The sequence below is a fragment of the Lontra canadensis genome, unplaced genomic scaffold (assembly GCF_010015895.1).
Source record: "Lontra canadensis isolate GAN:19392208 unplaced genomic scaffold, GSC_riverotter_1.0 scaffold66, whole genome shotgun sequence".
Taxonomy (NCBI): Eukaryota; Metazoa; Chordata; class Mammalia; order Carnivora; family Mustelidae; genus Lontra; species Lontra canadensis.
The window spans coordinates 10,238-154,416 of NW_022631060.1; the positions used below are offsets into that span (position 1 = coordinate 10,238).

At 43.5% G+C, this 144,179-nt stretch overlaps 6 protein-coding genes across 8 annotated transcripts; 2 read left to right on the top strand and 4 right to left on the bottom strand.

Annotated features, from left to right (window-relative positions):
• Positions 1-6,358: 6,358 nt before the first annotated feature.
• On the top strand, positions 6,359-14,513 carry FAM111A (family with sequence similarity 111 member A). The gene is made up of 5 exons (XM_032879889.1): positions 6,359-6,579; positions 9,212-9,241; positions 10,658-10,738; positions 11,280-11,394; positions 12,678-14,513. Exons 4-5 carry the CDS (start codon positions 11,317-11,319, stop codon positions 14,511-14,513), a joined length of 1,914 nt encoding a protein of 637 aa, XP_032735780.1. The 5' UTR covers positions 6,359-6,579; positions 9,212-9,241; positions 10,658-10,738; positions 11,280-11,316.
• A 15,125-nt stretch (positions 14,514-29,638) lies between these two features.
• On the top strand, positions 29,639-63,521 carry DTX4 (deltex E3 ubiquitin ligase 4). 3 transcript variants are annotated; one of them, XM_032879108.1, is made up of 9 exons: positions 29,639-29,662; positions 38,859-39,582; positions 46,074-46,135; positions 46,464-46,625; positions 48,614-48,675; positions 49,443-49,595; positions 52,690-52,851; positions 58,481-58,570; positions 62,723-63,521. In XM_032879108.1, exons 2-9 carry the CDS (start codon positions 38,966-38,968, stop codon positions 62,954-62,956), a joined length of 1,542 nt encoding a protein of 513 aa, XP_032734999.1. In that variant the 5' UTR covers positions 29,639-29,662; positions 38,859-38,965; the 3' UTR covers positions 62,957-63,521. The 3 variants fall into 3 exon arrangements, with proteins under 3 accessions (XP_032734999.1, XP_032734997.1, XP_032734998.1); XM_032879106.1 differs by lacking the exon at positions 29,639-29,662 and adding an exon at positions 30,436-30,750; XM_032879107.1 differs by lacking the exons at positions 29,639-29,662; positions 58,481-58,570; positions 62,723-63,521 and adding exons at positions 30,436-30,750; positions 54,213-54,444.
• Positions 63,522-68,349: 4,828 nt separating this feature from the next.
• On the bottom strand, positions 68,350-71,181 carry MPEG1 (macrophage expressed 1). The gene has a single exon (XM_032879109.1). The coding sequence runs from the start codon at positions 71,048-71,050 to the stop codon at positions 68,897-68,899; it is 2,154 nt and encodes a 717-aa protein (XP_032735000.1). The 5' UTR covers positions 71,051-71,181; the 3' UTR covers positions 68,350-68,896.
• A 16,930-nt stretch (positions 71,182-88,111) lies between these two features.
• LOC116880581 (olfactory receptor 5A1-like) lies at positions 88,112-89,074 on the bottom strand. The gene has a single exon (XM_032879891.1). It carries the CDS (start codon positions 89,072-89,074, stop codon positions 88,112-88,114), a length of 963 nt encoding a protein of 320 aa, XP_032735782.1.
• Positions 89,075-103,657: 14,583 nt separating this feature from the next.
• Positions 103,658-104,605, bottom strand: LOC116880582 (olfactory receptor 1440-like). Its single transcript, XM_032879892.1, has one exon. It carries the CDS (start codon positions 104,603-104,605, stop codon positions 103,658-103,660), a length of 948 nt encoding a protein of 315 aa, XP_032735783.1.
• A 23,544-nt stretch (positions 104,606-128,149) lies between these two features.
• LOC116880173 (olfactory receptor 1440-like) lies at positions 128,150-129,094 on the bottom strand. Its single transcript, XM_032879028.1, has one exon. It carries the CDS (start codon positions 129,092-129,094, stop codon positions 128,150-128,152), a length of 945 nt encoding a protein of 314 aa, XP_032734919.1.
• Between the last annotated feature and the right edge of the window lie 15,085 nt (positions 129,095-144,179).

Below are 144,179 nucleotides of genomic sequence, written 5' to 3' on the forward strand. Positions count from 1 at the left end.
GAAATCCACTTCTTGTTTCTCTGACTTGGCCACCAAAAGAAGTGAGTCATAGTTCCTTAGAAGTCATCATGAACTCCATGAAGCCTGAAGAGAACAAGTCATTCACTGCTACAGAAAATGGCCAGAGTAGCAGACCTGAAGATTCAAAGGTATGTCTCCTTTTTCTTTTTTTTAAAGATTTTATCTATTTGACAGAGATCACAAGTAGGCAGAGAGAGAGGAAGGGAAGCAGGCTCCCTGCTGAGCAGAGAGCCTGACGCGGGGCTCGATCCCAGGACCCCAAGATCGTGACCCGAGCTGAAGGCAGAGGCTTTAACCCACTGAGCCACCCAGGCGCCCTGGTATGTCTCCTTTTTAACAACTCAGCGTATTCTAACCATAGCACAGTATTAGGATCCTGGTAGAGGATAAGCTGATAAAGAATGGTGGTTAGAAACCCTTCCTCTGTGTTATGGAAAGTATATTTGGGAGATCACATCTATAAGTGCTTGTGCAAAACCAGATGATAGTGTATGAATTAGCAGTGCAAAGTGTGCCTTTTTAGACAAGACGACTAAAAAACACTGTAGACGCTTGATACCAGGAGGACAGATAGGCCAAAATAATACAGTTACTACGTATTGAGAAATTAGTGTGTACCTGAAATTATTCTCACAACTTCTTGTGGATTATCTCATTCAACATTTAATAAAACAATAGATATTGTCATCGTCCCTTTTTCAAAATTGAAGAAACTGAAACCCACCTTTCTTAAAATTGCAAAAATGATGAACTTGATGGTGAGGATTTGAATTCAGGCAGTCAGACTTCAGAGTTGGTTTTTGGCCAACACAAAATATGCCAAATGATAATACTGACTCAAGATACAAACAAATGTTTTGGAGTGCAGAGAGGAGAATGCCTCATTCACACTCAAGAAATTAAGGCAGTTTCATCTGAGAAAGATCTTACAGGATGAATAGAATTTCACTAGGGAAGTGTATCCAGCATGAGGGAATAGTTTGAGTCAAGTCATACACACATGAAGACATATCTGGGAGCAGTCTCGATAGACTTGATGATACGGAAGAATTCAAGAATGTGGTAGCTAATAATGCTGGGAAGATAGTTTGGGGAAAGATTCCAGTAGGCTTTATTTTAATCAGAACTTCTTTCTCAGGAAAAAATCCTCTAATTGTGAAATAATGAAGCGGGTTCATTGAGTTAGAATTAAATGAAATGTAAGATTAATTTCTTCTAATCACTAGCCACATTTCAGGTCCACAGTAGCCATGTGTTGGTAATGGCCGCCATATTGGACAAACAGATGTAGAACATTTCCATCACTGAGGAAAGTTCCACGGGACAGTGCTGCACCAGGTTCAGGACGTCTGTGGCCTTGCTATGCCAAGTGTGATCTACACACACCAGCAACACTGATCTTGCCTGAGAGCTTATGACACCTCTCTGATCTGCCTTTTAACAAGACCCCAACCCCCAGATGATTCACAATTTCTCAAATTAAAAGTTGAGAAACACTGATCTGAGATACCCTTATAGTTGGATACTCCTTATGGTGAAATATTTATTTAGCTTATATAGTATTGTTTCAAAAGGGGAAATTTTTAACCCTGTGAGAAAAGAAAAGGGATTCATGGTCGCTGTGTCAGGAAAGTACAGAGAACTGGGCTGAGCTTTAATGCAGCACCACTCGGTTGTTTCAAGGATTCATTTATGTTTCCCATCACTACGCTCTGCTTTTCATGCTGCCCTCTGGCTGGTTTTCTGCATGGTGACAACAGAACTTTGGTAATTTCAGAGTGCATACCTGTATTCGCTGCCATTTAGATAATGAGTCCATCCTGGGACGCTGAGAAAAAATCCTTTGGCATGTAACTTTCCACCATTGCTCTACCAAACTATGTGGCTCAAGGAGACACTTGATCAAGCAAGGCCTGTCCCTGAGCTGGCATGAATTCATTCCTGTAGACATTTATAGTTGTGACAAATGGCAGAGCTGTGCAGTGGATTTTTTTTTAAAGATTTTATTTATTTATTTGACAGACAGAGATCACAAGTAGGCAGAGAGGCAGGCAGAGAGAGAGAGATGAGGAGGCAGGCTCCCCGCTGAGCCGAGAGCCTGATGTGGGGCTCGATTCCAGGACCCTGGGATCATGACCTGAGCCAAAGGCAGAGGCTTAACCCACTGAGCCACCCCGGTGCCCCTGTGCAGTGGATTTTTGGAAAAGAGCAGCAGTATGCTTTAAGTCCTTACACTCCATGCTTAAGGATTTGGGTTTCGTTCTGTATGTCAAGAAGTGTGTACAGGTTTTATCCTTGAATTTTTAAAGAGGAGGTTTTAACTTAAAATTTTGGCTAAATTATTCATCTTGAAATTCCTATGGCTACACTGTTTAGTATGATAGCCACTAGCCACATGTGGCTATTTAAATTTAACTTCAACTTAATTAAAGTTAAGTAATAAAAATATATAATATATAAGATACATAATTCAGACCCTCACTCACAGTGAGTGCACCTCACCTGAGTCTGACATCCTGGGTAGGGTAGATATGTTAGGCATCTCCATCAGTTACCCAAGAATAAATATAAGAAATTACTTATAGATCTTTCTGGATAAAAATTACAAGATTTATTGGAAGACAATGAAAAGGGATCTAAATTGATGTTGAACTATAAGATACTTAGGCATAGAAAAGCTCAACATACTTAAGATGTCAGTTCATCCTAAATTCACATATTGATTTAATATAATCTCAATTAGGAGTGTGACAGTGTATTTTTGAGGCACTTAATAAGATGACTAAAAGTTAATGGACGAACAAAGGACCAATAGCCAAGACATTGATGAGTATAAAGAGTAAAGTGAGGAGAATGTCCCTATCAGATATGAATGCTTATTATAAGGTTGTACTAATTAAGAGAGTATTTGGCCAGACGTAGAAAACTAGCACTAGCACAGAGCAGAGAGCATGGAGACAAACCATAAAATATATGAAAATGTCTTTGTATTAGTTTGTCAGGTTTGCTGTAACACAGTACCACAAACTGGGTTCCTTAAACATCAGACATTTATTGTCTCATGGTTCTTGAGGTTCAGAGCCCAAGGTCAAGGTGTCAGTATGCTTGTCAGCTTCTGTGAGCTCTGAGGGAATGATCAGAGACCTCTCTCCTTGGCTCGTGGGTGGCCATCTTTCTCGTGTGTCTCTTCATATGGTCTTTCTTTTATGTACGTCTGTCTCTCTGTCCCAGTTTCTCCTCTTTCTAAGGACATGAGTCAGATTAGAGTAGGGACCCACCTTACTCCAGTATGAACTCATCTAAACTAACTACAAAAACCCTGTCACATCCTGAGGTAATGGGGGTTAAGAATTCCACATATGAACTTTGGGGCGGGGGGTGCAGAGTTCAGCCTATACTCTCATATGGTAAAACTGACAGTTATGATCAGTGGAGAAAGGGTGAATGATTCAATATTAGTTCTGGGAAAATTATTTATCTCTGAAGCAAAAATTTTTAAAAGACTGAAACCTCCGTCAGGCCATATACAAAAAAAAGAATATACAAAATATTGTAAATATGTATATACATATTTATATATGTATAAATATGTATATATACATATATACATGTATATACAAAATATTGTAAATATGTAAATATGTAAAAAGAATATACAAAATATACAAAAAAAGGAAGTTGAGATGAAAAACTAGACTAGAAAAAGCAAGCTTTTTAGAAAAAAAAATAGACTAATTCCATGAAAGTTAATCTTATGACATAGAATGATTAATAAACTTGACAACAGAAAACTAAGGCTTTATCTTGAATGATGCCTAATGAGAATGAAAAAGCAAGCCAGATACTCAGAGTATATGTTTAACATATATAATAAGTAAACAAGTTGTATCTGGAGTATAGAAAGGATTTTCAAAAGTCAAAAGGAAAACAAATAGTCCAGTAGAAAAATGGGCAAGAGATGTGAACAGGCAGAAGCACGAAAAGAGGTTTCACTCCCATTAGTTATTAAACTAATTAATTAAGATGCCATTTCACATCTGCAAGTTGGCAAACATCAACAGTTGGGCTGTACAGTCTTTTGATGAGGATGCAGATGTAAGGAGATTCTTACTACCCACTGGGGGAAATGCAAGGTGGTACAACTATTCTGTAAATAATACAGTGGTATTTAATAAAGGGAAGTATTCAGAGATCCTAAATTGGAGGAGTCTCACTCCTACCCCTGAGTGACATTCTTGCACATGTGTACCAGGCAACATTCAAGGATATTCACAGCAGAATGGAACCACTGTTTTTAGTAGAAAAAAACCTGGAAATGACCTAAATGTGCATACACGGTTAATTGTTTCAGTGGATTTTATTTAACTGTAGAAGTGAATGTGGCTCAGTCAGTTAAGCAGCTGCCTTCGGCTCAGGTCATGATCCCAGGGTCCTGGGATCGAGTCCTGCATCTGGCTCCCAGCTCTGCAGAGAGCCTGCTTCTCCCGTCCCTCTGCCTGCTGCTCTGCCTACTTGTGCTCTTTATTTCTCTGTCAGATAAATGAATAAAATCTTTAAAAAAAAAAAAAAGAAGTGAATGTAAGACTCCATCAGTTAGAATTAGTCTCAGAAAAGTAGTGAAAGAAATCACAAAACAAACTTAATAGGATGTCTTTCCATAAAATCGAAACAAGGCACAACCATACAGTGTGGTACTTCTATTTTAACAATATATGTTTATGTACCTAAAGAAATGTAAACAAAATATCAGTTTAAAACAAATTCAGGGGGTGCCTGGGTGGCTCAATGGCTTAGGCTTCTGCCTTTGGCTCAAGTCATGATCCCAGGGTCCTGGGATCGAGCCCCGCATCAAGCTCCCTGCTCAGTGGGGAGCCTGTTTCTCCCTCTGGCTCTGCTATTCCCCCTGCTTGTACTCTTTCTCTCTCTTTCTCTCTCTCTCTCTGTTAGATAAATAAATAAAACAAATTCAGGATGAGTGTCTTTAAGAATGAGAGAGAGATATAAGGTAAAAGAGGAGCTTCTTATAAATTGTAATATGTTATTTCTTAATCTGGGACGTAGATACAGAGATGTTTGTCAGGAGATGTCCTATACTGCTTTTGCACCTAACATATATTGCAAGTTTTTCTAAATGGTATATAAGAGTTAAAATAAAGGAAGAAGCTGAGTGTGCTTCACAGAGTGCTAGCCTGGGTGGTTGAGTGGATGGTGACCCTGTTAACAGACTCAGGAAACCCAGCAAGAAGAGAAGGATTGGGAGTAAGGTTTATGACTTCAGTTTGGAAAGTCTTGAGGGTGAAATGCCTCTGATGTATCAGGGGTAGATGTCAAGGACCGAACGCCGTATTAATATCTGAAATTCAAATGAGAGGACATTGCTGCAGATACAGATTTGGAAAGAAAGTAGTAGCTGAAAATGGGAAGGAAAAGAAAGCACCATGAAAGGAAGAAACTCACTGTGCCTGAAACCAGAGCTCATTCATTCAGTAGCACTGGCCTCCCAGATAAACCAAGCCCCTCCATCCCTCCTGACTTTACTGTCTTCAGCTTTAGTCCTCAGTTCATATAGAGTAGGTCCAAGCCTTGAGAGTCCATAAGAATTCCCATCCAAGTTCTACCAAATCCTGTGCTGTCATGTTTTTCACTTATATCCTTGGTTTTCATTCCTGTTGCCATCAGATTATCAATGCTTTTTCCCAGACTATTGCCAATGGGTTCTGTGTGTGTATGTTTTCGAATACATATATTTATTTGAATATGACCATGTGTATTTTCTTGTATATCTATCCCATCCTGGGATTTATCAGTCATTTTAGTATATCACGTATTTCCTTAGTGCTGTTTAAAGAAATACAGAGTAGAACWAAACAGATACTTGTTGGGAATTTTTGAAAGGTGATGTTTCAGCTGTCCAAGAGGTGCATTAAATAACTCCAGCTTTACTATTAAGTAATGCAGATTTTAAAAACAGTCAAATTAAATGGCGACTCGCTGCAAACGCCTGCCTCATGCCTCTGCCTTCACTTCCAACACATCTCCGGGAGGGGACAGCCGGGCCTCCGGAAGCCGCGTTTCCACCCACGCACTTCCGCGGCGGGTTTCTGGCGCGCAGGCCAGAGCCTCAAGTGTCCCGCCTTCCGCTGCCCCCCTTCACCCCCACCGGGATTGCCGCGGGGATTCAGGACTCGGGGAAGGAGGGAGATGAAGCAGGCAGTGAGGGCAGCAAGAGCCCAGTGAGGCCGGTCCCTCCAGCCGCGAGGGAGGGTGCGCGGACTCCCGCAGCCGGGATTCCTGCCTGGGATTCCTGCACCTTGCAGAGCCGGGGGCCGCGCTCACCCTTTCCCGCGCTCCACTCGGCGGCTAGAGCGCGACCAATCGGCTTCCGCAGTAGAGAGCAGCCGTCCAATGAGACAAAGGGACTCGGCACCCCGCGGTCCCTCGGTCAGACGCACAGCCCGCTTACCCAGAAGGCGGAACTCCCGGCTGGAGGCGAGGGTCCCCCCAAAGTCGCGCGTGCAGGCGAGTGAAGGCTAGGTCTGGGATGAACTCTTCTCATCGGTGAGTTACCCCTTTGGTCTTGGCGCTGACTTAGAGTTTAGAGAAAATTTATTGACGGGGTCACAAAGGAGAAAAACCTCAGGCTGTGGGGGGGGGGGGGACAGAAAAAACCCGTAAACCGGAATACCGTTGTTTCCTGAAAAGACTGGGGTTTGTCTCTGGAAATCTAGAGCAGAGTAAAATAAAAGGATGTATATTTCTTTTGCAGTGCCCAAGGGGAGAGCAGGTTCTAATTTTAAAAGCTGATGTGGTTCTGAAGACCCATCGTTAACTTTATGAAAATGTTTCCTAAGAAGATCAACCTCTTTGTTTCTAAATTCTGGGTGTAGCATTATGACAAAAATTATGTTAAATGTGTTCTCTTGAGTGAGCTTCTTGCCAAGATAAAATACTCGATACTCTAGGTGACAAATGGTGACCATGTTCTCCAGCAAGTTCATCATTAAGAGAAAGTCATCTACAGTCACATCGCTTGCTGACTACATTAATATGACTTATCTTTTCATCAGCATGAATTTACTATACCAGGAAGCTTTTGCCCAGGGACATGGAAGTTGCAAATATCTTTACTATTTATTCCAGTAACTTCCTCAAAGACCTCAGCACTCTTCACTTGAAAACATCAAAGCACAGTTTCCAAACCTTCTTGAAAAATCCTTGCCTGTCACCCACTAGTCCTAAACTGTCACCCGAGGCTTACCCTATCCTAACCAATCCCCCACATAAAAGACCCGACTTAAGCCAGACTTCAAAATCTCCATAAAGAGTCCAACCTTGCTCTCCCCTTTCTGAGACATGGAAGTTCTGCTCCCCATAACCTCAAGAAGCCGCAGGCTTAGCTTTACCAACAGGCGGTTCTGTCGAGATTTCTGCGAAGCAGCACTTGACATCCTTGGAGGCCTCACAACACCGAGTAGGTTTCTGCTGCTGTGTCCCTCTGAGGTTCCTTGAACTCTCTCCAGCGCTGTGTGAACTCAGTGGTGGGGAGAGTGTATCTTGCATGCGGAGGTTCATGTCCAGCTTTGTTGTTGTTGTTGCGTTCCCCCAAGTGCTGGGTTTATTTTGCCCTTGGGAGTAAAGAAACCTTTTAAGGAATCCTTTTGATTTTCTGACCAAAACTTTAACGGGTCTACATTTGACGAAAATCCGCCTTCTTAGCAATACAGCAACAGGTCTCTACCCCTGTCAGCCTTGGCTGTCCTTGTGAGAGAGAAAAGCTCAAGGGAAGAGACGAGGCGTAGACTCCCATGTCTGGTTCTCAAACCAGCCGTGGGGACGCAAGACCTTGGGAAGATTTTGTTTCAGGCTGGAGGGACGGAGACAAACACGCTATACTTTATTCTGGAGACCCCACCCCCACCTCCCCCGCCCCCCACCTCCCACCGACGGGCAGGCCCGCTTCCCGGGTCTCCAAAGAAGCAAAGACTCAGAGGCGGCGGAGGGGTGAGGCTGTTAGAAGCCGGGCAGATAGGAAAGTGGAAGGAACCCAGCAGCCAGCCGAGCAGCGGATCGAGTGGGGCAGGACACCTTCTGGAACCTCAGCTCCCGCCTACAGCTCGCGCGCCCCAGCATCCGCCCGCCCCGCCGGCCCAGCCCGCCCAGCTCGCAGGGACGCCCCTCCCAGGCCTGCTCCCCGAGGAAGCTCAGAGGCCTTGGCTTCCTCCTATAAGCACCGAACACGCCTGGGCGCGGGATTCAAGTCCCGGGTGCTGGCGGCCGGCGAGGAGTAGGTGAGCGCGCGTGAGCCTGGAGCGGAGGGTGAAGCTGAGGGGCTGGGGTCCTCTGGCCTGGGCGGGACAGCGCCGCCCACCCACGGGGCCCAGATTTGGGCCCGGTTTGATTTCCGTGGCTGCAGCTTGTTGCGCCACGGGGGCGGGTGGGGGGCGGTGGCGTCCTTGCAGGGGGGCCTAGGTCAGCCGAGACCCGGTCCCTCTCCTGCAGTCTGGCTCAGCTCTGTGCACTTGTTCCAGAGAGGAGGGGGCGGAGAAGGAAAGAGGAGGGAGAAGAGAGGGAGAAAACTAGGGGAGGAGTAGGAGAGGAAGGGGCGGGGAGGACCTAGTAGGTGGAGAAGCAGCGGGAGGGCGAGGAGGTAAGAGGAAGAGGGGAAGAGAGAGATGGGTTCGGGAGGAATTCCAAGGGAGAGCCTCTGGGTGGGCAGGAAATGGACCAAGAACAGGCCGCATATCTTTATCTCCTTACTGGAGGACATAGGGCAGCCCTTCAGGTAGGTCAGCAGAGCTTTCTCCAACTCTGAGAGTGGGCTGCAGTAGGATGCCCAGCTAAGGACACTTCACCTTTGCTATTACGGGACTCAGGCTGGACACCGGAAATGATGTTGGAGGGGAATGTTAGGGTGTTTTCTTAATCTCTTGCCCCTTTCCACTGTGAATGCTGGAGTTAATCCCAGTGTAGTGCAAAATTCGCATTTCTTTCTGTCTACTTTATATTCCTTTTTTGGTCCATATGTAATAACCACTCTTAAATCTCCTGGGTTCTCACTCAGTCCCTAAGATTGGGTCATCATCAACTGACACACTGAAACCGCAGATTTCTTAATTGTTGGACAGTAAGTCCTTGCCTTCAAGGATCTTACAACACAGCCCAGTGATAGGTATCTATTTTGTTTTCCCAGGTTCTCTGCTGTTGAAAAAGTATCCCTGTGGTAAGTATATTGATACAAAATAATAATAATAGTAGTAATATTTACTGGGCAACCTGTTATGTGCCAGGCACTGTTCCGAAAGTCTTTTCATGCATTGTATTTTTTAATCTTCACAAGGGAGTCAGATTCCACTACTCCTCCCGTGTTAGAGCTGTGGACAGTGAGATGGACAGGGGTTAATTAACATGCCCACGGTCAGGCAGCTCGTAAATGGTAAGCTGATATTTGAACCCAGGTGGTCTTATAAAAACTCACCTTGATGTAGCACCTTCAGATTCTGTAGCTCACCTGTCCTTGCCTCATTTTACAAACAGGAGAGTTAGGCTCAGAGACGCTGCAGTTTCCTGGGCAGCTCATTAGCAGTAAAGAATGAAGCCACAGCTCCTGCTCCACAGTGAAACGGTTAGGAGAACAGTCATTGTCTTTAGAGAACTTGCCCTTGACCAAAAAACAGGTGGGCTAGAGCGTAAAAACATGAAGCAGCAGCCAGGGAGTTGAACACTCTGCAGACAGCTTCTCTGTTCTTTTTAATAAATCAGGGCTTTTTCTAGGATGAAGGAGGCTTAAGAGACATAATAACTAAAGACAACTAGTGCACCTCGATTGGATGGTCAAATAAATTAGGATTGTGATTAGGCAAGAAAAAGTTCTTAATTTGTAGAGCTGGAAAGAGATAATTAGGGATAAAATGTCATGATGTATCTAAGTGTAAAATAATCTAGGAAAATAAAAGGATGATGCAAATTTATCCAAAAAATGAATCATCATTAACTCTATGTGATAGGCATATGCAGAGCCATTATCCTATTCTCTATTTTGTTGCTGTTGTTGTTCCCATTTGAAAATGTTTGTAACCAAAAGTATACTTTCTGGAGCTTTGTGACCTTGAGTAAATAGCTTAATCTCTCTAGATGTTCAAGTTTTTTATTAGTAGAATGGAACTAATAATACCAATTACACAGAGTTGGAAGAATTAAATGAAGTAATTTATTAAAATGCACTTAGGATGGGTCATAGCACCTCCTGTGCTTGCTCCATTCATTCATTGGATCTTTACAAATGTGTCCTTTTTTTTTTTTTTTAAGATTTTATTTATTTGTCAGAGAGAGAGAGCACAAGCAAGGGGAACAGGAGGGGGAGAAGCAGACTCCGTGCTGAGCAGGAAGCCCAATTCGGGACTTGATCCCAGGACCCTGAGATCATGACCTGAGCCGAAGGCAGACGTTTAACCGACTGAGCCACCCAGGCACCCCACAAATGTGTCTTTATTGAGAGATCACCATATGCCAGGCATCGTGGTACATGTTGGGATCTGAAAACAGAGCTGCTGCCCTCCCTGGCTTTTGTTCTATTTACTGCTAATGAAGATTTCACTGTTTTATTTACATTGTTCATGCTCTTCTGAGGAGACATCAGAGGAAAGATAGAAGAGAAAAGTATCCCTTTAAACAAACCAAAAAACCAAGCAGCAACTAAACTTCTTGACTATCTTCCCAGGCAAACTCTCATCCCAAGATGATTTTGTCTTTATGGCTCTTTTCCCATCCATTCCCCTGTAATTACACCATCCCTGTGCCATCTCCACCTTAAATGGGGGCCAGATTTTAACCTCCGTGTAACTAGAACACACTTTTTAATTCTCATACTACAAACCCTTCTGCATTTGAATTCCATCTCTATCACGTGGCTCTGGCCTTAAGGGTCACCTACCTCCTCTGAGTTACAGTTTCTTCATCTGCAAAAAGCAAATACACCAGCTTTGCATGGTTTCTGTGGGAACTGGCAATCAGAGACAATTTCTGTAAAGTATTTAGAATGGTACCTACCAAGCAGTGGTCTATAAAAGGGAGCTTTTATCATCCAGTGAGTGATCGTAGTCGTTGGGTAAATATTTACTTGCTAAGTTAACATCTCTTAGCAAGAGAGGGATGCTAGAGGCCAAGGGGAGGGGTGGGATGTGGGGTCCCATCAATGTTACCCTCTACAATTAACATAGCTATGAAAATACCACTCTAACTTGAACCTTTTTTGAAATTAGTGTTTAGAGTGAACTGTCTATTCATCTTCAAACCATCATGAGCCCTAAGAAGATCAGGTCACAGATCACATTCGATGAGAAGAAAAATATGAAAATTGAGCACTATTTCTCTCAGGTATGTTTGTAAATATGTTTATTTACTGTTTATGGAACGTGCCAATACGAGACATAGCTCTTCTTGACACTGGATGTCATAGTTCTTTCTGCCAAGAAATTGCCTCTTTGTAGGTTGATGATATTAAAGTAAAATCTTTCTCATCCATTTTATTCTTTTAGTGTTAATACAGATCTTGGTCACATCAAAACAGCCTTCAGTAAAAAGCTATTGTAACACTTCCTGAACAACAACAACAATGAATCTACTATAATGTATTACAGTCAACTGTGGAATAAAAAAATTAATACTATTTCAAAGCATGAAAATATATAAGCTAATCTCTTTGATCACAGTAATAACCTACATTTGTACTGTGCTTTCTAGTGTATGAAACAAATTTTAAAATAATCATCCTTATCATAACCTTGTTAGGCAGGGAGGAAAGATTTTTATTATCCTCAGTTTATTTATGCAGAGAGAGAAATGCCTTCTTGCTTGAGACAGAAGTGAAGGGAAGACTTGCATTTACTTTTACTGACATTAGGGCTCTTTCTAATAATGGAGCTCTGTTATCATATCAAACCCTCAGTTTCTTTCCTGAGTCTGAAATCCTCCTTGCATTTATCAAGAAGCAGACTAGGAGAATTTTGAGAATTTGAGTATGCAATGTAAAAGCTTTCCTTTGTTTTCTTTCATCTGGTTGTAACTGAAATATCCAAGTATCTAGGAAAGCTGAGACAAGCCTAGTTATGCTTCTCTTTGTCCTACTTCATGACAGAGCCAGCCAATAGCCATGTACTACCCAGTTCCCTTACTTGAAAATGTCCCTATCTGCCCTAGAATCTTCTGAAGAGTTGGAAATCCATTACAGTGTCCCAACAAGGATGTTTCTGACAATGCTGGGCTGAGGAGATGCTCTCTGAGAGTTTGTTTTGTTGTGCCCAGAGTAAACTTATATTACCTTATGCTCCTTTTTTTTTTTTTTTTTTTTGGATCCAGAATATTAGCACCATTACAAAGAAGGGAAATAAAAGTTAATCTCTTAATGTGCCAGTCATCGTGCTGGGTATTGTCACCTAGGACGTTGCACTGAATCTTTACAACCATCCTGCCCTGTTATTTCCATGACCAGCAAGTTCTGTCCACACCAATGCCATGATGAATATGACTTGGGGGACAATATCTCATTCAGACATAGAAATCAAATGCTCTTAATTTTTCAGGGAGTTTCTGGTATATGATGAATCCTCCTTGTGTAAGGTTGTATTCAGAGTTTTAAAGCATGTAACATTTATTTTTAGGTCAATAAAAACCAGGAGAATAATTCTGATATTCCTCAAATGAAGATGGGTGCTAGAAAAGGTCCAAAACATATAACTAACACCCAGGCTCAAGGACCCAAAGACCAGACCGGGCCCCCAAAGAAGACAATTTACATCACCTTGGCTGTGAACTCCAGAAAACACGTGCTCACACACAGTGAAGGGGATAGCTTATATGCAGCACTCAACACGTTAAAGGCTGTCAAGAAGGAAATAAAAACTCAGCAGGGCAAAGAGATGCTGGTGCGTGGCATGGAAGGCATCGAAGGATACATCAATCTTGGGATGCCCCTCACTTGCTTTCCTGAAAGCTGCCACGTGCTAATCACATTTGCCCAGAGTAGAAGTAGACAGAAAGAAGGGAGCCCGGTATTTGGCCGGCATGACAAGGTATCCCCTGACTGTGTCAAATTTTATATTCATGTGATTGGGAAGAGAAAGAAGAGGATAGTCAAGCGCTGGCATCTTCACAAAGAAGGGTGCAAACTCTGTGTCTACGCTTTCAAAGGAGAAACCATCAAGGACGCAGTGTGCAAGGACGGCAGGTTTCTCTCCTTTCTGGAGAAAGAGGACTGGAAACTCATCAAAAACCATGACTCCATTCTAGAAAGCACGCAGACTGTTGACAACCTAGAAGGCGAGTTCTTTGAGATTGAAGTTGAAAAAAGAACGCGCTGTGGAGCAGGAGCTTCTCAAAATTTGGAGTCAGAGGAACGAAACACCTCTGTGTTGAGAGAAGAAATTGTGGCTCAGTACCCCAGTTTGCAGAGAGAAAGTGAAAAAATCAGAGATAACTTCAAGAAAAAATTGGAAAAGAAAAAGAACAAAACTTCATTATTTAAACTGCATAAAGTAACCTTTGGGAAACTGACAAAAAACTCTACCCCAGTTAAAATGCACAAACTTCTTTCTCATCTCAGTGACTCAGTTGGGTACCTGTCATGGGACAACAATGGAAATACGGGTTCTGCCACCTGCTTTGTTTTTAATGAGTTGTTTATTTTAACTTGTCGACACGTGGTAAGTGACATTGTGGGAGAGGGAATAGACCCAAGTAGGTGGGCAGACATAATTGGTCAGTGCGTAAGAGTGACGTTTAGTTACGAAGGGCCCCCCGAGAAAGAAGAGAACTGCTTTCTCGTTGAGCCTTGGTTTAGGGTATCTGATGCCACTCTCGATTACGCTGTTCTGCAACTGAAGGCCAATGGACAGCAGGTGCCTTTGGGACTCTATTCTAGAGTTGCTCCTGCGCCATCTAGTGGGCTCATCTATATCATCGGCCACCCGTATGGAGAGGCAAAGTCTAGTGATGCTTGCACTGTGATCCCTCTGGAGCAGGGAGCGGAGAAATTTCAGGAACATCCTCAGCCTAGAGGGGGAGAGGGTAGCAGTGATGACATGCAATATATTCATATGTACACTCAAAGAAGCTTCCAGAAAATAGCTTACGATCCTGATGTGATTACCAATGACACTTCTTTTTACTTTGGGGCTTCTGGCTCCCCAGTGTTTGATGCAAAAGGTTCATTAGTAGCCATGCATACTGCTGGCTTCACTTATAATCACCAGATTGGGTTATCTCATATCATTGAGTTCGGCTGTACTATGGAATCCATCCTCCTTGATATGACGCGAAACCACGGGCAGTGGTTTACAGAAGAATGTGTAAATCAGCCAAATACAGAACAATGTGTCCATCAGCCAAATACAGAACAATGTGTCCATCAGCCAAATACAGAACAATGTGTCCATCAGCCAGATACAGAACAATGTGTCCATCCGCAAGATGTGGAAATGGTGAGTGACGAGGATTGAAGATGGTGAGAATTCAGTCTATTTACTCGCTTCCGGGGGATTACCCATGGAGTTGTTATTCCACAGGCAATGGTGATCATTCCCTAAATTCCAAAATGGTTACTTTTGTTTAAAAAAATTGCCGTAATAGAGCACTTCTTACGCACTTCTCTAAAGACATGAAGACTATAATCCCGGGCTGTTAACCCCCTTTTAAAGTCAACCAATGGGAAGAACGATGGGATTGTGACACTAACGCGCATGTGCATGCGGCGTGCGGGTTTTCCGTGTTTTCTGTGCCTTCCCCTAAATTCAGTTGCTTGAAGGCAGTATCTATCACATGTTCATCTCTTTATCCCCAGTGCCTGGAAGATGGAAAGTAAATGCTTAGAAAATATGTGGGTCAATCTATAGCACAGTTTGGCTGCTGTTCATCTTAAGTGAGGAACTAAATGCTTGGTTAGAAATAATCTCACACAGAATCTTTAGGATTTCCCAAATCTTCATATTACTAAAACTCAGGATGCATGTGTTCTGAAATTCAGAGGGTAAAACATTATTCTTGTATTGATTAGTCTATTCGGGCAAAGAGAATATCGTAAAGATCCTATCACTGTGATCTTAAGTCCTTGGTTTTTACCTTTTCTGTTCAAGATCACATAGCACATTACATTTAGCTGTTAATGTCTCTTTAGGCTCCTCTTGCCTGTTGCAATTTCTCAGACTTTGACTAGTGACCTTGACAGTTAGAAAGAGTAGTGCTCAGGTGTTTTGTGGGATGCCCTTCTGTTGGAATTTGTCTGATGATTAGCCTGGGGTTGTGGGGTTTGGAGAGTAAGACCAGAGGGGCAAAGTGCCTTTTCACCACATGACATCAAGGGTTTGCATATCCCTTTGACATATTCTCATCAGTGTGTTGTTTGTTTCCTGTTTGTTTGTTTGTTTGCTTGTTTTGAGCACTTTCTTAGGCTGTGGTCCAGGCTCTGCTTGTAAATTTCCTGCCCCAGCCCTAGAATCAGCCATTTCTCCAAGGAGCCCTGGAGAACAGTATTAGAAACCAAGATTGGGTACTAAGTATGCTTGTTGCTATTGGGTGCTCTTTCTTTTATGCTCGTTCAGCTGATGGAGAAAAGAAATATGTGTGTGTCTATTAGCTTCTGTACAGTCATCCTTCCCAGCTTATTCTTGATCTTGCTTTCTGGGGCTCTGGTTTCCTGTGGTCAGATGATCTTCCTTCTGACTTATCGCCAGAAGGTCAATGATAGCCTAACGCTGGGTGACGGCACCTGTCAGCCAGCTCATTTCCTCCCATCAGGTGGGCATTTTACCACTTCACGTCATCATAACAAGGAGGAGGAGTGCAGTGCAATAAGGTATTTTGAGAGAGGGAGAGAGATGGCATTCACATCACTTTTATTTCAGTGTATTGTTAAAATTGGTCTATCTTCTTATTAGGGATTGCTAATCTCTCACCGTGCCTCATTTATACATTAAACTTCATCATAGGTGTGTGTGTATAGAGGAAAAAACAGAGCATATGCAGGTTTCAGGCATCCCCTAGGGGTCTTGGAAAGTGTACTCCGCAGATAGGGGGAGGGCTGCCGCAGGTACCACGTATCTGCAAACATTCCTACGTCTGACTGTCTGGATGTATCATAAGCTGAACATTCTTACTGATGTCTCCCACTGCAGTCCAGTCCCACATGGGTCATTTTCGCCTCCTCCCTTGCTCATCTGTGAACTCCCAGTCCAACAGGGAGAAACCTGGCTCCGACCATCCCCGACCCACTTAATTGTTCAATTCGGTTTTCATGCAAAGCGGCATCAGAATTGTTCACCTGTACTAGTGGGAGGAGGGGTGCGTGGTCAATTACAGGGCAGTGTGTATGTGCCATCTCTTTGCCTCTAGTTCTTAAAGACTCACTCGCAAAGTGACTGGGGTCAGCACCTGTCCTTCCACACCCCGCAGCGAGGTGTTTTGCACATTTGCAGTGCAGTTGGAGTCTCTTGTCACTATCTCCACTCTTACCTCTCTCCTCCCAGCCTAAGTGACGTTTAAAATTTGCATATCTTGGGCGACCGACTCTCGGTTTTAGCACAGGTCCTGGTCTCTGAGGGGTTTCGGGATCGGGTCCCAAGTGGGGCTTCGCGCTCAGAGCCAAGTCTGCTGGAGGACTCTCTCCTTCTCCCTCTGCTCCTCCCCCTGCTCATGCTGTCTCTCTCTAAAAATGAATAAATGAATAAATCTTTTTTAATTTGCGTAGATCAAGGTTCACTGTCCATGCTGTGAGTTCTGTGGTCTTAACAAGTGTATAATGTCATGTGTCCACCATTACAATGTTGTGCAGAACTCTTTCACAGCCTAAAAGTCCCCCGGGCTTCACCCGCTTCTAGCCTTCCTCTCCCCTGTACCCCTTGGGGACCACGGATGCATTTACTGTCTTTATAGTTTTGCCTTTTTCCAGAAGGTCCCCAGAGTAGAACCCTGCAGTAGGCAGCCTCTTCAGCTCGACTTCTCTCACTGAGCAATATTCAACGAAGTTCGCGCTGCACCTTTTTGTGGCTTGAGAGCTCATCTATTTCTGCCACTGACTACTGTTCTCTTGTGTGGATATACCGCCGTTTGTGTACTCTTTCACCTGTTGGAAGATATCTTAGTTGCTTCCGTGTTTGGCGATTATGAATAAAGCGGCTCTCAGCGTTTGCATACAAATGTTTGTGTGAACCCAAGTTCTCAACTCAATTGGGTAAATAAATACTTCAGCGTGATTCCCGGACTGTCTGGCAAGATTGTGTTTAACTCTGGGAAGATCTTCCAAACCGTGTTCCGACGGGCGAGGCCGTGATGTTTTGCCTTCCCAGCAGCAGTGGTGAGCGAGAGTTCCCGCTGCTTCCTGTCCTCACTAGCATTTTGTGGTGTCAGGTTCTTTTATCGATTGGAGGCCTACTCATAATATGGAAATGCCTGGTATTCTTAAGGGGATTATGGGATTTATTCATGAAATTTGGGCTTTCTTGGATGTGTACAGACGTACAGTATGAGTCTGGAGTCTGTCAGGAGAATAAAGCCACGGAATTATCTTTAATTCAGAGCACTTTTGGGCTCTGAACTTCTGAAAGTGGGAGAGGAGACCAGAAACCTAGGGAAATATTAACCAGGACCCTTTGTGGGAGGAAAAATATATTGATGTTTAGGTAACATAACAGAAAAAGTTAGAGGTTGCAGGGGCTTGAACTGTGCTTCCCAGAAACATATGTCCAAGTCCTAACCACTAGTACCTGTGAGTTTTGGGGAAATAGATTGTGTGGATATAGTTAAGTTGATCTCTAGGGAAGACCATCCTGGATTTAGAGTGGGCCCTAAATCCAATGACTGGGGTCCTTACCAGGGAAAGGAGAGTTTTAACACATCCTAGAAAGAAGGCCTTGGTGGGGGAAGGGGGAGAAGAAGAAAAGGAGGATGTGCAGATCTGAGAAGCCAGGGATGGGACAGTGGGGGTGATGAGCAAAGGGAAGGAGGAGAAAGAAAACCACTGAGCAGATCAGTTTTCTTCCGGGCCCCAGCCCAGTGCAGAATCTTTTGGATTCACCTCTCCCTCACGTCTCACTCAGCAGGACCCACTTTGTCACGCATTTGCCGAGCCCCCAGTTCTCTCCAGGTCCTTCCTGGCCTCCATTCCACCTGTGGACTCTGCCCACGGTGCTCCCTGCAACTAGCTTTGGGACAACTAAAACATTAAATGTTCACTTGGTCGATCCCAAACCACCAGCAGCTGCTCAAAACCAAAAATAAAAGCAGGTAGTGACTTTCCTCTCCCTCCTCACCCCTGTTACCCTCCTTCCTCTCTACCCAAACCTCAGCTGCTTTTGGAGAAAGACAGCTAGAGATGAAGCTAAGATCACCCTGTCCCCAAGGGGGACCAAAAGCCATATACACTTGTGTCAATACAGGAGGGAGGACCCAAACTTATGGCCAAATCACCAAACAACCTTGTCCCAGAAGAGGAAAAGCTTCAGGAGAACAGGAGTGTTGGAAAGGACTGAGGGATGGAGCGGAGGCAGCTTATGCAGGGGCGGAAAGGGGTCCCTGGGCCTTAGTGCTCACCATACACCCAGTGGTACACGGAGGGGAACTAGCTCTGGGGCTTCGGTGCGGACCCTGGAGCGAGAGGACAAAGAAGGGAAAGAGACTGACAACTGCGTTCTCTCCTCCCCTGCCCATGCTTCCCTCCCTCCATAACCTGACCCCACCACCCGGAAAGTCCCTTGACTTGCATTGCCCTTGAATGGGAAGAAAGCAGTCTGAATCAAGTAGTGGGGTTTAGGCAAGACTGAGGTAGGGGAGGAAATCTGAAGTGATCCTGTGGCTGGTTGCTTTGGGGGATTCAATGATCCCTGCTGTGTTTTTGCCCAGTACTCCCCTAGTGCCACGGGATTCTCTTGTTAAGGAACCGCTTCATGTTGGACATGTAGCTTGTCCGCAAACCATTTCCCTGCTCCCCCGCCCCCGCGACGATTCCAGTAAAACTAATACAGAATTTCCAAAGAAGAAAGAGGAAATCCCAGTTTGGGCTGTGGAAGGCCAGTGGAGCGCTGAGAGAGGCCATTTCCTGGTACAACGTCGCCACCTGCTGGATACAGCCAGTAGCGCACCTTCTAAACAAAGGCAGACGTTGACCTGTTGGTAAGCCTTCTTGAAACTGACCTCCGGACTTCAGGAGGTCTCTTCCACCAGACTCGGACTCTCATTCACTGACAAAGGAAGGATCCAAAGGGGTTGGCAGTCAAATACAAACGTACACCCAGGCACCCAAGAGATAAATTCTTGAATCTTGTGTACCTTCCTATGAAGAAGGAGGTACACTGCCTCTTTGGTTTCTGAAGGCAGCAAATTCCATACCTGCCTATACCTCTTTAGCCTGTTTACAAGGGTGACAGATAGGCTGCTGGCCTTAACGTGAAGCTCAGGTTATATAGAAAGGTTCTGTGGACCTTTGCTATGGTGAAAAAAAACAAAACAGTGCTGTGTCTTGGATGGTGCAGACTCATCTAACATACGATATCACAAGTGTCAGATGAGGACAAAGATACCATGTGGAGTTGATGATAAACCCAAGTGGGAGAATCACAATACAGACTCCTGGGGTTTTGCAGCAAGATCACATCATTTGCAGTGGAGAATTTTATGCCTTTTGCTTAGCAACTCCTGGTGTGCTACTGGGCCCTGTTAAAAGTGGAACATGTCTCAAGACATCAAGTGACCACGCATCCAGAACTGTCCATTATGTTGTGACTTCCTTCAGATTTCCCAAGTCAAAATGTCAGGTGTGGCCAAAAACATTCTCTTGTAAGATCAAAGTGGTACACCCAGGATGTATGAGCAGGATAAAAGATCACAAGTCAGTTGCATGGGCAATGTGGAGAGCATCCCTACAAAGAGATCTACATCCCAATACCTGGACCCTGTAAATATGTTAAATTACACGGTAAAGGACAAATGTGGGGCATCTCTAATTGGCCATGTTAGCTTCTGAGCTCCCTGTTGGCCAAACCTGTGACAGGGCACAAGTTCGAGAAGTCACCAAGACCACCTTTAGGTTCAGTAATTTTGTAAAAGATCCATAGAAGTCAGAACACTGTTATGTTCATGGTTATGGTTTATTACAGTAAAAAATACCAATTAAAACCAGCAGAGGATATAAGAACATATTATGAGCAACTATATTTCAGCAAATTTGACAATCTGGAAGAAATACATGCATTCTTAGAGACATATAAACTACCACAACTGAACCAGGAAGAAATAGAAAACCTGAACAGACCTATAACCAGTAAGGAGATTGAAGCAGTAATCAAAAATCTCCAAACAAACAAGAGCCCAGGGCCGGATGGCTTCCCAGGGGAATTCTACCAAACATTTAAAGAATAATTAATTCCTATTCTCCCAAAACTGTTCCAAAATATAAATGGAAGGAAAACTTCCAAACTCATTTTATGAGGCCAGCATTACCTTGATCCCAAAACCAGACAAGGATTCCATCAAAAATAAGAATTATAGACCAATATCCTTGATGAACACAGATGCAAAAATTCTCACCAAAATACTCACCAATAGGACCCAACAGTACATTAAAAGGATTACTCACCACGACCAAGTGGGATTTATTCCTGGCCTACAAGGTTGGTTCAACATCTGCAAATCAATCAATGTGATACAATACATTAAAAAAAGAAAGAAAAAGAACCATATGATACTCTCAATAGATGCTGAAAAAGCATATGACAAAATATAGCATCCTTTCCTGATCAAAACTCTTCAAAGTGTAGGGATAGAGGATACATACCTCAATATCATCAAAGCCATTCATGAAAAACCCACTGCAAATATCATTCTCAATGGATTAAAAACTGAGAGCTTTTCTGCTAAGGTCAGGAACATGACAGGGATGTCCATTATCACCACTGCTATGCAACATAGTACTAAAAGTCCTAGCCTCAGTAATCAGACAACAAAAAGAAATTAAAGGCATCCAAATCAGCAAAGAAGAAGTCAAACTATCACTCTTTGCAGATGATATGATACTGTATGTGGAAAACCCAAAAGACTCCACTCCCAATCTGCTAGAACTTGTACAGGAATTCAGTAAAGTGTCAATGAACAGAAATCAGTTGCATCAGTTGCATTTCTATACACCAACAACAAGACAGAGGAAAGAGAAATTAAGGAGTCAATTCCATTTACAATTGCACCCAAAACCATAAGATACCTGCGAATAAGCCTAACCAAAAAGGGAAAGAATCTATACTCAGAAAACTATAAAGTACTCATGAAAGAAATTGACAAAGACACAAAGAAATTGAAAAATGTTCCATGCTCATGGATTGGAAGAACAAATATTGTAAAAGTGTCTATGCTACCTAAAGCAATCTACACATTTAATGCAATCCCTATCAAAATCCCATCCATTTTCTTCAAAGAAATGGAACAAATAATCCTAAAATGTATATGGAACCAGAAAAGACCTCGAATAGCCAGAGGAATGTTGAAAAAGAAAGCCAAAGTTGGTGGCATCACAATTCCAGACTTCAAGCTCTATTACAAAGCTGTCATCATCAAGACAGTATGGTACTGGCACAAAAACAGACACGTAGATCAATGAAACAGAATAGAGAGCCCAGAAATACACCCTCAACTCTATGGTTACCTAATCTTCAACAAAGCAGGAAAGAATGTCCAATGGAAAAAAGACAGCCTCTTCAACAAATGGTGTTGGGAAAATTGGACAGCCACATGCAGAAAAATGAAAGCGGACCATTTCCTTACACCACACATAAAAAACAGACTCAAAACGGATGAAGGACCTCCGTGTGAGAAAGGAATCCATCAAAATCCTTGAGGAGAACACAGGCAGCAACCTCTTTGACCTCAGCTGCACCAGCTTCTTCCTAGGAACATCACCAAAGGCAAGGGAAGCAAGGGCAAAAATGAACTATTGGGACTTCATCAAGATCAAAAGCTTTTGCACAGCAAAGGAAACAGTTAACAAAACCAAAAGACAACTGACAGAATGGGAATACTCGCACACAACATATCAGATATTGGGCTAGTATCCAAAATCTATGAAGAACTTATCAAACTCAACACCCAAAGAATAAATAATCCAATCAAGAAATGGGCAGAGGACATGAACAGACATTTCTGCAAAGAAGACATCCAGATGGCCAACAGACACATGAAAAAGTGCTCCACATCACTCAGCATCAGGGAAATACAAATCAAAACTACAATGAGATACCCCCTCACACCAGACAGAATGGCTAAAATTAACAAGTCAGGAAATGACAGATGCTGATGAAGATGTGGAGAACGGGAAACCCTCTTACACTGTTGATGGGAATGCAAGCTGGTGCAACCACTCTGGAAAACAGCATGGAGGTTCCTCAAAAAGGTGAAAGTAGAGCTACCCTACAACCCAGCAATCACACTACTGGGTATTTAACCTAAAGATACAAATTTAGTGATCCGAAGGGGCATGTGCACCTAAATGTTTAGCAGCAATGTCCACAATAGCCAAACTATGGAAAGAACCTAGATGTCGATCAGCAGATGGATGGATAAAGAAGATGTGGTATGTGTATATATAATGGAATACTATGCAGCCATCAAAAGAAATGAATCTTGCCATTTGCAATGACGTGGATGGAACTAGAGAGTATTATGCTGAGTAAAATAAGTCAATCAGAGAAAGAGAATTATCATATGATCTCCCTGATATGAGGAAGCTGAAGGCAACGTGGGGGGTTGGGAAAATAATAAATGAAACAAGATGGGATCAGGAGGGACACAAACCATAAGACTCTTAATGTCACAAAACAAACAGGGTTGCCGGGGGGAGGGGTATAGGGAGAGGGTGGTGGGGTTATGGACATGGGGGAGTACTGTGAAGTGTGTAAACCTGGCAATTCACAGACCTGTACCTCTGGGGCTAATAATACATTATATGTTAATAAAAAAATAAAAAATTAATTAAAAAAAAACAGCAGAGGAGTGAGATTTATTCCAGGCATGCAAGGCTGGCTCAACCTTAAAAAATGAACTGATGTAGCTTATTGATGTAATGACATCATCAGGGTAAAGAAGAAAAATATAATCCTATCAATACATTCAGAAAAAGCATTTGACAAATTACAATAGTAATAGTGGGGAACCTCCTCAGGTTGATAAAGAACATCTTCAAAAACCTACAGCTAACATACTTCGTGGTGAGAAACTTGATGTTTCACTGCTAAGATCAGAAACAAGGCAAGGATATCTGCTCTCACCTCTTCAGCATCATACCAGAAGTCCTACCTAATGCATATTGACAAGAAAAAGATGCAAAAGTGATACTAATTGGAAAGAAAGAAATAAAATTATCTTTATTCACAGATGACATGATTATCTATGTACTAAGTATAAAATCCCAAAGAATCAACAAAAACAAAATTTCTGGAGCTAATAAGCAATGATAACAAGGTTGCAAGACACACAGTTACTATACGGAAGTCAGTTGCTTTCTTACCCATCAGCAATGATTTGAATTTGAAATTAAATTTGAAATTAAAACATAATGCATATAAGTGTACTAATAAAACAGAGAATTCTACCAAACTTTTAAAGAAGAATTAACACCAATATACATAAAATTTTCCAGGAAGTAGAAGAGGGTGGAATGCTTCATTTTATAAAGCTGATATTACATTGATATCAAAGCCATACAAAGACAGTAGAGAGAAAGAGAGAACTACAAACCAGTATCTTTCATAGTACCTCCAAAGCCTCAAAATATTAACAGTTAGAATCCAGCAATATATTAAAAGCATTACTCACCAAGACTAAGTGGAGTTCATTTCAAGGATATAAATCTGGGTCAACATTTGAAAACCAATCAATGCAATCTCCCATATTAACAGACCAAGGAAGAAAAATCACATGAACATATCAATCAATGCAGAAAAAAGATCTGATAAAACTCAATAAATGTTCGTGACCAAAAAAAAATGCTTAGAAAAATAGGAATAGAGGAGAATTTCTTCAATTTGATAGAGAATATTTGAAATGAACATCTAGTGGGGTGTCTGGGTGGCTCAGTTTGTGATCTTATGGTTGTAAGATCGAGACCCGCATCAGACTTGACACTGGGCGTGGAGTCTGTTTAAGACTGTCTCTCTCCCTCTGCCCCCTCCACTTAAAAAAAAAAAAAAAAAGAAAAAGAAAAAAGAAAAAAAAAGAACTACAGCTGATATCATATTTAACAATGAAAGACTAAATGCTATGATCAGAAACAAGGCGCAAGAGTGCCCATTCTCACCACTGTATTCAACACAGCACTGGAAATTAGAATTATAATATGGTAAGAAAGGGAGGGGGTATGGAGAGGGTGGTTGGGTTGACATTGGGGAGGATATGTGCTATGGTGAGTGCTGTGAAGTGTGTAAGCCTGATGATTCACAGACCTGTACCCGTTGGGCAAATAATACATTATATAGTACTAAAATAATTAAAATTTTAAAAAAAGAAAGGAGGAAATAAAATAGTCCCATTTCCAGAAATGTGGAAAATTCCAAGGAATCCGCCAAAGAACTCCTAGACCTACAGCTGGACTCATAAGGTCACAAGAAACCAGGTAAATGTACAAAAATCCATTGTATTTCTACATAGCAACATACACGTGGACAACAAAATGAAAACTATAATGCCGCTTACATGCACACCCCCAAAAACAAAATACTTGGGCATAAGTTTAACAAAACAGGTACTACACATGTGTGATAAAAACTACAACACACTAATAAAACAAATCAAAGATCTAACTAGAGAAGCATATTGCGTTCCTGGGTTTGACAACTCAGCATAGCAAAATGATGTCAGTTCTCCCAAGATTGATGTACAGCTTCAGTGCAATTCCTTGAAAAATCCCAGCACATATATTTGCATATAGACAAGATTATTTTTTTATACAGAAATTAAAAGAACTAGAATAAGTAAAACAATTCTGGAAGAGAAGAATGTAGTGGGAGGAACCAGTCTTTATATATTGAGTATATAAAATATACCCAATTTATAACAAGACATCACACAGCTCATTCACCAGCACTCTGTGGCACTGGTGTGAGGTCTGTGGCACTGGTGTGAGGTCTGTGGCACTGGTGTAAGGTCTGGAGACACACAGATCTGGGGAATAGAACAGAGAAACCAGAAACAGAGCCACATAAATATGTCCAAACAGATATTTGAGAAAGATAGAAAAGCAATTGAAAGAAGGGAGGATAGCTTTTTCAACAAATGGTGCTGAAATAGTTCAACATCCATAGGCAGAAAAAAGAAAGAAAAAAAGAAAGGAAGGGAGGGAGGGAGGGAAGGAGGAGGGGAGGAAAGGAAGGAGGGAGGGAGCAAGGAAGGAGGGAGAAAAGGGAGGAAGGAGGAAAGGAAGGAAGGGAGGAAGGAAGGGATGAGAAAGAAGGAAGGGAGGAAGGAAGGAGGAAAGAGGAAAGAAAAAAAAGGAAGGAAGGAAATATAAATTCAAGCAAATCATCATTCTCATACAAATATTAACTCAAAATAAATCATAGATTTTAAGCATAAATTATAAAACCACAAAAACTTCCAGAATATACTCAAATCCTAGGACCAGCCAAAGAATTCCTAGGATTGACATAGAAAACAGAAACCATAGAAGGAAAATTTGATAAGGTGGACTTCCTCAAAATTAAAAATGTTTGCTTTGTGAAAGACCCTGCAGAAAGGGTGAAAAGACAAGCTTCAGACCGAGAGAAAATATTTACAAACCACATATCCGCCAGAGGGTTATTAACTAGATATACAAAGAACTTTCAGGCTTCAACAACAACAAAAAAATTAACGGCAAAAGGCATGAACAAACATTTCATTGAAAAGGATATATAGATGCCAAAAAAAACCCCTAAACTTATGACTTTGCAATTGTACTCCTGAGCATTTATCACAAAGAAATGGAAACTTTATGTTCATGCAAAAACTGGTAAATGAAGGCGCCTGGGTGGCTCAGTGGTTAAAGCCTCTGCCTTCGGCTCAGGTCATGATCTCAGGGTCCTGGGATCGAGTCCCGCATCGGGCTCTCTGCTCAGCAGGGAGCCTGCCTCCTCCTGTCTCTCTCTGCCTGCCTCCTCCTGTCTCTCTCTGCCTGCCTCTCTGCCTACTTGTGGTCTGTCAAATAAATAAAAAATACCTTTAAAAAAAAAACTGGTAAATGAACATTCAGAGTAGCTTTATTCATACTAGCCCAAACTATTATGTCTTGCAGTGGGTGAGCAATATAGTGCATTTATTCTATGGAAAACTATTTGGCAATAAAAGGAACAAACCCTTGATATACATAACGATCTGGATGAATCTTTAGAGAATTATGCTGAATAGGAAAAACTAGTCCCCAAAGGTTACATAGTCTGTGATTCCATTTACATAACGTTCCTGAAATGACAAAATTATAGATTTGGGAATACGTTAGTGATTGCTAGAGGTTAAGGACAGCATGATAGGGGGAGGACTGGTTGTAGCAATAAAAGGCCACATAGTGGATCATTGTGCTAATAGAAATGTGTATTGTGTATACTTATATACAAAGTATATATTTTCTATATGTTGTATAATATGATACAGTGATATTGTATCAATAAAGGAGCAGAATTATGACTATTTTGTATCATGACAGTGTCGATATCAGTAGTGATATGGTATAATACTTTTTTAAGAGATGTTATTATTTTTTAGTAATCTCTATACCCAACATGGGGCTTGAACTTAAAACCCCGAGACCAAGTCAAATGTTCTACTGACTGAGTCAGCCAGGCACCCCATGTAGGATACTTTTCTAAGTATAGGTTTGTAAGATGTTACCGTTGGATAATATAGGGGGAAAACATGGGATTGTCTGAATTCTTACAATGACATGTGAAGCTACAATTATTTAAAAACAAAAAACTTAAAGAAAAGGCAATGCAACTTCTGCCTGGTTCTTTCTGTTGGGTCCTACTCATTTGGAACCTAACCTCCATGCTGTGTAGAAGCCAATTGGCAACATAGGCCATGTGTAGGTGGTTGCATGGATAGGTGTAGCCGAAGTCCCAGATGATAGCCAGAATCAAGCACTGGATGTGAATGAACAAGCCTACATGTGATTCCAGCCCTCAGCCTCCATCCAGCTGTCCTGAGCTCCATGCAGAGCAGAGACTAGCTATCCTCATTCAGCCCTCACCAAATTACACATTCATGTGCAAAATAAATGCTTGTTGCTGCTTTCAGTCCCTCATTTTAGGATGTCTGATAAGAGCAATAGGTAACTGGAAAAAATGAACATTCCACAGAAAAAAAGAATGCCTTGTTCATTGAAACTTAGTATTAAGGGATGATGGTACTTTTTGCGGTATCATCAGATTATACCTTTGAACTATTCAGACTGGCTTCTTTCCAGTTCCATCTCAGTGAGTGAGGTTTTGTTATAGCGGCCATATTCCAAACTACAAACTCGGTGCCTCACTTGGTTAAAGATTAGTATGCCACTTGGGAATAGGAGGGATTTGGGGAGACATATTTTGGATACTAAAATAGAATGTCTGAGGTTTTCGAGGGTTTATGGTACAGATTATTTGAAATTAGACTGTGTTGGGGGATCTGAGAAATGTATAAATGAATATATTATTTTTATTGTTGACACATAATTATAAATTATGATTGCCAAGGGGGTTGTTATAAATTATAAATCATCACACCTTATCAAAAATACACATTTTACAACTGTAATTGAAGGCTAATGTCAACTTTATATTCACTTCCTCTTACAAACGAATCAGGCTATATACAAACCCTCTCTTGTCTCATCAGGAAGTTTTGTTCTGTTGCAATACACTGGCAGATACAAGACCAGACACAGAATCATGCTGGACATAAGTAAAAGTCAGCTTCCTCTTACCTCCTAGTCATCTTTCAAATGGCTGGTCTAACGTGTTCACAGCCCTCTCACCTGGTTTAGGTGTTTTCTGCTTGAGAATTTCTGGTTGAGCTGGTCAGGCGTCCTTTCTTCCTGGGACTTCCAGCATTCCCTTAAAACAGTACTTACAGTTCTGGATCTATACTTACCCAGACCACCAGAAAGTTTCCCAAATCTTCATACTCCTGGTCTTATGATTGGAAATAAAAATAGCTCATTAAACCTTCAGATTACCTTTTCTTTACTCTGACATTTGTTCTTCCAGAATCACCCATCCTCATGATCTGCCTTCCCTTCCTTCACACGGAGGCTCCTTCACGTTGCCACATACCTTGTTTCTTACCACACCACCTCCTTGTCATAGATGGAATAGGCATTTTTGGGAGGTGGGTGGGGGGGGGGGGGGGGGGAATCCAGATAAGTTTTGAATACCAATTTCCCCTTTGGCTAAATATGTAACCTAGAGCAAATTGCTTTAATTCCCTAAGTCTCATAATTAGTAAGATAGAAATAATAATAGTAGAAATAATAATGGTAGGATAAATGAGATCTCCTTTACTCCTTTCCCCTTTGACCTTCAAACCCTGAAATGTGATGTTTTAATGAAGGTGTTGATTGAATCGGATTTGGAGGGAGGCCTTTGGGAGAGACTAACTGGAATCTCTAGAAGTCATGCTAGGGAGCCTTTTGGATAAAGTCACCATTAAGAATATGGCTCCCATGGGGCACCTGGGTGGCTAAGTGAGTTAAGCCGCTGCCTTTGGCTCGGGTCATGATCTCAGGGTCCTGGGATCGAGTCCCACATTGGGCTCTCTGCTCAGCAGGGAGCCTGCTTCCCTCTCTCTCTCTCTCTCTGCCTGCCTCTCTGTCTACTTGTGATCTCTCTCTGTCAAGTCAATAAATAAAATCTTAAAAAAAAAAAAAAAGAATATGGCTCCCAGGTAGCCTTGATCCTAGCACTTTTTGGAGGCTGGAAGGAGCTTTCTTTCTTTTCTTCTGTTTCTTTCTTTCTTTCTTTCTTTCTTTCTTTTTTTTCTAAAGACTTTATTTATTTGACAGACAGCGAGAGAGGGAACTCAAGCAGGGAGAGTGGGAGAGGGAGAAGCAGGCTTCCCGCTGAGCAGGGACCCTGATGTGGGGCTCCATCCCAGGTCCCCGAGATCATGGCCCAAGCCAAGGGCAGAGGTCCAACGCCTGAGCCACCCAGGAGCTGCAAGAAGAACATTTCTGATATTTTTCTTTTGCTTTGTATTTAGAACCCTGTGAGGGGCGAGGCGAGGGCAGAGGGATGAAGAAGATACGGGTAATACTAATGATAGAAGAAAGGATGGCTGCAGGAAAGCAAATCTTCCACAACAAAAAAGTTTATGATACTATGAGAGGAAACGAGTATTTCAAAGAGATTCATAATCCCCGTCCCGAACACATACACTGTTTTTATTTTTCTCTATCTTATCCTGGATCATCTTCATCATGTAAATTCATGTGAAGTGTGCGTTCTCTGGCAAAATTAACACGAAATCCTGATGCTCATCTGCCCTTCTAGATTATTTTCCATGTTAACTAGTGACAGCGAGAATAACCAAGCTCCGGGGCAGCGGCCTGGCAGTCAGGGGCGTGGCTCCGCATCCTTGACGGACAGCTAAGGATGCGGGCGAGGATGAGGTAATAGGAGCCCAGCAAGGAGGGCGTGGGGGTGCGGGCGCGTGTGTGCGAGTGTGTGAGTGTGAGTGCGTGCGCGAGCCGGAGACACCGTGTCTCGGAGCCAGTGCTGCGGACACCGATCACGATGAATTAAAAAAAGAAAGAAAGAAAATTCCATTTCTGGGAGGGAGGCTGCAAAGCGGTGGCGGGCGACAGCTGCGGTCCCGGGGCCGCGTCATGGCCTGTCGCTTTGGGGCGCCTGGGGACGGGGGAAACCCCTGCAGGCGCGGGTTTGCCTTAGCGCCCCGCTCGGGAGGGGCGCTTCATTCTGGAGGCGACTGAGCAGAGCCGCAGGGAGGGGGAGCTCTCGGCGAGTCGGCGACAGCGTCCGCGCGGCCAGAGGGTGGGCAGGGAGGGGTGGGCGGGGAGGGGAGCCCGGCGTGCCTTTCCGAGCGCGAGCGCGCGGCGAGGTCCCACCCCGGCGTCTGCAGAGCCCGAGGCGCAACTGGTGCGAGGGCTCGGGGCTCGCCTCCCCGGCAGCCCAGCTCCGGCCGCGCGCCCGCCCGGGCTTTGCAAGGCGGGGGTCCGTCTGCGGAAAGCCGGGCATTTGCATGAAGCCGCTGGATCCCACGGAGCAGCGGCGGCAGCGGCGGACCCCGGCGGCGGCGGCGGCGCGCGGTCGGAGCCGGGCGGCCCGGGTGTCCGGGCCCCGGTGGATGCGCGGCTGGGGAGCGGCCCATGGGCCGGAGCTGAGGCTGCCCGGGGCGGCGGGGCGCGGCGCTGGGGGCGCGGCCGAGGCCCGCGGGCGGCGGCGCAGGAGGAAGCGGAGGAGGACCCGCGCGCGGGGCCCGGGAGACAGGCAGAGCAGCGCCGCCGCCGCCGCAGCCCGGGGCTCGCCATGCTCCTGGCCTCGGCCGTGGTGGTCTGGGAATGGCTGAACGAGCACGGCCGCTGGCGTCCCTACAGCCCGGCCGTGAGCCACCACATCGAGGCGGTGGTCCGCGCCGGGCCCCGCGCGGGGGGCAGCGTGGTGCTGGGCCAGGTGGACAGCCGTCTCGCGCCCTACATCATCGACCTGCAGTCCATGAACCAGTTCCGCCAGGACACGGGTGAGCCAGCGCCCCTGCCCCACCCGCGCCCAACTCCCCTCCCTGCCCTGGGATCTCCCGCCTCAAGAGCCCCCAGGGACCCACCCAGTCCTCAACTCCGCGCAGTGTGTCACCGGGAGGTGGTTGTGGAGGGGGCGCTTTACTCCCCACCATCCTCTTACAATCCCCCTGCAATAAATGTCCCTGCAAGTACTATCAGGGTTCTCGTTATGCAGAGGGAGCCTCAAGCGAGCCCCTAAGTGACACCTTTCGGCGCCCCCTTTTAAGCGCTCGCTGGCCCCAAGTTCTCCCCTGTAGAAATTCGAGGGCCGGCCCAGCCCGCAAGCCATCCCAGCCGCTGGGAAAGGCTTCCTGCTCTCATCCTCACACCTTGGCTGACCCTGCTTTGCCTCAGGCACCCTTGGGACTGACACACGTCCCCCTCGTCACCCACCTTACTGCCTCTGCCCCTTCTGTGTGGGATACCTTCCCACAGCTGGGTCCCGGGGGTGGGACCCGCGGGAGGGAAGAAGGGGTTCCCGGAGGCGTTGGCGGTGCCCTAGCATGGGAAGGGTGGTCGCCCTGGGAGGGGCGCCGGGAGCTGGGGGATTCCGGGGCATGGAAGGCCCTGGATGCGGTGGCATTGGCCGGTGCCGCCTCTGCACTGCAAGTGCTGAAGCAACAGGCCTGAGCAGATGGGGAGAGGAGGGGGAGGGACGCGGCTCCGGAATGCCTGGCTCGGAAGCCGCTCCCTTTGTCCGTGTAGGAGGAGGAGGAGGTGGATTCCTAAGGAGAAAGGGTCCCCAAGCTCCGTCCTGAAACTGTCCCCTCTGAGGGACACTCTGGTCTCCCAGAGCACTAACCCCCTATATTTTCATGTGAATCCAGTTGCCACTGTGGCCGCCACAATCCCACTTGCTTGCTGACTAGCCTTTCCAGGTCAGAGCAAAGCGGAAAGCCTGCAGGGAGGAGGTCAGGGGGATGGGTCTGTGGCAGGACCGAGCAGCTGGTCTTCGCTCAGCTCAGGGTGTCCAGGCTTCAGAGGACCTAGGACAAGTCTGCCTTTCTAGGATTCTCTTTACAAGGGTGGGAGACTTTCTGGAATTCTGGCTGGGCTTTCCCAAGAGTGTGACCCCAGAGCCTGCAGAAGCAGGTGTGCTGGGGAGGGGCTAAGCAGGATGACCCGGGGAGTCCCAGAGGATCAGAGAACAGCTGCCTGAGCCGGGCATCCCAGCCGCCTTGGAAAGCCCCCACATCCTGTGTGCTAATTAGGATTGTCATGGGAAAGGGGCGTCTTTCCACCCTCATGTCCCCATCTTTAGTCATAACTACCAATAGCTTTTTTGCCAGGGACTTTGCAGATACTGGCCAGCTGAGTAAAGCTTTCTGGGGGGAAAGGATTCCAGAAGTCTTAGCATCTGGAGGGGCTTAAACCCTGGTGAGAAAGGGAGGGAGGTGGGGCTGAGAGCGCCTGGGGGGGGAGGAGGGAATGTGGAGGAATGTAGGGAGATTCAGAAAGAGGATTAAGTGTGGCGGAGGGGGAGGGGGAGGATGTAATTGGGCAATTGGGGTAAAGGTTGTGGAGGTGAGGTTGGAGGCAAAGGATTGGGGGTGAGGGGTGGTGATGGTTTGCTGAGCCCCGGAGGAGGGACCAGGGAGGACTAGCAGTTAAGACACCTGACGGGGCATTCCGGTCCTGCTCGGAATAGACAGGCAGGAAGGTGTTAGCTTTTCTGTTTCAGGCTGAATCTCTGCAGCATATGGAGAAACACCCTGGTGACAAAAAGGTCCCAGTCCCTGTCCCACATTTGGGAGGGAGTGAAGTTTAATCATGTTTTGGGGTGTCTAAGATGGGGAAGAAGGACGACCTTTTGACAGAGGTGAAGGCACAGAGAGCATGGGGTTGAGGGACTGAAGCAATATCCCCCCCCCTTACCCCCAGGTCTGACCACCCTTCCCTGGGGACAGGCTGACCACGGCCTCGTGTCCCCTCAGACTGGAGGCTGGAGGCAGAGAGCTAGCCCTGCATCATTTTAAAGGCTGCCGCGGGGCCTGTTTTATATTCGAGTCCGTCTTAGAGGCGCACGACTCACACTGCTTTGGATTCCATCCGCTCATTCTAGTGGTCGGTGGGTGAGCGGGTACTGAGCGCCTCGCTCCTAGTGCCGGGTCCCGCGCTGGGTGCCGGAGGCGCTGGGCTGAATTCCCAGGAATGCCGGGCTGTCAAGGAACTTGTCAAAGCAGAATAGAATCTCTGGGTTTCTGGGCTCGGAGCCCCCTCCTCTCCCTTCTCTGCCAGCAGACGCAGAGCTCCTCTCAATATAGCTCATTGATGAGGCCATGACAGGGTAGGAACTTTATCCTGCCGGCGCCCAGGCAACCTCAGCCAAGCCCTAGCAATGTTTAATTAAATTACCCGCCATCCCCAAGCCACAGTTTGAAGCTGGGAACCAGAAACATCCCCACAAACAAAGGAGAGCTGGAAGTCCCCTGCCTAGAGGCGAGTCCTCTCTCTTTTTGTTGCCTCCTCTATGTGGGGACATTTCCTGACACGGGAGCCCTGTTTCTTCAGAAGTTGCCTGCCCTGCTGGGAGGGAGGCCTCAGACTCTGGGCTCCCCGGGCTCCAGCCGTGCCCACCCTGTCTCCAGGGAGATGACTGGGAGGTCATAGATACCCTCTGCCGCCTTTGTTTGCCCTGGGCCCTTACTTCCCTCACCGTGTCTGGGTTTGAGGTTATTTGCACTCGGTGCTGGTCTCCGCGAGTGTTTTGGGCTAAGGAATCTGGAGGAAAGGAGGAGATAGACAGTGGAGGGGATGGTCTTGGCTGCTCCTAGAGCCTTGGTTGGGTCCTGTCCATCTGTGGTCATTTATGTTGACTAGACTCGCCTTTTCTGTCACAGGACAGTGACTGGAGTGCTGTCCTTCAGCATTCGTGCCCCCTGTATCGTCAGTACCTCTGACGGTCACCACCTCCAGGGCTCCAGCCCCAGGACGTGGGGAACCCCAGGCTGGGGGTAGGGAGACGGGACTCAGGCTCTCATGGCAGACTCATTGGCTTCCTGTGTGACCTTGGACAAGTCCCTTAGCTGCTCAGGCCTCGATTTTCTCTGTGGAATGAAGCGCAGCCTTAAGAATCCTCTGGGTCCCGTCCTGTCATCATGCCAGGGGACTGCGTTTGGCCTCTGCACCAGTCAGGACGCTGCTTAGAAGTGACCTGGTGCGAGGCAGGGTCCTTTCCAGCTCCAAGTTTTCTCTGCAACTTTTGCCTCTTCTGTGTCTTTAATATGGTGAGAAAGGTCAGATGAAGAGAGATGAACAGTTTTGACAGAAGCTGATGTTTACGTCCCCACAAGACCCTCTGCCCTGTGTGAGCACCGGAGAGGAGGACGCTAGTGTCATGAGGGCCATGTGGCTGTGACCGTGTGGGGGAGGCTGCAGGCCCATTGCACGCATTGTCGTTTAGTCCTCACAGTGATCTTAGGACGGACCTACTGTACCCATTTTACAGGCAGGGAAACAACTTGGAAGAGATTATGTCATTCCCCCTTGTACAGCTAGTCAAAGGCAGAGCTGAGATGCCAAATCAAGTGTCCCACGCTCTCCTCTGTCATCGGTAAACAGTTCTGGAGCACCTACTTCGTGCAGGCACATGGGATAGCCCAGTAGCGGGACTTCTGGGGCTTTGCCCTTGTGGGACATTCCAGTGGGGCTGAGGGGAGATTTGGAGGGGCCCAGAATTTCTCTGGCACAGGGATGCACACATGTAAAGTGCCCTTGAGACAGGGTCATGACTGGAAGGTGTTTCCCCCAATTCCCAGGAGCCAAAACAACTCAGGTGCTTTGGAATGCAGGTGTCTGAGTTGCCAGGAAAAATGGAGTTTCTTTCTCTTTCTCCTTGCCTAGTTTATGACCATTCATTATTTCTATCCCATTAGAGGCTTTTTCTTTGGGTCACTGCACCCAAGGACTTAGTGGATTCCTCAGATCTTCTAGTTCATGGTCCTGCGTTTAGAGGAGGCCAGGACTAACCCATTCCAGATTACGGAGGTCTCTGACAATAGAGAACGGAAACCCCACAGTGACATTCTTTTGTCCCACAGCTTTGGTTCTGAGGTCTGCCTTCTGTCTCAACCCGCAGGGCTGAATGAACTCAGCACCTTTCCCTCCAAAATCCAGCTCTTCCCCTTGACTCTTGACACCCCTCTGCCTGCAGATGGTGCCACCGTTTTATCACCTGCCCATTGTCAAGAACTCAGGATTCTTTGACTCTTGTTCAGAGCCTTGTTGAGGTGCCCAGTGTGTCGAGGCACATGGACCTTGTGGCCCAGCTGCTGAAATTCTTGTGCGTGATGAAAATCCAGGGTGGCTGTTCCCATGCAGATTCCCAGGCCCCAGAGAGGCCAATGATTCCTCATAGTGGCCGGTGGGAACTCTAGAAGGTGTTGCTAATCTGCTCCCCAGGAGATTTGGAAGCAGGTGATCCTGGAATCTGTCTCCGAAAGCATTCAGCTACTCAAGGTCAAGTCCTACCCACTTCTTCTCCCTAGGGTCCCTCCAGTCTGTCACTTCCTTTTCATGTTCACTGCCAGGACCCTCATTACTTCTCACGTGGAACTCATGAACAGAGCAGCTCTGGTCCCATCACTTCTGTGTCACAGACATCACTGGCCCCTCAGTGCCTACAGATAAAACCCAACATCCCAGCCTGGCCTTTCCAGACCGTCTCTGCTTTGGCTGTAACACATCTTTCCAGGTTTCTCTTCTTCTCTGCCTTCTATTCCCCCCTGACTCCTGACAAACAGGTATCTTTTTATCTTCATGTATTCCCTTAGGGTTCTCTGACACCCCCTCCCCCAAGTAGTCACAAAGCCCCTTCTACTGAGATGCCATTTTCGCCTGTTGAAATTCTTCTCATGCAAGCCTTGTGGTCCTTGTCATCCATTTCTTTGAAATGTTCTCCCACCCGTCATTCTTTCATTTATTCAGTCAGTATATGTGGAGCTCCTGGGAAATGTCAGGCACCAGGGAGACAGCCATGAGCAGACACCTGATACCCACCCTGCAGGACTGGGGGTCCAGTGGAGAGAGACTGACATTCACCAAATTAATCCCACCAAGAAACATGTGACTGCACATCAGGATAAATGCTGTAAAGAAAAAAATATATATAAGAGTGGGAATCTGATCTGGTGAGGGCAGCCCGGAGAAGTTTCCTTGAGGAAATGAGCAAACTCTGAAGGATGAGCACAAAAAGGATGACAGAGGGTTTGGGGAAGGAACCAGCCTTGTGGAAAGGCCCCAGAGGAGAAGCATGGGGGTAGGGGGAGTGGAGAAGAGGCCACTGTTGCACCAACGTAGGCACAGGTCTTGGGGCATGAGGTGGCCCACAGACACTGGGGGCTGGGAGGGTCAGATCCTGTGACCTAAGGGGAGGTTGTGGAAAGGGGTTTTAGCATGAAAGGGATGTGGGTGAATTCTCTCGGCCCCCATGTCTTTTGTGGGCACCCTTCTTCTGGCACATTCTGCTTCATAAATAGTGATGCGCACACTTGTCTAGTTTTAGATTGTAAGCTATTTGAGTAGTGCCCGAAATCCGCAGAGCAGCCGGTGGGTTGAGTAGCAGCGTGGGATAAATGATTAAATGCCCAAGTAGCCAGAAGTCTACCGTCAATCATAGCACGCTTACTGAGTCCTTCTGAGAGCCAGGCAGCGCCCTAGGCACTAGAGCTTAGGGCTGGATGGTGGTGTCTCTGCCTTCCCTTAAGGCCCCCCTTAAGAAGAATGCCAGGCCAGCACAGGCACACACAGGACGGGGGCAGGCATCCACAGATAAGTACCCCAGACCTCCTGGGGGGCAGGGGGCCTGGACTGGGAGAACATTTCAGGAAACTGTTGGCAAATGGCATAGGACCCGAATGAGGGCAACTTCATTAGGTAAAAATGGCAAAGGAGGGCATCTCAAGGGTGGGGGGCCAGGAAATAGTAGGCAAGGGAATGCAGGAGGATAAGAGGAGTAGAGGAAAAGTCAAGCATGGGGGAGCTAAACGGAGCCACAGCTAGCTTCCAGAAGTTCTGTGGCAGCTCTCCAGCATCTCTGAGGTTGGTCCCACTGTTTAAAAATGCCTCTTAAGTACACTGGGGAGCATTGGACAAGTGCGTTGCCCCTGCCGCCCTGGAAAGAATATAAAACAGGGTCATTTAAGCTCTCTAAACTTAATCTCCTCATTTCTAAAAGGTGTTTCTTAGGATTGCCATGAAGATCATATGGGATTAGTTAAGAGCCTTCTAAATAATAAAGATTGTATAAGGAGTTACCTATAATCTCTCTCTTTCACACACACAAACACACACCCCACATCCTCCGAACTCAATTTTCCCTATGCTTTCTCCATCTGCATAGACATATAATAGAAAATAAATTACAATGATAATCAACCAACTGTTATTGAGCTCTTGCCCTGTGGCAGGTGTTATTTTAGTGCCTTATATTCAGTCCTTCCTTTAATCCGCAAATCCACCCTTTGAAGTAGCTACCCTGGCCCAAGCGAAGGAGGAAACTGAGGCTTAATCACACAGCTGGAAGGGACAGAGCCTCCGCTGTTGGACCCAAAGCTTGTGCTCTTTGTTCCCCAGTGAGCTGGCTACTTAGGAAGGAAATGGAGGCAGACCAGGGAACTCCTGCCTACCCCCCTTCTTCCTCCTCTCTTCCTCCCATCCCGTACACCCCCCCCCCCCCCCACCCCCGCCACCACCACCACAGTTCCCCCAGCAGAAGTCCTGGTGCTGAATAGGGAATTGTTTTGCTTCTCCCTCCGGCCTCTGAATGTTGATGTTTTGGGTCATTAAGGGGCTCAGAGTTGGGTTGGGGGACGGGTTATGACCCTGGCAAAGGCCTGAATAGCCATTGTTCCTTTTCTTCCCCCCTTGAATGGAATTCTGTCCCCAGTCTTGGTGTCTCCCTCTGGGATGGAGGAGGGGGTGGGTCAGAGGCCGGCAAGGGGAGCCTTTTCCCACCACTTTGATGGCTAGAGCCTAAGCTGACAGATGCGAGATTCAAGCACCCTTGGGGTCCTCCCAGGCCGCCTCACCCTGCCTTGACCCAGGCATCTTCAGCCTTGATGTTGATACCCATGAAATGAGCCCTGACTGGGTGTAAGTCTGAATCCAAGTGTGGGGTGGGTGGGGGAGAAGGAGGCAAGACTTACAGGCTTAGTTTCCCTCCAGTCCTGCAGGCTCATTTCTGCTGTACTCCTTCTCTGCACGAATGCTGGCTCCCCTTCCCTGCCCCCTCCCCCAGTGAGACTGAAAATGAAAATAATCCTATCTTTAGGAGGGTTTGGGCTTTTTGAAAGAAAGATGTTAGAGAAATAGAAAATTATTACGATCATCACTACTGATTTGGTATACGATTTAAATCTCCTAAGTGTAAGAGAGTTCTCTCAACCTGATTTTCTATTTTTGTTTTTACTACACCCTTAAAGGGACAGGGAGCACGCTCTAGCTCCACGGGCTGCTTGGAAGCCTTCCTGGAGGCAGAGGCTTCTTCCTCTGGCCTGTAGGCTTCCGTGACCCTTTGTTCTTTCCCTTCATAGCCCTCGAGGCAGGGACATTTAGAGGCTAGGGGAGAAGTGGTTCCATATTTATGAGCCCCTACTATGTTGTCAAGGGCTTTAGGTGCCTCAGTGCAGGTGCAGGAGAGATCTAGAACCTGGCAAATACATATTCGTTGAATGAATTAAGTGGGTCACATTTAATTTTCACAAAAATTCTGCAAAGGACTCATTGTTTCTCAGGGGAGGAAAGGAGGTTGGGGAGTTCTACATACACTCATACGCTCGGAAGTGAATCAGTCTGGCTGCAGACCCAAGGTCTCGGAACTGCAAATGGGCAGGGGCTCTTTCAGGTATCCCGCTGGGCCCCACACCCTTCACGTTGTCACCAAGATGCTCCCACCCCTGCAAGTACACACTCCTCGTGCAGGAAGATGTCTCACTCAAAGCTGCTAAGCCAGCTGGCCGCCTAGGGCCTGGCCCCACAACAGGACCGATTCCTCTTTGCCTCTGAAGGTAACACAATCCGGTTTCAGTCCTGGCTGACCCTGACCCTGTCCTCCATCCCACTCTGGCAGGGACGCTCCGTCCGGTTCGCCGCAACTACTACGATCCGTCCTCGGCCCCCGGCAAGGGCGTGGTGTGGGAGTGGGAGAATGACAACGGTTCTTGGACGCCCTATGACATGGAAGTGGGCATCACCATCCAGCACGCCTATGAGAAGCAGCACCCCTGGATCGACCTCACTTCCATCGGCTTTAGCTACGTCATTGACTTCAGCACCATGGGCCAGATCAACCGGCAGACCCAGCGCCAACGCCGCGTCCGTCGGCGCCTGGATCTCATCTACCCGATGGTCACCGGCACCTTGCCGAAGGCCCAGTCCTGGCCGGCCAGCCCCGCATTGGCCGCCTCGCCCGCGGCCCCGCCCTGTTCCTGCCCGCAGTGCGTCCTGGTGATGAGCGTCAAGGCCGCCGTGGCCAATGGGAGCACCGGTCCGCTGCAGCCCCCAGCCGCCCGCAAGAACATGCCCCCATCTGGAGCCGTCAAGCTGCCCCCACCACCGGGCCCTGGGGCCAAGCCACTGGACAGCACGGGCACCGTCCGAGGCCCGATGAAGACTGTCCCATCGCAGGCGATCCGGCGACAGGCCTCCAGCACGCCCGCAGGGGTGACCGTGGGTTCTCCCGCCAGTCCCCTCGGAGCCAACAGCAAGACCGGAAGGGTGGCCCTGGCGACCTTAAATCGGACCAACCTGCAGCGACTGGCCATTGCCCAGTCCCGGGTGCTGATCGCCTCTGGGTAGGTACTCCCAGGGCTGTCTCCCAGCATTTACTCATAACGGGCATCGACCCGACTGACCCAGGCCAGAGGTGAGAGAGGGGCTGCCAAGACTTAAGTTTTCTGTGATCTTGTCCTGACCCTCTGGTTGCGTTTGCGGGTGGAAGGCGAGGCCGTGTGGTGGCTGAAGGTGGGATCCGTCTGGGGTCTCTCTGCGGTCCCCTGGGGCCATCATATCTGGCTTCTAATTGAGACTTGGCACAGCTATGGGATTCAGGACAGATCCCTAACATCCCAGAGTCCTGCAAAGGCTGGTGCTAATCTCCGCGTTAGGCTGGATGCTGAGAGCGCAAGGGTAGGCACACCGTGCCCTGACAGGCAATACTAAATGAGCTCCCACCAGAATCTGGTCTGGGGGCTTTATCACCTCATTTAATCCTTACAGTGAATCTTTGAAGTAGGCATTTTGATCCATTTTACCCATGAAGAAACCAGAGGTTCCCTTGCTCAAAGGCACAGAGTGTTCATTAGCTGAGACCAGGATTCAAGCTTCAGGAAGTCTGACAGTCAGAGACCTCCTGTTCTTTTTTTTTTTTTTTTCCCCCAAAGATCTTATTTATTTATTTGAAAGACAGAGATCACAAGTAGGCAGAGAGGCAGGCAGAGAGAGAGAGAAGGAAGCAGGCTCCCTGCTGAGCAGAGAGCCCAATGGGGGGCTCTATCCCAAGACCCTGGGATCATGCCCTGAGCCAAAGGCAGAGGCTTAACCCACTGAACCACCCAGGCACCCGGAGCCCTCCTGTTCTGACTCTGCCTGCTGCTTCTCTGTCAAGCACACCCCACAGTGCCCAGCCTACAGTAGGGGCCAAATGCGGTTAGGCCCTTTCCTCGGAAACTGGAGGGCTCACTCCAGATTGGAAATAATAGTACATCTTTGGCAAGTACTTCTTATGTGTGCCAGGCACTTTCCGTGCGTTGCCTTAGTACTTCCTGGGGCAGGCTTAGTACTTCCTGGAGCAGGTTGGTGTTGTGTGGGTTCTGTGATCCTCTTGGTCTTTTGATCTTCAAATGGGAGACACCCAGGTCCATGTGGTGCTCACGGCCTTTGCCTGCCAGCCCCTGGTTTCTGGTGAGATGGGCCTCTCACACCGGCCCGCTCTTCCCTTTTTGCAGAAGGACCTCGCCCTGCGTGTGACCCCTGAGCCCCAGACGGGCATGGGGGTTTGCAGTGAGGTTGAACACCAGAGTGTAAACCTCAGGCTGCGCAGAGGAGGCTGTCTGCACACAGAGGTTCAGCAGCGGGAGGAAAGAGGAGGAGGGGGGCTGCAGAAGGAAAGGCCCAGCCCCACTCCGGCCCCTGAACAAAGCCACAGTCTCTGCAAGCTCCAGTTTCCTAGTGCATGGGATGGGGATGGTCGGGGCTTGCCTTGCCTGCCTCATGGAGATGCTGTGGAAGCCTCCACGAAGGGAGATCATCCCATGAGAGTTTATCAGGTGTGCTTGCCAGTGTTATCTCAAACCCTGGTCCCGACCGCCAAGAGTCAGGCCTGGGGCCCCAGCTCAGAATTAACTTTCCAAGGAGGACCACACGGCTCAGGTGACCTAGAGTGGGGGTTGGAGCCCCGGGTTTTAGTCCCCTCGTCCTCTGTCCTTTTGGCCAAAGCTCAGCTCCTCGTTGTATGTGAAGGCCTTTCGTGAATGGTCAGGTTCTGGTCAGGCGCACGGGATTTTCCTACGGCTACTTCTGAGCTGACAGTATTTGGGAGAGGGGAATGGGCCCCTAAATCACACCATGGCTCACTTTCTTCCCCAGGTCAGCCAGCAGCATCCTGAGGGCCCCTGACAGAACTCTGGGGTAACTATTTGAGTGGCAGAGGGAGGCTCTTGTAGTGGACGAGAAACACAGCCTCCTCCAGAGCCTGACCGCCAGGGGCGGGAACCCAAGTTCCTTGGTCTGTAACTTGGTGCAAGTTTCCCTCCCTCGGTCTTCAGTTTATTCATCTGCGATATGGGAGAGTAATAGTACCTCCCTTCTCAGAGCGGTCACAAGACTTCAATGAAATACTCAGTGTCTAGGTGGGGCACAGTGCGTGGCCCATAGGAAGCGTCTGGTCCGGGTTCGCTGCCATTGTTCACACGTATCTATAGAAGGTCGTTGTTGAAGTCAGAGCTGAGCGGAGCCAAATGTCCCACCTCATTTCTGGAGCCCAGGGCAAATACCAAGTAACCCCATGCCGTAACTGAGCCAAAGGACCCCCAGATCACTTTAAATCTCACCCAGGGAATTGGCCGCTCTTTATCTCTCTGCTTTATTCCCCCTGCCTGCCAGTGGAATTGGAGCGAGAGAATGGGGCGGAGGTCCGGGCAGAGCCTTTTCAAAAGGGCTATAGAAACAAGCTTTTCTCTCCGCTCTGTTTTCCTGAGAGGGGAGGCCCCGCCCTACCCCTCTATCTTCCAGCCCTTTCCTTTTTCTACCTCTTAACCACCACCCTCACCCCCCACCACCATCTTGTCCTCCAGTCTTTCTTGGCCATTTAATTAGCGTGCTTACTCCCTTTGTGCGGCACTGCCGTTGACCTTCTGTCGTGGAATGGCCCCTTCCCCTCCTCTCCCTGTCCGTGAGCTCTTCAAGCAACTTTCCCACGGAAAAGAGGAAGACCAGAGAGGGCGGGAGAGGTTGGGCTGAAGAGAAGGGTTTGCGGGGAACAAAAGACCCTGTGAATTATTCAGAGACACAAGCAGGGGGTTTCTAAAGGGAAGAGGGGGGGCTGCGGCGTGGGGGGCAGGAGTCGCCCCTCTGGCCCTCTCCTCCAGAATTGAGGCTTCTCTATCTCCGGCGAGACTTTGGTTGCTGTCGAGACAAGACCATTGTCCGGCCTGAGGATTCCTGGGTCGACTCACAACTCACACCCCCCCACCCCCAAAACACTACTTCTCACCATGGTATCTGCAGAGCTTTTCTCCTGCCATCAGCCGCCTCCTTCTGCCACCTTGCCAGCTCTTCTCTTTTCTTAGTTTTGTGCTTGAGAGACAGAAATGGAAACTGAGAACAGCCCAGCGGAATGGGGGAGGGTGTCTTCAGATGGTTAGGCCAGACCGCACGGGCTGAGCGGAGTTGCCTGAAGGGTGTGAGATGCACGCCTGTTGCTGGGTCGCTGATTTCTGGAAGGAGGGCTCAGGCATAGACAGCTGGGACCCAGCAGGGTGTGACCGGTGGGGATGACATGGACCACCTCCATGGTTTCCATTTTAACCAGTCACCACCGTGGGGGAGGGTCTTATCAGCTGCAGTCAACTCAAGGATTCGAAGCATTGCCTGCCTCTCAACTTTACACTGTACCCTCCATGTCCTCCAGAATCTCAGAAGACTGGAGGATTTCAGCAGGAAAAGGCTTTATGGAGCCCAACTTCCTCTTGCAGTTGGGAAACCAATATGTAAATAACCACCCAATTTGCACAGGGTTTGCCTGTTTACAGAGTATTTGACCTAGATCCTCACAGGGACCCCATGGACGGAGAGGTAGGGTGCCCTGTTTTTGGGTGTGGTGACTCGGACATGGTCAGAAAAGTGCAAGGAGGCTGTGTGACTCTCCCAAAGGCCCAAAGCCACTGTGCCAAGCTGGACGAGAACGCAGGCTTCCTAACCTCGACTCAGGGCCCCTCCATGGTTCCCTTCTGCATTCCGTAAGCAGATACCCCCCTCCTCCAGTTGGCTTCCACCATCCAGAGCCAGCTGACACATTGTCCCTTTCCTGGAATGTCAGGGACACTGCCTCTGCCACAGTACTGCCTGGAGTCCGGGGTCCTCAGGTGGACCCTCCCTCTCTTCAGGCCTGGCCCCCTCCCCGGGTCCTTGGGCTGCCCAGGGTGTGTGCTCTGGGGATTGGACTCCTTCCTGGCTAACCAGATTGGGTGTGGAAACCTGCCAGTCCAGTTTGTGGGAACAAAGGTGGCTTTTGTCACCCAGATCACAGCTACTTATCAGCTGGAGAGGGGGGCCTTGGAGCTGGTAGGGGGAAGGCAGGTGTGGGGCTGGACTGGGACCACTGACCCCTGGTGGGGAGCTGGGGAATGGGCACAGGCTGCGGGCCCTTCCCTCCAGGTCTCCAGGCCCGCCCCGGGGATGCAGTCTGCCCAGGTTGGGGAACCAGGGCTTAGGCAGCGGCCTTGCTCTTAAGCACTGAGGCAGGGAATCCTCACCCCCCCCACGCCCACCCCGCCCCCGGCATCTGCTAACTCCAGACGCTCACAGGGTCATGGGTAAGGTGATCGAGGCTCAGAAAAAACTGAGGGAGGTCATGAGGAGTTATTGGCAGGGTTGGGACTCAAACCTGGTTTTCCTGAGTCCTGTCCACCCTACCATGCCTGGCTCTCTGGGGCAGGTCACGGAGTCCAAAAGCAAGGCTGGGCCTCTTTTCCTGGCTGACTTTCCTTTGTGTTGAATTCAGCCTTCCCCTCCCCCTACGTGGGTTTGTTTTATCCTGGGGGAAGAGTAGCCTGTTGAGACACAAACACTCCCACATCTGTTCTTTCACATCCTTCTCACAGCCCCAGCACACATGTCACGGTCCCAGGAAGGGACAGGGGCCCCCGGAAGACTCAGCCGGGGAAGCACCCATCTCTGCAGGCTTGTGGGGGACAGACAGACCCTCTGCTCAGCCCTGTGCCGACTCCTCTGTCTTAGTCGTGGGTTTATTCCCTACGCTCTCTGCCCTCCCATGTTCTCTGTCTGCACTGTGGGGTGATAGAAGGTTTGCACAGACCCAAGACACAGCAGGGTGATTGGCTCAACAGGGGGCTCTGGAGCCAGACTTCCTGGGTGTGAACACACAGCTGTGTGGCGTCCACCAAGCTCGCTTAACCTCTCTGTGCCTCAGCCTCCTTGCCTAATAAAATGAGGCCGATGATCATAGCACCTCTTGCGTAGGTTGTCAGAAGTCTTGGCTGGATTTATACACAGTGAGCCGTTACGACTGTGAAGGTACCAGGTGGGCTCTGTGCCTGCCCGCCATGACCACCCAAGGGTGAAGGGCCACAGGCTGCCTTGCTCACGGCTGCATCCCCAGGCTCCAGCAGAACGTCCCACACGAAGTAGGGCTCACTATGAATGGGCAAACAAGCAAATAAGTAACAATATAAAGACACAAGGGAACATGGCCTTCCCCTTCCTGTTTTCCCAGCACAACCCTGCCCCCACAGCAGAACCGCTGGCTCCTGGACTCATCTGTGACCCAGGCCATGTGTCTCCCAGCCCACTTTCCTCTCCGAGCCCAGCTGTAGAAGCCTGGGTGGCGGTGGGGCGGTGTGGGGAGAGGGGGTGGGATGGCGCAATACCCGGCCTCCTGTGTCCCATATTTCTCTACTTGGCATCGTGGGAGGCCTCGCCTTTCCCAGGCAGCTGTGCCGAATCCTCTCAACCTGGCTCTGGTTTCTGGGGAGAAGGACAGAAAGAGGAGGAGGCTTTGCTTGATATTTAGATTTCTCAGGGAAAAGGAGGGGTGACAGCTGTTGGAGCAGTGGTTTCCCAGTGTTGGGCTGCATCCTGTTAGCCAAAGCTAGTGAGAATGCAGGTTCCTGGGCCCCGCCGGTGGGAGTTCTGATTCAGGCCTGGGGCTCTGTCTTTTTAACAGCTTCTTAGGTGACTCTAATGTGCGCCCAGGTTTGAACTTGCTGCTTTATTTATCATTCGGTCAACCAAAACTCACTGAACGCCTGCTAGTGTTAGGCTCTGAATGAAACAAAGATATTTGCCCTCACAGAGCTTTGATTCTGGAAGGGGAGGTAGTAAGGCAACAACTTATTTTTTTAAAAAATCATAAGTTCCACGAAAAAAGAAAATAGAGCAAGGTAAGAGGGATTGAGGTGGGATGGGAGGAGTGAGTCACAGTATTAAATGAGATGGTCTTAGATTTTTTTTAAAAATTTTTTAAAGATTTCATTTATTTACTTGACAGATAGAGATCACAAGTAGGCAGAGAGGCAGGCAGAGAGAGAGGAGGAAGCAGGCTCCCTGCTGAGCAGAGAGCCCGATGTGGGGCTCGATCCCAGGACCCTGGGATCATGACTGGAGCCGAAGGCAGAGGCTTTAAAGCACTGAGCCACCCAGGCGCCCTGAGATGGTCTTAGATTTTAAAAAGGTAACACTTCTGATGATGCCTGGCTCAGTCAGATGAGCATCTGATTCTTGATTTCGGCTCAGGTCATGATCTCAGGGTCCTGGAATTGAGTCCCATGTCGGACTCCACACATTAGCGGGGAGTCTGCTTGAGATTCTTTGTCTCCCTCTCTCTCTGCCCCTCCCCCCCACAAATAAATCAATAGAATCTCTAAAAAATAAATAAAGGTAACCCTTCTGTTTGTGGTGCTAAGAACGGACTCTGCCTTGAATAGGGATACGTAGTTTCAGTATAAAAGGGGAACCCCCCTCAGTGGGTGAATTTTGGGGGTTCGAACACTGACTCATTTTGTCCGGCTTGTCAAGACCATAACGTACCCGCTCTTGTCTCCCACAGGGTCCCCACTGTCCCAGTGAAAAACCTAAATGGGACCAGTCCTGTGAACCCTGCCTTGGCAGGTAAGAGAGACCCTGGGCTGCCCTTGCTCAGGGGAGAAAAAGGAAGCAGGAACGTCGGTAGAGGGCATTTATAAAAGAGAAAGAATTAAAGTGAATAAGGGTTTTAGGATTGAGGCCGGCAGGGCAGGAAGAGTGTGGGGAGAACCGATTGTTAAAAGCAAAGCATGCTGTTGAAGGTGAGTGAATGCATATATTTCTGGGGAAAACTTTGAGGAAGGGGAGGTGGAGAAAAAGTGAGTTCTGAAAACTTTGCTGGGAAGCAGAGTGTAGGTTTATGGGGATGCTGGGAGCTAACTCTGCTGTCCTTCCTCACGCCCTGCCCTTCTAGGAATCACTGGGATTCTCATGAGCGCTGCGGGGCTGCCTGTGTGTCTCACCAGGCCCCCGAAGCTGGTCCTCCACCCACCCCCGGTGAGCAAGAGTGAAATCAAATCCATCCCAGGGGTTTCCAACACGAGCCGCAAGACGACCAAAAAGCAAGCCAAGAAAGGTATTGGCCTCCTTATCGTGTGGGGTGTGGGAGCCAAAGGTTTGGGCCCCAGCTGTGGCTCGGCCACCATCACTGAAGGTCACACCCATGGCTTCACCCTCTGTGCCTTCATTTCTGCCTCTGCTAAGTGGGCCCAACTGGTACCCGTCCCAACGACTGTACCCAAAGTGGGCTGTGTACGAATCAGATGGAGACACTTTAATAGGATGAAAAAGCAGCACAGAAAGAGAGAAACATAAAACCACAAGGTGTGACACAGAGGAAAATCGCCCTGGCCCTGGCACCCAAACAGACTGGGTTCAAACCCCGACTTTGCCACTGCGAGTCGTGTGGCCACAGAGAGACTGTTTTCATACCTTTATGATGGGGTGACAGTGCTCAGAACCAGTATGGGGCAGGTGTGGGACAGAGTGCATCCATGCCAGCCAGGGACGAACCACCATCCTGTGTCCCTCTAGAGCCGCTAGATCTGTGCAAACTGTCCTTCAGGGCCTCCCTCCTGCCGGTGTGCAATCCGAGACCTGTACCTACATTCGCACCAAAGGACCCCGTCCCAGCTCCGTGGCTGGTCTTTCTGACTGCGGTACTGGCTGTTACAAGTTTTGACCATCACCCCAAGCCCCCAGCTGGCAACCTTGTTTCGAAGTTTCAGTGGGATTTCACCTACATTGTAACTCGGCCCAGGGCCCAGCAGGTAATGGGCTCTCGGTTAATAGAAGCTTAACTCTATAGAAGCAGAACGGTGGTAAGGAAGGGCCTGCATCCCGGCTTTTGACAGTCGCACGATCCGCTTCCTCAAACCCTTGTCCTACTTCTCTGTTCCGTCAAAAGTTCTCTACTTACATGGACTCGATTGCCTTGTTCATCGTCTGATAGGAAATGACAGGAGTTCACACTGCCGTGGTCCTCCTGTGATTATTTTTTTTAAAGATTTTTTTTTTTTTAATTTATTGGACAGAGAGAGACACAGCTAGAGAGGGAACACAAGCAGGGGGGATGGGAGAAGGAGAAGCAGGCTCCCCGCCGAGCAGGGAGCCTGATGCGAGGCTGGATCCCAGGACCCGGGAATCATGACCTAAGCCGAATGCAGACACTTAACAACTGAGCCACGCAGGCACCCCTCCTCCTGTGATTATTAATAGCGCACGTTGGACCCTTCGCTGGAAAGGTGCTAAAGGACTCTGGGTCCATTCGCTCACCGGATTGTCAAAGCAACCCTCTGAGCTGGTGCTGTTGCTTTTTCCTGTTTTAGAGGGGAGAAAACAGAAGCTCAGAGTGGCTCCGACAGGTGGGTGCCCAGGGAGGCAAGGACCCTTTTGAAGGCGTGTCGTCCTGCCTCCTAGTCCCGTCCCCAGAGAAACCTCCAGAATCACGGGAAGCTGGCAGGATGCTTGCCCACTGCCGGGCTCTCTCTGCTGGCAGCCGCAGCACCGCCAGCGGCCAGGGAACAGCATCCCGAAGCTGCGGGCATCACTTCCTGCTTTCCCATGAAAATAACGTGACTCTGACACCACATTATAGATCGAGACAGTACTTAGCACGTTGTGAAAGGAGAAAGTGATAAGCCTACCGCATTTTTTTTTTTTTTTTTTTTTTAACATGTAACAGTTTACACAGGGCCTTCGGCTGTCTTCTCACCGCATCGTTGGGGGCCTGCCCAGGCTCTGATTATATGGAAGAGAAACCCACTCAAATAACAGATCTCAGGCAAAACCTGGGTTTGTTGAAAATAGGCCCCTGGGGATGTCAGGGAGAAGGCTGCAGGAGGTAAGGACAGGCAGGAACACCTCCCACCACCTCAGACATCCCCGGTCTCTCTCTCTCCTCCATCTGCTGATACCCTTTCAGGGTCTTACACCTGATTATTGCAGAATGAGTTCCTGCTTGGATCCTGGCTGACAGCCCCTGTCTGGCAAACCCCTCTTGACAGGGCTGTTTGATCCCTATCTCTGTCTTGGTGGCCCACCAACCATCCTGTCTCCCCACAGGTAAAACCCCAGAAGAAGTGTTGAAGAAGTACTTGCAGAAAGTCCGGCATCCCCCCGAAGAGGTGAGTGCAGGGGGAGCAGGGCGGGGCTCACCCACCAGCATTTCCCCTGCCGGAGATTTCCTCAGCATGCGGTGGGAGCAGCTGACTGGCTGCGTGACCGGCTGTGTCCTGACGGGCACAGAGCCGTTCAGAGCTGACCCAGGGCTCCCAGGTTGGTGGTCCGGGGCTGCAGTCGTCCCCTGACCCTCCCTACCCCCTGACCCTGCTCAGTAAAGAGCTGATTGATTGAGTCTAAGCTACCTTTCCATTAAGAGCCTGAATATAAGACGAACGGTATGATAAGCTATGGGAGCTGACTTTTCAGTGGGTTTGATGTAGATTGGTGGTTCTCAGCCAGAGGGGATTTTGCGTGTCTGGGGGGAGGGGGAATGCTTGTGGGCACAGGCCAAGGATACTGAACACCCAGCGGTTCCCAGGACAGCCCGATCAAGGAAGAATGCTCCAACCCCAAATGCCAATAACACCAAAGTTGAGAAATCCTCTTGTGGACTTATTTAAATACAATTCCTCAGCTTAAAGGGGTCTATGGGCAAGAGTCTGTTTCCTCCTATAGTTTTGAGGGTGAGCCCTGGACCGACGCCAGCAATTATTGGAAGAATTGTTCTGTCATGTAAAGTGAGATAAGGCTGTATTTAGATTCCCAAAAGCACGTTCGTCTATACCTAGAAGAGCAGCGGGGACAGCTGCTGGACCTCACGGTGAGGTGGTCAGGCTTCCAGGCCGGTGAGAGCTGATGGTCTCTCTGCCCTGTCCCTTCCCACCCTCAGGACTGCACCATCTGCATGGAGCGCCTCACGGCCCCCTCAGGCTACAAGGGCCTACAGCCAACGGTCAAGCCTGAGCTGGTGGGCAAGCTGTCCAGATGCGGCCATATCTACCACATCTACTGCCTGGTCGCCATGTACAACAACGGCAACAAGGTTAGCACTGGCCCGTGGGGCACCTGCCACCTCCCATGCTGGGCCCCTTTGGGGTTGCGCCCAGGTGGTCAGCGGAGGCAGGGGCGTCTCGGCTGTTCTTAGCAGCATCAGGCCTCCACGAAATGATAACCTGTCTTAGGCAACTGCCCCCAGTCTCTACACTGGGTGTGATGGTCTGAGAGGTGTAGACTTCCAGTCCCTGAAGGTTCTTGGGGTTGGGGAGAGGGAGATGGGGGGGTGGTGGAGGAGGGGAGGTGTCCATGGTACACTACCAGTGTAGGCGGATTTCCCGAAATTACCCGTCCTTCTCCAGGGCTAGTGATTTTCAGTTACAATTCATTTTCTATGGACAATTTCAAAACACCCCCAATCGCCCCTTCAGAGGCATTAGGGTCTGATGCCGAAGTATTCCTGCTAGGCCCTTTGAAACCCCCTGTTGGAGAAGGGGAAGGGCATTTGTTTGTTTATTTTTAAGATTTTATTTCTTCATGAGAGAGAGAGAGAGAGAAAGAGAGAGAGCGCACTAGGAGGGGGGCAGAGGGAGAAGCAGACTTCCCCGCTGAGTTGGAAGCCTGACCTGGAGCTTGATCTTGGGAACCTGGGATCATGACCTGAGCTGAAGGCAGACGCACGACCATCTGAGCCACCCAAGCACCCCATGGGAAGGCCGTTTGTGATGCTCGTCTTGTCCATTGTTGATGATGGAGTGCTATTCCTTTATGAAGCTGGTCCCTAGGAATCTGGGAGTCTCCTTAGATGATAACTCTCTCTTACACTGTCTGAGCTTTCACGAAGCCACTGAATTTTCTCCTGTTCTTTGCTGTGCCACGATTACCATCCCTCCCCCATCTCCATAAATTCAAGTCCTACTTGCTTCTCCAGACCAGCTCGGACAGCATCAGAGTCTGAGATTTCCCTGATATCTCCAACTTCTTACTCATCCCCCACCCCCGAAAAAACTCTGGCTTTGGGAGGCTGCTTTGGACTTCTCTTGCTGTGGGAAAAAATAGAGGCAAGAGAGGTAGCAGACCCAAGCTGGACCTGGTTTAGCAACTGGATGACCTTGGGCAAGATTTTCAGTCTCTCTGAGATTTCATTTTCCGCCTGGAAATGGAGATAAAACAATACCTAGTTTACAGGGTATTACCACCATTATTATTCAAATTGATATCTCCTTGATATGATAGCTGTAATTTTTCCCTTCATCTTTATATAGCCTGGGATTTAAGTTCCCATAGTGCTGACCTTGGGATCTTTGTCTGACTCAGAGGGCTCACGCTCAGTCATTGATGGGTGATGCCTGTCCAGTCTGGTGCTCAACTTCCTGACCCTAGGTTAGGAAGTTTCATTGGGACTTTGCATTTTAAGGGGTTATTCTGGATTTAAAGGGATTTTCTAGCACATTGATTCCCTTTTTGGTGTCCGTTTTCAAGAATAATCTAGTACCTTTTTGTATTTATTTCCATAGTGCTTCAGAAATATGCCTCAAGACACTATCCTTCATTCTTTTAGCACTAATACTTTGAAGCATGCATTTAAAATTTTCTTTGCACAGAAGATGGAACAAAAGGACCCAGAGAGAAATGAAGTGATTCTGCCAGAGCAGAGAGCGGGACCTTAGGCTCTTGACCCCAAGCCTTGGGTTCCCATCCATCCATCGCATGAAGGAAACTTCTCCATCATCCTCAATACAAGTTTTTCTTTTAAATTCTTGGAGCTTCCTTTGAAAAGTCCCCAGATAGCTTCGCAGAGGATCTCAGTCCTCCTAAGATGCTGCAGATGTCCTGGAGAGCTCCTCTCCCAGCTGCGCAAAAGCCCTTTCTGCACACATTGCTCCCTGCTCACGTCTTCCTTCTCACCGACTCTCTTCTGGAAAGCCTGGGAACAAGGCTCCTCCCCAACACAGGCCAAGCCTCGCTGGGCCCCCCTATGAAGCCAGGGCCCCTTATATCTCTGCATCCAGAGCCTGGCCCTGCCCCCCACCACAGCCACCAAGGTGCTATGCAGAGCTGGGGGGTTTACACACACCGGCTGGGGCTCTCACCTTCAACTGTGCTGTGCCTCAGTTTTCCTCTCTGTTAAAGGGACTCATTTCCTAAGGCTAATAATAATAATAAGGCTAATATTCCTTTTCAGCCGCTTTCAGGTGAGGGCTAAATGAAACAAGATATAAACTCTGTTGTAAGGTATAAAATGCTATAATTAATGACTCATTCCCTCCTTCACTGTGTGGGCAGACCTTATCCTCCCTCCTTTAAAGCCAATTCACAGCTGTTCTTCAGGGACCATTTCCTTAAAAGTTAGCTTCATCTACTCCAGCACATGGCGCCCACTTCCTCTTCTCAGAGCAGTGCTCCTGGAGGAACATTAGACTCGGCACAGAGATCATAAAAGTACAAATAACATTTAGATACACCTCTTCATGGTGTATAGCCCTTCCTGTGGGTTATCTAATTTAACCCTTCCAACAACCCGGTGAGATAGATACTATTATCTTCTTGTTTTGTACACAAAACAAAACAAAAAAGCAAAAAAACAAAAATCAAGACCCAGAGAGGTTAATTAACTTGCCCAAGGTCACACAGCAGGTGGATGGCTGAGCTGAGAATCAAATCCCGGCCGTTTGACTTCAGAGTTCTTACTCTTCTTCTTCTTCTTTTTTCATTTATTTTATTTATTTATTTTATTTTTTTACTCTTAACCACTGTGTTCTGGGGCCAATCCCCCACCCCTGACCAATCCAACTCGGTGTCCTGGGGTGGGGTCCAGACATCTTTATTTCTAGCAAGCTCTTCAGGGGGTGGTGATGCTTGGCTGTTTGGCAGTGGCTGCCCCCTAGTGCTTCGTTGTCTGTCCCACTTGCTTGGTACTTAGCAGTTAAATAATGACTTAACCTGCCCTCGGGAGTTGGTCTCCCTTGCAAGGGTGGGGTCTCTCTTACACATCCCTTAGCAGGGAGCCAAGCTGTGGAATTTACTTATTCGGGTGCATTTTGTTCCCCTGGCCCTTTATCTTTGTTTCCTTCCAGCGTTAGGTGGGGAGGTTGTTACCCAAACTGATTCCCAATCTGGCTGTTCCTGACTTGTCCCCTCAGGATGGGAGTCTGCAGTGCCCAACCTGTAAGACCATCTATGGAGTGAAGACAGGCACTCAGCCCCCGGGGAAGATGGAGTACCACCTCATCCCTCACTCCCTGCCTGGCCACCCCGACTGCAAGACCATCCGGATCATCTACAGCATTCCTCCCGGCATTCAGGTGCGCTCACTCTCGGTCGCTGGCGGGTTTTGTTTTGTTTTGTTTAGGTTTGCATGTTGGCAGGTGAAATGTGTGTCTTAATCTGTTCAGGCCACTGTAACAAAGCACCACAGACTGGGTGGCTTTGAAACAACAGGAAGTCATTTCTCAAAGTTCTGGAGGCTGGGAAGTCCAAGGTCAAGGTGCCAGCAGATTCACTCTCTGGGGATGCCTGGGTGGCTCAGTTGGTTAGGGGACTGCCTTGGGCTTAGGTCATGATCCCAGAGTCCCGAGAGTGAGTCCCGAATCAGGGTCCCAGCTCAGCAAGGGAGTCTGCTTCTCCCTCTGACCCTCTCCGCTCTCCTGTTCTCTCAAATAAATATAATATTAAAAAAAAAATAATGATTCACTGTCTGGTAAGGGCCTGCCTCCTAGTTCATAGATGTCTTTTTGCTGTGTCCTTATGGCACGAGGGTCAGGGGGCTCTCTGGGGTCTCTTTCAGAAGGGCGCTGATGCCATTCGGGAGGATTCATCTTATCCTCCCCCCAACCAAGGTCCTTCCTCCAAAAAACACCATCACCTTCGGGGTTAGATTTCAACCCATTAATTTTGGGGGGACACAGTCTTTCAGTCTATCGCACTCCACCCCTCTCTGTCCTTGCGTGCAAAAGGCGTTCTAGTTCAGTGAGTTAAGACTCACTCCAGCATCAGCTTGAAAGTCTAAATCCAAGGTCTGGCCTCCAGACCATGTAGACCAGAGGTGGGAGAGACCCCACGTACAAGTTCCTCTCCAGCTGGGAACCCGTGAAACCGAGCAGGTTATGTTGTGGTGCCCCCAGGACCTGGATTGGTGTCCTTGTGAAAAAAGCCCCAGGGACCCCTCCCCCACCCCTTGCCACATGGAAGCCACAGGGAGAAGACAGACACCTGTGAACCAGGAAGGGGGCACTCAGTAGATATTGGGTCTGTTGGTCCTTGGACTTCCCAGCCTCCAAAACTGTGAGAAATACACTTCTGTTGTTTAAGCCACCCTGTCTGTGGTATTTGATTAGGGCAGCCCAAGAGGTCTCAGGTAATTTTATACTATGAAAAGTTTCCTTTCTCCCATCGACATGGTCTCACCTCCTGCCCCCAACCTTCCACCGTTGTGCTTACTTTCTTATGTGTCTCCCGGCTTTCTCTCTGCCTGCACAGCAAAGATCGTTTCCATCCCATCCATCCGTACACAAAAGATGACATATGAGACACCCTGTTCTGCACTCTGCATTTTTCAATTAAAATATAGTTTGTAGATCTTCCCTTGTCAGTATATCTTCCTCGTTCCTTCTTCGCTCTGGGTGATAATCCATCATATAAATGTACCATAATTTCTATTCAACAGTCTCTATTTGATGGGCATACGGATTGTTTCCAATCTTTCACTACAACAAATAATGCCATAGGGAATAACCTTGTATGCCTGTGAGTATGTCTGTAGAATAATTTTCCAGAAGCAGAATTTTTTTTGTCAAATCGTATTTGCATTTAATATTTGATAGATGTTCCCTGCCTTTGATTTTTGGGGACACTTCTCTCCTCTTTCGATTCATTGAAAGATAGTCCTAAGGAGCAAATTGAACAATATTCTTGCCAGTAAGTACAAATGCGTTCCTTCCTTCACACATTAAAGGTTTTCCTAAATGATCTAGGGGACTTATTGGATTCATTTATTGGGCAAATATTTATTAGTTCACTCTTCCTTTCTCCCTCCTCCTTGCTTTCTTCCATTTTCTCTCTCTCTCTCTCTTTTTTAAAGATTTTATTTATTTATTTGAGTGAGAGAAAGAGAGAGAGCATGAGCAGGGGGAAGGGCAGAAGGAGAGGGAGAAGCAGACTTCCCGCTGAGCAGGGAGTCCTGGTGCGGGGCTTGATTCTGGGACCCCGAGATCAGGACGTGAGCCGAAGGCAGACGCTTAACCGATTGAGCCACCCAGGCGCCCCTGTCTCTTATTTAACAAATACTGGAAGATGGATGATGGGCCAGGAGCTTTCTAGGTGCTGGAGAAACAATGGTGAACAAAACGGACAGTCCTTGCTCCCCTGATGTCCCCACTCTAGGGGGAATGAGGAAGACAACACAGATGCACATCCAAGTTTCTTCCAACTGATGATAAGTCACGTGGAAGAAATAAAACAGGGGGTGGGGTGATGACAGTCTGTAAAAGAATTGAATAAAAACCTTACCAGCCAGTCTGGGAAAATAGATACACACCACAAAACCGTAGAGCCAAACACGGTGTGCACTGATAAATGCTATGGGAGGCCACACAGGGTCTCCAAAGTCTGGCAGACCTGGGTTCTGACCAATGGCTGGCTCCTTATTGGCTGGGACTTTGGACGACCACTTGACCTTTCTCAGCTCAGCTGTACAGCTGGGAACCCCCTGTGCATGTTGTGGTTTTGGGCACAGGGCTCCTGTGCTGAGTGCCTAGTCACCGGTGTTAGCTGAAGATGCTGCTTGTCATAAGGAAGAGGGCTTATGTCTGTCTGTCTGTCTGGGAGGGCTGGGAAGAGAATTTCCAGGGCAGGGCACATGGTAGTAGGGCCTTAAGAGCCATGAAAAAATGGAAAGCATTGGTAGTGGGAGGACACAGCGGGGTTTTAGCGGAGAAGTGTTGGAGGCCCACGAGGAAGAGCTTAATTTGGGGCTTATGACTTGCATAGGTGGGATGGGAGGGGGACGCATGAAGGATGGAGAAGACGACACCCTGAAGGGGGACCTCCGCCAGGCCGAGGAAGGACGCCAGCCTGTGTACTTGCCAGGCTGTGGGGAGCCCTGGGAGGCTGCTGGGCACGACTAGCATGATGGGAAGTTGTGCAGTTGGGAATGCAGTTCAGAAAGGCCAGCCTGGCAGAAGTTAGTGGCTGCTCCAGTCCTGGGGCCCAAACATGGGAGGCGCTGGGGCCCGGCCGGCCGTGGTGGCAAGTAGAACGACGGGCTGAAGGGGTGCGGGGGGGGTGCAACTATCTCACAGGAGGCTCTTTGCCCGGCCTCTGGGATTAAAGAACGGATAGGTGGCACCAAGGGGTAGAGGAGCTCCAAACCTGTGTCAAGGGAAATGCATCTCTCTGGGGTCAGGGCAGCTGCTCCGTAGACCCATCCCTGAGAGTCTGCAGCAGGACGCCCAGGGCCACGTCTGCCCCCATCCCCAGAGACTCCCAGAGACCCCACAGGCTTGAGCTTCCAAGAAGAGTGGAGAACTTGAAGCTTTGCCTTCAGAGAACGATTCCCTGAGGGAGAGACTGTGATGGGGGGGTGGGAGGCAGAGTCGTGACTGTTCCGCTTAGCGACAGACCGGGAGCACGCAGCCTTGCTGGGTCTGAGCCAGGCAGGCGTCTGTGTTGGCCGCACCCCGGGCACGTCCCAGGCCGGCGAGGCGCGGGCAGAGCCGCGGTGGGAATTGGCCCTTCCGTTTGGCAGCCTGGCCAACAAACAGCGGTGGCCGTGAGCGTGTTGTAAATGCGGAATGATGTCACATGAATACGAAACTCAGGGCTGTCAGGTCCTGCATCTCCAAGAAGACAGTGTTGCGGGGCGCCTGGGTGGCTCAGTCCATAAGCCTCTGCCTTCTGCTCAGGTCATGATCCTGGGGTCCTGGGATGGAGCCCTGTATCGGGCTCCCTGCTCAGTGGAGAGCCCGTTTCTCCCTCTCCCACTCCCCCTGCTTGTGTTCCCTCTCTCTCTATAAAATAAATAAAATCTTTAAAATAAAAGAAGATGGTGTTGCCTCTCTCAGATGCCCACAGGGACCTTTCCCTTTTCTGATAGTGTACTTATATCATTCAGTTTGTGAAACGATAGATGATCTGTTCTACCCCATTAAAATTTTATTTATTTATTTATTTATTTATTTAATTTAAAAAAAGATTTGACAGAGAGAGAGAGAGACAGCGAGAGGGGGAACACAAGTAGGGGAAGTGGGAGAGAGAGAAACAGCTTCCCGCTGAGCAGGGAGCCCGATACGGGCCTGGGATCATGACCTGAGCAGAAGGCAGATGCTTATGGACTGAGCCACCCAGGGGCTCCTTAAAATTTTTTTTTAAATCACAGGATTTTAACATCAATTTGGAATCACATCCATTATTTAAAACAAAACAAAACAAAACAAAACAAAACAAAAAGTCTGTATTTTCTTTCAGTTTTGTCATTCACGCATTCATTCACTCATTCACTTACTTTTTTTTTTTTTTAAAGATTTTATTTATTTATTGATAGACTGAGATTACAAGTAGTCAGAGAGGCAGGCAGGGAGAGAGGAGGAAGCAGGCTCCCCGCTGAGCAGAGAGCCCAATGCAAGGCTTATCCCAGGACCCTGAGACCATGACCTGAGCCGAAGGCAGAGGCTTTAACCCACTGAGCCACCCAGGCACCCCATCGTTCACTCATTTTTTTTTAGCCAGAATTCATTTCCCATTTGTAGGATACCTTGTACCAGGAGCCAGGCTTCGTCTAGAAGAGATTTTTCAAGGGCTCCCACAGACCCTCAGGGGGTCAGAGATGCTCAGAAATTATAAGCAGACATTTGTGTGTGGACGGGGATGGGTTGGGGGAAGTATGTGCCGTGGTCCTGGCAGAAAATCCCGCTGTTTTCGTGAGTTGCTCAGGGGGCCTGTGGACGCATTCTGGACCCTAATTAGGAAGCCTGGGTTCTGGGTGAATTCTGTGTCAGTTCCTTTCCCACCCAGCCCCAGGAGACTGCTTGCCTAATTGGGGTATTGGTGAACCCCCATGGTCACTGCAGCGTTATTCACAATAGCCAAGGCAGAGAAGAAACCTAAGATAAGGGTCCATCAGTGGATGAACAGATAAAGAAGAGGCTAGCACGGCCCCTGGCTTGGAGGCACTTTCGTGATTCTGAGTAGTCTGGAGGTAAACAGTTCAGTGTGCCCTAGGAAATCTGGATTTAAGTTTGGGCAAAGCTGTTGGAGGAGCCCTGTAACCTCTCTAGGCTGCAGGTTTTCGTCTTTTGTAAAAGCAAACAGCCAGCAGAGCTGATGGGTGATGACGGTGAACATTTACGGAGTCTTACTATGCCCCGGGGGCCAAGCACACTTAACATTAGTATTCTCCCTATTTAGCAGACAGGGAACCAACACCCCAAGAGAGGGCTCCAGACAGCACCTCTGGGAGGTGGCAGCTCTGGGTCCAGACCCGGGTCTAAAGACTTCACTGTGCATGCGTCACACCGCTCCTGTCACAGCTTTGTGATCTGTTTCTGCCTAGACACTATGACCCTTATTATTGTCATCATTATTTGCATTTGTCACAGTCTGTGTCCCTTCATTAAAAGTATTTTGAGAACTTGGGCATCTGGGTGGCTCAGTCGTTAAGTGTCTGCCTTTGGCTCAGGTCACGATCCCAGGGTCATGGGATCGAGCCCCACATCTGGCTCCCTGCTCAGCGGGGAGTCTGCTTCTCCCTCTCCCACTCTCCCTGCTTGTGTTCCTTCTCTCTCTGTTCTCTCTCTGTCAAATAAATAAAATATTTTTAAAAAGTTTTTCGAAAACTTCTCTACGGCCATACCCCGCCCGCCCCCCCCCCCCCCCCCCGCCAAAGGGGCCGGATCTCGTCTGAAAACTGCTCTTGGCTGTATTTCTTTCTGCTTTCAGGGGCCAGAACACCCAAATCCCGGGAAGAGTTTCAGCGCCCGTGGCTTCCCACGACACTGCTACCTTCCAGACAGCGAGAAAGGGAGAAAAGTAAGAGCGGGCGTCTGGGTGGGGTGGGGGAGGATTTCCTTCTATGTCAGGACCCAGGTTTTGCTTCCTGCCATGCACAGGCTAAAAAGTGCGGGGTCTCTTTTTACTCTAAATGCACATGGTAGCCAAGGCCATATTTGAGTCAGCCATAGGTAAGGGCGGGTATGATTAGAATTTTTTCTCTTGCAGGGGTGTGGGGGCAGGGTTTTTTCTCTCCTGGATAATACCAGCAATAATTCATCTATTTTAGGATCCTTTCTCTCACACTTTGCTGCTTATTAGCTGCTGGTCCTGGGACCAGCACCAGGGCCACACCTAGAAGCTTGGGAGAAATGCAGAACCTTGGAACCTGCTTCGTTTTAACAAGATCCCAGGTGATCTGACAGCACATTAAAACTTCAGAGGCACTGCTCTGGGGCAGAGATCTTAATTTGGGGGAGATTACTTTTTTTATAATGTACTTTTGTATCCTATGATGGCCCCAAAAAGGCAGAGGGAAAAATCACTGGGTTTCTGGGTTCCCAGTGATTTGTGGTCAGGCTTCAGTGGTTCTATAAATTATAAAGTTAGAATAAAGTTTTTATGTTCATTTTTCTGTGGCAAAGGCCAGAAAGTCATTGAATTTTCTAAAACTTGCCTAATCTCAAAAAGGATAAGAACTGTTGATCTAAGGGGGTGTTGTGTCCCTTTTTGTGGGGTGCTGGGGGGCAGTGTTGGACAAGAGCTGGGTTTTATTTTATTTTTTAAGATTTTATTTTATTTATTTGTGAGAGAGAGCATGAGCAGGGGGAGGGGGAGTGGAGGGAGTAGGAGAGGGTCAGAGGGAGAGGGAGAAGCAGGCTCCCTGCTGAGCTAGGAGCCCAATGTGGGGCTCGATCCTAGGACCCTGAGATCATGACCTGAGCTGAAGGCAGATGCTTAACTGACTGAGCCACCCAGGCGCCCCCCAAGGGGTGGATTTCAGCTAGCTTTCTCCAGGTCATGCTGTGTAACAAACAACCTCAGTCTCAGAGGCGACTTCAACAAATGTTTATTTCTCATGCACTTTACATGCCAGTGGCTATGGCTTGTTTGCTGCTGTGAGTCTGCTCAGTCTGCCCATGTGGCTCCATGTCCTGGAATCTGGGGTGAAGAAGCAGCCTTTCTGTGACCTATGCCCATCCCACAGAACGGGGCCGAGGACCAAGAGAGAATCCAAGTGACACTGTACAACCCTACTAGAATTGTGCCTGAAAGCTTCTTGCTTCTAGTCACATGTCACTGAGCCCAACAAGTCATGGGCACTACACAGGCAATGAGGTCATGAACTTTCCAGAAGTGGCCCCTTGGGTCCCATGGCAAAGGGTATGGCTGTGTTTTCCTCTTACAGAGGAGAAAGCAGATCGTTTGGAACAGTGAGAAAATCAACCATAACGTGAAGATGTGCCCAGTGTGGGATCCCTAGATTAGGAGTCAGGGTTAGGCCTGATACCTGTTTGCTCTGAACAGACACATGTCGGTACCTGAGCCCCAGATCAACCGTCCCAGCTGCTGGCTAAACATGTCCACTGTAAACTCCTACTGCTAAAACTTAAACCCTCTTGCCGAGAGCTGTTCCTCTTCCAAGCCTTGTTCCCATGTTAATGACATACCAAGGATCCCTGGGACCCAGACTGGACAAGTTAGTGATCTCTTATTCTGAGCAACCACCCTGTTCAGAGCATTTACCCATGAACTGCTCACTAAACCACCGACTCCTTTTCTTTTCTTTCTTTCTTTCTTTCTTTTTTTTTGTTTTGTTTTTTAAGATTTTATTTATTTATTTGACAGAGATCACAAGTAGGCAGAGAGGCAGGCAGAGAGAGAGAAGGAAGTAGGCTCCCCGCTGAGCAGAGAGCCCGACGTGGGTCTCGATCCCAAGACCCTGAGACCCTGACCTGAGCCGAAGGCAGAGGCTTTAACCCACTGAGCCACCCAGGCACCCCACTTGAGTCATTTTCTAATCCTGCCACTGCCAACCTAGTAAATACTTCCGTCTTTCACCTGTCACCAGGTTAAGTATCCTTTTTTGAAAGTAGGCTCCATGCCCAGCATAGAGCCCAGTGCGGGGCTAGAACTCACAGCCCTGAGATCAAGACCTGAGCTGAGACCAAGAGTTGGAGGCTTAACAGACCGAGTCACCTTGTAGCCTCCCAGGTTAGGTACCAAAAGCCCAGTTTCTAGCATCAAGCTGTTTGTTGATAAGAGATAAACTGGAAAAAAAAAATTGTTCTGATATCTTTCCCTTCTTTTGTTATAATGTGCTGTCTTCTCAGCTTGGCACACAGACCTACTACAGTGTGGGTCTAAGCCTTCCTCTCACACTAATTCCTCACCTCTATCCTTCATTTGTCTGCCGGTCGGGGGACCTAACCTTGGACTCTTGCACAGCAAGGTAATAAGACCATGGGTTTGGGAGCTGGACTGGCCTCGGACAGAGTCCTAGTTCTGCATTTACCAGATGTGGGGACTGGCATAAAAGATTAACATTCTGAAGTCTTAGTTTCCAGATCTATAAAACAGTGGTGACAATTTCTATCTGCATGGACAGGATGTTGTAAAAATTAAATGAAAGTAGCATTTCTAAAATGCCCAGGGTGTTGACAGCTGTTGTTGTAATCACATGTGCTTTGGCTCATATTTATTTATTGTGTCTTCATGTCCTTTTCCACTGATACACAGGTGACTCTTTAATAACTCAGGGGTCGGGGTGCTGGTCCCCATCCTCCTGAAGTTGATATCCAAATATAACTTTGTTAAGAAAAGATTTATTTGAGAGAGCAGGGGGCGGAGTGAGAAAGAGAGAGAGAAAGAGAGAGAGTAGGAGGATGAGCGGAGGGAAAGAATCCTCAAGCAGATGCCCCGGATGAGAGCTGAACCCTATGCAGGGCTCCATCCCAGGACCCTGAGATCATGACCTGAGCTGAAATCAAGAGTCACATGCTCAACCGACGGAGTCACCCAAGTATCCCGTGGTAGTCCTTTTTGGAATCCCGGGCATTTTCATCATGCTTTCTTCATGCTGTACAGGGTGGTAGGCAGTTGTCTTACTCAAAAACAATTTTTTTTTAAAAGATTTTATTTATTTATTTGACAGACAGAGATCACAAGTAGGCAGAGAGGAAGGCAGAGAGAGAGGAAGAAGCAGGCTCCCTGCTGAGCAGAGAGCCCGTTGTGGGGCTCCATCTGAGGACCCTGGGATCATGACCTGAGCCAAAGGCAGAGGCTTTAACCCACTGAGCCACCCAGGCGCCCACTCAACGACAATTTTTAAAAATTTAGCTGAATTAGAACATTCTGTAAGCCCTAACACCTCGCCGGGTCTCACCTATTAAATAGAGACGATAATAACCCCTGCCAGATCTGCCTACAGGTGGACTTGTGAGGACCAGGTCAGCAAACAAATATGAAATAGCCTGGTAGAGGCATGCCTGGGTGGCTTAGTCGTTAAGCATCTGCCATCAGCTCAGGTCGTGATCCCGGGGTCCTGGGACCGAACCCCGCATTGGGCTCCCTGCTCAGCGAGGAGCCTGCTTTTCCCCTTCCCTCTGTCTGCCAATCCCCCTGCTTGTGCGCGCGCTGTATGTCAAAAAAATAAAATCTTAAAAAAAAAAAAAAAGCCTGATGTCACAGCATTTCCAACCCCATCACTGGAGAGCCATGGCACATCTTTAGCTGCGTGTGCTCTAATACTACATTTGGGGGGTGGGAGGAGAGGACACAGCTTCAGAAGCTCTAGGATCATAAGTTCCTTGAAGTCCTAGGTCCTATCTTTTAGCCATGTTGCTGACAACTAATGTTTGTGGAGTAACGTGAGTCAGTCTCTGCTGTGAAAGTGCCTGTAACATTTAGCAGATCATAGCATCGCCATTTTGTAAGTGAGGAAATTAAGGCTCAGAAAGGTGATGTCATTTGTCCAAGTTCACACAGTTCGACAGTGACAGTGACAGTGACAGAACCAACACTTAACTCGCGCCTCCCTAACTCGACACCCAAACTCTTTCTTTTCACTGTGCTGCTTGGGGCATCATGATGCAAATAGAGGTGGACCCTTGGGAAGGCTCTACTCTCCAAGGCATAGTCTTTGACCAACATTAAATGTCTGCCTTTGGTCTCTTGCCTTGACTGGCTTAGGTGCTGAAGCTGCTGCTTGTGGCCTGGGATCGCCGCCTCATCTTTGCCATTGGTACCTCCAGCACCACGGGCGAGTCAGACACCGTGATCTGGAATGAGGTCCACCACAAGACAGAGTTCGGCTCTAATCTCACAGGTCACGGCTACCCGGATGCCAATTACCTGGATAACGTGTTGGCTGAACTGGCTGCCCAGGGCATTTCTGAGGACAGCACTGCTCAGGAGAAGGACTGAGCTGGGGTGGGGTTGGGGGGTCTTTGGGCTAGGAGGGGCCATGGGGACCACAGGGCAGGAAGTGGGAGAGTCAAGGTGGAAGTTGATGCCATGCCCTCCCGACTCCCTCATCTCCCCTTCTGTCCTGTCCCCATCCCCCATCCCTCCTGGCCACAGTGGGGGAGGGAGATTGAGTAAGGTGACGTCATTCATAACCCTCATCCTCCGCAAAGGAAACATGGGATGAGGGCCATCCTCAGTCTGTTCCCATGGAGTTTTTGGTGCTGGGTAGGCAAGAACCCCCCACCCCCCTAAGCAGGGGGCATGGTCAGCACACTTAGGGTATGGACAGTGCAAGGGCACTCTGTACCCGGGCCTTGTGAAGCCTGAGGTTCAGTACCTTAGCTGGCTTCTTGCTGCTTCCACTCTCCTTTGAGAGCGGAGTTTCTGCTTTTCTCTCCTCCTCTGGAGGCGAGGAGCTCTCACTGTGCACGATTGGGGGGAAAGGGGTGAACCACTAAATTGCTGTGACATCAGAAATCAATGCTTCGTTGTACAGCAAGGAAGCACTTCCCGCCAAGAGGGTCAGGGAGGTTTCTGGGAGCACGTTCAGCTCTCATCACAGTCCCTGGCTTCTCTGAGCCCTCCCTCCTCACGTTTTTGACCTGTCCAAAGAGGCATCTGGTTCTTTTGTGTGGATGGATGGACTCTGGGATTCCTCTCTGGGGTGGCATCCCGTGATGTTTCCAGCCCCTCTCTGATCAGACCAGAGTCTGCATCCCACTTCGCATCTGAACTGTCCTCAGGGAGAGGAGCCCATAGCCTTCTTCCCAACTCATCCCAGACCAGCTCAGAGATTCCATGAGTTTCATCAAGTCACTGTGAGTAGAGCCCATGTTGGGCTCTGTGCCATCTGTGTATGTGCATATCTGTGTGTGTGCGTGTGTGCACCACTGGGCCAGGTTGGTGGACAGTCCCATCCTGTTCTCCCATCCTTTTTGCAAACTGTCCAACTCCAGTTCTGATGGGGTCAAACAATCAGGCTGTGGTTCCTTACCCTTCCTCACCCTTTGCAGCCCATCCCATAGTAAACTTGGACCCAGATGGTAACAATCATGTATCTTACCAGATGCCCCAGCGAACTGTGCTTGGGGAGACGTGTAAGGTGAGGGCTGGACTGACCCCTTTTTATATCTCTCTCAAGATCGGATCTAACCAATTCACCCAGTCTTGTTTCTATGAGGGCTTTGATCTGTCTCCATGCACATTTGCTAATCAGAGCCCCGAGGTGGTGCTGGACCCCCTCATCTATCACAGATTGAGCTGGAGCATGGAGGGAGACTTTTCCGCTCATTCCTAACAGGGCTGGGACCACATCGTGGTCCAGTCCAACCTGCGTTTGGGTTGTGTCCCAAGACTCTTGTCTATACCCTCTCCAGCATTCCTCTTGCTTTCCACTTCCCTTAAGGAATGAATTGGGGGTCAGGGAGGAGAGAAGGGGGATCAAGAAGGGAATCCCAAATCTCCCTTAGAAAGTGGGTTCTTTGAACTATGTGTTTGGGGGAAGTTCCTCTGGATACTAATTTGAATTTATATACCTCATGTTTTGGGGGTTTGACGTATATATATCCATATATATTTCATAATATTTGGAAGGTTTTTGATGCTAGAAAAATGAAACGAAAGAACCTTCAGAAATGGTACTTAAGTTAGAACCCAAAGCCAGGCTTTCCTGCGAACTGGCTCCGTAGCTGCTTGCTGTTTGCCCGCAGCCGTTTTCACATTGATGGGACCAGTGGATTCACCTGAGAGTCACCCAGTTCCTCGGGACATGCTGGCGCTGAGCCTTTCTTCATTCTCTAGATGGCTATCAGGATGCTAACTGGCTCCAGCAGAGGAGCTCTGACAGGAGGAACTGTTCCCGACACCCTCGGTCAGTTTTCTCCTGTTGGCCGCCTGCCGTCTTATCTTACCAGTGGACCAGGACATAGGGCCTGAGTTCACGGCTCCACAGGGCACAGTTTTCTACCACAGTCGGGAGGAAACATCTGAACTCAGCGGAAGGGACCTTGCTGCGGTGTTTAATATCACACCCACCCCCTGCCCTTTGCCAGGCTATGGTGTACCAGAGATGGTGGAAGAGCCTCACTGGAGACCTAGTCCCATCCCCGCCTTCAGCGGGAGACCCGGGTCAGGTGTCTGCCGAGCTTCTCACCCACGGGGCTGAGGAAAGGGGTTGAGGGTCAGTGGGTAGAAATACACAGCTGTGGAGTAGGTGGGGAGAGGAAGAAAATACACCCTGACCACTGGCAGAGGGCAGCCGGGAGAGGCTGGTTTCCCTGCAGTAGGCAGAAGAGGGGACGGGTGGGAAAGGGGACAGCTGAATGAAGAAGGGAGAGGACTCCGAGAACGGACCAGGCAGGTAGGGTGCCAGGGGCAATTCCTCTTTCAGGATAAGTCTTCGTACCTTCAAGACTTCCCCCTTCGGATGCTGACGATGTCTGCGCCCTGGTTCTCTTCCTCCCTGGGGTGCTCCGTAGGCATGATCTCACCCTCATGCTGCTCCTCTTGGGGGCTTTCTAGGCAGAAGGGGTCTTGACTCTCCTTTCTAACACTGTGCCAGGCAAGGCGTGGAAGGGGTGTCCTTTTGCCCTTTCTCTGTGCCGGCCCGGAAAGGCACAGTCTCGGGCTCAGTGAGAACCCTGCTAGCAGGGGTCCTGAGCACCCACCCCTCCAACACAGGATGTTTTCCCACCATGGCTGTTCCTGCTGTGTCTCCTGGCCCGTGAGGGGAATCCCATGCCTTTCCTTTCATGCACCAGCAGCCTACTTTGTCCCCTCCTGAGTCTGCAGGGATGACAAATGGGATTGCAGACAAACTCTGTCAGATGCCCATCCCCTAAAGGTTACTTGTGTATATGTGGTTGTGTGTGCCTTTGTGTTTCATGCCCTTTCCCGCACCTTTTTTGTAAAACTTGGACTTCTCTGTGGTTTTACACTTGGTCAAAAGTACTCGTCCTGGTATTGCACTGTTGTGTGCATGAGAGGGTAGGGGGCAGGCCCCGTGTGGTACAAGAAAGGGCCCTGTCCCCTCTTCTTGTCTGTGGTCACTGGCAATTGAGTGGGGGGTTTTCTGGGAGAGGGAAGATGAATGTCCTAACCTAAATCTTTGTAACTGGTGTTTTGAAGTCCTTGGTGTTGCTCTGTGAGAGGACATCGCCACCTGGTGCTCATGAGGTGTATGTGCAGAACAATAAATGGCAAGTGAACAAACCACAAATGGCTGTTAACCTTCTGCTTTGTGCAGATCAGGGCACCTAAATACGGGGCATGTGGGGCACCTTCCCCAGTCTGTAAGCAACCACAAGACCAGAATGGTGGGGGAGTCCTTCTCTTTTTTTTCTCCCAAATCTTTTGCAACCACACATTTGACCAGGGGACCTCGTTTGACTTCTAGTTCCTCTCAAGAACTAGACCACATGGCAGGGGAAATTTAAGTGAGTCTATGCGGAAAAGACCGCCTTAAAACACGTGGATGTTTGCTTCTTACAGTTCTCTCCACCTGACTACAATGTAGCGGATGTTTCAATAGTTTGCAAGCTGTTGTTTCTCAAGTAAATGTTTAGTATTAATCATCCCGATACTAACACGAACATGAAATGCAAATACAAACCTGCCCTTTTCACCCAAATGTGTCGATTTCTGAGAATCTAGAGAGTGTTTTCGCAGAAGGTGGGGTTCATCTTTCCACAGAGCCCAGCCTGAGCTCCCGGGTCAGGACAGCAGAGCCCGTGAACTTCCTGCCCTGGGTTCTGACTTTGCAAAATGATGTGATGGCTGAAAACTGCAAACCCCCATGTTCTCATTTCCTGTAGATGAGCAGTTGGACAGCGTGATCCTTCAGTACACATTTTAATGCATATTTATGCGTAATTTTGTTAGAAATACAAGTTTGGGAAGAACTTCTATTTCAAAGGGCAGTTAGTGCATTAAAAGTCTGAGAGCCGTTAGCTGTACTTTGTCTCTCTGACTCAGTCGTCTTCAAGGAATTCTTGGGGAATTTGCAGAAAAGTGGTTAATTCAGCTGCAACTCACCCACAAAACACCCAGAGGTTTAGGAGAATATGTTAATGTTTAAGCGGCAGGATTCAGAGCGGAGGTTGCAGAAATCAGTGTTGGTGGCTGGGCAGCCAGGAGAGGAGGGCTCACACTCCCAGGGAGACAAATGAGTAGTCTCCTTCCCATCTTCCCACAGGCTGGGATGCTGCAGGCTCCTCAGAAGGATTTATGTAAGCCGAAACTCGTGATTGTGAATGTTAACAAGGCGAGGGCAGATTATCCTTCACAAAAATTTACTCATTTGTGGCATCTGATTCAGTGAAGGGATATTTAACTAATTAAAAATGTTGTAGAGAAGGGGTGCCTGGCTAGCTCAGACCATAGAGCATGTGGCACTTGATCTCAGGGTTTGTGAGTTCAAGCCCCATATTGGGAGTAGAGATTAGTCAATAAAAAAAATTTTTTTTAATGTCATGGAGAAATATTAATAAACTCACCCTAATCGTTACAATTTGATGAGCCTGGTATTAAAATCAGGCAAATCTTCCCTCCCTCCAAAAATAGAAAAAATAAATAAATGAAATTGGACAAAGCCCCAAATGCCAGGAAACAGTCATACATCCTGCTGGATGCCTGAAGGAGGTCTGCCGGAACTGAAATAAATGTGTCACGAATGGTGTTGGATGCCTTTTTTGTTTCATTTAATTTAAAAACATGGATTTGATCATGACAGCCCCTTTTCTGCTGGGGGGAGGGCGAAGAAAACAAAGGTAAGATATATAATTGGTAGTTTCTATTCTGTTTTGGTTTTAGGGAGGAAATAATACTTTGGTGTGGGCTTACTTTGACTTCTTGCATTTTCCCTTGTCTCCCGCCCCTAGAAAAATGCAGACTTCTTGCTGGAATGTGCTGGCTGGGGGGAAGGAGTGTGTGTGCGCACACATGTGTTTGGGGTGCGCGTGTATGTTTGGGGGTGTACACGTGTGTTTGGGGGTATGTACAGTGATGTGAGGACGGGAAGGGGAGGGGTCCCTCATGGACGAAGAAGGGGTAGTACTCTGGAAACAGAGACCAGGAAACTGTAATGCTTGTTCTACCCCAATCTGCAGCTCCATAAGCCAGGCAGGTGGTTAAGGGTAAGGATTTCAGTTTCCCCTGAGTGCCAGGATCTTGTCCAGTTCTCATCCTTTCTTTCCTCATGCCTTGTCTCGAAACCGTCCCTTCTCCCTTAACCTCCTAATAGAAGATTGTTTAGTTAAAATATTTTTGAGGACCTTATGGCACTAGTCTCAAGTCCAAGAGTGGCCCGATTTGAGTGAGTCTGAATCATGGTTGGAAAGCTAGAAGACATAGACTTAGTAGAGGCAACATCTTGCTGTTCAGATAAGCTTTGGAGGACCCCATGCATCGGTACAGAACCCTCAAGGCTGAAAATCAGTGCCCGTGCGGGACTTCCCATATCTTATGGGGGAAATTTCAGCCCCCAGGACCGTGAAATCCAGAGGGATTTTTAAAACAAAACAAATTCTTACAGCTCGTGAATTGGAAACCGATCTCAGATTAAATGCAGGGTCCCCAAACCCAAAGGTCTGCATGCTCCCCGCTCTCTTTTCTCAGGGTTGTAGTCAGGTGAAGATAAACAGTGATGCACACAGAGAAAAGACACCCCCTTCACGTTTTAGCCCCCAGGATGACCTTGGCTTAAAAGGCACGTTGGCTGTCCTACCCTCCCCAACCCTGTCCACGCAGCTCTGTTCATTTTGTGGCCGGGAGCCCTAAGGAAGTCACAAAGTAATACCTACTTTTTCCTGCACCTGCCACGCCAGTCCTCAGGAAGGCAGAAGTGGAGACAGATGAGAGGCAAGCATGCAGAGACGGGAGAGACATTTCCGGGGGAGAGATTCAGGCTGGACTCCGCTCCTGTTCTTGGTCAGGGGCACTTCCAGTGTCTGCAGTGCCCGCAGCCAAACTCTGCCTCTCATCCTCCAACAGCTGGTAGCCCCTCTTCTTGTACTTCCGGGTGCCATAGACGGCCAGGGCGATGGCGGCTGCCAGGACAGTGGTGACCCCCACTGTGACCCCAGCTGCTGCCCCTCCCGACAGACCACTGCCATCCCCACGGATGACCCTCATGGCCCTGCGCAGCTCTAACGGCTCCCCCAGCCTCCACTGATGGGTCTGAGAGTCTTTAATCCAGGAGCTGGCCGTCTCACTATTAGTCACTAGGACAGTGTTGGTGGCAGCTTGACTCATGAGGGGTGGCTGGGTGTAAGGGGGGAGCCTGGCAGGGGGCAGAGCCCCTCCTGTGAAGAGTCCAGACTTGACGCAGTAGGACACTTGGCATCCATCACTGATGATGGCCAGGTGTTGGCTGAAGCCCCCGGGACACTTTTTTAATGAAGGTGTCCCTAAATCATTGGATGCGGCAGAATTTACCAAAGGGTTCCCGACTGCACAGCTAAAGAAGCCACCAAAGGGGACTGAAAACCTGTATCCCATCTCATAGTCCAGGGAGGCACATACCTTGAGGCTTTCAAAGAGCCGCAGTGGAAGATAGCCAGCCGGGCAGGACTGCGCGTTTGTCAAAGGGTTTATGCTCTTACCACTGAAGAGGCCCCCAAAAAGCAGTCCTGAGTTTTCTGGTATTTGGCCGCTCGCCACGCACCAAAAAGCCCTGAATTCAGCCTTTGCCACCCGGAACACGTCTTCGCACACCGTCTTGCAGAAGACGAGGAGGGTGCATTTCCGCCGACATTCCAGGTGGTTGTAGCCGTCCTCGTGGATCTGGGAGAGCAGCTGGACTGGGGAGTAGCCAGAGGGGCAGGAGAAATCACCAGTGAGGGGATTCTTCTGCTCCAGGTTTTGGCAGAGTTGGACAACCTCCTTCCCGGAGAGCTGGGTGCATTCCTGATAAACTCCTCCGAAGGAGAAATTGGTCATTTTCCCCTCACAGGAGCCGTCATCCGTGTTGGCCTGGAAGTTGAAGTTGGGCGAATTGGTATTGGTGCATCCAGGGTAGGTGTTGAACGTGTAATAGCGCCTCATGGCGGCCTCCACTGTCCTGGACAGCTTCTTGACCAAGGGCCCCGGCAACTCGGGCAGCATGTCGGGGTTGATGAAGAAATGCAGAGGCAGGCCAGCGCGGTCTATGGCCACCAGGTGGTTGGAGATGCCCTGCTGCCAGACCTGGAGGGTGATGCCCGGGTAAAAGGGAAGCCCTCCAATGCTTTGCACCCTGGAGTTGGTGCGGTTTGAGAGGTAGCTCTTGGTGAGGGCGCTCTGCGAGGTGTAATTCTCCTCAAATTTATAGTTCACGATGTTCATGAAGGCAATCCCAGCAGAGGCAGTCACGGCGGTGTGGCTACTCTCGCCGTCCTGTAGGAATGAGGCTCGGATGTGGTCCTCCTGGATGAGAGCAGCACCGGCATCCACGCTGGTGACGACATGCGTGCCGTAGTTGAGGACCAGCAGCTCTGCGAGGTAGGTCGCCATCCGCGTCTGGTTGTTCTCCAGCCGCTCAGAGATGTCCATCAGCTCCTTCTTAAACCTCCAGCTGAGTTCTGAAGCTGAGTTGATCTTGACTGTGTAGATCAGGTTTCTCACCTGAACCCGGGTCGTCACAGCTTGGTCTTTTACTTGAAGGGTCTTCATCTTCTGGAAGCCAGAGGAGAATTTGCCATTGACCTTGGAGTAGAGGGAGAGCTCTGAGTTGATGGAGAAGGAGGTGCTGCTCTGGTAACTCACCCAGGACTCCAGGATTTCAGAGTTCATCTCTAGGTTGCTTTGCTTCCGGGCGATGCTGATGATTTCATCGGGGATGATGTACTGTCCATCTTCCGTGGTCCTGCAACTCCTGTAAGTCAGGTCCATTACCCGTCCCATGTCCACATTCCGCAGGTTATCCCAGCCCCCTCCGGGTAAGGCTTCTAGAACAGGTAGTTTCAAGGCGTTCTTGCATTTTTGAAATCCAGCCTCATTCGTCTCTCCTAAAGGCTCGTTCGTTTCAGCCCAGGCTACCACTGCCCAGAAGAGGACAGCACCCATGAGGCCGTTCATGGCTCAGACAGCCCCACCACACACCAGCCCTAAGCAGCAGCCAGCGAGCTTGGTACAAATTGAGCAGATGGGAAAGAAGGCAGCTGCGGAAATGAAAACATACAACAGTTCTCCCAAAGCCACCAGTTCCTCTTCAGGCTAGTCTAATTACAAAATAGGGAAACGAGAGTTGGCTGGAATACAAAGGCCCATCAGGACTTTGAAAAACTCATGTTGTGCTAGGTGTGCAAAGGCAGCCCTGTATCCTTAACAGTTAACTGCCCTAACGGCCCCTCTCTGCCCCCCAGCCCCAGGCTGGTGACTCTGCCCCAGCAGTGGGCTCTCAGAAAAAGTGCCACCACACGTCTCATGGCTGTCTTCACGGCAGATTTCCGGCTTTGAAAGAAAGTTTTGGTTTCATTTTTGCTCTGATGTTTCAAATTTTCCTTGACGGCTCTCTCCTAGGACTCCAGCACCGGTTTCCTTTTACTGTAAATTGTGAACGTCGACATCGCCGTTGCCGAGACTCCGGGCCTCCACCTTCCCTGGGCTCGCTGTAGGTCAAAGCCAAGGCCTGAGGCTCCCATTCAGCTGAGGGTGAAGGCAGTTAACACACAAGAAAGGAATGACAATCTTGGACACAAGTCCTGTGCACTTTCCCTGTTATGAGCCTCAAAGTGCAGGCTTTGGAGGTGCCGTTACGTGAGGCAGAGCTGCGGGGGCTGAAGTAGACTCGGTTCTGCGGCGCTCTGGAAACTTTGGTGTGTACTGTCCTCAGTGCTCAGACTGAAAGCATTGGCCCCACATTGTGCTGTTTCAGGCAGAAATGTTTAAGCAAAGAGAAAAATCCACACTCTGATTTAGATTTTGATCAAAAGCAGGAGCGCCTGGGTGGCTCAGTGTGTTAAAGCCTCTGTCTTCAGCTCAGGTGGCTCAGGTCATGATTCCAGGGTCCTGGGATCGAGCCCCGCATTGGGCTCTCTGCTCAGCAGGGAGCCTGCTTCCCCCCTCTCTCTCTGCCTGTCTCTCTGCCTATGTGATCTCTGTCAAATAAATAAATAAAATCTTAAAAAAAAAAAAAGCAGACAGTAGCCAAGGAATATTTGTGTATGTATGTACACACACATCCTCTGGTGTGTGTGTGTGTGTGTGTGTGTGTGTGTGTACAGTTGCTAAGTTGGTACCTGTTGTTACAGCTTTAATTTTTCATTCTGCTGCTAAGTTTATGTACTCAGTCTAGGTGCATAAAAAAAAAAGTGCCTTTTTATTACTCACTGGTTTTGAAGCAACAACTCATTTGTTCTATCATTAGGAGAACATAATTTCATGAATTTCCTTCCATGTGCCTATGCTGTGCGTATTATGATGTATATATGTATATATATGTATGTAACGTGTCCATTAGACCCTGTAGTTTGGAAACGTGTTTCCAGACCCACTGATCTAGTGCCAGGATTAACCCAAGCCCAGCTCCATCACTTCTTTCAGACCATTAAGGTGCATCTTAGTCCATTCGGTAGTAAACAAAGAATCCAAAAGAGTTAATGAAGCTCCCAGTGGTACCTGCATGGCTTCCCAGATCTTACCACAAACCAGAGGCAGAGCTGGGGCTGAGAACGTCGTGTTTCAGTTTAAAGGTAATGCAACACTATCACCTGTGTGCAACCTAGGGCAAAGGTCTCAGGGACTTGAATGGTGGCATGTTGCCCCTGATGCAGTTGTCCAGGTTCACAGGTTGAACTCCACTAGTTATTATTCAAACCTTGGTGATGTTCTGGGCCTATTCATGCCTAGGTTATCATGCTTGGAGGAATTTCCTTACATCTGCGGGGGGGGTGGGAATTAATGTATGAGCCAGTGTCTGCTGTTCATATTTGGTCAGAGAAGCAAGCCTGTGCAGGGGATGTCCTGGGTAATAAACAAATGAGTTACTTTGTAGCTCAGTAGAGTGATTCCACCACTAGAAACATTAGAGGTGAATGCCCTCGAGAACTTCCAGTAAGTCTATTAAAATGCCCCACACCCCTTGTCAGAGCGCCACAAGGTGAGTTCGTCATTGTGAGAAAACCGGCACACTTACCCCGTTTTGGAGACGTGCTGACAATTTATTACTTTTCGTTTACCTGTTAATAGATCCTGGTGCATTCTTGCTCTTCCGCAATGAGAGTCCAAGCAAGGCGGATATAAATAATTCTCTATGCCGGTGCTGCTCTATCTCTGAACGCACACGGTTGTCCTGTTTTTTGGACAGGCTTCTTCATTTCTACCACAGCAAAAAGTGGAAAATAGCTAACAGATCCAACAGGAGTGAAATTATATTGCATCTATTGACGAAATATTTTATAGCCATCCTAACTATATTTTCAAAAAATGTTAGTGACATAAGAAATTCTTGTGCCATAAGGTTAAGTGATAAAAGCATGATAGGCATCCAGTGTGACCTCCGCTACGTGCATATAAGCTACTGGAGAGACATACAGCGACTCACTGACAGCAATGATATACATTGGTAGGTTTTATAGATGACGTACATTTTCCCCTCCTACTTTCCTATATTTTTTGAGTGTTCAACAAGGAGCGTATCTTTACTCATCTGACACATTTTTAGTGAGACTCTACTAAGTAGCAAACACAGGGATGGGTATGGAATAGTCATCACTTTTGTACTCAGGAAAATAAGGCATGAAAATGCATTTTAAACACAAAAGAAAAAAATTATTTTTGGAATTTCCATGTACCTGAAATGATCTAAAGCCTGTGATTGCTGTGTTCAAGGAAGTTCTATTTTCTATTCATGGAGAAACAATGAAAAGAGAAGTGTAAAAAGATGGGAATTCCAGCACAACTTCAATTTGCGTGCCACCGGCAGAAATCACGGCTCATGGCGGTCAGAGGTGAGGAAGTGGGGTCACTCATTACTTTCTTGCATTACTCTGCTCAGCAGCACCTTCTTCTGCTCTTTCTTGTGCTGAAAGGCATATGCAATCGCAGAAACTCTCCAGATGGCTACTCTAAAGGGCCTGAAAACCGAACTTGGGTCTCTGAAAGAAAAAGGCCACTTTTCCGCAAACGTTTGCCTCAGTGCTGCAGAAGTGTGATTTCACTTCCTCCAGAAAGAGGCCAGAGGGAAGTCCCGCGTCTGCTTTCGTTCTCAGTTTGAGCACGTGCAACCTTCTGAGCCAAACCACGATTCATGCCTGAGGTTCGGTTCTGTGTGGGCTTGGAGCAGGTCCAGCTGTTTCCAACTTTTGCCTTTCACCTGTGATCTGACATGGGTAGGAAACCCTGGCTGTGTTTGCGGGGAACGAATCCTGTTCTTATTTTTAGCGGGGATCCAGGAAACCAGTCAAATGGTCACAAAATGGGTCGAGGAACAAAGTCTTTTAAAGACTCTGGAATAAACTTGGTTCTGGAAAATGCAGGACGTATCAGTTAACAAAGTGACATTAAGCCCTTCCCTCTGAGACTGCTTTTCCCATCAGGTCTGTTTGCATTCTTTTTTTTTTTTTTTTTTAAGATTTGTTTGTTTGTTTGTTTGTTTGACACAGAGAGAGAGAGACAGTGAGAGAGGGAACACGAGCAGGGGGAGTGGGAGAGGGAGAACCAAGCTTCCCACTGAGCAGAGATGACCTGAACTGAAGGCAGATGGTTAACAAGTGAGCCACCCAAGCGCCCCATCTGTGCATTCTGACCCCAAAAATAAGAACACTGTGGTTCCTTGAGTCCCTTTAATCTTGAAAAACAGAATGCCCAGGTGAAATGCCTCTGAAATTCCCGCTGAAAGCTAGGTCAGGATTTGGCAGACTACGCCGTTTTTCTTCTTTTCTTGGTTAATACTTTTCCCTCCCTTCTTCTTCCCAATTTTGCTAATGCTTTTTCTCCTCATCAACTATTCCTTTTCTGCTCTTTGTTTCTCTTTGCCATTTCCATATGTAGGTTTGAGGGACACAAGTCTGTGATGTAGGATGACATTTCCACTGCACTAAAGAAGAAATAAACACCGACTCCGTCTTCAGGCTGTGCTTCCTCATTCCATGTCACGTCAGACGTCACCCATCAGTCATACCATTCATTCCCGCTGAGCTCTGAGGATGCCTCCATACCCTTCTCAGCACAGTTCTCTAGGACATTCTAATGGAAGCCTGTTTCATCTACCTATTAAATAAATACTTTTTAAATTTAAATTCACTTAGCCAACATACAGCACATCATTAATTTCAGAAGTAGAGTTCAGTGATTCATCAGTTGTGTATAATACTCAGTGCTCATCATGTCACGTGCCCTCCTGAATGCCCATCATCCAGTTACCCCATCCCCCCAACCTCCCTAAATAAATACTTACTGAGCATCTATTATTTGTTGGGCACCCATTGTAGGTGCCATATTTGGAGTAGCCAATACCAAATTTAATGTTCTTTTAAGAGTCTGGGTGACTGAGTGAGCCCTCAGAGCTCCCTTCCCTTTCCATCTCCTCTCCAATCTAAGCTTTTCGGAGACAGAGCAATTAGCGCCAACCCACTCCCCCTCCACGTCTGCCTTCAGGATTCCTAATGGAATCAGTCTAATATGAAGTCTAATATTCTTGTATCATCCTTTAGCTAAAGGCAGCTTCACATGAAGAGATTTATACACAACAGGACTGGAAATACAGTGGGATTCCTCTATGCCCTTGATTCCCAGTCCCCATATCTTTTCTGTCATGTAACTTCCTTTTTGAGAAATAGCTAAACAAAACCAATAACTGAGTAGCCTTTGACCTCCCTGGGTCAACTGCTGGCAAATTTCATATTTCTCTATTTGTTTCATTATTGGGTAAAAAAACCACTCTAACATTCAATCTTTTCCTCTTTAACCACAGGATCTCCAGATGGGACTTTGAGCAGAGACACTTTTCTTTCTACCGGAAGTGATCATGAATAGGTTAAGGTAAAATAAGCAAATTAGGTAAGGTGGTTCTTCCAGAATTATGTGGAGTTGGGAGCTTTGGGTCCTTCACTGAAATATTCCTATTGTCTTGGGAGTGTCCGGGTGGTTCAGGGGGTTGAGCTTTCAGCTTTTGCTTTTGGCTGGGGTCATGATCTCAGGTTTGTTGGATTGAGACCAGCATCGGGCTCCTTGCACAGTGGGAAGTCTACTTGAGATTCTCCCTCTCCCTCTCCTTCTGCCCCTCTCCCAATTTGTGCACTCTCTTGCTCACTCATTCTTTCTCTCTCTCAAATAAATAAATATTCTCAAAAAAGAGATATTCCTATTGTCTCTATTATTTTGGTGATCTAAATGTGACATTAAGAGCACGGGTTGGCTGGGGAGCCTGGGTGGCTCAGTGGGTTAAAGCCTTTGCCTTCGGCTCAGGTCACGATCCCAGGGTCCTGGGATCAAACCCCGCATCGGGCTCTCTGCTCAGCAGGGAGCCTGCTTCCTCTCTCTCTCTCTCTCTGCCTGCCTCTCTGCCTACTTGTGATCTCTGTCTGTCAAATAAATAAAGTCTAAAAAAAAAAAAGAGCATGGGCTGGGTTGTGGGTCTATTCAGTCTCTAGCTTTTGTTCTGCTTAGTATAGTTACTCAAAAATATCTCAAGTCTGGACTGATAAACATGAATGTGAAATAGAGTTTTCAAATTGAAATGTAGGCAACATCCGGGCTCCATATGGGACTTTGGGCAAGTTCTGGAGCCTCCCTAAACCTCTGTCACCTCAACTGGGAAACAGAAGTAGTAGCATCTACCTGTATGTAACAGGTGAAGATGTAAATCATCCATGTAAAAAGCTCCATATGACTCGGGTAGGAACTCAGTGTGTATCTGCTTTCAGCTTTGCTAAGCTTGCTGGTGTGTTCAGGTTGACCCTGTACTTCAGTCCTCTCACAATGGAAATGGGAGAAAAGTCATGTTATAGCACCCCAGAGCTCTACTTTCCTCTGATTGTCCATTTGACAGCATGAGAAGCCGTATTGACTCTGAGGGATCATCTGAATATTTTTTTTACTAATGTCCTAAACAAAGACAGACATCTCTTTAAGGAAAACAATCTAGTAGCCATGCCATCTGATTAATGACAGAGGTAAATTAGAAGTAATTGATTGCTTTATCAAAGAATTCATCCTAGGAATCTTTTAGAATGGGGCTGACAAGTTTTTGCTGTAGATGACTGGTGAGTAAAAACATTCAGCTTTGCAACCAGATGATCACTGTGGTAACTACTCGATTCTGCCCTTGTAATTTAAAAGTAGATGATACATAAATGAATGGGTATGCTGTGTTCCAATAAATCTTTATTTACCAAAATGGGGTGGGGTGGGGCTGGATTTTGGCTGTGGTCTGTAATTCACTGATGACCAATTTAGAATCATAGAATTATAGAATCCCATAATTGGAGCAGATGTGCTCTCCCAGCCAAGGCTTGAGCCACCTCCAATACAGTCTCAACAATCCAATATAATCCAACCTTGGCTTGGATGCCTCCAGGACATCTACCTATTGTCTGCAGATAATTCTGATTCTTAGAAAGCATTTTCTTCAACTGAACCCAAATTGTCATTTTGAACTTTCTGGGGGCTGAGATCAGACTTTTGGGCTATGGCCACCTTGACAACGATGTTCTATATCACATCCATGCAAGAGAAGGTGGTTGGCTTACATGCCCACCATCCTGGAAGTCCTGTGGGAGTATGATTAAGTCTATCTTGTTTAATGACTAATCAGAATGGGTGAGGACCATAGTTTGAGGGTCCTAGAGGCCTCTTGTTGACCCAATTATTCCTTTATTGGTGGGTCATGAAGAATTTCAGGGTTTCTAAGTCAGAGATCAGAGCAGATAGGGTACTTGGTAGGCTGGGAAAAGTACCTGTTAACCTACAAGAAGAATATATTTCAATATTTTCACAACCTATCCACATGAATACAAGTCTTCTGTAAAAAAGCATCTGACACATAGTAGGTAGTCAATAAATATTTGTTGGAAAAAATAGCTGACTAAAAGGACAAATGTAGTAAGAACCTTGCAACTTAGAATTCTATTAATGAGATACCAGAAAAGTCAATGTCAGAGACCTCCAGGGCCCAAGGTGATGGCACAAACAGGGCAAGACATTCCATTTAGGAGGAGAATCCAATTTATGTTTGAGGTTGAAGACAAGAATCCACATTTATGCCAGCATTCCGATACTTGTCAAAATTGGGACTAGACATACCAAAAAAAGGACTGATTCCACTTATATGAGGTTCCTAGAATAAGCAAATTCATAGAGACTGAAAGTAGAATGGCATTTACCAGGGATTAGAGCAGGGAGAAATGAAGAATGTGAACACATAAGTAGATTATGACCACGTATTTATTAATGGGTGTTATGGAGGCAAACCCAAACTGAATAGTGGTCTTTTGACATCTTATGTTGTATCTGGAGACCATAAACACTACTGGACCCAAAGAGACTTTGGCTCCTTCCTCATATTGAACTCAGCTATAGCACTGGGCCATATGGGATATGGCTTCTCTGATAATTGGCCAGAGGAACTGGATAATGCAGTCTTGAAGTACAGAGAACCTAATTTCATGTAAACATTATTGAATTAGAGACAAGAGATAGGTGGGATCTGGCAAATAATTTGGTCTTCCTTCCAATGGACCATTTGGAGGACTGGTGGCTTCATGTGATTTGTCCAAAGATACTACACAACTGTATCTTTCCTTAAGCTGTGATCAGCTCAGTAATATACCCACTTAGTTTGCTTTGTCTCTGTCCCTGCCTTAGCTTCCTTATGCCTTTACCTTTGCTGTCCTGGGATGGTACTTCCCAATGAAACATTAATTAATGTGGAACATTAGTTAATATTATAATGTCCCTCTTACATGCTCTATAATATCTCTTGCATTTGTCACAGTATATTTTAATGACCTTCTTGTTTGATTTTCTCTTCCAGTAAATTGTGAGCTCCTTATGGGAAGAGGCTGTGTCCTTACACTTCATTTTTGTATTACAGGGTCTAGTGCAGTATCTGGTACCTAGCATCACTTGTTACTATTGAACGAGGAAATAAATTAATAAAGCAGACAAAGCTGACAATGATTCTCAAACACATCCCTGGAAAGTCAGGCCATGAATGGTTGGAAATGAATATTCAATTCGAAGCAACAATATAGGATTTTTATTTCAATCTACACCAATATTTCTGAGCACTTACTCTGACACTACTGTGTCTTTGTTATTTCCTATTATAAAATAATTTAATTTTCTGATCTATAATTGTATCCTGGGTGAATCAGGGATTGTGTGAGCCTAGTGTCTTATGTAACAAATGACTTATAAAAGCCCAGGAGTACTCCAAGAGCTTTTGCCTTATTTATGTCTGAACCAGTGTTGAAAGCTCTGGCCCTGAAGGACTGAATCCATATCCACTTCCATACTCACCTTCATTCCCATCCCTGCCCAGTACCTGCAGCTAATGAGGCTGGCTTAAAGGTACCAGATCTCACCTCTCCCCTACTCCCTCTTCCCTCTCCATGATCCTCTTGTGCAGTGTGCAAGCAGGGCCTGTCTAGAGGGTGGGGTAGAAGTTGAGTAGGAAGGAGAAACTACCAGAACTGACCTGCCCTAATTCTGATGACAATTCCTTCATGCTGACAGTCAAGACAGGGACTAAGGAAGGCAGAGGAAGAACAGGAAAAAGAAACAGGTCAGCATAATGCAAAAGAAAATAAGAGGGGTTTTATTTAAAATTTCTAGTGTTACAGAATCAAATCTGACCTTGGCTACCGAGACCGAGGGCCTTGGCTCTGGACTTAGAGTCTTAGGAAAGTCTCAAGAATGTCTTTCTGTCTCTGTTTCCTCCTGGTCCTCTCTTGAAGCTAGGTTTTTCATGTCTAACTGGGAAATTAGGGCATCATGGGGCAGTAAAAGTAGCACAGGGTTAGAATTCTGGAGATTTGGATTCCGTTCTTCATCTGCCAATGAGCCTGCTGGTGACCTTAGATAAGTCATTTCCCCTCTCTAAATCTCTGTTTCTGCATCTATAAAATAATAGTTTGTTGAGCTCCTTTGCAGCACCGGCATGATGCATGGTCCATAGGTCCACAATCCAATTAACTTGCTTCAGCTGAAAGCTTCACCTTTTACTAAGTGATCTTTTGTGATCTTTTACTAGTAAATTTTGAGGGTACTCTGTCCCATATGGGTCATGGTATGTACATTTTCCCACTTGTTGTTCCCAATGCTACTTCCTCTTTCTGGCTTGTTTCCTTGTGTGGTTTGTAACTTATGACTCTTCAGCTCCTTTTCCACGGGGGTTTGCTATGGCAGGCCAGTTTGCTCTGGTATGTGCAGTTGTCCCTCCAAAGTGGTTTTAAATTTGTCTCTGCTGAGGCCTGACACTCCTGCTGGACCACTATTCCTGTTAATTTCTTTGTTTGGCCTCAGTGTGAAGTCAGACCTCACATCTGCATGAACACAGGCCTGGGGTTCTGACATTTCTTAGAAGATGGCAAACAGCTCGACCATTTCCCACCGGCAAGAGGTTGGAGTGATTCTCATCTGCAGGTGGTGGCTGAGACAGACAGCCTCTCTTGGCTTCCAGTCCCCTGTGAATATTGTACATGGGTCCAGTGACCTGGATCACCTCCCACAGCTCCTAATACCCCAGGAGCCCAGAATGACTCAGAATGCTCCTTAGCCATAGAACTTCAGCTCCCACTGGCTGCCCTGATTTCAAGTTCTCTCTTTCTGGCACCTAAATATTTCTCTTCCTTGGTTTTTGAGCTTGAACCTTTGTGTTGGAAGAAATGTGTCCCTGTGTGTGTGCCTAAGGGGGAGGGGAATCTACTGGTTGAGTCAGCTCAACCAGCCACATTCTGCCTTGTTGTGATTACTTTGTATGGTGATTTCTCACAGATAGACTTTGGGGGTCACACACATACTGTGGTATCAGGGCTTCGGGAGGTAAACTTTCCTGCTATCACACCCTTCCTCCCAGTAAGAATACTCCTTCACTGAAGTCTGAAGTCCTTTTTCTATAGGCAACAACTCTGTTCCCGCTGGGAGAGCTCAGGCTTCCCATGTGACCTGCTTTTCCCTCTTGCTGCACTCCCGGGACAAGATGGAGACTAGCTATTCTCACAAAGTGACAAGAACAGAACTTTTCCTGAGCAGGGAGAAGGGAGGAGAGCAGCTGGTCACTGCATAATTAGGGTAGAGAGAGGGAAGGGTGAAGCAAGCCAAGCTCCTGGGGTGGAGATAGGCCTGAGACCAGCTTTATTGGTATTGGGATGTGAACAAGAACCACCTCTTCCATCCTTCCCTTTCACCTCCATGGTGCGTGCATGTGTGTGTGTGTGTGTGTGTGTGCATGTATTTAAATGTTGTGTGATTGTGTATGAGTGTATTGTGTGTGAGAGAGAGTACTGTGAGTTTGTGTGGGTTTGTATGAGAGTGTGTGTGTGTGTGTGTGTGTGTGTGTGTGTAAAGGGCACAGTCCAGGCAGTGGGAGTCTGGAGAAGTAAGCTTGAATCCCAGACTTGTTGTTCTCTTGTGAATTGTTTCTCTTCCTCTGCCTGTCGCTTCTTCATTCACAAAATTAGAGGACTGTATTAAATTTATGGATTATAACCATAATTTTAGCAGTGGAAACTTTATTTTCAAATGCAAGTTTACACAGAAACTAATATTTAAAGATGTAAAAAAAGGTTGGCGGGGGGACTGCCTTGATTGATTGAACAAGGGCCAGGGACCCAAAGCCCAGTGGCTTCCTCTCCTCTTCGCCTCTTGCAAAGGTCCTGTGCAGACCCTTGAGATCCCTGGAACATGGTGTGGAAACAGCATGAAACAACATATACTTTCTCCAGTTTCTTCCAGTGAGACATTACAATTATGATCAGAAGCAGGAAAGTTTTCCTAGCTATGAAATTCATGCAACAGAGCCGAGTGACATGATTTCCCCGAAAACAGGAAGTGAGAGTTGCCAAACTGTGAAGCAAAGATCCTTGGCCCACAATGTGTTAGAGCCGTTTCACCTCATCTCAGAGAAGCTGCTGACAGGCCACCGTCAGCTGTTGTGGAGCGCTTGGAAGGCGGCTGCCTGGAAAGGGGGTGCTTTCACTAAACAGTTAGGAGCCATTAGCAAATTACTTCACCCACCCCAGAGCTTCAAGTCTTTATTAGTGCAAAGAGAGGAGTGGAACAGATTAGTCACTGGTAGGCCATTTACAGCTCTAAAAACTTTCTGAGATACAGTCATATGATTAATGTACTCACAAAAATTTATTGTGCACATAGTATGTGTCAGATACCATTTACTTTGCTGTGGAAATTGTAGTCTAATGGGAAGACAGACATTGAACAATGATGAACTGTATGAAAAGGAAATATGGAGGACAAAGAGAACATTCGGGAGGGCCTCAGCTTGGACCAGGGGGTCAGGATCATCCTCCAAGACAGAGAGATACACAGAAGCTCAGAGAGAGAGACAGAGACAGAGACTTAGAGGGAACTGGGAGAATTATGAGGAGGAAGTCTAGAATGACAACAGAGTAGGAACAAGGGTGGGATTGGAGCAAAGGTCAGAGACATCAGCTACATACATGACTAATTCCTTTTCAAACGGACCAACCCATTTTCTTGACTGGGATGGTCTAACAGCACAGGTAAAAATGCTCAACATCACTCAGCATCAGGGAAATACAAGTCAAAACCACCATGAGATACCCCCACACCAGTCAGAACGGCTAAAATAGCAAGTCAGGAAATGACAGGTTACAGAGAAAGTCAGGAAATGTCAAGGATACGGAGAAAGGGGAACCCTCTTACACTGTTGGTGGGAATGGAAGCTGGTGCAGCCACTCTGGAAAACAAAAACTTAAAAATAGAGCTACCTTATGACCCAGTAATTGTACTACTGGTATTTATCCAAAGGTTATAAACATAGTGATTCAAAGGGGCACCTGCACCCCAAAGTTTATAGCAGCAACATCCACAATAGCCAAACTATGGAAAGAGCCCAGATGCCCATCAACAGATGAATGAATAAAGAAAATGGAAAGGGAATATAACTCAGCCATCAAAAAGAATGAAATCTTTCCACTTGGAAGGATGTGGATGAAAGTAGAGGGTATAAGGCTGAACAAAATAAGTCAGAGAAAGACAAATACCATATGATTTCACTCATATGTGGAAAGAAACAAAACAGGTGAACATAGGGGAAGTGAAGGAAAAATAAGATAACAGAGAGGGAGGCAAACCATAAGGGACTTTTTAATTTTTTTTTAACCATAAGAGACTTAACTGTAGCAAACAAACTGAGGAAGGGTTGCTAGAGGGGAGGCAAGTGGGGCTTGGGGTAATTGGGTGACGGGCATTAAGGAGGGCACTAGATGTAGTGAGCACTGGGTGTTATACGTAACTGATGAACCACTAAATTCTACCCCTGAAACTAATACTACAGTATATGTTACCCAAATTTAATTTAAATACAATTTTTTTAAAAAATGCACCAACCTAGTGTATAAGCAAACTCTCAGACATTTTTATATTCTACTTTGCTCCCAAATATTTGAGCAAGCAGTTTGCAGAGATATATATAATATACATGGTAATAGAATAAAGAATTGTGAGAGACACAAAGCAGGGATGCAGAAGAGAACCATGGATAAGAATAAGAGTGTATGGGGCACCTGGGTGTCTCAGTGGGTTAAAGCCTCTGCCTTCGGCTTGGGTCATGATCCCAGAGTCCTGGGATCAAGCCCGGCGTCAGGCTCTCTGCTCAGTGGGGAGCCTGCTTTCTCCTCTCCTCTTCTCAGTGGGGACCCTGCTTCTCTGCCTACTTGTGATCTCTGTCTGTCAAATAAATAAATAAAATCTTAAAAAAAAAACAAAAGAATAAGAGTGTGTGCCAGATGATCCAAATTCTTGCTACAGATGAGTCACAGATTCTGCTCAGAACTTTTTAGCTACTTGAGACCGTTCTCCTTCACCAGAGACTACAGCACAACTGGACGTTTCTTTATCTAAATCTTTATCTAAATCTAGATGCAAATGCTCTAAGTTGGGATAGAACGTCATCATTCCTGTTACCTTTGAAAAACGTTATGGATTTGTTATCAATTCCATTCTGTTTTTGTTTTAACATTTTTGTTTCTTCCTTGTTTCAAGATCACTTGAGAATAAAGCCATTTATAAAACTGATTGAGAAATCCATTTCTGGATAATGCTGTTTTAAATAAAGCTTGTCATTCCTGGTATGTAACATAAGTGATCTTATCAAAACTGGCCATAGCTATTTAACAAAAGTCAGTTCTCTTTTCTTTTTCTGCACGTAAATTATGCATGACTTGAGAAAATACTTTTTGACAGAATGTGCTTTAATATTTTCTTCTCCATTTCTGGATAATGCCAAACATCCATGTGAGAATGCATATTTTCAATTAATGTTTTAGTGTTGTGTAGATATGCACTTAGGATCTCCCTCACTTGTTGGTGTGTGCCTTTGTGTTTATGTGACCTCTTTCCTGAGCCTTAAATATTTCATTTTTAGATAAAAATGGTTAGAACCCCTAATTTGTGTTTATATGTGGTTGTAAGAACTGAAAAAAGAGTGTAGATAGTCTTTATATGGTATGTAGTACATTGTATGTAAATAAAACAATCTTATCCAGCAAGATCATTTTAAGGGTTAAAAGAATACATATAAAGAGGTTATCAAGTAGGAAAAAATTAAGTTTTGTTAATATCATCCCTCATCAAGGGTATGAGGAGACAGGTGCCCTAGAATGTCGTTGGCAGGAATATCCATTGGTAGCCACTTTAGAGAGAGTTTGGCAGTGTCTATTAAAGTTTAAAAATAGACAAATCCTATAAATAGCAATTCAACTTCTCTGTTTCTACCAGAAAAATTGGGCAAAGAGGTACATATAAGCACGTATATTACAACGTTGTTCGTAATAAACTAACAAAAACTGGAAACTACCCAAATGTCCATCAAAGCAGAATAATTACATGAATTTTGGTGTGACAATTCCGTGAAATGATTTAAAAGACTGAGGTAGATTTAAATGTGTTGCATGGAAAGAGTTCCAAAAAATAACGTTGAATGAAAAAAAAAACAACAACAACAGGGTATGCATGGAGCACTGATGTGGTACATAAACAATGAATCTTGGAACACTGAAAAAGTAAAATAAAATCAAATATTAAAAAAAGGAAAAAAACAGGGTGTGGAAGGATCATTCAGTATGATACCATTTATGTAAACACACTGAGCCACATAAAGCAATATTATATGTTGGTATGTATATGAATATGAAGAAAAACTGTAAATTTACACGCTAACATAACAGTCATTGCCTCTTGGGGAGTGCAAGAAGGAACTGAAACTGAGAACTATGGTCAAAGGAGACATTTTCTTACCTCTAATGTTAAAATCTTTTTTTTCAGCAAGGAATCTGTGCAAATGTTATAGTTTGGGTTGCCTGTGTGGCTCAGTCCATTCTTGATTTTGGCTCAGATCATGGTGTCAGGGTCCTGGGATGAGCCCCATGTCAGGCTCAGTACTCAGTAAAAGGATTTCTTTCTCCTTTTCCCTCGGCCCCTCCTCATTCTCTCTCTCTCCCTCTTTCTCTAAAATAAATAAATCAATAATAAAAAAAAAGGACTTGAAACAGAATGTTTAAAAACTGCTGGGCACAATGCCCGGCATATAATAAGCATCTATTAAGTGTTAACTCCCTTCCTTTGGCGTAAAATCTCAAAATTATCTGCCAAGTGAATTTGGATTTTATTCATATATTAGACAAATATGTATTAAGCACATTGTTTGCCTTAGTCACGTCTATGTTTTAATAGAGAGCAGTTTACACAGATGTTAACAACTCAGGGAGAAGACTACTCACGGACCAAGACAAAATAAGAAAGCGTCACAGCTGCTGGTAGAAATAGAGGATGTGATGGGAACACATTGCTGCAACTCTTTTTTTTTCCTTGTTCAAGACTAATTGAATAGCAATAGGAAATAAAGCCATCTGTAGGAACTTGTAGAGTAGTAAGTCTCTGCCAGATGAGCAACACACAAAAAACACCAAATGAAGCCCTCAGCACACCACGCTCACAGGAGAGTAACAACAGCAACTTAAATGAACCGTCCAAGGACATCAGACCTCAGAGGGTCTCTTGCTTACATGTCATTCAGATAAGCATTCTGGTCACATCGCAATGTGAACAGAGTCCCTCATGATGGATCTGTACACAGCGGAGCTGACTGGGGGCAGGTCACGCAACAGGGAAGAAAGTTCACGTAGTGGAGGGGTCAGCAACATGGGTTTGGGGTCAAAGAGTTAAGGTTCACATCTGGGTTCTTTCACTTACCAGCTGTGTGACATCAGGCATGTCACTGTTTCTTACTGTCCTAATGCATAAAAATGGGACAATACATGTTACTGTTCTTCTCTCGAAAGCCAGCTAACAGCGTTGGTTTCCTGTTCTTCCTGTTTTATTGTTGTTGTTTCATAGTTTATCACTTATTTTTAAAAGCTTTATCGAGGCACAATTTACATGCATTAAAATTCACCCATTTTAAATGTAAGGTTTGAGGAGTTTTTAGCGGATTTATATAATTGCAGAGTTACCTCCATGATCCAGTTTTAGAATACTTCCGTCACCCCCCAGGGTTTCCTCTTCCCCGTTTATGGTTGATGCCTGTTTCCACCACCAGCTCTAGGTGACCACCAATGTGTTTCCATTTCTACAGTTAGTCTTTTCTAGAAATCTCCTGTAAATCAAATCATACAACAGGTAATCTTCTGTGACATTGCTGTAATTCTTAACCTGGTTTGGAGAAGTCAAGGAACGAGGAACACTTTTCGAATAATGCATGTAGTCAGAGACTAGAACCAATAACAGCATGAATTGAAAGAAGGCTTGAAGCAGACTATTTAGAGTCAAATTTGATATGACTTAGGGATGGCTGTCATGATTCACCCCAACTTATATACACAACCATTAAAGAATTGGTACTTCAGAAATGTTTGTCTTTATTCAACAACCATCTTGTAAAAATAGGATCAAAGATTATTTGAAATCCACATTCAGGTCTGCTCATTGACTTGGTTGTCCCATTTCATGTCCTGGAGTGGGGTTCCTTCTGAGATAAAGCATAAAAATGAAAGCAGGGATATCAGATTCATGGGACAGGCTGAGGTCAAATTCCAGAGAGACAGGAGACAAGATAAAAACTCTAGAACACAAAGTGAAAGTAAGTTGAGAATGGGGTGAGGACAGAGAGGAAATATCCACACAGCACCAAGAGTGAGAACTGTTCAGGGAGCAGATATGGAATTAAGAGTTTCCAGGGGAAGCCTCTTTTCCCTGATCCTATTCCTTAAACCAGGTGGTCCCACCCAACCACTAAGTGGTTTAAGTCACGAAAATGAAATGCTTGGCACACTAATTTCTTACTTAAACTTATCTCTGCTTTTTGCTCACTGTGACATTACAACTTTGGATCTGCTGGTCTGGGCTCCTGTTTCTGGCTCAGTGGACTTCATAACCCCACACAAATGACATTGGTTCATCTTGGGCATAGATTAGAGGTATGCTATTTCTCTCCTGGCTCTGAGCAACTATTGCTAGACCCAACCAGTTAGAGCAATCAGGTTCATTAACCAGAGTCACCTTCCTGGTCAGTATCAACACTTGGGTAGGAAGGAATCCAAGGCAAGGGGAGCAGAAAACTTGTGTCAAGTGGTGAATGGATTGGTATGAGCCATGTTATATTGTAAAGAGGTCTGTAGTGGATGCTTGTGGTCCTGGGGTTATGACCCAACTGACTCTAAGACATGGCATCCTGGGCCCAGTGCCTGTTGCCACAGAGCTAAAGAATGTCATCGAAAAGAATATTTGTTTTCTATTGCAAGTGACCAAAATCGAAACTGCATCAGTCCATGACAAGAAAGGTAAAGGGAAGAAAAACCTTTGTTGAGCCTAATTGGACAGTAGACATGTAGGTTAGGGGTGTTGCTTAAAATAACTTCTTCATTACTCAGATTCTGTGACCAACTTATTATTATGCCTATTTGCATATAGCAGAACTTAAGATTTTTTTTTTATTCAAGCAACTACAAGACACAGAGAGGACATCTGCTTCTTCCTGTCCTTGAGTTTTTTCAATGCATCTTTGATCTCCTTGTTTCTCAAACTATATATAATGGGATTCATCATGGGAATCACAGCTCCATAGAACACAGACACCACCTTGTCTTGGTCCTGTGAGTAGCCAGCACTTGAATGGAGATATGAAAAGAGACCAGAGCCATAGAAGAGAATTACTGTGGTCAGATGAGAGGCACAGGTGTTGAAAGCCTTCATCTGCCCTTGAATTGAACGGATCTTCATGACAGCAGCAATGATGTAGCCATAGGACACCAGGACAACAAGAGCTGATGTCCCACCAACTGCACACACAACAAGAAAGTTCACTACCTGGCTGAGGAAGGTACTAGAGCAAGATAAGACAAGCAGAGGTGGCAGGTCACAGAAAAAGTGGTTAATGACTCGTGACCCACAGAAACGCAGCTGGAATATGGAGCTTGTTTGGACCAGTCCAGTGAGCAACCCTCCAGTGTATGCTGTAATGACCATCCCCAAACAGATGGTGGGTGACATGAGGGCTGTGTAGAGAAGAGGGTGGGAGATGGCAGCATACCGGTCATATGCCATGGCTGCCAGGAGACAGCATTCAGTGCCCCCCATACCAATGAAGAAGAAAAACTGGGCAGCACAGCCCACAAAGGAGATTGTCTTCTGCTGCTTGAAGAAGTCGCAGAGCATCTTGGGAGCAATGGCGGATGTATATGAGATGTCAACAAAGGACAGGTTTCCAAGAAAGAAGTACATGGGAGAATGGAGGCATGACTCCAACCGGATCAAGACAATGAGGCCCAGGTTCCAAGCCACAGTCATGGAGTAGATCCCCAAAAACAACACAAAAAGGACGACCTGTAGCTCTGGACATTCTGAAAATCCCAAAAGGATGAAATTGGTTGTCATGCTGATGTTCCTTCCCACAGCCATGTATCTTTCCTCTGCTGCCAGCAGAGCCCCAAAAGGAGATTCCTGGGGAATGAAAATCCAGGTGAAGAAACCACTTTGTTCTGCCATGGAATCATAGAGTCCCCAAGTCACAAGAAACACTGGAAAGCAAATGTCCTACCTCTCTCTAATGCAGAATTCCTCTCTACAGCATTTATTGGGTCTTTTATGGAGATCACTGATTCTGATACCCTGTTCATGCAAAACTGACAGCTCAGAAATTTCTGGCATTTTTGCATTGTCTGGATTATCACCTTCGTTGCCAATGCCACCACATTTCTGAAGGAAGTTATTAACAGTACTTGAACTAAATAACCCCCCCCCCGTTTTTTCACTTGCTTCTAAGCACTGTGGTTGGATTATTGAACTACTCAGATTTGTGCTAGATACTTCTTTCTTTTTTTAAAAAAGAAAATAAATATGTAGAAATTGAAATACCCAGAGAGGCAATTCTGTGTTTCTTATCATCATAATTTGTTCTGACCAGCTCTTATGGGGTCAAGGTGTTCTTTCTTTTTTAATCAGTGGAATGAAGCATGTAGAGGTGTGAAACACTGGCATCCCCTTTAAAGATTAAAGAAAGGAGTTAAAAATAGAAGTTCAGGGCATCTGGGAGGCTCAGTTGGTTAAGCATCTGACTCTTGATTTCTGCTCAGGTCATGATCTCAGGGTCCTAAGATTGAGCCCCACACTCGGCGTGGAGTCTGCTTCTCTCTCTCTTTCTCTCTCTCCCTTTGCTCCCCCTGCATGCTCACACTCGTCTCTCTCTACAATAAGTCTTTAAAAAAAATTCAACACTAGGAGGTACCAGTGCTCATTTAGCACAAATATTATCAACGGATCACAAACCTATGTTTGCTAGAGCTAAATGTGGATGATGTAGAAAGGAATAAAATTTCATTATTATGTTCAAAATATTCAGCATAAGGCATGGGATGGACAGGAAACAGATAAACCACAGCACAATGTGACAGGTGCCCTGAGGGAAGTGTTTGTATGGCGCCTGTATCCTGGGCACCGAAGCTGGAGGCTTCTGAGAGATGTGTTTGAGGAGGGTTCCAACAGTGAACAAAGGATTAGCAGGATGAAAATTTGGTATGTGAGGGGGTTGGTGGCAGTTGATTCAGAGAACTTTATATTAAAGTTGGGAAAATCAGTTGCAAAAGCAGAGGAGTGGATAGTACTTGGGACACCTTAAAAATGTCAGACTGGTAGGAGCATAGGGTGAGCAGGGTTAAAAGATTAACAAAAGTCTAGTTTTGAGTGACAGTGGGAGGTGGGCAATTGTGAGAGATCTTTGAAAGCAAAAGTAAAGATGGCAAAAACAGTTGTTTAATTGTTTCATATATACGTACAATTGCATATACTATGCATATAACTGCATACATGTACATGCATATTCATATTTAATTTCACTCTTCTCTTCACTTCATTTCTGTCCCCCTTGACCCTGTTCTGCTCTTTTTATAAGACTTATCACTTTCTCCTATTGCATGTAATTGATTGGTTATTGATAGTTGATTGTCTCACTTTACTAGAATGTAAGCTCAAGGAAGACCAGGATTTGCAGGAATTTTTGTCTCTTTTGTTCACTGAAGTATTGCAAGCACCCACACCAATACCTGGCACATAGTGGATGCTCGACAAATATTTTCTGGGTAAATATCATGTTAAGGAGTTTGTCTTTTCTCCTATGGGCAAGAGATACAAAACATGAAGGTTTTGTTTTGTTTTTAAAACTTTGATTATTTCTTTGTAAACAGGGAACTAGTCATCAAATATGAGTTTCACAATATAACAGAGCAGTGTTCCAGTGTAGAAGCAGGTGGGGAAGCTGCGTTGGAGACCAGACAGTTGCTTCAAAAGCCAGGAGGAAAGATACTGCTGATTTGAGTTTAGAGGAGTAGGTTTAGAAATGCACACTCCCCGAGATGCAACAGCACTGTTCGTTCACCGGTGCGGGGGGGAGAAAAACCATAAACAGCCAGACAAGTAGTCCCTGATCCCTTCTTTCTCACATTCATGGTCATCATCAAAGGTATATGTTAGCAAGAGTCACCATGATTCTTTCCCATATCAAGCCAAGACTCTATGATATATAGTCTAATACATTTTTAGAGTGTGATAAAAGTGAATTACCAATCATTTTATATGATTACTACATCAATAACCTGGTTATTTTGACATGAGTTATCCGGAAGAACAGATACAGAATATACAGCATGTGTTAAATGTCTTTATAAGGATAACTATGTATAATGTATATTATATGAATATATAGCATATTATATTTTATATGGATTTATATATGTGCATATATATAATATATATCATAGTTTACATGGTCTGAGAGCCACCACCACTACTTAGTTTTTTGAGTTGACACAGCATTCCCACACCGGTTACCTCATCCGTGGGCATCTAAAGCTGGACTCTGATATCAGACAGAGCCTGTCTCTAACCCTGTGACCCAATCCCAGGCTGTGCATCCTTGGGTAAGGCGACACATCACTCTTAAGTCTCCTCTTTTCATTTTCCTCAACTGTAAAACAAAGATACTGGTAGTACTGACCACCTCATAGAGTATGAGGATTAAAAGAAAAACATTACGTCGTGTTTTGGAGAGAAAAAGAAAGAATTTTTATTGCTTAATAAATGATCAGCACTGCAGGATTTGAATCCAGGTCTCTCCATTCCTATTCCAGAATCTGCTCTCCATTGCACCTGCTCCTTAAAGCCAGGTGCACATACTTGTACCTAACAATAGCTACATTGACCATATGCCCTGTACTTATGTTACTGCCAATATTTAAATATTGCGAATATGTTGGCTTCTTTGTAACATTTATCACGTGTGGTACTTCCTTTTGTTTGCTGACTTGTTATGTCTGTATCCTTGACTATAGAGTCTGGGAAGACATTGTAAACTCAGTGCCTTCTACAGTTTCTGGCATAGAGTAGACATAAAATAATATTTGCTGAATAGGTTCAATTTACAGCAATTTGAAGACACCTCTTACAGATCAGAAACTCACTGAGGTTATGACAAGTCAAGGACTCAAGGGACCAAGCCAAGATTTAAATCACTGATTGACTGCAGAGCCTGTTCTCTTTCTCGAATGTTACAAAAGAAGGTGGAAGAGGGTCTGAAAAATCTACAGGACCATATTATAGGTGGAGCTGTGATAGATGTGTGATCCTTTCCCCAACCCAACTGACTGGACAAAGTTTGTTATGTGGAATCCGAATTCTGAAAATCACTGTAAAGTGTTTTCTTATCTTCTCCTGGGAAGATCTGCTTATCTTTTAACAAGGTTGAAGCTACATACCAAGATAAAGAGAAATGAATTTCTAGTATGGTAGCTCCCAAACAAATGATACAACTGAGGTGCAGAGGACACATGCAGTTCAGATGACTTTGTAGGGTACAATAAAGAAAACCCAGAAAGACTAGCTTTTAAGGGAAAAAATATATTTTCTGCTTTCACCAATTTTTTCCTCTCATCTGTTATAGAGCTTGGCACTTTATAGGTGCCCAGTAAATATTTGCCTGGCTCATTAAAGGTTTATAACATATTTACTATAAACTTGACCTAATCCCTAGGTCACTGGAACTGTGTTGTTTTAGATGCTGCATGGATGTCCAGAAAATTCTGGATATATACTTAAAATAATAGAAGTAGAAATCACTTAGCTTAGCCTTTCCCTATTATCAATAGTAAAAGTAAAACCAAAGAGAAAGAGTGAATGTCTATACAGCAGGTTGGTAGGAGAGATGGAATTAGGAACTATATCTCCTTTTCCAGCAGCTCTTTCCACTTTACTTTATTCTAAAAGCTGGAGTCTCTGTGGTAACTAGAGAGGATCCAAGGAAACTGGATGGTTTTTTTTGATGCATACATACTCACATATGCATACCCTCACGAGTCTTGACCAATGTAAAAAAAACACTGGACTGAAAGCTTTGAAAACAATGCCAATTCAAGTTATGTTTCTCCTACGTTTTTGCTGTGTGACCTTGGGAAAAAATTTTTGCCATTCTTAACTTAATTTTCTTAACTCTTGTCTACATAATAAAGAGTGTTTCTTAGTCCACTTTTCTTCCTTATTTGCCCTTGAAAAGAGCAGAACCTTTTTTAAAAACAAAATTTTCTGCAGAAGTCCAGAATATAAAATAGGTGACGTTGAGCTCCTCTGGTTAAAGTCAGAGCAGTAGGGAGACAAGATGCCAGCATCCTGACTGCTCCATCTTCCCTCCCTTCAAAAGTCTTTCCAACTCTCCCATTCTGTGATTCTAGGATTCACCATTCCTAAAGAAGGACAAAGGGCAGACTCACCTACACCTCCTTAAGCTCTGAGCTTCAGTCAGATGGCTAAGACCAGACACTTGGAATTACAGTGAAACCATCTCTGCTAGCACCTGAAGCACTGGACTTGGACAAAGAGATAAATAAAATTTGGATGCAGTTATGTAAATTGGCTATCAAGGGAAGGTCTTGACAGGCCTTTAATGGAAGGCCAGTTCTCTCCTAAGTACCACTGGGTCTCTCTAGGTTGTGGGATCTGACATGTCCCAGAGAGCACTATTGGCAGTCTGACTGGCTGTCTGGGCTCAGGGGTAAAGAAGATGCCAGCTTTGGTTGGATGCAAGTGATTTCCATTGGCCGTGCTTCCATTATACTCCTAGTCTTTGGTCTGGTTCCAATAAGATATCTCCAGAGGCAGTGAAAGCCAAGAGTGCCATTTGGCTTCAAAATGATGTTTCAAACAATGGTGGTTACCTTTGTAAAGCGTTAGATATTTTATAGAATCTTTTCAGTGTAAAAGTCTCTTTTGGATGACTCCAAAGGTTAGAACTGGGACTAAAAAAATAACATCAAGAGAGAGGGAGAGAGAGACAGAGATTATAGGAAAACAGGACAATCCAAAGGTGGAATGGATGTTCTAGAAAGGCGTGGATTTTCTCTCACCGAAAATAAGGAGAAAAATCTCATATGTGGAATTAGAAACAAACTAACTCCCAGAAACAGAGAACAGATTAGGAGTTGTCAGAGGCAGGAGGGTGGAGGCTAAAGGGGAATGGGCAAAGGCATTCAAAAGGTAAAACTACAAGTTCTGTGATAAATACATCCTAGGAATGTTATTACAGCATGATGACTATGGTTAACAATATTGTCTTATATATAAGAAATTTCTTGAGTGCGTAGACCTTAAAAGTTCCCATCATAAAAAAAAATGATTACTATGTGACAATTATTTCACCATATATGTAAATATCCAATCATTATGTTAAACCCCTTAAACTTATACAATCTCATATGTCAATTACATCTCGATAACACTGGGAAAAAATTTTAAAATAGACCATCAGAGAGAGAGAGAGAGTCTGAACTAGTTGACCTTATGGGTTCTGTAAAATTCTAAGATTATATGATTCTGTGATTCTGTGACATAAAGAGGAAAGAAGACAGATACTATCATTTTTGGTGGTGTGGTTTGGGCTTTTTGCATACTTTATTTCATAAGATCCTCACAGTACCTCTGAAAGGAAAGCATTCTTACATGTATTTTCAGATGAGAAAATGGAATTTTGGAGATGTGCTTGCCAAAGGTCACAAAATAGCTGGAATTTGTGCTCAAGTCTTCTAGAAACAGAGTCCATCCTCTGTCCTCTACATCCCATTTCCTCCCAGAAGGACATGAAAAATGGATGGCAGTTGGGGGCGGGGGAGATCATTTGATAGACCTCATTTTTCAAAAGATCTATGTGCAGGGAGTTTATGAAAGTAAATAACCTTTAGGTTTTTGTCTAGGGCCAGATTTTCCTCATGTATGTTTTGTTTATGCTTTATCAAATATCCAACTTGAAAAGACTTGAATTCTATTTCTGTGTCCTGGGGAGGGACATGCAAGGAACAGAAGGAAGTGGGCATTGTGCAAACCCACAGGACACGTGGCTTCCTTCAAGGATTTGTGAGATGGTGGTCACACCCTGTTTATACTGGCAACTCTGCAGCTTGCCTCCAGACGAGAAAAATCTGCTATAGCTTCCCTTCTCCAACCCCCAAACCCCACCCACTTCTTTTCTACCAGGGCCATAGTCCTCCACTGTGAGGCTAAAAAATTCAGACCCCTTCCTCGAATTCCCAGCTCCTGACTGTAAGCCTACCTTCTTGAGGTCTCTCTAAGGCTTGATACAGTGGACAGGATCACTGTGGCCAATGCAGTAGTTTGTTTGCAATTAATCTTTTCTAGATTAAAAATAATAAAAACAAAACCAAAACACTCCTTACTGCAGATTGAAGGGTAAAAAGATAGGGTGCTGGAAGACTGTGGTTGATTGATTGATTTTTTTATTGTGTTATGTTAGTCACCATACAGTACTTCATTAGTTTTTGATGTAATGTTCCATGACTCATTGTTTGCATGTAACATCCAGTGCTCTATGCAATCCATGCCCTCCTTAAGACTGATTAAAAAAACAAAAAACAAAAAACAAACCTCCTACCTCTCTCCTTCTCTCCCTCTTCTCCAAGACAGAACTTCAGGAAGGACTCTCTTTGACATTTGCAAGGTAAAAATACCATCAACAGAATCAAGGCCTCCTTTTGGGACATCTCCACCCCAGTCCCTTTTCATCAGGGGGTTTTAACCTGATTGTTCATAATCGGCCTTTTTCCCTTTAACTGATCTTTCTGACTTTAGACTCTAAGTCAGTCCTCCCTCCTTAAACTGCAGATGGACGTCCTGAAAGCACAGATCAAACCATGTTCAAGAATATTCATTAGTTTGTTGTTGGTTAACAGCCTGATGACACCCATATTTCTTATCCAATCCTCAGAGTCCTCACCATTTAGCGATGCTTGGTGAACATGGCATGGAAATCAAAGAGGAGAAAAGATGAACAAGAGGCCATTGGATGTGGCAGGTAGGAAGGAGGCTGTGATCTTTACACAGAAGCTCAACCATCCCAGATTGGGTACTCGGGGTGGGGACCAGGGGATTTGAGTAAAGCCAGGTGCTGAAGAAAGTGAATGGTAGTTTGGTAGTTAAAGAAGGGAATGAAATGAAAAGTAGGTACAGTGGCTGGCAATGTCAGGATAAGATTGGGGAAACCTGAACAGATTTGGAGACTGAAGGAAAAGCCCTGGAGAGGGATACTCTGCAGCAGGTGTCCTCAGTTGTGGCTGTTCCCCAAATCATGACCAATAGTTGGCAGAGCCATAATGGAAACCTGTGCCCATCACAAGAGATGAAGGAAGGATGCCTGAGAACCCAGAGGCAAGCAGTAATGAGAAAGGCAAGGAAGCCAGAAACAGAAAGGGAAGGGTTAAAATGGAAGGGGTCCCACAGAGGGCTAGGTTGTGGGAGGCTGGTCTCGTCTGTCCATGTAAATAGTTGTTTTAGCTCATCAAAAACAGAACAAAAGTTTATTTTTATGGATCCAGGATAAGTGGAAAAGGTGGTCTCTTGGAATCTACACTCAGTCTTATACTAGATCTATAATCCAGCAAGGCAGTAAAACCTAGAAAATAGTCATCCAACCACATGTGTCAGGCAGATGTGGCCCTCCCCAGTGTCTACTGTCTGTTCTTTAAATAGAGACTCTGATCCTTCAGTCCTGTTTGGAGTGACGGGAGGGGTAGAGCCTCTTCGAGGAAGCCACATTGTTATATATTCCCTGCTGAGTAGTCCCATCCTAACCCTTTCCTAAAGAAGACTTGCTTAGACCAGGAACACAGCAAGAATGGAGACTCTGGGAATCATGCATCCAATTAACTGCTATGCATTAACAACTGAGTTGTCCCTTAAAATAGACGTGAAAAAGATCCAGAGCTGATGTGACTTGGGAAATGCACAACTACCCTTTGTCAGTGGGGCTCAATTTCAAGAAGAGACAGCTGCGACTAGAGGCAGGTCATTAGGTTGATGAATGTTTACTGGAGAGGACAATCCAGCTGGATCCCAGATGGTGGGAAAGTCCTTGTTAGGAGGCCATAAAAAGCCAGACAAATAGGGGACACTTCATTCTACATGGATGTTGATGGTTTGGGGAAGCAAGAGAAGAGAGGGGGAAGACAACTATAGATTATCAAGTAAACGTTCATTTTACTGAATCATTAGTTAGTCTTGAAAATCTAAAATTAGTGTTGAAATTCTGTCAGGTATGGCAGGAAGGTAGAGGGGAAAACCCAATGGGTTCCCTCTGTGAACTGTTTCTATTACATCTCTGATGTCTCAAGACAACACTCTTCTCAAGTTGATCAGTGAATGACTTTGAGCAATCAACACATGGCTAGGAATGTTCACCCATTTATTGCCTCTCCCTAAGACCAAATTTCAAGCTCAATAGTGCAAGAAATATTTCTAGATTGATTTACCTCACTGATTATTTCATTCTTCTGCATGTTTCTCAAGTGCATATTTATCTAGCTCTCTGTGTTTAAGATCAACCAGAGAAATGAACCAAATGGTGTCAAGGGGGATGCCTCTCCAAATTCCCTAGCTTCATCTTGACCTCTACACCCTTACCAACTTGAAACTCTATGCCACCCGGTCACGTGATTTGGCAGCCCTAACCCAGACGAGAATGCGAAACTTCTTAATTTCAAAATCTCAAACTCTTAATATTTCCCTTTACCAAAACTTCCTGTTTTTCTACTGTGCAACTCTCAGTGACTCTATTCTTAATGACTTCTTATTCCTTAGACCCTCCCAAATGCATGGGTTCATCGGTCTGTCTCTGAGAGGTTTCTACCACCAATCCTCACCACCTTCTTTTCTTTCCAGGACTAATCCCAGATTTAGGTTGCTGATGGGATCATCTATTTAAATGTGTTCTCTAACTCCACAAAGACATTCACTACTGCATGAAATCCTTCCTGAGCCTTTTGTTGATGCCCTATCATATTCTCCATTGCCATTCCAGGATAGCCTTTCTTGGTACCCTCAATTCTCCCTAACCTAAATTCTCATTCCTTCCTGGCTTCCATCACTTTCTGATTCAGATAACAGCTATCCATCTACTTGTATTATTTCTTTTGAGGATTTTTAGAATTTTAACTTATTCATCTTTGTGTTCCAGTGCCTGGCATTAAATAGAGCTCAATAACCATTTCCTGAATTGGTCAACCTTCTTTGGGCAACCAAAGAAATTAAAAAATATATATATAATAGCTTCATTGGGATATCAACTGCGAAGTTTGGGGCGGGGCATGGGTAGCTTTACAAAGAAACAAACTAAAACTTGCAAATTAGTTTTCTATTGCAGCATAATCAATTAACACAAATTTAGCAGCTTGGAACAATAGATCTATTATCTCAACTTCTTGGGTCAAAAGTCTGAGTGCAGTGCAGCTGGGTTATAGTGCAGCTGGGTTCTCTGCTTACTATCTTCCTCCTGGATAGGGTAGGGTAAGAGAAGGTATTGTATTGTTAACTCCACCAACTTTTCCTACATCTTAGGAAGTAAGGAGGGAGGCTAGTTAATGTCCCTGTTGCAGATGAGAATAGGTCGAAGTCACTTGGAAAAAACTTGTTGCTTAGTTCAAGGAGGAATTTTCTTACAGTCAGAATTGTCTTGTTTTTATCCAAACATAAAAGAGACTGAGAGGTTGTGAGTGCTTGGGATGAAGAGAAGTATCAAAGAGAAGTATTCCTATCTCCTGTGCACAACAGAGAGGTGGATATATTCAGCCTCTCAGGTATGCATGCCAAGATATTTGAAGGGGCAATCCCAACCAAAGTGGCAACTGTTGGGGAAAAAGTGTATCCTGCCTGACCATTATGGTGGGAGGTGTTAACATTCTTTCCCCCTGGGTGATGCTGGTAAACACGCATGCCTTGCCCTTTATCCGCTGCTCATTTGCTAGGTGACCTCAGCAAGTGGAGCTGGGTTCTGCTTCCTCATCTACCAGCTACGCTGTCATGAAGACCAGATATTTATGGATATAAACTGTAAAGAGTTACACACATTGAAGTCAGTATCATCAATGTCACTGGTGGGATCTGCCTAAGGCCGTGTCTCTGTTAACCACTCAATCACTACATACTCTTGCGTTGGCTCGCCCTCTACTGGTTAATGAAAGTCTAACAGGATTTCACGGGCTGATGTCTCATTGTAATAGATATATCATACATACGTAAGAAATATACTTCACAAATACAAGATTTATCCCAGTTTACTTGCCACTTCAAATTCTTTGGTTAATGTGGTCATCTTCATAACTGTGTAACATATTTCTAGCAATCCATATGCAACTCTAATCTTCACAAACCATATTTTAACTGCATAAAGAGAAAACAAAAAAAGCTATTTCAAGGAAACCTATGGTGAATATCTTCATTTCCACTTCTGATCAAAGGGGCTGCCCCCTCCTGCTTCTCAGTTCCTCACTTGGCTCAGTTCTGTCCCAAGAACATGGAGCTGTCCAGTGTGTCTTGTTGGTGAATGATAATCTGTAACATGCCACAGCACAACAGGTGGGCGGATTGTTAGGATCCTGGGAATATTAATCAATCATGGTTTACCAGAGCTGAAGTCTGAGAGTCTGAGACTGTGTATAGCTCTGCAGAAATCAAGTATGGTTGTAAGTATACCACGTTTCTTAGTAAAAGTTTGTCCTCTTATGTTGGTATAAAAAGGGCAGTTTCTTTTGTATATGGTGACAGAAATGGAGATGGGGTTGTGTTTTACTTGATTTTTATAATTTTCTTAGGACCTTTAATTTCCTTGGTTCGTTTCCTTTTTTCATTATCAAATCTCTGTGGACTACCCATCACAGAAACAGTGCCTTCCCAAGAGGCTCGCCTTCGGTCCTATGCACTTTCCATCCTTGTTCTCTGTTGCTTTTTTTATTTTTAAACTTTATTGAGATATACTTCACACATTATAAAATTTACCCATTTAAAGTGTGCAATCAGTGACTTTTAGTATATTCACAGAGTTTTGTGACCATTACCACAATCTAATTTTAGAAATTTTTCATCAAAATAAACTTCATATCCATTAGCAACGACTTCCCTTGCCTTGTCCCTAGACCAACACTAAACCACTTCCCATCTCTATATATCTCTCTATTCTGAAGATTTCGTTAAAATGGAATCATGCCATACAGGGTCCCTTGTGACTGACTCTTTCACTCAGCATGGTGTTTTCAAGGTTCATCCATGTCGTAGCAGCTATCGCTACTCCATTCCTTATTATGGCTGAATAATATTCCACCACATGGCTATACCAAGCCTCTTCTCTTTGCTTTTTTTTTTTTTTTTTTTTTTTAAGATTTTCTTTATTTATTTCTTTGACAGACAGAGATCACAAATAGGCAGAGAGGCAGGCAGCGGGTAGGGAGAAGCAAGCTCCCTGCTGAGCAGAGAGCCTGATGTGGGGCTCGATCCCATGACCCTGAGACCATGACCTGAGACAAAAGCAGAGGCTTAACCCACTGACCACCCAGGCGCCCCTTTGCTTTTTTTTTTTTTTTAAATGTAATTGACACACAACATTATATTAATTTCAGATGTACAACATAATGATTCAGTATTGTGAAATGTGAAATGATCACCATAATTAAGTCTAATTAACATCCATCTTAATTTTTTTCCTGTGATGAGAACTTCTAAGATCTACTCTGTTAGGAACTTCCAAATATAGAATACGGTATCATTAACTAGAGTCATGATGCTGTCCTTTACATCTCTATGATTTATTTGATAAATGGAAGTTCATACCTTTTGATAAGCTTTACCCATTTTGCCCACACTCCATTCCACTCCCTCTGGAAACTAGCAATCTGATCTCTGCATCTACGAGTTTTGTTTTTGTTTTTTTAGATTTGACATATAAATGAGATCATATACTGTTTGTCTTTTCTCTGACTTATTTCGCTTAGCACAATGCCTTCAAGGTCCATCCGTGTTGTTGCAAATGGTAAGGCCTCCTCCTTTTGATGTCCTTGTTTTCAGTGTTCTGAGTGGCCAGGTGTCGGACAGGTTCTCAGTATTTGTCCCTTTGAGAAGCAAATATCTTCCTTCTGGGGGAGATTTAATCTTTTTCATCATGGCTAACCCTAATTGCTTTATGATTTTTACTGATAATTCCAATATCTGAAGATTTTTAGGTCTTTTTTTTTTTACTTTATTTTATTTTTTCAGTATTCCAAGATTCATTGTTTATGCATCATACCCAGTGCTCCATGCAATACATGCCCTACTTAATACCCACCACCAGGGTCACTCAACCTTCCACCTCCCTCCCCTCCAAAACCCTCAATTTGTCTCTCAGAGTTCACAGTCTCTTATGGTTCACCTCCCCCTCCGATTTCCCCCAACTCCCTTCTCCTCTCCATCTCTTAATGACCTCCGTGTTATTCCTTATGCTCCACAAGTAAGTGAAACCATATGATAATTGACTCTTTCTGCTAATATGGACAATTTTCCCCCCACTGGTTCTCAGTTATGGGGGCTTGACTTTGTATACAGGTTCATGCCTTTATTTACTATAAACTGCTTTTTTGTTGCTGTTTTTTCTTTTTTTTTAAGCATAATCTGTGCGATTCTTACTTATTTACACTGAGGGTATAGTCGCCTGGGCTTTGGTGGAGGTTGCCATCCAAATCAGCTGGGGGCACACCCTGAGTGTTGTCTTCTAGCCTTCACCGCCTGTAGCTGACATAGCAGAAGTTAAGGTCTCCAGCGTTCAGGAAGACTCTCTAAGAAGAAACCCATTTTTAGCACTTTTTTACTTCCCTGGGCTCCTGGTTTCACTTCATTTAGGGGCTTAGCTTGTTCCTTCTTTTCATTAAATTAAGTGGAAATTCAATTAAAAGATGATTTTATTTCAAATCCACCATTTCAGTTGTTTCAGTTAGGAGGGTCATTTAGTATCTATAATTCAGCACACTTCCAGATGCAGAAATCCTCAGGAAACTTCATTCTGCTAATCTTTTAAGATATTTTTAATTCCCCTTCTTATTTTTGAACACATCAGTCCACCTGTTTTCTTTTGTATTGAGACAGTTGCTATTCCTGACATCTTTATAGGTTTGATATGACCCTGTCTTCTTGGCTTTCACCCATAAGGTCTTGTTTCCTTGTGTACTTTGAGACTTGTGTTACCCAAGCTTCTTTAAAAAGTTATTTAGAAAAATTATTTGAGCCTGAGTTTAAGAATCTCTCTTAAGGGGGCGCCCCACATCAGGCCTCTCTGCTCAGCGGGGAGCCTGTTTCCCTCTCTCTCTCTGCCTGCCTCTCTGCCTACTTGTGATCTCTGTCAAATAAATAAATAAAATCTTAAAAAAAAAAAGAATCTTAAAAGGGGTTTTGCATTTGCTTCTGATTGGTACTCGAGGGTAGTATCAACCTGGAACTAGTTTAAAATTAATTCTCAGCTAAAAATTCTTTGAACTGCACAGGAAGTATGAATTCAGACCACAAAACTCCACTAGGGCATGAGGTTATAATTTCTCAGTTTACTTTTTGCCATACCCATCATGATGCCTGAGAGAGCCAAGATTTCTTTTTTGTGAGACAGGATTTTTTTCCTCTTAATTTCCTCTCACACTGAAGTACCGTCAATTGGACCTTCATATGTACGTCTGGGTCTCCTATCAACGTCCCAGGCAGCTCCAGGCTTGGCCTCTCTTTCCCCAGACCTCGCCTGCCTGTCACAATACTGATCCTTTCAGATTTCAGCAGATCCCCCACTGTGAAAGCCATCTTCGGAGCTGCTTTTACTCTCAGGATTCCTGATTTTACTTTATATTTGTGTTCTGAAGTTTTCCTATTTTTCACCTGCTTAGAAATGTATTTCAAAATATTTTCTTAAAAAAATTGTTCAATATCTCCAGCTTTGCAGCAATGGGTACATTTATGTTATCCGGTCTGCCATAATAACAGATAATAATTTGGACTCTGTCTTAAAGTCCAAATGATCATTTCTTTCCTTTGTATTTTAGCTTCCCCAGATCAAGGTAGTACCATGGAAATACTCCTGTTCATTCAATTACAAACTACTGATGTTGGGTTCTAGAAATAAAAACCCAGAAAACAAACTCAGACCAAACTTCCTATGGCAGCTCTCCCTTCAGGAAAGTTAGGTTGCAGTTTGAAGTAATGTTTCTCTCCATCTCCCCATCTCCATTAACTGGAATTTCCTCAGGTACCTAAAGAGTTTGAAGTCTGGAATGAAGAGGTCATGATTCTGCTTGTGATGTGTATGAATGAGAAAGACTACTGGTCTTGTGTTTAGCCCTAATCTCACCAGCCTGTAGGCAGAAGTTCTGAAAGAATATGTAAAGGTCAAACACCAAGGAACTGAAGGTTTATATTATTATAACATTTAATATATTAACTGCTTTGTGTGGTCATTACTGGTATACAAGAAAAGAGCTGTTGAGATTCAAAGACGCCATAGGATTTGCATCACACTGACCCAGTCCTCTATTCAGATGGGTTGACGCATTTGCAATCCTGCCAGAAGATCTATAGGGTTGAATAAAGTTAAATGCATTTCCCTTGCATAGTCTAGAAAATTCCAACCACCAGGGCCACCAGCCTACCAGATCTTTAACAGTGACAATGGGAAAATGCTTTCTTCTTACACCTCTTAATGGCATCTTTGATTTCCTTGTTCCTTAGACTGTAAATCAAAGGATTCAACATGGGGATAACCATTGTATAGAAGACTGATGCCATCTTGTCATGGCCCAGAGAATTATCTGTGCTGGGGTGCATATAGACAAAGAGCCCTGATCCAAAAAAACAGATCACTGCTGTCAGGTGAGAAGTACAGGTGTTGAAAGCCTTGGACCTGCCTTCAACGGAGCTGATCTTCAGGATGGTGGCAACGATATAACCATAAGATATCATGATGACAAAGACAGATATCACACCAAAAATCACTGCTATCACAAATTTCATGACTTTTAAGAAAAAGGTTTCAGAGCAGGATAGGACTAATAATTGAGGCAGATCACAGAAGAAGTGGTTGATAATATTTGGCCCACAGAAATTGAGCTGAAGTAAGGCACACAGTTGGATCAATGAACCAAAGAGACCAGTTATATAGGCTCCAACCGTCATCTGGACACAGAGGGTGGGCGACATGGTGGCAGTATAGAGCAGAGGATTACAAATGGCAGCATATCGGTCATAAGCCATGGCTGCCAGGAGATAGCACTCAGTCAGACCCAGGCTAGAGAAGAAGAAGTACTGTATGGTGCATCCCCAAAAGGAGATGGATTTAGGCTTCTGGAAGAAGTCTGAGAGCATTTTGGGGGTTGTGGAGGTAACATAGCAAAAATCTAAGAAGGATAAGTTGCTGAGGAAGAAGTACATGGGTGTATGTAGGTAAGAGTCCATCCTAATTAGGATGATGAGGCCCAGGTTCCAGGCCACTGTCAGGAAGTAAGAACCCAAAAATATTGCAAAAAGAACAATCTTGAGCTTGGGATAATCTGAGAATCCCAAAAGAATGAATCTGATGACTATTGTATTGTTCCTTCCTCCAGCCATTGTCTTGAAGTATTTTCAATCAGCAGAAAGGTCCCTGGGTTAATGATTGAATAACTTAATATTATGAAACTTATTTGTTTTGAATATGGTTTCATTATTTGAACAAAAAGTTATCCACAGTCAAGACAACTTTTTTAAACATAAAAATTATTTTAAAAACCATTGGAGAGCCCATTTCACAACTACTCAATATTTTGGAATACATTCTTGCAAATATTTCTACACAGACACACAGACACACACAGACACACAGACACACACACAGACACACACAGACACAGACACACACACACACACACACACACACACTGTTGCCAAATTGTTTTTAAAAGTTGGTACTAGAGGCGCCTGGGTGGCTCAGTTGGTTAAGCAGCTGCCTTTGGCTCAGGTCATGATCCCAGTGTCCTGGATAGAGCCCCATATTAGGATCCCTGCTCATTGAAGAGCCTGCTTCTCCCTCTGCCTGCTGCTCTGCCTACTTGTACTCTCTATCTTTGTGTTAAATAAATAAAACCTTTTTTTTAAATTTCTTTTCAGTGTAACAGTATTCATTGTTTTTGCACCATACCCAGTGCTCCATGCAATACGTTCCCTCCCCAATACCCACCACCTGGTTCCCCCAACCTCCCACCCCCGCCCCTTCAAAACCCTCAGGTTGTTTTTCAGTGTCCATAGTCTCTCATGGTTCACCTCCCCTTCCAATTTCCCTAGCTCCCTTCTCCTCTCCATCTCCCCTTGTCCTCCATGCTATTTGTTATGCTCCACAAATAAGTGAAACCATATGATAATTGGCTCTCTCTGCTTGACTTATTTCACTCAGCATAATCTCTTCCAGTCCCGTCCATGTTTAAATAAAACCTTTTAAAAAAAGTTGGTACTAATTTACACAAGTATCAAGATTTTATGACAATACCCCAGGCCATTCTATTGTCAACACTACCTGTAATTATTTAACTTTAGTCCTTGGTGATCTTAGATGAAAAAAATTCATTGTTTTTAATTTTGCATTTACTTTACTGATTTGCTAATATACATTTTTTGCCATTTGTCTAATTGGTTGTTCATTATTGATTTGTAGGAGCTCTTTACATATCCAGGATGATAACTTTCACCCACATACATGTTGCTAATTCTTTTCCAAGTTTATTATTATCAACATTGTTTATGTTGTATTTTGTTATACAGATTACTTTTATTTTTAGGTAGCCAATTTCCTGTGAAATATATGGTTCCTGGCTTTGTTCTTACTGAAAAAGATTTCTTTGCACGACCAAAAAATACTTTTTTTTCTATATTTTCTTGTTCTCTTATACTTTTATATGGACACTTAAATTTTCTAGACTGTTTTAGTGTATAATGCAAGGCATAAATCTGGGATGACTTTGGTTTTGTCATTCCAAACTGATTGCCACTGTCTCAGCACAATTCATTGAATGATTTCTTCACTGAATAAAGTCACCTTTATGATGAAGTTTTTAAAAATAGATTCCCTGTTCTGCTCAATTTTTAATCTGTCACTCCATGTGCCATCTGTCTAATCCTGCATATTTTCTAATGATTTACAATCAAATTTTATTAATAAATTATAGAAAATTTTGATAACTGTTAAGAAAAAAGTTTCCTCATTTTTTTTCACTGAGGATGTTTTGATGGTTCTTATGTTTAGGTCTTCAGAAGATCTTTATGATGAACTCATCATATAAATAAAATAGTATTTTTATTGCATTTTATTGTTATATTAATTTGGGGAGAAATAAGGTTTTTTTGTTTTGGTTTTTGCTAAGCTGCTGATTTAGGTTACAGAAGAGATAACACTAAAAGTTCTTATAAATATTGTAATACCATGACTACCAATTTTGACCAAAGCACCTGGTTCTAGTGACATTTGTGAGATTCCAAGCTCTGTCCCTACATTGCTACAACTTCTCTGTGTCTTCAGTTTCCTCATCTGTAAAATGAGGTCATTGTGGCAATTCTCCCTGTATCACAGGCACTCTACTATACTTGAGGGGAGCAGTAATTGTGGTAGAAATACACAAAGAAAAGTGACCCACTATTCTATGATATTACTAATCTGATTTTAAATACTGAAAGAAGAGGATTATTTAACTACCTGGAAGGAAAACTGTACTGACTCAATATTATTTATCAGTGTCCCTGATGAGGCCACAAGATCCAGACTATGTTTCCACAGTAAAATCTGAATCACAGGTTTATATGCTTAGAACATCCTTCAGCAGAAATAGAAAGATTCCATCAGTTAAGTTCATAATGAATTCATATTTCAAGAAATTTAGAAAAGGTTTCTTTGGAAACACTAGTTCCTGTGGTATTTCTCGGTATATTTTGTCATGGGTGCTTTGAAGGTACACGTGACCCTGGCCATCCTGAAATCTTAAGGTTATTTTTGTAATTATAGGAAGTGCTTTCAGTGAAGTTGATTTGTTTTTATCCTTTTATATCATTGACATATTTTAAATAAAAACTGTTTTTTAATGATAAGACAGAAACAGTAAAATGTACATTATAGTATACTTTTTCATCTATTTAAATGTACTTTTTCTTTTTTAGATAAAGATGATGTTTAAAACAGCCAGTAGTTGAGAAAGGTTATATAACTGGAAGACAGAGAAAATATCTCATATTGATTCCTAAAGTTATTTTTCCTTTTGTTGTTGGTTTTCACAATTTTCCATTGTTCATTCAAAACCAAACATACAACAATCAAGATCACTGGCCATGATCAGAAAAAAAAGGCCCAAAATAGCAGAATAAATGCTGCTCCCTTACTTTCCTTCAGGCATATGAAATGGGTGGGCTGGCTAAGCAGCCTTTGCAATTTTATCACCTATGATGTCAAATGGATGACATCAAGAACAATAAACATACTGAACCTTGAAGGGACAATCTTACCATTCCTCTGAAATATTTTACTATGGAAATTAAGTGCAGACACACTTTAAGAATCCCATGCAAAATAAAAAAACTTATGGAAAAATAGACTTAGAAGTTTGAAAATAAAGGCTGGTGAGCAGTTGCTCTACATGTAAACACCATTTGTAAACTTTTGGAGAACAAACAAATAGCAGTAATAAATTATTCATATGTTTGCAACCCAAGGGAACAGTACATGGTACCAAGAAACAGTCATTCTTCTGTTCTTGCTTTCTACCTTTCTCTCTTAACACAATGTTGTATTTCACAAATAAAATTTTATATCCTATGAACTAAATGTTTTACATTTATTTCTCTTTAATAATAAAGCTCAAATTAAATCACTATTTATGAGCTACCAAGAATGTTTCTTGGTGGCTTAGAAAATAATTTGATGTTTACTGACTATCTAACATCTGTGAGGCACCAAAAAAGACTATCATTTGAAAGCAGTAGAGGGAAGATTAAATATGTATTTCAAATGGCACCTGGGACAATTCATTATAGCTCTTCATACATTTTCAGAAAGGCAGGCAAAGAAAATAGGTGATTTAGTATGAACAGAGAAATACACAATGTATAAAAGAAAGCCTTACTCTGGAAAGCTTTCCCTATTTTTAATTTGAATTCCTTCTTCTAAACTCCTACAGCACCTATATTTTCTCATAGAGTAAGAATTTCATAGTTTGTATTTTACTTCATGTGCTTTTCCGATAGAACTTAGCCTGTGCTTTCGGCCAAGAATAACTATTTTTAATATTAACACCTAATATATAAGTTATGAATGGCTATGTAACAAACCAAACTTATCGCTTAAAACACCAATGATTTATCATTTCTCATGTTTCTCTTGGTAGATAAGATAGTTTGTCTATTGACCTCACTTGGATCCCAGATGGTGATATTTACCATCACAAGTCATAGAGTGCATACTTTTATACAACCATGTTTGACACTCAATACATGATGACCCACACAATATAATTCTTCAAATAAAAAGTATTTCTCTCTCAGAAAAAAAGATGGAATGATATGCAGAGTGTAGCTCAAATGACAGAAAAGAGAGAAGAAGCAACTTTTCTCTCTACAAAGGAACTAAGTCAGCCCAACATAAATCACAGAGTAGACCTGAAAGGAGGGATTTATCCTTGGGATGCAAGGGTGGTTCAACATCCACAAATCAATCAGTGTGATAGAACAAATTAATGAGACAAGAGAGAAGAACAACGTGGTCCTCTTAATTGATGTAGAAAAAGCATTTGACAAAATACAGCATCCTTTCCTGATTAAAACTCTTCAGGGTATAGGAATAGAGGGAACATTCCTCAACTTCATAAAATCCATCTATGAAAAACCCACAGCAAATACCATTCTCATGGGGAAAAGCTGACAGCCTTCCCAATGAGGTCAGGAACATGACAAGGATGCCCACTCTTGCCACTGTTGTTCAACATAGTACTAGAAGTCCTAGCAAAAGCAATCAGACAACAAAAATAAACAAAAGGTATTCAAATTGCAAAGAAGAAATGAAGAAATGAAACTCTCTCTCTTCACAGATGACATGATACTCTATGTGGAAAACCCGAAAGTTTCCACCCCCAAATTATTAGAACTCATACAGCAATTCAGTACTGTGGCAGGATACAAAATCAATGCACAGAATTCAGTTGCTTTCTTATACACTAACAATGAATTGTAGAAAGAGAAATTAGAGAATCAATTCCATTTACAATAGCACCAAAAACAAGATACCTTGGAAAAACCTAACCAAAGAGGTAAATGATCTATACTCTAGGAATTACAGAATACTCATGAAAGAGATTGAAGAAAACACAAGAAGATGGAAAAGCATTCCATGTTCATGGATCAGAAGAATAAACATTGTTAAAATGTCTATGCCACCCAGAGCAATCTGTATTTTCAATGCCATCCAAATCAAAATACTAACAGCATTTTTCAAGATGCTGAAACAAACAATTTGTATGGAACCAGAAAAGACCCCGAATCACCAAGGAAATGTTGAAAGAGAAAAACAAAGCTGGGGGCATGATGTTGTCTGATTTCAAGTTATATTACAAAGTGGTGATCACCAAGACAGCATTGGCACTGGCACAAAAACAGACACAACTCTATGGTCAACTAATCTTTGACAAAGCAGGAAGGAATATCCAATGGAAGAGAGATAGTCTCTTCAATAGATGGTGCTGGGAAAGTTGGACAACTATATACAGAAGAATGAAACTGGACCATTCTCTTACACCATACACAAAGATAAACTCTAAATTGATGAAAGACCTCAGTGTGAGACAGGAATCCATCAAAATCCTGGAGGAGAACATAGGCAGTAACCTCTTTAACATCGGCCACAGCAACTTCTTTAAAGACACAACTCCAAAGGCAAGGGAAACAAAAGCAAATATGAACTTCTGAGACTTTATCAAGATAAAAATTTTCTGCACAGCAAAGGAAACAGTCAGTGAAACAAAGAGGCAGCCCACAGAATGGGAGAAGATATTTGCAAGTGACACTACAGATAAAGGGCTGATATCCAAGATCTATAAAGAACTTCTCAAAGTCAACACCCAAAAAACAGATAGTCAGGTCAAAAAATGAGCAGAAGACATGAGCAGACGCTTTTACAAAGAAGACATACAAATAGCTAACAGACATATGAAAAATTATTCATCATCATTAGCCATCAGGGAAATTCAAATCAAAACCACACTGAGATACCATCTTACATCAGTTAAAATGGCAAAAATCGACAAGGCAAGAAACAACAAATGTTGGAGAAATTGTAGAGAAAGGGAAACCCTCTTACACTGTTGGTGGGAATGCGAATTGGTGCAGCCACTTTGGAAGACAGTGTGGAGTTTCCTCAAGACATTAAAAATAGAGCTACCCTATGACCTAGCGATTGCACTACTGGGTATTTACCCCAAGGATACAGATGTAGTGAAAAGAAGGGCCATATGCACCCCAATGTTCACAACAGCAATGCCCACAATTGCGAAACTGTTGAAAGAGCCAAGATGCCCGTTAACAGACAAATGGAAAAAGAAGATGTGGTCCATCTATGCAATGGAATATTACTCAGCCATCAGAAAGGATGAATACCCAACTTTTGCATCAACTTGGATGGGACTGGAGGGGATTATGCTAAGTGGTATAAGTCAAACAGAGAAAGTCAATTATCATATGTTTCACTTACTTGTGGAACATAAGGAATAGCATGGAGGATGTTAGAAGGGAAAAATAAAGGGGGAGATATCAGAGTGGGAGATGAACCATGAGAGACTATGGACTCTGGGAACAAATAGAGAGTTTTAGAAGGGAGGAAGGGATGAGGAGATGGGTGAGCTTGGTGATAGGTATTAAGAAGGGCACAGATTGCCTGGAGCACTGGGTATTATACGCCAACAATGAATCATGGAACACTACATCAAAAACTAATGATGTAATGTATGATGACTAACATAACACAATAAAAAATTTAAAAATACGAAAACATTCTTTAAAAATAATTTTAAACAGGGGGGATGGGAGAGGGTGGTGGGGATATGGACACTGGGGAGGGTATGTGCTATGAAATGTGTAAATGTGTAGTGAAATGTGTAAATGTGAAATGTGTAGTGCTGTGAAATGTGTAAACCTGGCGATTCACAGACCTGTACCCCTGGGGATAAAAATACATTATATGTTTATTAAAAAATAAATTTAATTAAAAAAAAGGTTACATAAAAAATAATTTTAAGCAGAAATATATACATTACAATGTGATTCATTACATTTTACTAATATTTTACTAATTGTCCATTTACTAACTCCATCCTACACAATAATCATACTTCATCTTCCTGGAAAATTCCTGATGTCTGCATTTTTTTCACTCTATGATTGCTTGTCTTATCCACTTAGGTAATAATCACTGTCATTGTGATTGGTATAGAAAATGAATGTAGAATGTTAGTAACTCCCTTATTATATTTTTCAGTCTGCCACATTGTAAATTTGAAAAAGGTGTTTCCTACAATTATTTCACAATGATGTACTTAAAAACATAACTTCAATATCTCACATGGTTATCCTAATTTAAAGAGGCTAATTACATTTTCAACTTTATCTTCAGTCATAAGCTAATGTGTGTTGAGAGATATCATCAGCTATCAAGAATTCTTAATACACTGAGAATGACCTTTTCAAAAAGGGGTTCTAATTATGATCTTGAATAAATATGACCTCAGAACAAACCCAGAAGAGGAGGAAGAACATAAGTGTTAGTCTTGGGTTGACAGCACTTACTGTGTGACCTTGACCAAGTTACTTTAAACTTTCTGAACTTCAATTTCTTCAACCATGAAATGGGGACATAAGGATTGTCTGTAGGGTCATGGTGAGCGTAGCATAGGATCATGCAGATAAGGCACCTTACACAATTCCTGGCACAGAGTGGGAGGTTGCTTGCTCATGGATATTAATATTATTATGGAATTATCTGGGACAGAATAAGCTTTCAATAAATGTTCCATTATTTACCTCCTCTCTGTGACTCAATTTATATTAAAACTCCAGAGAATTTTCTCTTATGTTGTTCTTATGACACAAAAGTAATATACAGTGATTTCCCCAGCTAGGCTTTAATTTCCTGAAAGCCAGAGACATTTTTGTATACTCCTGGCCAAACTCTCTGCTCTCTGGCCCTGGATATTGATCCTAAACAATGACACTGAACACACAGAAATAGATATGGTTGAATTTTTCTACTATTTATGACATGTTTAATATACATTTTAAACTCACAAAAATGCTTAATAAATACTTTGAATTAGACATTATCTTTTTGGAGTATAAAAACAAATATTTCATTTCTGCACCCACTGCTATTATCATTGGGTGAATTTAGAAGACTTGTTATCAGACACTTCTTCAAAGAAGACATATAAATGGCCAACAGACACATGAAAAAATGCTCAACATCGCTTGGCATCAGGGAAATACAAATCAAAACCACAGTTAAATACCACATTACACCAGTTAGAATGGCTAACTTAACAAGACAGGGAACAACAAATGTTGGAGAGGATGTGGAGAAAGGGGAACCTTCCTACACTGTTGGTGGGAATGCAAGTTGGTGCAGCCACTCTAGAAAACAATATGGAGGTTCCTCAAGAAGCTAAAAGTAGAGCTATCCTATGACCCAAAAATTGCATTCCTGGGTATTTACCTGAAGGATATGGATGTACTGAAAAGAAGGGGCACATGCACCCCAATGTTCCTAGCAGCAATCTCCACAATAGCCAAAATGTGGAATGAGCCGAGATGCCCTTCAATAAATGAATGGATAAAGAAGACGTGGTCCAAAGATACAGTGGAATATTACTTAGCCATCAGAAAGGATGAATACCTACCATTTACATCTACATGGATGGAACTGGAGGGGATTATGCTAAGTGAAATAACTCAAAGTAAGACAATTATCATATGGTTTCACTCATATGTGGAATATAGGAATAGTGCAGAGGACAATAGGGGAAGGAAAAACTGAATGGAAAGAAATCAGAGAGAGAAACAAACCATGAGAGACTTTTGACTCCAGAAAACAAACTGAGGGTTTCAGAAAAGGGGGTAAGTGGGAGGATGGGGTAACTTGGTGATGGGTATTAAGAAGAGCATGTGATGTGATGAGCACTGGGTATTATAGGTAACTAATGAATCATTGAGCACTACATCAAAAACTAATGATGTACTATATGTTGACTAATTTAATTTAAAAAAAGAAGACATGTTCTAAAAACCTACATAGAATCAAATGCTTGTAAAAAAATTTGCCAGCATTTTCCAAAGGCTGAATAGGGTGGACAAAAACAATTTGGAACTGTGAAGGCATTTTTCTAAAAACTTGATGACTGACTACTGAGGAAAAGCAAATCAAGCAAATTAAGTACTTGGTATCTTTGTTGACTAAAATTTTTAAAATTTTATTTTACTTTTTCAGTGTGCCAAGATTCATTGTTTATGCACCACACCCAAGGATCCATGCAATATGTACCCTACTTAATACCTACCACCAGGGTCACTCAACCCTCCATCTCCCCCCTTCCAAAACCATCAGTTTGTTTCTCAGAGTCCACAGTCTCTCATGGTTCCTCTCCCCCTCTGATTTCCCCCAATTCATTTTTCCTTTCCTTCTCCTAATGTCCTCCATGTTATTCCTTATGCTCCACAAGTAAGTGAAACTATATGATAATCTACTCTCTCTGCTTGACTTATTTCACTCAGCATAATCTCCTTCAGTTCTGTTAATGTTGATACAAAAGTTGGGTAAATTTTAATTGACTAAGCCATTTCATTTTTCAATTAGGGCTTATAGTGTGATAGGAATTGTGCAGAGGACCACAGGGGAAGGGAGGGAAAACTGAACAAGAAGAAATCAGAGAGGGAGACAAACCATAAGGGACTCTGGACTCTGAGAAACAAACTAAGGGTTACAGAAGGGGGAGGGGTGAGGGGGATGTGGTAACCAGGTGATGGGTATTAAGGAGGGCACATGTTGTGATGAGCACTGGGTGTTATACGCAACTAATGAATAGTTGAACATGGCATCAAAAACTAATGATGTACTATATGCTGTCTAACTGAACATAAAAATTGATTAATTAATTAACTAACTAGTTAATAGTCATGGGAAGAGTTATTATATGTTATTATCATTTAAAATCAAGACCATGGGATCTCATTCCTGTCAATCATAATTAAAACTACTTTTTAAACATTTCTTTCTTAAAGATTTTATCTCAGAGTATAAACAAATGTTATCAAAGCACAGTCATTTTCCTTAATCCTTTTTCCTTTTCCAAACAATTACAAGACATTAGAGATAACGTGTAAATGGTTCGTTGAGACACAGGAAAGTTGAGGTTGCCAAACAGGTATCTTAAGAAATAGTGATTGGTCACAAAATGATTGGTTTCCTAAGCATGTTAAGTGCATGGAGAGGAGTGGCTAACATTGTCAAATTAGAAATTTGACTGAATTTTCCAACTAAAATACCAAGCAGGAGTTCTAAAGAGGTAAGAACTAAAAGGATAGTTAAGAAGGTAGGAAGTCACTTCTCATTTCAATTATTTCCAGACATGCTACAGGATGTTGGAAAGTAGGAATGCACAGCTATATTCAATGTTCCTAATAATAAATAAGAATGTACTGTATCCAGGATAAGAATAACGTAGGGTCATTAAAATGTCAACAGTCTTTCTTTGAGTTAGAATTATATTAATTCAGTGTGGTGTTAGTTTACCTGTTTCAAGTTAAATCATTTGTTTACTGATTGCTTAGTTTGTGTGAGGCACAGTTCTCAAAAATTCACATACATTTCTTATTCTCATGGAACCCTATGGGCATTGTTTTTCTTAATATATATATGGGGAAACTGAGGCATAGAGAGGCTAAGAAAATTAATTGTTCAAGGTCAAGCTGCTGATGAATGGCAGAGCTGAGAATTTGGAGCAGGTCTGCTAAACTCTCAAATCTCTTGCTCCTGATCATACTGTGAAAGCAAATAGAAACTAAAACATTGTTTTAATTATAGCAAATGAATTAATTATTACTTAATACACTCTTGATAACCACAGTCTTTTCAAAGCATTGCTAGAGAGTGTGAGGTATTAAAAGAAATCACGCCAAACTCTCAATACACTACCAAATTCCTAAATGCAAAATATTCACTTCATTGCTTCTTTTTGTTTCTGTTAAAACTTTCCATTGAGGGGAAACATTTTACTTCCCAGGAGAAAGGACATGAGCTCTGAGCAAGTCTGAGAAACAGAGAAGACAGCCTACAAACAGAAAGATGGTAGGAAAATATGGCTACATGGAGGGAAGAGGTTCCCAGATCTGGAGCAGGATCCCAGAACAGCAACATCAGCACGCTGCCCCACACTGCCCTTGCTGCCTCTAACCACAAACCTCACCTACATGTGTCTGCAGAAGTTGGACTACTGCTGGTTGGTTATGGTCTGGGCAGTTTAGCAGCACCTGTGGCCCCCCCTGCAGGTCCAGACTCTTGCCCCAGATTCCAGGGAACGCCTTTGAACACCATCTTTTAAGCCTCTTTTAAAGGAAATTTCCTCTCCTGTGCAGCAGTGATAAGAGAGGTACTTCCACCTGGGGTTCATTTAAATGCCTCCTTAGGATTCAAGGTGGAGACAGGATAGCTAATTAACCTGTCCAGGGTAATTGTTCTCTTAGAAAAACAGGAGCGATCCCCTGCTGATTCCATTTTCACTCTATGGAACCTTCAAGTTCAGAACACTTCTTTAGACCAAAGAAGCACTAGAATGAGAATGCATTTGATACATCATCTTAATCTAAAATCTTTCTTTACAGGTTGATATTTTCAGTCTTTTCTATTATAACTGAGTAACTGAATGTTATAATGATGTGTTTCACTCAAATGTTACAATGCATATTTAAATGACTCATAAACATCATCATAAACTTAAGTATTGGTGCTTATGTAATATTCTACCTTAAGCAATTCCTCTCTGTCGGATTTTTAAGTGGAAACTAAGTTTTTGCTGTGAAAAATCATTCTAAACAGATGTCTAAAATTTCAGATAATTTCTGAACTTCAGATCATTTCTGTAAAATAAATTTCTAGAAAGGAGCATTATGCCATTGCTGCAAAGGCATTTTCCTAGCTTTTCATATGTATTTGATTTTTTTAAAATTTTATTTTATTTCTTTTCAGTGTTCCAAAATTCATTGATTATGCACCACACCCAGTGCTCCATGCAATATGTGCCCTCCATGTATTTCATTTTATTTAAAATCTCCTAACATTAAAAAAATCTCATGTTTTCACAGTGAATCTTACTGCTCTAATTCATCTATTGATTTTAAGCAAAGTTCTTCCCCGTTCAGAATCCAGGTAAGTATTTGCCTATTTTTCACTGACGTTTTCTTGGCTTAGCATTTTTTTACTTGAATAATACAGAATTTAATTTATGGTTGAAGACCAAATTTTTTCCTTAAGTATTTTGCCATTTAATTGAAAAGACAATTAGATTTTCCAACGATGTGTGGTAAATCCTCTATCATATAGTTAAGGGTTATCAGCCCATTTGGTTATAATGGTCTGTCTCTACCTTGAACATTATAGACAAGATTCAAAACCTGTTACTGATTTTACATATACTAACAATTTTACATTTTATCACATTGCATTAAAACTATTTATTTTTACTTACATCATATCCCCTACTAGACTGTGAGGTTCCTAGGGAAGGATCTGTATGGAATTAATCTCTCTCAGCACTCAACCCACTAGGAGGTGCCCACTAGATGTTGATGTAAGTGAAAAGATGAGTGAGTATCAGTTAGGTTCGATGATTGAAGAATTTTATACTAAGCTCTTTTCTGTGGTTCAGAGCATAATAGGACATATTCATGTTCTTTTGGCCAGGTATTGCTTGAAGACATGTTTTTTTTCTTTTTCTCATATTATTTTTGTTTTCAAGAGTTATATAGTAGCATATTTACATACTATAAAATTGACCCATTTTAAGTGTACAGTGATTTTTAGTGGGTTTACAGAGTTGTGCCATCATCACCACAATCCAATTTTAGAATATTTCCATCACCCAAAAAAAAAGATCCCTCACACCCATGGCAGTTTATTGGAATGCTGACTATAATTTTTGTGTTTTTTATTTGTTTTTCTGACTATAATTTTTGAATGGGAAGAAATCAGAGAGGGAGACAAACCGTGAAAGACTCTGGACTCTGGGAAACAAACTGAGGGTTACAGAAGGGAAGGGGGTAGGGGCATGGGGTAACCAGGTGATGGATATTAGGGAGGACACGTGTTGGAATGAGCACTGGGTGTTATACGCAACTAATGAATCATTGAACACTACAACAAAACCTTGCGATGTACTATATGTTGGCTAACTGAACATAATAGAAAAAATAATTTAAAAATTTTTGAACAGGGTACTGCTGTCTCTGAACTTCTGTCTTTCATGTATCATCTGGGATGGTATGAGTTCTTAACCCCAAAAGAAAGATCCAAGTGTCATAACCATGGAAAATAAAGGAGAGTGACCTGTGCTTATGGAGTGTGCAGATTTGTGATCCTCCCACCCCAAAAACCTGTAACAAAAGAACATCAAGGAGAACTGCAGAACCAGGTGCTGCTGGAAATTACATGTGGAGTCTTTAATTGTGTAGTTTTAGAGGGCAGCATATTATTCCTTTTTAGTAGATGCCTTTGCCCTTATTTTTCTCTGATGGTGGAGACTCTCAGGCTTATTGTGGCTCAGCTCCTAAGTTAATCAGCACCAGTGTTCATCCTCACATTACTCATGTGTATTTCAAATAAAGAATTGCCATCCTCCCTTCCATGGGTAAAATTATTCACTTGCAGTCCAACTGGAGCTTGGCTCTACAGGGGATTCACTTTCTGTCATTCCTTTTCCAAGGTGAGCTGTCAACTCCTATTTTCATCTGTCTGTGAATATACCCAAGTCACTGTCTCCCTTTTTCCATCATCCATTCATTCTGCAGGGGAACAAGCCTCTTCCACCATGGTAAGAGCAGAGAAAATGATGCAAGAGAGTGCTTCTATCACCACAACCACAAGGCATGTCCACTCCTGGAATGAGCCTTTGTCTTCCCTGAATCACACGGTTGGTAGGCATTTCTTCATCCACCTTTATGTCACAGGTTGTTGTCATAAATTCCAAATATAAATCTCTTTGGTGATTTTTTAAAAAAGCTTTTATTTATTTATTTGACACACAGAGAGAGAGAGACATTGAGAGAGGGAACACAAGCAGGGGGAGTGGGAGAGGAAGAAGCAGGCTTCCAGCTGACCAAGGAGCCCCATGCGGGGCTCAATCCCAGGACCCCGGGATCATGACCTGAGCCAAAGGCAGATGCTTAATGACTGAGCCTCCCAGGCACCCCCTCTTTGGTGATTTATAAGAGAAGTCTAGATGTTCTCAGTAACTTTTGAATGGCCAAAAGGATCTGAACATCCTAAAAAAGCTGGAATACCACCGCTGTTGGAAGGTAGATGGGATGTCAGTTGCATGTTTTACCATCTTCACTCTACCCACCCTCCCCGCCACCTTGGCTTTTCTCTGCTCTTGATTCTTTTAAATTTAATTGAAAACAAATACACAGGAAGATAGAAGAATACAGTGTAACAAGAAAAAAATTACCCTTAGTCCTGCTACCAAGAAACTACTACTACTAATATTGTTGACTCTCTAGACTAGCTCAATACTTTCTTTCTCCCCTATTCATCACTTAAGGCTCTGTGGGAACTTTGCACCTTATTCACCAAGGAGAAGTGCTGTTCAGTGCTGCTGGGTTGGATGAAGTGATCATGAAGGCTCTCATTAGGGGGTGTACACTTAAGGTATTGGACTAAACAGAGACTCTAAGGGCCTGTAATAAAACTGTCAATTGTTCTAACAGCAAAAATTGGTTTATTCTAGTAAAAAAATTGCAGTTTGGGGTATGCAAGCTATGGCAAAACCACAGACAAACTCCAACAAAGGAGAGGAATGTTATGTTTTGGAGAAGAGGAAGGAAGTTGGGAGGAGTAGTTTTGAACAAAAGTCCATTGAAGAGAAGCAAGAATTTGGTGTGATGATGGCTTCTCATTGGCAGAGTTGCAGAGGGAGTCAATTTCTTGTAAGAGATATAACCTACCCCCGCATCGCCACCCCACCCCACTTTGGGGCCTGTAACTGATGATTCTTTCTGGTTGATACTTCTCCTATTGGGGTCTGTAACTGACACTTCCCTTGGAGACTGGAGGGGGTCTTTAGAGTTAGAGTGAGTCTTTGACTCACTTCTGGAATGTGGGAGGCCGTGGTATGCTTTGGTTGAATCTCTCATCAGCTATGTAAAGATGAGTTGAGATGAGAAAGATGAGTCACTGGAACATACTTGTGCCTGCAGCAGCAGAGTTGTATCTACAGTATTAATAAGACATGGACAACTAGGTTTGGAGGGTCTTTCAATAAAGTCCTAGGGTATGGTGGCTAGATCCCCCACTAAAAGTTTACTACATAAGTTTGGCTCTTCTCTTCCTTTCTCCCTTGCTTCCAAGATGTTAGTATATCTGGGACCTTTTCTCCACTGGAAAATAGTTTCTCTCTCCCTCCCCTCAACCTGCCCACCATATTATTTATCTCACCCTCCCCCTCTGTCCTTCACTCTTTCATTTCTCTTCCTTCCACATGGCAACCACTCCAAGGGTAGTCCCCAGTCTTAAGTAATTTAGGACATATAGTTCATAGTTTTAAGAAGAGTGACCAGTTCTTTTTTTTTTTTCCTTTATCTTTTGTGATCGTAGTCTATGGATAAGCTCTGAACTCAGAATTTAGCCTTAGGAGAAATAGCAGACCATTAGGTTATGATCCATTTCCGTCAACTTAATGTAGAATAATCTATTTTCATGCCACAAACTGAAGTGTGCAAAAATGCATCTTCTTTATTGCTTTTTAATATAATTTCTATTTTGCAGCTCTATTCCATCCAGTGACAGAAACTCAATGCATTCACTTTTATTTGTAAATACTTCCAAGTAAAGTTACTCATCTCATGATTTTCTCCCTGGTTACTGAATATCTATAAATCTATTTGTTAAGATGTCCTTTTTCTTTTATATCCTGGGGTTATTTCTAAGCTCCAGGGCTTGTGAAGTCCTGTAAGCTATTGGAGAGAGGGCTTTCAGGTTTCAGACCTGCATTGTCTACCATCCCCTCAACATGCAGTTTTCCCACATGGCTTTTAGTATCTGCTTTTCACCATTGGCATTTAACCAGTTGCAGCCCTGTCCTCAGCCATGAACTGAGATGTATATGGTCCTAATGGTCAATGGTCATTAATCCACATATTCTGCACTTTCCTCCTTCTAACCATCTGGCTCTTTTGGCCCATCAACCCTTTCTACCCCCTGCTGGGGTGCATGGGGAAACTTCATGACCCTCTCACATGCTTCTCTGCAGCTGTGGAAAACTCAGGATGACTTTGTTGAGGCTTTTCTCAGGTTGAGCTCCCCCCGCCCCCGGCTCTTCATGGTCTAGGCTGCTGCCTTATATTTATGTGGTAAATAGGCAAACTCAAGGACCTGTGTTGCTTGCTCATATTCCATTCAAGGAGCAGCCATGAGTGTTTTCTTCTTTGGAATCTTCAAAAAGCTTCTTTACCTCTCTGGACCCTGAGTTTAACCCAAAGTAATCAGGGAGCAGGACACAAAGAGCCAAACTAACACATCCAAACTTCTGAATTCACACTCAACTCTTGGCTTCCTCTGTTTACCAGTGACGGAGATCTTTACTTGGTTTTATTAAGTTTGTTACCTTCTGAATCTTTTTAGTAGCTTAGTGATGCGTTTCATTCTGATAGGTTGGTGTTTATCTTGTGCCAAATTGTCGAACAGTTTTTAAGCAGCAGTGTGGTGATGGTTGGCTTTTCACACTTCAACAGCTTTGGCTGGTGAGAAGACAATGAGCACAAAAGGATTCAGAGAGGAGACAGCATGAGCATTAGGATTACAACAGGGCCTCTGGTGTCTCAAGTCCCATGGAGGCAATGTGGCGGCTGATACAGGAAGATCAGGCACACACAGTGTGGGTCTGTGTAACAGCTGAGGGGACAGATGTTAACATACCCCCCAATCTTATAATGGGCTGCTGGCAGCCCACCCATTCATTCCTCCAGAGAGAGACATTATCTTTATTATCCTGGAAGGTAAGGGAAAATTCTCCATAGTGTGGAAAGAGGTGTCTCTATTTCTACTATCCTGGCTTTTTTTTTTTTTTTTTTTGGCCTTGACAGTGAATTCTTAAACATTGCAGTCATTTTGTTATGAGAGATGAAACAGATCATCTGAAAAATGAGTACAGTGGTATCAGCAAAATTCACCTAATAATCACAATCATCAATTTCACCTTTGTCCCCAAAGAAGGGAAAAATAATTAGCTTTATGATGAGATCTCCCATCCTAAAAAACGGAATATTTGACTATGGATTTTTCAGAATAATTAAACCCCATTCAATATTTTAAATTATTTTAGATCACCTGTGTGAATTTGCCATGTGAAATGTGGCACACTGAGTTGTTATAATCTGCATTAACCTAATTACTTGGAGTTTGAGCTATTTTTCATACATTTGTGTAGGCTCATTTTCTCTTTTGTAATTCAGCCTTATATAGGGTTTGTAATAATCTCATTATTTTTCAATAGAATGGATGTAGCTTCCATCAAAATGTTAATCCTTTGTAGATCATCATTTGTTGCTTTATTTTCCCTTACATGGCTGCTTGTCTTTGAATTTCATTTGTGTCACTGATTTAAAGAAAAAGGTAAAGCCTTTAGAGGACCAAATTATTCTCCTTTATGATTTCTTCTAATTTTAGCCTTGACAAATCACATTTGTATTTTCTTCATCATATTTATCAATTTTATTCACATATTTTTCTATTATTTACTCATAGCTTAAATGTGTTTCATTCATATTCTTCAGTCCACATGGTAGCTATATTTTATGTACCATGAAATAAATATTTATTTTATATTCTGAAATATTTAATGAGTCTCAGATTATAAATCGGATACTTTTTTATCAATAATTTATAGAACCTTCCTTTATTAAATAAATTTTTCCCATTGTAATAGTGTTCAATCTTAGTTTAAATTACTGTATGAATTGAAAATCTAGAGGACAAGCCACTACTTGAGTATTTTTTTCAAAGTATTCTGGTTATTGTCAAACTTTAGTCTCTTTTTAAAATTTTTATTTATTTTTTTAAGTTTCTTTTCAGTGTTCCAGAATTCATTGTTTATGCACCACACCCAGTGCTCCATGCAATATGTGCCCTCCATAATACCCACCACCAGGCTCACTCAACTTCCCACCTTCCTCCCCTCCAAAACCCTCAGTTTGTTTCTTAGAGTCCACAGTCTCTCAAGTTTTGTCTCCCCCTCCAATTTCCTTTATTCTTCAAATTGAACATTAATATTAGTTTACAAAGTTCTTTCTACCACTTTCCACCCACCACCAAATTCTGTTGAGATTTGGATCAGAATTAATTTTAACAAACACATTCCTTGGTTAAAACATGCAAGTTTTCAATATTCTTTCTTTAGATCAAGGGAATTATCTTTTCTTAAAATTCAACAATCCTGTTGTCTCCGTCTGTTTAATGATTATCTTTCAAATCTCCTGTTACATTATACTGGCTCTCCTAAGGCACTCCTTTGTGACTCATCATCTTGTTCATCATATTCCTCTCTTTGAATTGTTAGGAAAGATCTCAGCAGAGTTCTCCAATTTGATGCTTCGTTTTTTGAAACATACAATTTGTTGTTCACTGCCTGAACCACTTTTAAAATTCTGGGAATTAAGAACTCATGCTGGTTGTTCCCTCAGATGAAGAAAGGGTTAATGACTTCCGAACCTTAGGTGAATCATTCACTTTTTTGCAGCTGCTCTTGCTTAGGTGTAACAACCCTCTTAGGAACATTTTCCAAATTCCACCTTTTTTTTTTTTTACCTTTTTTTAAAATTTATTTTTTATTATGTTCAATTAGCCACTGTGTAGTACATAATTAGTTTTTGGTGTACTGTTCAGTGATTCATTAGTTAAGTATAATACCCAGTGCTCATCACAGCATGTGCTCTCCTCAATACCCATCACGTTGTTACCCCTTCACCTTACCTTCTTCCCTCTGAAGTCCCCAGATTGTTTCTTGGTGTCATAGTCTCTCATGGTTCATCTCCCTCTCTGATTTCTCCCCCTTTGGATTTCCCTCCCTTCCTCTATGGTCCTCCATGCTATTGCTTATATTCATCATATGAGTGAAACCATATGGTAATTGTCTTTCTCTACTTGACTTATTTCACTTAGCATAATCCCCTCCAGTTCCATCCATGTTGATGTAAATGATAGGTATTCATCCTTTCTGAGGGCTGAATAATATTCCATTGTATATATGGACCACACCTTCTTTATTCATTCTTCTTTAGAAGGACGTCTCAGCTCCTTCCACAGTTTGCCTATTGTTGGCATATCTGCTATTAACATTGTGGTGCATGTGGCCCTTATTTTCACTACCTCTGTATCCTTGGGGTAAATAGCCAGTAATGCAATTGCTGGGTCATAGGGTAGCTCTATTCTTACCATCTTGAGGGACCTCATGCTGTCTTCCAGAGTGGCTATACCAACTTGCATTCCCATAAACAGTGTAAGAAGGTTCCCCTTTCTCCATATCTTTGCCAACATTTGTTGCTTCCTGTTTTGTTAATTTTTGGCATTCTAACTGCTGGAAGGTTGTATATCATTGTGATTTTGATTTGTATTTCCATGATAGTTGGTGATGTTGAAATTTTTTTTTCATGTGTCTGTTAGCCATTTGTATGTATTTTTGGAGAAGTGTCTGTAGACCAGTGGAACAGAATAGAGACTCCAGAAATAGGCCCTCAACTGTATGGTAAACTAATCAGGAAAAAATATCCAATGGAAAAAAAGACAGTCTCTTCAATAAGTGGTGCTGGGAAAATTGGACAGCTACATATAGAAGAATGAAACTGGACCATTCTCTTACACTATACACAAAGATAAACTCAAAATGGATGAAAGACCTCAATGTGAGACAGGAATCCATCAAAATCCTAGAGGAGTGCTTGCTTCGGCAGCACATATACAAAATCCTAGAGGAGAACATAGGCAGTAACCTCGACACTGGCCGCAGCAAATTCTTTCAAGACATGTCTCCAAAGGCAAGAGAAACAAAAGTGAAAATGAACTTTGGGGAATTCATCAAGATAAAATCTTTGGACAGCAAAGGAAACAGTCAACAAAACTAAGAGGCAACCCATGGAATGGGAGAAGATATTTGCAAATGGTATTACAGATAAATGGCTGATACCAAGATCTATAAAGAACTTCTCAAACTCAACACTCAAAAAACTAATAACCCAATCAAAAAATGGGCAAACCACTTTTTAAAATTTTTTTATTAACTTTTAAATTGTTTTATAAACATACAATGTATTTTTATCCCCAGGGGTACAGGTCTGTGAATCGCCAGGTTTACACATTTCACAGCACTCACCATAGCGCATACACTCCCCAATGTCCATATCCCACCACCCTCTCCCGACCCCTCTCCCCCCAGCAACACTCAGTCTGTTTTTTGAGATTGGATCTTTTATGGTTTGTCTCCCTCCCGATCCCATTTTCTTTCATTTTTTCTTTTCCTACCCCCCAAGCCTCCCATGTTTTAAAAAATATTTTATTTATTATTTGGGAGAGAGAGAGAGAGAGAAAGAAGAGGGGTAGAGGGAAAAGGAGAGACAGAATCTCAGGCAGACTCCCTACTGAGCACAGAGCCCAACATGGAGCTTGATCACAAAACCCTAAGATCATGACCTGAGCTGAAATCATGAAACACATGATTAACTGACTAAGCTGCCCAGGTAAACTTCCAAAGCCCACTTTTATGTTCACTTTCAGAAAACTACTTTCATTCACCAAAAATAAATTAGTAGAGTACTTATGAAAAATAGGACACAGGTATATGTATAAAATGAATATTGTTTTGCAATTTTGAGTTATGAAATAATTAAGATGCATAGTAATGAACAAAACAATCAGCAATCTGTGCTGAATTAGGAGCATTTAGCCTACACCCAGAGTCCTAGAAGCTATCAAACCTCCTCTTTTTCAGGCAACCCATGGAATGGGAGAAGATATCTGCAAATAACAGTATAGACAAAAGGTTGATATCCAGGATCTATAAAGAACTTCTCAAACTCAACACACACAAAACTGATAATATCAAAAAATGGGCAGAAGATATGAACAGACACTTCTCCAATGAAGACATACAAATGGCTCTCAGACACATGAAAAAATGTTCATCATCACTAGCCATCAGGGAGATTCAAATTAAAACCACATTGAGATACCACCTTACACCAGTTAGAATGGCCAAAATTAGCAAGACAGGAAACAACATGTGTTGGAGAGGATGTGGAGAAAGGGGAACCCTCTTACACTGTTGGTGGGAATGCAAGTTGGTGCAGCCTCTTTGGAGAACAGTGTGGAGATTCCTCAAGAAATTAAAAATAGAGCTTCCCTATGACCTTGCAATTGCACTACTGGGTATTTACCCCAAAGATACAGATGTAGCGAAAAGAAAGGCCATCTATATCCCAATATTTATAGCAGCAATGGCCATGGTCTCCAAACTGTGGAAAGCACCAAGATGCCCTTCAATGGACGAATGGATAAGGAAGATGTGGTCCATATACACTATGGAGTATTATGCCTCCATCAGAAAGGATGAATACCCAACTTTTGTATCCACATGGACGGGACTGGAAGAGATTATGCTGAGTGAAATAAGTCAAGCAGAGAGAGTCAATTATCATATGGTTTCACTTATTTATGAAGCATAACAAATAACATGGAGGACATGGGAGGATGGAGAGGAGAAGGGAGTTGGGGGAAATTGGAAGGGGAGGTGAACCATGACAGACTATGGACACTGAAAAACAACCTGAGGGTTTTGAAAAGGTGGGGGGTGGAAAGTTGGGGGAACCAGGTGGTGGGTATTGGGGAGGGCACGTATTGCATGGAGCACTGGGTGTGGTGCAAAAACAATGAATACTGTTACGCTGAAAAGAAATAAAAAAAAATTAAAAAATCAGGCAAAAAATACGAGAGTGTCTCCTCTGAAATCTGTGTGCATGGTATACTGCATTACCTAAAGAAAATGTAATAAAATATTAAAATTAACAAAAAAAAAACCCCCAAAACCTCCTCTTTTTCTGCTAACACAGCAAAGAAAATGTAATTTCTTAGGACACAGGATTTACTACTCCTTATCCAGAGTACATCCATTCTCAGTCATAGTGCTAATTTCCTGCAGCAACCCAGAAACCCAGGAGATATGGCATAATAGCGCAACATCACATAAAGTATACTCATTTCTTTAAAAATATCAAGAGAAAAATGTTAATCACATTAGGTACAGAAAAAGAAACACACAGTGCTGTCCAGAATTCTGTCTAACTACTGAGCCTCTGTATGACTAATTAATCTCTGGACCTCTGTTGCTCCTATACAAGGATACATGTCCCATACATGCATATGTTACAGGTGATTTAAGGATAAGAATAAAAAGGAGGTTGGTCTTCTTAGAAACAAGTCCTTTGGAGTGTTTTCTGAAGATTATATTTCATATCACTCTTTTCTGAAGATTATATTTTTCATAACTGAGATTCTGAATTTTATATATTGAGGCATTGCTCCTGGTGATGGCCTAAGATTATGGGAATCAGAATCTGAGGATAAACAACAGGAGTGTGCTTTCTGACCCAGCCTCAGCTCTCCAGGACTTCTCTGCCTTGTAGCAATTCCAACCAAGGATATGAGGCGAACAGCCAAATGTAAACTTCTTTATGCACCAGAAGTTCAGCTTCTTATATCTAATTTCACCAACTACTTCCCATTTGTTAATTATTGGAAAAAACAACTTCCTGATGGGGACTGGTCCTACTTTAAAAAATGAAAAAAGTAACATAAAGACATTCTTGTTGGTGGCAAAATCAGTTACTAGATCACTCCTCAGCAGAGTGCCAATTTCTGGTTCCCTTTTCTGGTTACACAGTGAAGATAGATGACTACAGTGATAACAGACAAGGAATTTTCTAGGAATTTCTAATGAGCCAACTAGTCAACTAAACCTTAACTATGTCAGACATACATGTTCAGCATTCCTATTACAACAAATTTCTTTTTATTTGACGTTAACAAATCTTTGATCAGGTGTAGTTACTCTTGCTTTGGACAAATTCACAAATGAAGAAATACATTCATAATTTCCAGAAGAAAAAAAATAGGTTTAATCTGAGAACTAACCTAGTTAGATAGGAAAGTCTTTTTACAGAGATCTATCAATACTAATAGTAATCCCTGCCCTAACTAAAATGAGATGCTATAGGGGCACCTGGGTGTCTCAGTCGGTTAAGCCTCTGCCTTTGGCTCAGGTCATGATCTCAGGGTCCTGGGACCGAGACCAGCATTGGGATCTCTGCTCAGCAGGGGCCTGCTTCCCCCCACTCTCTCTGCCTTCCTCCCTTCTGCCTACTTGTGATCTCTCTCTCCCTGTCAAATAAATAAACAAATAAATAAATAAATAAAAACTTTTAAAAAAAATGAGATGCTATAAAGACATGTACTGGTCTCCCAGCAGCCTTGACCAGTACTGGCATTTCTGATCCTTGAGGTAGTATGCATTAGGTAGGGCTGGAATATTGAAGGTGAAGAGTCACACCACCACAACTAACTACAAAAATTGTTGTGGATTGTTTGGCCTATTCATGTATTAGGTCATAGCTGATGAAGGATGGAGATGCTGAGGTTCCAGTTACTTCTCATGCATTTTCCTGTCCTTGTGTCAGTCATGGTTTTATATTGGGAGAGTAAAGCAACTATAATTCATCCCACAATTAGGACAGTTGTGGGTCAACATTTAGTCACCACTTTTCCTGATTGGATGTCTGAAATAAATTTCATAATTAGTAACAACAGAAAAAGATTCTCTTCTTCCATCTGTTTAGGGCATCTTTGATTTCCTTGTTCCTCAAACTGTAGATCAATGGATTTAGCATGGGGATTATAACAGTGTATAAAACTGATGCCAATTTGTTTTGACTCAGGGAATCACCAGAGTTAGGATACAAATAAACAAAAATACCTGAGCCAAAGAATAGAGTCACTGCTGTCAGGTGAGAAGCACAGGTGTTGAAGGCCTTGGACCTGCCTTCAGCTGATGTGATCTTCAGAATGGTGGCAACAATATAACCATATGATATCACGATAACTGAGACAGACATGAGTCCGAAGATTACTGTGAGCACAGAAGTCATGATTTGAAAGAAAAAGGTATCAGAACACGATAGGTTTAGCAGTTGGGGAAGGTCACAGAAGAAATGATTGATGACATTTGGCCCACAGAAATGGAGCTGAAGTAAGGCACACAGTTGGATAAATGAGCCAAAGAATCCAGTTACACAAGATCCTGCCACCATCTGGACACAGAGGGTGGGCGACATGATGGCGGTGTAGAGCAGAGGATTACAAATGGCAGCATATCGGTCATAAGCCATGGCTGCCAGGAGACAGCACTCAGTCAGACCCAGGCTAGAGAAGAAGAAGTACTGCATAGTGCACCCCACAAAGGAGATGGATTTCTGCTTCTTGAAGAAATCCGAGAGCATCTTGGGTGCTATAGTGGAAACATAGCAGATGTCTAGCAAGGACAGGTTACTGAGGAAAAAGTACATAGGTGTGTGCAGATGGGAGTCCACCCTGATGAGTGTGATGAGGCCCAGGTTCCAGCACACTGTCATGAGGTAGGTCCCTAGTAACACTGAAAAAAGGACAATGGTGAGCTTTGGAAATTCAGAGAATCCCAAGAGAATGAATGTCATAACTGCTGTACTGTTCCTTCCCCCAGCCATTGCATTAGTAATTCTAGGATCTGTAGACAAAGAAGAGAATAAATCTTTAAGTCAGCTGTTATCCCAATTTCTATTATCACCTTCTACTCACACTAAAAACAAAACCAAGAGAAATATTGAGCCATTTTAGAAGATATAACTCTACTTAATGTTGTCCCTAAATAGTTACAATGGTCCCGTGCATCAATATGCCAACATGCAAAAGAAGATAATGATGCTTTTCCCTGTTAAATCACCAGGCTCTTACAAGGACAAAACAAAGTATAACATTTGGAAAGCTCTTCTTAAAGATACTTTAGAAGTTTCAGGATATGATTAAAGGGATTATAACTCCTATGTATAGCTTAGTGACTAAAAGCATGGCCTTAGATGTCACATAGATATCTTTGGAATGTGGTTCTGTTATCTGGGAGCTTTAGGACTCTGAATATGTTGTCTATTATCTTTCTACCTAACTTACTTAATTGACAAGACAAAGATAATAGAACCTACCTCATATGGTTCAGTCGAAGTAAAATTAGTTCAGTTATGTACAGTGTCACTCGTGCAAATAGTAAGTATTGAGTGAAGTTATATCATTAGCTAATATCTATGGAATATAGTTTTGAAGCACTACTTTGGTTTGTGAAAAACTTTTAAAAGGTCAGCCCGGTGGTGGGTGTTAAGGAGGTCATGTATTGCATGGAGCACTAAGTGTGGTACATAAGCAATGAATCTTGGAACACTGAAAAAATAAAATTAAATTAAAAAAATAAAGGATTGGTCATACATATAACATTCTCAGACTACAGTGGGATTAAGTTAGAAATCACTAATAAATTGGTAATTGAAGAACCACCATACTTGGAAACTACCACATATTTCTAAACTATTCAGAAGTCAAAAAATACATTAGAATAGAAATTAGAAAACATTTGTAACTTAAATATAATGAAAAATACTATTCACCAAATCTTGTGGATTTTTTAATTGAGATATAATGGGTATATATAGGATTTCACTCATATGTGGAATTTAAGAAATAGAACAGATGAACATAGGGGAAAGGAAAAAAGAAAAAAGAGGGAAGCAAACCATAAGAGACACTTAACAATAGAGAACAAAATGCTGGTTGATGGAGAGGAGGTGGGCGGGGCATGGGTTAACTGGGTGGTGGGTATTAAGGAGGGCATGTGCTGTGATGAGCACTGGGAGTTATAAGTAAGTGATGAATCATTAAATTATACACCTTAAACCAATTTTACCACATATGTTAACTAACTAGAATTTAAATAAAAACTTGAAATCAAATAAAGGAGAAAAAAGGAGGTATATATATATATATATATATATATATATACACACACAATGGAATACTATGCAGCCATCAAAAGAAATGAAATCTTGCCATTTGTGATGACATAGATGGAACTAGAGGATATTATGCTTAGCAAAATAAGTCAATCGGAGAAAGACAACTATCATATGATCTCCCTGATATGAGGAAGAGGAGATGCAACGTAGGGGGTTTGGGGGGTAGGAAAAGAATAAATGAGACAAGATGGGATCGGGTGGGAGACAAACCATAAGAGAGTCTTAATCTCATAAAACAAACTGAAGGTTGCTGGGGGAAGGGGGGTAGGGAGAGGGTGGTGGGGTTATGGATATTGGGGAGGGTATGTGCTATGGTGAGTGCTGTGAAGTGTGTAAACCTGGCGATTCACAGACCTGTACCCTGGGGCTAATAATACATTATATGTTAATTTAAAAATAAATAAATAAATAAAATATTTTTAATAGCAAAAAAAAAATTTAACAATGGAAAGGGAGATATAATTAGCTCCTGAAATTGTTACAATGGATATGCTAAACAATTTCATGTCAATAAATTTTAAAACTTAAAATGTATAAATTTCTAGGAAAATGTAACTTGCCAAAAGTGACTCAAAAAGGAATCAGAAATCTGAATATTCTATTAACACTAAAAATTTGAATCAATACTGAAAATCTTTCCATGAAGAAAACCCCAGGCCCAAATGGTTTAATCAGCAAGTTGTACCAGGAATAAAGGAAAACATGGGGTCCCTGGGTGGTGCAGTCAGTTAAGCATCTGCCTTCGGCTCAGGTCATGATCCCAGGAACCTGGGATCAAGCCCAAATTGGGCTCCTTGCTCAGCAGGGAGGCCACTTCTCCCTTTCCTTCTGCTTGCAGCTCCCCCAACTTGTGCTCATTCTCTCTCTGTCAAATAAACAAATAAAATTAAAAATAATAATAAAGGAGAACAGTAATTCCAATTATACACAAAACTTTCTAAAGTATAGAAATTTAGACCAATTTCCAATTCATTTTTGTGGGACTATCATAACTTTGTACCCAAATGTGACAAGAATGGAATAAAAATGAAACAGTATAGCCATATTGACTTGTGTACACAGATTAGAAACGTCTTGAACAAAGTGTTGACAAACTGAATCCAACAGCATATAAAAATAATAAAGCATGAACAAGTTGTGTTTATTTCAGAAAGGCATGGTTGCCTTAATATTAGAAAATCACTTATTGTAATTCACCACATTAAAAGATTAAAGAAGAAAGCAATATAATCATCCTAATAGATTTAACTAAAAAATTCATTCATGATTTTAAAAAATTAACAAATAGGGGAACTATTTTAACCTTACTGAGGATATCTTACAACCAACCTCAGCAAATTATATTGTAATGGTAAAATAATGAAAGAATTATCATAGAGTTCAAAACAAGGGCAGAAAGCTCACCATCACATATTTTATTAATCTTTGCCTTAAAGACTCTAGCTAGTGAAACAAGGGCAGAAAAACAATGAAATTTTAAAAAGTCAACTTTAGTGAGGTATAATTCACATACAATAAAATATATCAATTTTATGCAGTTGACAAATTTGCTCACCCATTAGCACACCACCATAATCAATATGTAGGATATTTTCTTCCCTCTAAAATATTCTCTTATGCCTTTTTAAAATAAGTCCTCTCTCCTACCCCCTTAGGCAACTACCAATCTGCTTTCTGTCACTCTATGTTAGGGGACCTTCACTAGATTTTTGAAATAAATGGAAACAAATTGTATGTACTCTTTTATGTCCAGTTTCTTTCATTTAATATAGTATTTTTGAATATTCATATAGTTGTGTTCTTCAATAATTTGTTCCTTTTAGTGTCTGAATAATATTTTATCATACATATATATACAACAATGTGTTCATCCATTCACCTGCTGGTGGATATTTGAATTGCTTCTAAATTCTAGCTATTATAAATAAATCTTTTATGAATTTTTATGTGCAAATAATGGTGTAGACAAATGCTTTCATTTTGGGGTAAGTACTTTGCAGCTGACTTGCTGGATTATATGGTAAGTGTTTAACTTTAAAAGAAATTGTCAAATTGCTTTCCCAGTATGTAATTTTTTAAAAAGTTTTATTGAGCTATAATTCATGTACCATACAGTTCACCTGAATGTGCAATTTTCACTGCCAGCAACAGCTATGAGAATTTCAGCTTTGAGGATAAGATAGAAATTATATTTTTATTACCTCCATGGGATCTGGTTGCTTTTGTAGAAATTTCAAAAAGAAACTAAATAGCAATATGAGAATTAATCATTATTCCCACATGATCTGAATGTCTATGTAAAAAATAAAAAAAGACTGTATAGATATCTCATTGCAATGAATGAGCGTTTAGCAAAACCAACATATAAAAATGATGTTCAAAATCAAGTTAATGAAAGAAATCACTGTTATAGAGATTAAGTTCAGGTTTGAGGCAGCAAAAAAATGGGGGGGTAACAATATACTCTGAAAACACAAAGACAGAAAGAACAGCTTTTTGGAAAGTAGGTAAAATAAAGGACCTCCTGCATGTCTCAGTTGGTTGAGTGTCTGACTCGGTTTTTGCTCAGGTCATGATCTCATAGGTTGTGGGATTGAGCCCCACCTTGGGCTCCATGCTCAGCATGGAGTTTGCTTGATATTCTTTCCCTCTCCCTTTCCTCCTCCACTACACTTCCCCTTCTCTCTAAAATAAATAAATAGATATTTTTAAAAAATAAAATAAATACCCCCCAAAACAAAAACCCAGTCAAGAAATAGGCAGAAGTTATGAAACAGACATTTCTCCAAAGAAGACATAGAAATGGCTAACAGACACATGAAAAAATGTTCAGCAGCACTCATCATCAGGAAATACAAATCAAAACAACAATGAGGTATCACCTCACACTGGTCAGAATGGCTAAAATTAGCAACTCAGGAAACAACAGATGTTGGGGAGGATGCAGAGAGGGGAACTCTCTTACATTATTGATGGGATGCAAACTGGTGCAGCCATTGTGGAAAACAGTATCGAGGTTCCTCAAAAAGATAAAAATAGAACTACCCTATGACCCAGCTATACATTACTATGTATTTACCTAAATCATACATAGTGATTTGAAGAGGCACATGCACCCTAATGTTTGTAGCAGCAATGCACAGTACCAAAACTATGGAAAGAGCCCAGATGTTCACGGACAGATGAATGGATAAAGAAGATGTGATACACACACACACACACACACACACACACGAATATTACTCAGCCATCAGAATGAAATCTTGACATTTGGAATGATGTGGATGGAGCTAGGGTGTATTACACTAAGTGAAATAAGTCTGTCAGAGAAAGACAAATATCATATGATTTCACTCATATGTGGAATTTAAGAAACAAAACAGATAAACATAAGGGAAGGGAATGAAAAATAAAATAGGATAAAAACAGAGAGGGAGACAAACCATAAGAGGCTCTTATCTATAGAGAATGAACAGGGTTGCTGGAGGGCACTTGGGTGGTGGGATGGGGTAGTTGGGTGACTGGCATTAAGGAGGGCACTTGATATAATGAGCACTTGGTGTTATATGTAACTGATGAATCACTAAATTCTACCCCAAAATTCATAATACATTGTGTGTTAACTAAATTCAGTGTTAACTGAATTTAAATAAAACAAATAAATAACAAATAAAAGAACTCAGAGGTCACCATATATATTAGCTTGTCTCATAAATGTCTACCAGAAGATGCACTTGAGCCAAAAAGCAAACAACAAAAATGGTATATGGAGAAAATACTGTGATCATAAATACCATTTTACTTAAAATCTTACCCTTGTGTAGATACAGTCAGTAAATAAGACTGTAGAAAAAACACAATAAAAAAGAATTTTTTAAAAGTCCACATCTTATTTCTACAACTTACTAAACTCTATGCCCAGAGTGTCACTAAGTAATACATGAGAAGTCTCAAATGAAATACTGATTTCTACAATCTGGGGAAGAGGGAGAAAATGGAACACAGACAAATTAGAGACAGGAGCCCCCTGTATTTTGCCCATTGTCTTGCACCTGGACAAGTTATCCAGATTCATCAAGCTGGGTTCTTCTATGTTTTGCTTTCCTAGCCTTTGTAATACAGAGGCAGGGGAGGGAACCACCTGCACAGCTATTCCTCTGATCTTTCTGCAGCTCACCCATCCTGCCTGAAAATTATCCCTCTAAAGCAGAGTTTCTCAACAATGGCTGTACATTAGAATCATCTGGTGAACTTTTCAAACCCTCATGGATCAGGCTGCACCTCAGATCTTAAATCAGCATTGCTGGTGCTGGGAACCAGGCATCAGTATTTGCTAAGCCCCACAGGTAATTTCAACATCAGTCTCCTTTCAACAGGTATAAAAATTGCCCTGAGTGTCTGCTAATGCACAGATGGCTGGGCCCTACCTCCAAGAATTTCCTAGATAGTAGGTCAGGAATGGAATCTGAGAGTTTGCTATTGGAACGAGTTTTCAGGTGATGCTCACACGGCTGGTCCCAATAGTATACTTTGAAAACCACTTTTCTAAAGATTAGATGAATTAAGTGACAGTTTGTTGCTAGAGCTTGGGTAGCTGTTCTGAAAGCCAGCAGAATGGTTGAAAGCAGTTGTATCTTAGGAAAGCAAAACCACACTCAGTACCTATGTTTTTTGTAAACACCTCCAATGGCTCACATACTGTAGAGGAGGGACACATGTTTGTTAAAAGAATGCTTCAGCATTTTTCAGACCTTGAGATTAAAATAATGCCTCCAATTGATATTACTATTTATTTCTATCAGTGCATAAATCTTCCAACAAGGTAGAACCATGATGGATTTTCTTTAATATTGGAAAATGATCACAATCATGGGACCAAAGGAGAAATTTAAGAGGTTCTTTTACTCACTGAAATATTATCATCCCATTTTGGGGAGAAATTATATTCCTGTTATTTATTAAAAAAAACAAAAACAAAGTAGTCTCTTATGGTTTGTCTCCCTCTCTGCTGGAGGGAAAGGGGATGGGTGTATGGGATAACTGGGCATTTAGGAGGGTGCATGTTGTGATGAACCCTGGGTGTTATAAGCAATTGATGAATTATTGAAATGTATATCTGAAAATAATGATGTATGATATATTGGCTAATTGAATTTAAATTTAAAAAACCAATCTTCTATCGTTGAAGGAGAAGGAGAGTTTGAGTTTCTCTAAGACAATACCTGGAGCTAAAATGGGGAAAATATCCAGTGTCTCTGTGGGCATCACTGTGTATCCTTACAACTTCAGGTGAACCAGCCTCAGGGGTTAGGGGATCCAGAAATCCTGAGATGATAACTTTCCCTTGTAATCTGAGGGTATTGCCTTAAAGGAGATTGATTTAGTATAGGTCTTTCATGTGACAAATTGTGTCACTGTGATTTGTAATGTTCACAGTAACAGGTTAGAAATTACTGCCCGGTATAAACTTCTTAAACTTCTTAAGTTAGCACAGTTGTTTCTCTTTATGTGCTCCTTGCAATTAAGGAATGAAGGAAGAGAAAAGAAGGAAGGAAAAAGTGGAAAGAAGAAGGAAAGAAGTTCATATTTAGAAATTTAAAGACCAAACCACTTAAAAGTTAGGACATGCTAGGGAACCAGACCAATGCTAAGGAACATTTAGCTCATTGATTCCTGAAGTTCTTCATATTTCAGGATTTGGGGTAGGAATTGGGCTTGGGTTTGTTCAATTGTAGGTCATATGCTTTACATCCTAACCAGGCCCTTAAATGAATTTAATTGGAAACAAGAAGCTACAAAATGTGAAATAAATGTTGATTCTTAAACCCTTAGGCATTATGAAATGAAATATGCTAATTTGATCATAAAAAGACTTTGCATATTGACAGACTTGGAACATCAAACAGACAAATCAATTGTTAATTTTTAGGGTACAGTAATATAAATGTCTGCCCTTTTGTTTATCTGTTTTCATCAAATATAATAATTAAATAATAGTTGTTGACCACACTTACTATTCTAGTCCTTCTTCTAATACATATATTAGCCAGGTAAGCCTTACAAAAATCCTATTTTAATATGAGACACATGAAGTTAAGGGATTTGCCCAGGGTCACAAAGCCAAAAAGTGGCAGACTTGGGAGCCCACTCAGGAGGACTGGCTCTGGGGTTAGGCATTTATAATTAACTATTCTTCAAATTTATATTAAAAGTTTCTGTGTCTTTCATCTTTATTTTCCTAGTTATTAACATTGAACTATTTAATTAAGTTTATAAGTTGCTTAAAGCTTCAAGATGATTCTTAAAGTTTAAACAAATAAGAGTAGGTAGGGTCAAAAGATCACATTGGCCTAGTATCAACTGTAGCTGAAGTAAGTGACCTCTTGCATCAACTATTACAATGATTAATATCCACTTTATTTTTTAAATTTTTATTTTAATATCCACTTTAAAGATGGGTCTGGAAAGATGGCAGTCAAGGACAATTTTTTAATATTTCCAAAATCTATATAAATTGTATATTTATGCAAAATAATGCCATCAAATTGCTTTGGAATAAAATCGTATCAACTCCCTCTGGCTACTGCATTTCAGGCTAAGCAACAGTTTCAACTATTCCTAATGAATATAAATGGGAAACTAAATTAATTACTGAGAAGCAGAGTATACTTGGCTCCACCATTTACCAACTTTATGATAGTTAGCAAATCACATCACCACTATTTGCCTCCATTTCTTCATCTGTAAGGGAGGAATGACCATCACCTCATTAAGTTTTTGTGAAAACCTATTAAAGTATGGTATGTAAAGTATGTAATAGAGTACTGGTCACAGTAAGCTCTTGAAAATGGGTTTTATAGTAATAATGATTATATCCTAAAGGTGTTTTCCAAAAAATTTTTACAGGGAAAAAGTGGAATTATATGGTAATGAAAATCTGGGGCTCCTTGAGCTATCAGAAAACCTCCATACCCTCCACCCTTCATTCTACCCATTTGTCAATGACTGAAATTCCATGGGAGATGTTTTTCTTTCAGTTAAAATACCTTGGATTCTGTTAACATTCAAATACTCCTATGGTGATAGGGAAGAGGGAGTATAGTTATCATGAGAAAATAAAAAAGTAAAAATAGTCATTGAACCTGGATGCATGAGGTCTCTGAATTGAATGCATAGGAAACCAGGGTTGCACGAAGAAAGCAAGCCAGGGGTGCCTGGGTGGCTCAGCTGGTTAAGCATCTGCCATGAGCTCAGGTCATGGTCCCAGGGTCCTGGGATCAAGCCCCACACTGGGCATGCTGCTCCCTCTGCACCTCCCCTACTCATGTTTTATCTCTCAAATAAATAAGTAAAATATTTTTTAAATAAAGAAGAAAGCAAGCCAAATTTTCCCATTCAGATTTTACCCACCCAGGTATTCTAGATGTTCTGACAGGTATATCTTGGTGAAATCCGAGAGGCACTGCTACCATGGCTGCCTTGTCCTGGACCTGTGCCTGGACCTGTGCTGTCTTGACTGCACCCTATATGCCCAGATGTGCACAAAGTTCTCTAGGGATTTGAAGGACACGAACATCACAAGATGAGCATTTCAGGACGGGTATGTTTACTTCCCCTAGGTCCTACTAAGAATTGCTTCAAGAGAGGTGCTTCCAACTCAAGATTTTCTTAAAGGTCTCCTTAGGGTCTAGTGTGGCAAGAGAGGAGGTAATTAACAGAAGGCGTTGTTGGCATCTAATTAGTCTCCAGAGTGAGGGATGGAGAAAACACATAGAGAAATGTTCCCAGCTGAGTCCATTTCTCCGCGCCATCATGTGCCTCTCATGACCTAAGTGAATCAAATTCTAATTTTTCTTTATAGACTTTCAGAATCAGGAGCTCTACAAGGGGCTCTTAATGCAGGGAGATCATATCATTTATTATCCAAACTGAACGACTTTGGTCATGAAAAAAGAATTATTGATAATCATGTCAGGACAATAGGCATAAATCAGGATTGTTCCAGACAAACCAGATAGTATGCTCACCCAATATTCGAAGCCTTTATCAAAACAACCATTCATTGTGGTTTTGGTGATAATGTGCTGAGGCTCTGGACAGACCTGCTTGGGTTGAATTCTGACTTTCTTACAAACTCTATGACCTTGACCCTTTTACTTAATCTCACTGTGCTAATCAGCAGAATGGAGGTGATAAAAGAACAACTAGCTGAAAGGGTTGTGGTGAACCTAAATGAAGTAAATCTGTACAGTGCTTTGGAGTGCTCAATAAATGTGAGCAATCTTCATTGTTGTAATTTCCCCATTTTTGTTTATATTTTTACCAAAAAAAGTACATGTTATATACACAATTCCCCGATATTCAGCTTTTGTTACATGACATTATTTTTATTTTTATTTTTTTAATTTTTAAATTTTAAATAAACATATAATGAATGTATTTTTATCCCCAGGGGTACAGGTCTGTGAATCGCCAGGTTTACACATTTCACAGCACTCATCATAGCACATACCCTCCCCAATGTCCATATCCTACCACCCTCTTCTGTCCTCCCTCCCCCCAGCAACCCTCAGTCTGTTTTTTGAGATTGAGTCTTTTATGGTCTGTCTCCCTCCCGATCCCATCTTCTTTCATTTTTTCTTTTCCTACCCTCCAGACCCCTGACATTGCATCTCCACTTCCTCATATCAGGGAGATCATATGATAGTTGTCTTTCTCCAATTGACTTATTTCGCTAAGCATAATACCCTCTAGTTCCATCCACGACATGACATTATTTTTGTATGTGTTTAAAACTTTATAAATTATGTTTTAATAGGCTATATAAAGTACTGTTCAAATTTTTAATTTAGTTAATGGTTTTCTTACTGTATCAGACCTTCTCTATATATTTTATTTTTTCCCCATTTTATTTAATTTTTTTAAATTAACATATAATGTTAATATATGTATTAATATAATGTATTATATTTTATTTTTTAACAAAAGAAGTGAAATCCAGATACTCCTGATATCACCAACCTTAACTATAATATATTATAGAGAGAGAGTTAAGATAGCAGAGGAGTAGAGGATCCTAATTTTGTCTGGTCCCTGGAAATCAACTAGATAGTTATCAGATCATTCTGAACACCTGCAAATCCAGCCAGCGGGCTGAGAAAATTGCCACAATTCTACAAATACAGTATCATACTATACTTGCTTTTTGTTTTTAAAATTGAACCTATTGTTAAGAGCAATCAAATACAGCAAGCCATGTAAAGATATGTCTTAATGATTTACATGGAGATCACTTTTGTAGCCACCACCCATGTGAGAAGAGAACATTTTGCTCCCTGCCTCAGAAGTCTTCTACATGTTCCATCCCAGTGGAGCCCCTCCTTCCCACCTAAAGGTAGTTACCATTCTGATTTAATGATAGTCACTGTCTTATTTTTTTTTTTTATACTTTCATCACTTGAGTGTGTATACCTAACTGCTAAGATGGGTTTGGCTTTTTTTTTTTTTAATGTGTTGATTCTTTCTGTCTCTTTCTGTCTCTGTATCTCTCTGCCTCTGGATCTCTTTATGCATGTATATGTGTCTCTGTCTCTATCTTGGTCTCTATGAAATTTATCTGTTTTTCCTTTGGAACTTCTTAGAGTCTGCATTTTGTTAATTCAGTCCCCATAATACAGTTTAGTATGTTTTTCTGTATCCTGTGTTTCATGTAAATTGGTAGTTGGATATAGGGGCTTAATAGATTTAGTTCTGAAAATTTCAGCAAGACTGTCTCATAGGTAATACTGCACACTTGTTTTTAATATCCACATTTAGAAAGCACAGATCTCCATCCTCAGTCATGTCATAAATGTAGTGCTTTGCCTGGTTCCCCAATCTGAGAACCTAACGGAAACCAAGAGAAATGGTGACATGTCCCACAGATTCTTTCTAGTTGTTACACACTGCTTCAGTGGGTCTTTAAAAACCTTTCTCTGCCTCTGTTTTCCTCTCCAGTAAGTAAATTTCATAGAAGTTTATTATTATTATTTGTTAACTTCTAGTTTTAAACCTCTATATTTATCATGTAAATGATTGTAGTCTCTTACTCTCTTACATGTCCACTGCCATGTGATGAGATAGCTCTTGTTAAAGAATGTGTACATACCTGTCCAAATATTTCAGAACAAGGTAAAAGAGAAAGACAAAAGCAGGGTTTCTCTCCTAGATCAAATACAGTTAATATTTTGTGTGGAATAGGGAGTGAACATGAGGCAAGATATTGTCAGGTTGCACCCAAGTGAAATGGGTGTGAAGTCTTGCAGATTGCTAATTACAGCAATAACTGGGACTATAACAAAAAGGTTGAGAAACAAGTGAGGTTAAGGAGATCCTAAGATGTAGATAAGAAGTATTTGATATAGATAACCCTTTGCACCACTCAGAGTTGTTCGTGCCCTCACATTGTACTTCCCATATTACAATACGGAGACTCCATTTTTGTGGGAACTAGATGCCCTCAGATCCTCTCAAGAGGGGAGGTTCAGTCAATAGGGTTAGGGAAGCAATTTTCTGTCCTTGATAGAGCAGCTAGTTCTGAGGTCCCAGAAGATTAATTTTATCTCTCCACTACTGATTCCATATTTCCCTCACTCTCAGCCATTATTTCATCTGGTATAGTTTGCTCATCTAGAGAGAGAACCTACACATATATCCCTAAAGAAATTGAGCCCTTGGTTGCCTTGCTCTTAATAGTTCTTGGGTGCTGCAATTGCCTATTAACTGCTCTTCTGGATACACAGACACCAAGAGATGCCCCAGTGAATCCCCTGGACCCCAAACACACTTCTTCTAGCTGACTGTGTAGCAGCAACCCTAATCCTCACAATAATCAAGTCAATTATCCCCACCATAAAGCAAGTCCTTTCTTTGCCTGGTGGTCTACTAGCATCAGATGAAAGTCTCAGTTTTGAGTTCATTGGACTCCTTTTGTGTCCCTTGACAGTGTTTCTACCTGAGATCTAGGGCCCAAGATTGTATAACCTAAGTTTATGGGGGAAAGAAAGCACACATTACAAAAGGGGGTCACTGGGAATGATGGTGAAGGAGGGGAAAATTCTACTCTATTCTTTGGTTCCTGGAGCCATGTACCTAAGGTACTGGGGAAAACCACTCTATATTATCTGTTTATTTAGTTCACATACAGCTTCCTGGAAGATAATGCCTTAAAATATAAGGAATTTTTTCTAGCTGACACCTGAATTCAGCTTAAAGCAGATACTTCTGCATAATGACATACAATAAAAGATCAGTGGATCTCATGCTTATACTTCCATTAACTCACTTTCTTTGCTATAAACTGTGTCCTTTTAGCTGAAGCAATGTTATATTGGATAGCCTGGGTGTTTTTTAATTTTTTATTATTTGACGGTGAGAGAGAGAAAGAGAAATTGAGAACAAGCAGGGAGATCAGCAGGCAGAAGGAAAAGGAGAAGCAGGTTCCCCTCTGAGAAGGGAGACTGATGTGGGGCTTGATCCCAGAACCCTGAGATCATGACTGAGCCAAAGCCAGATGCTTAACTGACTGAGCCACCCAGAACCCCTAGACCGAGTGTTTTGTAGGCCCTCAGATGGTGGTACTGGAAGAGATACTGCACACATGAAAGGCAGACCTTTAACTAAAGAATGTGTCAATTCAAGTAAACATAAATCATTCTCCCTTCCAAAGTGGTGGAGTTCACTATAATATACCTATCACCAAGTGGTTGGTATACCTGAGTATCATTAAGCGTTCAGGTTTATCTTCTTTGCTAACACATTGGATATTCAGTGGTGTCAGTAATTTGGCCTTGATGAGAAGGTGCTTAAGCAGTGCCTTCAACCATTCCACCATGCTCATTCTCTATTCATAGTAGCCATGAATTGGAATATACAAAGAGGGAGACTAAATGACATTCATAGTCTTTGTCAACCTGTCCATCTAAGTGTGAGAACTCCCAATGCAATGGATATTTTCTGGTGAGTATTAACATGTGACAAAAAGATCTAGGGGCATTATGCCTATAGAGTCATACATATACTTCTTCCCTGGATGTTCCTGTCACCAATCTTCCAATCTTGCTCCTTCCAGGTTCCTGACCAACTAGTCAAGATATCTGTCACTACTTAAAAGCCCCTGTGCATCTTTAACCCAGGAGCATTCTCCCTCAATTCAAATTGGACAAACAGGTGTGCTTCTTGGAATTTTGACCACTAGAAGAACTTCCCTTCTCCACTGTCCTTTAGGGCCACTTTATTGGACAGTGACAGACTGCTTTCAAAAATAGATGTACCAGAGTACACTCTCATCCGCAGAAGATGAAACTCTGTAACTGTATACTTTAGTTGACACTTGATATTGTCCTACTTGATAGTTTTTACTTAAATGATAGGTGTGAAATTGTATCACTCTACAATTAATGAGGTTTAAATCCTTTAATATGTTTCAAGACCATTTGTACTTTGTCACAAAATTCCTATTGATTTACTTAGCCCATATTAATGCAGACACTTCCTTTTTTATTCATAGGAATCCATTATATATTCTAGATGCTAATCAGTCATATTTGCCTTAGTGTCTTCTCCAGTCAGAATTGGATCTTTAAGGAATTCCTAGCAGTCTCTTAATAATGTCTGTATGGTTCTTCTTGGTTTAGAAATACATGGACTAAACAAGTTGTCTGTTTCACACACCCAATATTCAATGGTGGAACCTGGATCAGGAAATAGCAATAAGCACACCTATTTTGAAAGTGGAGAAGGAAGACACATATAAAACTCACTGGTCTATAGCAATCCCAAGATTCTACTAGGCAGATTTTATGAGGAACTCCCACACTGACAGTGTGCACTACTCCATAACTAGGGACTATTTCCATTTTCCCTAATTCATTATTTTCCAAGATAATTAGTTTCACCTTCTCTAAAGTCCTTACTTTGATGTTTCTCCTCTTTGGCCACATTTGAAGAGTGAATTGAAAAACATCTCCTCCATAAGAGTCTGATCAACTGTCCCAGACTTTCCTAGCCATTGAAAATTGATGGCCCCCAAATTCTTTAAAGTCTCAAGTAGCCAAATTTCTCCTAGTCCAGATTAATAGTTGACTTCTTATTTACTTATTCAGGTCCATTCCACAGATCAGTAGCCACATTAACAATTCTGTTCTAAATATCTTTGTCTCTGTCCAAAATATATATGAAATATCTCAGTCCTATCAGGCTTCTCTGTGAGAATCACACTCTACGTTGCTGAATTTCTTTTACATGAACCATTTGTCAAATTAAAAAGATTTACTGAGCAAAACCTTCAACGATTTAGAGTTTAAAACAATGGGAGGTAATAAACACATCCGTGATATGGCCCTTAATGCAAGGCTGAGCTTTATTACCCTTTTTATCCCTGAGTCTTTCTAATTTTTCTCTTTACTCATTGGAGATGAAGATTGAGAGCTTTTCCTCTAAGACCAGGAACAAGATAAGAATGCCCACCCTCACCACTCTTCCCCCCCCACCACCCGACATGCATGACTGACAAAGCCACTCATTCAACATGGTACTGGAGTCCTAGCTAGAGCAATCAGACAAGATAAAGAAATAAAAAGCACACAAATAGGACAAGAAGTAAAATGGTTTCTATTTGCAGATGATTTGATCTTATATATGAAAAATCATAAAGAGTCAAGCAAGCCACTGTTAGAAGTAATCAATGAATTCA

Bases quoted from the DNA above. Each gene is read 5' to 3' on its own strand.
- FAM111A (XM_032879889.1), top strand. From the start codon at position 11,317: ATGAGCCCTAAGAAGATCAGGTCACAGATCACATTCGATGAGAAGAAA. The intron at 11,395-12,677 runs GTATGTTTGTAA...ATTTATTTTTAG, and splicing joins TTGAGCACTATTTCTCTCAG to GTCAATAAAAACCAGGAGAA.
- DTX4 (XM_032879106.1), top strand. From the start codon at position 30,540: ATGCTCCTGGCCTCGGCCGTGGTGGTCTGGGAATGGCTGAACGAGCAC. The intron at 30,751-38,858 runs GTGAGCCAGCGC...CCACTCTGGCAG, and splicing joins CCAGTTCCGCCAGGACACGG to GGACGCTCCGTCCGGTTCGC. The intron at 46,136-46,463 runs GTAAGAGAGACC...CTGCCCTTCTAG, and splicing joins TGTGAACCCTGCCTTGGCAG to GAATCACTGGGATTCTCATG.
- MPEG1 (XM_032879109.1), bottom strand. From the start codon at position 71,050: ATGAACGGCCTCATGGGTGCTGTCCTCTTCTGGGCAGTGGTAGCCTGG.
- LOC116880581 (XM_032879891.1), bottom strand. From the start codon at position 89,074: ATGGCTGTGGGAAGGAACATCAGCATGACAACCAATTTCATCCTTTTG.
- LOC116880582 (XM_032879892.1), bottom strand. From the start codon at position 104,605: ATGGCTGGAGGAAGGAACAATACAATAGTCATCAGATTCATTCTTTTG.
- LOC116880173 (XM_032879028.1), bottom strand. From the start codon at position 129,094: ATGGCTGGGGGAAGGAACAGTACAGCAGTTATGACATTCATTCTCTTG.